The sequence below is a fragment of the Juglans microcarpa x Juglans regia genome, chromosome 2D, assembly GCF_004785595.1.
Source record: "Juglans microcarpa x Juglans regia isolate MS1-56 chromosome 2D, Jm3101_v1.0, whole genome shotgun sequence".
Taxonomy (NCBI): domain Eukaryota; kingdom Viridiplantae; phylum Streptophyta; class Magnoliopsida; order Fagales; family Juglandaceae; genus Juglans; species Juglans microcarpa x Juglans regia.
This window is the reverse complement of record NC_054596.1, coordinates 1,685,790-1,829,650: the sequence shown is the minus strand read 5'-3', so window position 1 is coordinate 1,829,650 and position 143,861 is coordinate 1,685,790. Positions and strand designations below refer to the sequence as shown.

The following is a 143,861-nucleotide window of genomic DNA, read 5'->3' as shown; positions in this document are numbered from 1 at the left end:
CTTTTTACCACCAACTTGTGTCGTGAGAAGTTCGTAAAATAAAATTAGTGTGAAAAGCTATATTTTTCCACAAAAGTTTCAACTCGTAGGGAAAAGCTTGTTTTTCCCACAAGAACATCCGAGGGTAAAGTTTAAATACTCGCGGCAAATAGTCCAACAATTTTGATGAATCCTGTGGAATTTAGTACTATTTGCCACGAGCTCTGTTTGTGGAAAAAGGAAAATCCATGAAGATTATCATTGGTGGAAATTACCGTCGGATTACAATTGCACTTTTTGCCACGACTGGTACTCGCCAGTATTGATGACTTCCCATGAGTCCATCTCATAAAAGCCTTTTTTCACATAATTTTGTTATAAGAAAAAAAAAAATTAATTTGAAGCTTTCCCCGTGAACTATTACCATCACTATATGAGCCATCTCATTTTGATCTCTTCCATGTACCAATGAAGTCATTGGACAGTACTAAATAACTTCAAATCTTGCAAATCATACATCTACATATAACAGAATGGACCATTGAAAATATGTCTAGTAATTACTGTTATGAATCTCATTAATAAATTTTATTCATTCTACATAACTATTATAACCTCCTAATGAGAAGAAGAATCAAGGTTTTGTAATTGATGATCACTAAACTAAACCTATCAAATTAAAGACCTTACTATTTAAGATGAAGATAAGTTCAAGGTGGCTCCTTGCCACTATCTATAGGAATACTAATGAGGAGTGTTCGACCAAAAATTATTTCAATCACTGCCTATTGTGCCACTGAGTGCGCACACTTATTATGTGAGTGATGTATTTTTCTGATCCTCAAATTTATCCGACGATGAAGATTTTTGTTGATATCTTCTAGGATCGGAAGTACTATTTGCCACTGTGGTGAAAGCGCTCCATCTCATGTTATAGCGTCAATTGAGGGGTTAATTAAACAGACAGCTAGGGAGAGTTAATTAAACAGGTACCTGATCATCATGGAATCTCTGGTCTTTTCTTTTCATTTTCCTTTTGAAGAGGCAATAATGATCTCTAGTCAATTGCTAGGTCTTCTAGCTAATTGCTTTCCCTTTTTCTTCATAGGAAACCTCATCTTATCTGCCAAATATTAATGGTAGCTTTTGCTTTTTGATACCACTCAATGGTGGCGTGATCTCCTTGAAATATGATGATACCACATATATAGCATGGTAAAATTAGAAAAATGAACTTTGAAATGAAAAATGAAAACCAACGTGTTGATCGGGATATGTAAGTGGGTTGCTTGCTTGCTGGCATCCGGCCGGACTCCCACCGCATTACTCGGGAAAAAAAAAAAAAAGAAAAGAGGAATAAGAAGAAGAAGAAAAAGCAACTATATTAATTAATCAACACGAGAAAAAAAAATTATCATGACATTAACCTAAATCACTTTATTAATTCATAGACTTATAATTATTCAAATAATATATATTTTATGTTGTCAATCATTTTCTTTCTCACTGTCTATGAAATAACCACATATATTTTATTTAATTAACAATTTTATATATAGAAGGAAAATTATATTTCCACCGATAAAATCTACCGATTTCATACTTAATGATTAAGAATTTTCTTTTAATGAGTTTGTAATTTTTTTTAAATGTTTAAAGAGTTTACAAAAATGTTTACAAAAAAAAAGTAGACGTTCAGTGGCTCCCATCGATGAGTGCAGCAGCACCCTATATAGAAAGTGAATTAATCCTCCATTAACCAGTCACTACAATAGATTAGATCTATTGTGACAGACGACGTCACAAAAAATAAATAAACCGTTACAAAACTTTTTTGTGACCGTTTGAGACCATCATCAAAAAAAAGTCCTAGAAAGTATTTTGTGACGGTTTACTTTACAACCGTCACTAAAAAATTTTTTATGATAGTTGGAAGTCTTATGTGAGATATAAAATTTGAACGTGAAGCGTTTTTGTGACAGTCGAATTCTATCACAGAAAGTAATGTTCACACATACCGAATATCGTTCCTACCTTTGCCCGACTGATTAGCATTTGAACGATAAATATTTAACGTTTGGTATGTTTCATTTGTATGTTTGATTTTTACGTTTGAACGTAAACATGTTCGAACGTTTGTGCTATGATGTTTGAATGTCACATTCACATGTTAATGGAAAATTATTCGAACGTCAAAGACTTAACGCTCGGAAGGTTAATTTGTTCGTTCGAACGTATCTTTTTTAGCCATTATAAAATAGTATATTATATATTATAATTTATTAAAATAATATATATAGTATATATATATTAATTTACTACATTACTGTATTACTATATTTAAGAAAATATACAATATATAATATTTACATATAAATATAATATATATAAAAAATTCATTCCGTATACGTTCAAACGTAGAAACAACCAATGTTCGAATGTTGCGGGAATTAAATAACGTTCAAACATACCTGTTGAAACCTTCAAACGTTACGTGCATATAAGATGAGCATCCGAACGCAAAGCGTCATTTCAACCCACCTCAAAATTCTTGAATCGTTGCATTTTGCCCTCAAAATCGTCGCCTGCATCGTCAATCGCTACCACAATCGTCACAAAAGAGATTAGCGTCCCTCTCTCTCCCTTTTGTAGTTTTTTTTTTATTGATTATAGGGGTTTCGGTTCATATCGAAACCCATTTGGTAGTCAGAACTTCTTCTTGATTTTCCAGCCACCACAAGTGGCCAGTGGCCAAATGGGCACCGTAGTTAGTTTATACTCGGTGTATACTTCATTTCTACAATGACCATTACAAGATTAATATTGTAATTGAGGAAATCGACAATAGCTGAGTCGACTCAGCCACTTTTGCCACTTTTGGGTCGTAACATTTAAACGTCCCACATGTAAGGTTGGAATGTTGTTCTGTACTCAAGCGTATGTTATAATACGTTCAAATGTACTTTTGACGTTCGAACATTATAATATAAAACGTTCAAATGTAACGTTATCATGGCCGTTTGAATTTTTCGTTTGAACATATCCATTATTAGTTTGAACATTTGGTTTACATTCGAATTGTATGAACCAACGCTCGAATATAAGACATTTTGGCTTTTGTTAGTCAAAACATTCAAACGTAGGTTTAAATATGTTCGAACGTCTTATATTATACGTTCAAATGTAAGACCTTTCGGCATATTTTAGTCATAACGTTCGTTCAAATGTAACGTTATCATGGCCGTTTGAATTTTTCATTTGAACATATCCATTATTAGTTTGAACATTTGGTTTACATTCGAATTGTATGAACCAACGCTCGAATACAAGACATTTTGGCTTTTGTTAGTCAAAACATTCAAACGTAGGTTTAAATATGTTCGAACGTCTTATATTATACGTTCAAATGTAAGACCTTTCGGCATATTTTAGTCATAACGTTCGTTCAAATGTAACGTTATCATGGCCGTTTGAATTTTTCATTTGAACATATCCATTATTAGTTTGAACATTTGGTTTACATTCGAATTGTATGAACCAACGCTCGAATACAAGACATTTTGGCTTTTGTTAGTCAAAACATTCAAACGTAGGTTTAAATATGTTCGAACGTCTTATATTATACGTTCAAATGTAAGACCTTTCGGCATATTTTAGTCATAACGTTCGAACGTAGACTTTGTATTATTTGAACGCCTCGTCAATTACATTCAAATGCATCCTCACGTTCGAACATGTGGTAATGATTTGTTTGAATATAAGGTTGAGTGGATCTTTTGAAATGTAATGTTCACACGTTAAAATCTACTCATTTGAATGTTATCCTGTTTACGTTCGAACATTAAATTGTATTAAGTTGCTTCTTTAATAAAGCCAACCATGCATATGGATCCCTGCCCATGACCTCCTCACTACTCTGCAGATCATGATTGGACTCAAGGAGTCAAGCTCCCATAATGTAGTGTATGTTACAAAATAGCCGCAAACTTTCCATTTGATCATTGAGATTGTATTTTAGGAAAATGTGTATATTCATTATAATAAAAAGAACATTTTGACGAATTATTTATAATAAAAATGATTATTTGTAATAATAATATATTTATTTTGATAGAAAATAATTATTTTGATAAAAAATAACTGATTATAAATTAATAAACAGTTTTCTTATATATATTTATATCTGTAAACATTTTTAAAAAAACATTCATAATATCATAAAAATAGTACTTATTTAATCAGAAAAAGGGGCATTCGGGAAAAAATGTCTGGAGACACCTCTCGCTAGCCCGAGCATTTTCCACTAACATTAGATTATTTCTTTCTTTCTCTTTTTAAAGACAAAACCTATAAAAATCGATGAAGAAAAAGAGTCACATGATGGACAGTTGTACTTGTACCACCTCATGATCATAACATCTTTTTTCTTCTTGTTTTCCCTACTTCTGTTTTTTAATCACGAACATGCATGGCATCTGATCTAGTCAATTGCTAGGTCTTCTAGCTTTCATTTTTTATTCATATAAAATTTCCAATTTCCATCTTATCTACCTAAAGGTAGTCTTTTTGCTTTTTATTATCCTAATGATAGGGTTATGAATCTCGTACTATTTATTTGCAATTTTTTTTGTATTTAATTTTTTTAATTTTTTATTTTACTTAATAATTAAGAAAATAACTATTAGTAAAATTATATTTTTTTAATTTTTTTAATGATAAAGAATGTTAAAAAAATATTTTAAAAAAATATTAAAAAAATTTCAAATACACTATAAATAATAAATAGATAATAAGAGGGTAGTGATAGGGTCACTACCCTTTTGATATATACCACTACTCGATGTTGACTGATGAAGAAATTTCGAACCACATTCACATACTAATTACACAAGCACCTTAATGGTATTCTATAAATATGAGTGTAGGAGGAAAATGGCCTCTCAGCACAAACCATTAATCAGCAATCAACAAAATGAAGGCTATCATTTTTATTTGCATTCTCTTCGCTTCCCTTCTTATCTCGTCTCCTTCAATTGCAGCTCGCGAACTGGCTGAGACTTATAAGGGTGAGAGCACAGTACTACATCTTCTATATTCATTAGTCATGTCATCAGCTTATTGCAAAATTCAAAAGATATTATATAGTCCACGTCAGAAGTTGCTCATGATGACCACAATTTTAAATATTATCCTCTTGCAGTTTTTATATAATAACAATTTTTATTTGGATTTTCCAATCCTTAATTTCTAATTAGTTGGTTAAATAATGGGTAATACCCTTACACTTTCTTTATTATTATTTTACTATTCAACTATTTTTTTTCTTTTGCTCTTTAAATCTGGATTAAAAATCACAGAACATGACATTCTATGTGTCAATTTTTATAAAATTGAATTTATTTTTAATTAAGTTACATGATTAGTTGATTGATTGAATTTATTTTCTTCTAAATTATGCAAGAATGTCATGTTCTGAAATTTTTAATCCAGATTCAAATAGCAAAGAGAAAAAAATAGCTGAGAAATAAAACAGTAGTAAAAGAAGTATAAATGTATTATCATCCTTAAATAATTTTACATCATATGTTTACAACCAATTGTTCAAACATCATAATGTGTGTTTTACATATGCATGTTCTACACATGCATGATCATCTTCATGTTAACATTGTTTATCATGAGTTTAACACAAAAAAATACACACGCACACACACATATAACATGCATGCATGAACTAACTAGAAGAGATAGTTCATATATAATTACTAGTACTTGTTCGTGATGCTAGATTTTTGATATTTTAGAACAATCTCTTCACTGCTGAAATTGGTCTTCAAGACTCTAATTAACTTATTATTTGGTTTCATATATATTATTATATATTCATGAGAAACTTTAGTACTAGAAAATAATCATGGCAGTGAGATCAAGACACATATAGCAGGAAAAAATAACGATCTTGGCCTGTTCTGATTACGCGTATTATCAAATGACGAAAACAACCCACTCCCTTAGGCCTTAGCTTACTATGCGCACGTGTCAAGGTAAAGATGCACTCGGAATGGCCTATAAATAGGAGTGTAGGGAAAGTCTAGGGACATGCAGATCATCAATCCAACCAACAATATATCCTGAAATGAAGGCTATCGTTATCATTTGCATTCTGCTGGCTTCCCTTCTTTTCTCGTCCCCTTCAATTATTGTGGCTCGCGAGCTGGCTGATCCGCCGGATAGTGAGATCTACCTCAAATTTCTAATCTGGTTTAATTTGCATTCATTAATTAGTCATTAATTAATTTTACTTAACAAGCTGTATGTATATAGTAGTACTTGTTCATCCTGATTCTAGTTAATTAATTAATTTTTAAAAATATTTATTTTAATTTTGTTTTTAATTTGATGTGTTTAAAATCTAAAAAATATTATTTTATTATAAAGTTATAGAAAAATTGTAAACAAGTAGTAGTAAGGCTATGATTGCTGAATATAAAGAACTAATCTAGTTATCAGCTTCGATCGATCGAGCTTCCTTTGCAGTATGGAAACATATATGTAAAATATGCTGCATCTTGATCATATCCTGTCGTGTGCCAATATATAAAAAGATCGAGCTGACCGACATAGTTTCGGTGATCAGCTTGTTGTGATCCTAATACATGATCAAGTATTTAATAATTTTTTTTTAATGTTATAGATCTATATATATCTTTCTTTCTACGTACTTGGAAATATTGCAATACATAGATATATAAATTAATCATTTATCAATTATGAAGAGCGAGTGTAGTATGGCAATTAAAAGCTATAACTGGACTCGGATATATATATGTATGTATGTATCCCATGATCTCCTCGGTAGAACGATCACGTAGTATTAGTAGTAGTAAAGCCCTCAAACCCAAATAATATTCTAGCTGAGCCCAGTTATGATATTTGGTTCAGAGGATATCATCATGATCGAAGCCCAGTAATTATCGACACTTTTTGCCTCATATACGATGCAGATAAAGACCATTAATTTGTTATAAGCACATGACAAATGTAGTGTTTTATGTACAACCATAAATTTAATACAAAATACTCATTCATCTCCTAATATTTTTGTTTAACTAAAAAAAATAAAAAACTACATGTCTTATATATATCTTTCAATTTCTCTACGATTCTTATTGAATACAATGATGAAAAAATTAATATATCTTTAGTTCTATCATATTTTTATACGAGACAAATTTGAATCGGTCTAAAATTGACTAAAATTGATCTGAATCGGTTGATTGATATGGTTCGGTAAATGATTTAAACGGTTTACTAAAATCAATTTGATTTCTTACTGACTCAATTTGAACCGGCCTGAATCGAACTATTTTTTTCAAAGTTTCGCTCTCCAAACATATATATTACGCTAACAATATGTCATATTAAAAATATTTTAAAATTTAATTCTTTAATCTAGTTCTGATTATATATCATTTCAATTGGGTGGAAAATGATGCTATTTATTATGTAAATGTGTATTTTGATAAATAAATAAATAAATTAGAAAACACGTGAATAGACTCGGACAAGCTTCGATCATGCAGTATTAATTAGTACACAATACTATATACGTATAATATCCTCTCAACAGATAGAAATCAATTCATGTATTTGATGTTGCAATATCCTTTGTAATTTTGTCAAGGAATTTACTATATCTTGTAAACTCGATGCATGAGTCCCCTTGCGAGTTTGCGTGATCATCTCAAATATTATATAGATATACATAATAGATATACATATATACACACACATATACACATTTCATGGTCACGAAGCAAATTATAATTAGGTGTATGTGTGTGTGTGTGTGTGTGGCAATTCAAGTATCTTGCATATAATAATTAGTAGATGTCAAAAGCTTGACCAAATGCTGTCCGTTAAATTAGAAGTGTTTTGCCATTTATAATTTGGTGCATAAAATACACAATATTTATATTGTGAAATTTAATAATGTTATAAAAAAAATTAAAACACAAATTTTTTTTATGCTCGAACAGATAAATTTTTACATCAGTAATTTATTTGATGTATCAATAAATGAGCTTGCAAATAAATTTTTAAGTTAAATAAGTCCCTTAGACTACTGATCTCAAGATTGACTCAAATATATAATTAATAAGAGTAATCGGATGTAGGAGATTCTAGATACGTATGAAATATTTAAAAAAGAATCCTTCTACAGCCACCGCTCTAGGCTCTGGGTTCTCCCGCTTGTGTATTAATTTTTCATCTATTTGTTTTTTGTTTTTTTTTTCATATATTTTTTTAACACCTTTAAACGTTATTTTTTAAAACAAAATTTTATAATATTATTAAAAAATATTTTCTTAATCATTAAAAAAAAGGGGGGGGGGGGGGGGGGGGGGGGGGGGGGGGGGGGGGTTGTCGGGTTGTCGACCGCTTGCGAATTGTGATGAACTTTCATTTTCATTATTAAGAATCTCTTCTACTTCTAGCTACTTCTGTACGTAGCATGTGCTTACTGATCATAACTTAGATTTCGATCATGAAGTAGCTCCAACGCATGCAAAATTTTCCAAATAAATTTGTATCGATTATATGTTCATTACAAAAATAATAATGAGTATTTATAACAAGTTATTTACGATAAGAATAGATTTATTTTGGTAAAAAATAATCATTTTAATAAAAAATAACTGAAAACAAATTAAATAAGCAGTTTTCTTATAGTAGTTTAAAATCGGCTCAATGGATAATCATTGGAACCATTCTCTATGTAGCTCGCTACTATATACGGATCTAATTTATAATTTGCTTTAATTTTCATGCATGTACGTACTACTCCATCATTCAACATTAATTAACTTTAGCTCAAATTTTGCATAATCTGAAAATTAGCGCGCGCACATATATATATATATATATATATATATGTATGGCCTTCATGTCCATGAATGCATGGTCATCATGTCGGCTTTACTTTAAGACTTGGGGTCAACGTTCTAAACTTACTGTTTTAGTGAAAATATCTAGATATCGTATACGTTCTTCTTTCTTTTCATGATGTATATATCCTATATAATTAGGTAAGTCATGTGGATTCCTTCTATATATAAAGCAAGCAAAATGTAGAGAACATTTTTTTTTTTTTTAATTTCGTAATGAATTGTCAATAATCTATTTATTTCTTCGATCTGTTGGTCGAGAGTTATTAATTAAAATGTTTTCTAAGAGATAGATAGCTAGCCAACGATCGACATATATGCATCCCTTGATCTGCATGTCCTTAATAATTAATCTGATTGGCCGTGATTGGACTCGATCGGTCAAGCTCCCATAATTAGGTAAGTGTGGATTCCTTCTATAAAGCAAGAAAGCTGCAGAGAACTTTTTTTTTTTAACAAAAAACAATCGTAATGACTTGTCAATAATCCATTTATTTCTTGGCCGGGTTGGGTCGATAGTTAGTTGAAAGAAAGTAAAATAATATTTATAATTGTGAGTTTGTAAATATTGTGTAATTATTTAAAAAAATGAATAAATATGAATTTATATAAAAAAAAATTTAATAATAAATTTTATTATTTTTTATAACGATTATATAATATTTATATATTTTACTATTATATATTGTATTACTCTAAAAGAATAAAATAACGTCATTAGATTTAAAACAAAACGCATAAAAATCGGTGAAGAAATTAATTATGAGTTGGCAAGGACAGTTGTACCACCTCAAGATCATGGAATCTTTTTAATTTCTTCTTGTTTTTCCCTACGTTTATTTTATTTTTTAAATCCCGAACATGGCTAGCATCTGATCTAGTCAATTGCTAGGTCTTCTTGCCTTCACTTTTTATTCATAGAAAATAAATTTTCCATCTAATCTACCAAACTCCTTTTTGGTTTTTGGTTTTTGATATATATACCACTACCCGATGTTGGGCTGCTCAATCTGACTGTACGTGCGTGTTATCAACTGAAGAAATTTAAAGCCACATTCACATGACGCTAATTACACATGCACTTGAATGGTATTCTATAAAGAGGAGTCTAGGAGGAAAATGACCTCTTAGCAATCAACAAAATGAAGGCTATCATTCTTATTTGTATTCTCTTTGCTTCTATGCTTATCTTGTCCCATGCAATTGCAGCTCGCGAACTGGCTGATGAGAGTGGTGAGAGTACGTGTGAAATTATCTTTGTCTCAAAAATTTAAATTAATGAGAAGAGGTAGATTTTATTATTTTATATCTTAACACTCACATTCACTTGTAGGCCAGACTTCCCTTCAATGAGTATGCCCAACAAGTAGAATATTTAATTAAATGAGATAAAGTGTAAATTTAAGATTCGAACTTAAGATTTCTGCTCTGATACCATGTGAAATCATCATTTATCTCAAAATCTTAAGCTAATGGAAAGAGGTAGATTTTATTATTTTATATCTTAACAACAATTAATTAGTCATCTTCTATATTTGTTAGTCATTTCTGCTAATTGCAAGATTCAAATATATTATTCTACATTAGAAGTTGTTCATGATAACCCCAATTTTAAATATTATCCTCTTGCTTTTATATAATAACAGTTTTCATTTGGATTCTCACAATTCCTAATTTGTGACTAATTGTTTAAATAATTTTACAATTATATGTGTACCAATTGTTTAAACATCATGTCACGTGTTTTATATATGCATGTTCTACACGACATCATCATGTTAAATACATTGTTGAGATTTTATATATATATATATATATATATATATATATATATTATAACACATACATGAACTAGAAGAGAGGGTTTTGATGACTACCCTGGTCCGGCATTCAGAAGCTAGCACCAAAAATCAAAAAAATATATCATAATTTTATGTGTTGATGCAATTATTAGGGATAACTAATAAGTTTACATTGGCTATTAAATATAAAGACCGGCCTAATTATATATGTAGTCATATTCATTTATCAGTTAATGCAGGTTCTGGTGGCCGAGCCGACAAGCCAGCTATAACATGCGGAAAGCCTGACCATCCCGCGTATCGCAAATGCATAGGGAAACTGAAACCGAAGCCCACCAAGTGTACTAAGAATCCATACAACAGGCGCGAGTGCGCGCCACCTAAAGGAACTTGAATATTAGAGTTTGGTTTGATATCATAAGAATAAAGTTTTTTGAGCTCACTCCAACTCTGCAGTGTGGAGATATGTAAAATCATGTTACTGTATTTTGATATGATGTACGTGTGCCAATAATAAAAGAGCTGATCACTTGATTACTTGGGTCAGCTTGTTTTCTTACTATCTAATTAATAGAATTCCAATAATTAATTTAAATTACGTTTGAATTTTGAACTAAATTCAATTGAGATGTTAAAATATTATTAAGATATTATTTTTTAATAATATTATTATTTTAAAATTTAAAAAAATTAAATTGTTTATTATATTTTATATTAAAATTTAAAAAAATTATAATAATAAATTGAGATGAATTGAGATAGGTTTAAAATTTAAACCTATCCTTACTATTTTGGAATTATATACGAACAGAGAATGGTAAAAAAAATATATATATTTATACGAATATATGGTGAAGGGAATCTAATATATAAAACGTCATTGAATTCAGTCGAACAACGTAAGGAGTCTAAGATATAAAACGAAATGATCATACACATTATGAATAGTTATAAATAATAATAATAAAAAGTGAATGTTTGCCACTGAAAATTCAGATGAAAATTATAATTGTGCACGGTCCCATGCCTCATTAGTACTCTTTAAAAAAACATACTCCACCAACTAGAAAGTTTTTTTATTATATTAAATAAACAACTTATCAATTAGGTAATTTTAAGAGTACGCTAGCATCATGTAATTATTTTTAAAAAAAATTATTTATTATTAAAAAATTAATTTTTTTATATGAATTTTTTATTTATTTATTCTTTTTAAAAAAATTATGCGATACTTACACACTGTACAATTACAAATATCAATTATCTTAATAATTTATTGATATTTTGGATTATTTCATTCTCTAAGTCAATGCAATACGTACATGATATATATGATATACTCGCGTTATAATTTTGCAGAAAACGGATGAATTTTCTGGTTGTACTTAAAGAAATGATCATCATGTATGAACCTTGTCGACAGCTAGACTACATTATTTGAGAGTAAGTGTCAGATGAAGCTCATAATAAAAGGAAAAATATTTTAATCACAAAAGATTATATAAAAGTAAATATTTAAATTCACGTGACTTTATGTCATTATACTGTAAAATTACTTTTATTACTGATACGGGTTAGGAAGTTTGTTTAAACACTCTCCAACATCGTTGACACGTTCATGTATTGATGTGTTTAATATATCAATAAAAGAACATGATGTAAATAATTTACTGATTACTCTCATGAAAACTGGTGCAAGGACTCAAAAATTCTCGATGTCTATAAAATATATAATAAAAAGAAAAAATAAAAGCAAAGACGTGATTAGACACGAAGAAGCTCCCATCATGGGGTCCGGTACTATTACACGTACAATGTAACAATAGGGACGAAGGAATCTGAATAATGTGATGAGTGATCCCTTGCGATATATGAACAATAGCCATGAGTTTTCCTTTTGATCATTAAGATATTATTTAAGGACAAAGTGTATGACACAGAATGAGATTGGCTTCACGCTTTCACACTCTATTCTAACTACTTTGTCGAGCATTAACTTTTATTTATTAGTTTATACAACTTGCAATTGATTTGGATTACTTTTTAATATATAGATTTCAGAAAAGTAAAAGATGTAATACCTAAAAGATCATTGATCAGTAGCACTATAAATGTCCCCTTTAATTTAAAATTAAAAGAGTAATAAACTTAAAAATTTTGGTTTCAGCGAGATCGAGCAAAATTTTGGTTTCAATAGCGCTATACGTTGTTATATCTATATATTTCAATGGAGGATCTACTAAAATATTTACTGGTTTTACCCAAGAATGCTTTTGGCATGGTCTTCGTGAGAAATATCTTTTTATCACCAACTTGTGTCGTGAGAAGTTCGTAGAATAAAATTAGTGTGAAAAGCTATATTTTTTCACAATAGTTTCAACTCGTAGGAAAAAGCTTGTTTTTCCCACGAGAACATCCGAGAGTAAAGCTTAAATACTCGCGACAAATAGTCCAACAATTTTGATGAATCTTGTGGAATTTAGTACTATTTCCACGAGCTCTGTTTGTGGAAAAAAGAAAACTTTGTTGGTGGAAATTACCGTCGGGAATACAATTGGGCTGCACTTTTTGCCACAACTAGTACTCACCGGTATTGATGACTTCCCATGAGTCCATCTCATGAGTAAAAGCCTTTTTTCACAGAATTTTGTTAGAAAATAATAATAACAATAATAATAATTTGAAGCTTTCCCATGAACTATTACCATCACCATTTGAGCTTTCTCATTTGCTCCTCCATGTACCAATGAAGTTACTGTACAATACTAAATAACTTCAAATCTTACAAATCATACATCTACATATAACAGAATGCACTATTGAAAATATGTCTAGTAATTACTGTTATGAATCTCATTAATAAGTTTTATTCATTCTACATAACTATTATAACCTCCTAATGAGAAGAAGAATCGAGGTTTTGTAAATCACTAAACTAAACCCATCAAATTAGAGACCTTACTATTTAAGTTGGATTGATATCCCATGTGGAGGCTCTGAAAAAATAAAACTAATATTACTATTTTCGTATAATAAAAATAGTAATTGATCATGGATTAATTATTTTTTCTCAACAGTCATGCGTGTTATATATATATATATATATATATATATATATATATATATATATATATATATTAAGATGAAGATAAGTTCAAGGTGGGTCCTTGCCACTATCTATAGGAATACTAATGAGGAGTGTTCAACCAAATATCATTTCAGTCACTACTCATTGCGCCACTGAGTGCGCACACTTATTCTGTAATTGATGTATTTTTCTGATCCTCAAATTTACCTGATGATGAAGATTTTTGTTTATATCTTCTAGGATCAATAGTACTACTTGCCACTATAGTGAAAGCGCTTCATCTCATGTTATAGCGTCAATTGATGGGTTAATTAAACATCTAGGGAGAGTTAATTAAACAGGTACCTGATCATCATGGAATCTCTAGTCTTTTCTTTTCATTTTCCTTTTGAAGAGGGAATAATGATCTCTAGTCAATTGCTAGGTCTTCTAGCTAATTGCTTTCCCTTTTTCTTCGTAGGAAACCTCATTGTATCTGCCAAATATATTTTAATATATTTATTTTTCTATACTTTATGTAATGAACAATAAATTTAATATATCTAGTATTTTTGTATTTCAATTCTCAAATTTTTTTAATTTAAAATTTTATTTTTAATTTTAAAATAGTTCACGTTTAAACGTCAATGACTATCTTTCAAACATAAACTAAATTGTCTGAAAGAAACTTACATATTCACACATAAGTGGGCTTAATATTTGAATGTACACGTATTGTTTGAACGCAACATTTTGTATGTAATTCACATGTAATCATTCCAAAACAACATCGTCTAAGTTACGTTCAAACGAAATATTATTATCGTTCAAATGTATAATCATTTATCGTCCACCTTTAATAACAGTTTCTTGCAACCGTCATAGAAAATGAGTTTTAGTGACTATTTCAAGATTGTCACAAATTCAAAATCGTCACAAAAACTCAATTGTGTTGTAGTGATCATATATCATTCACATTTCACATGACATAATTTGATTTGTAAGATTTAAACTTTATAATTTTTTTTTAAATAAAATTATACTATGTAGGTGAAATGAGATATAAGATCTTTAAAATAGAATTATTCAATAAGGATGACGTACGAAAGCCAACTAAAGATCTAGACCGCGGGCTCGATGCATGGTTCATTTGGCTCTCTATAAATACATGTGATTTATTTATTTAATTTTCATGATCATGTGCTAGCCCACCAGCATTAACTTTTGTTTATTTAATTTATATGTTACATATATAAGAAGATAAGCTTGACCATTATGGTCTCCAAAAAGAGATCGGTTGGGGCCAATTTCTAGTAATCTTAATTAATATATAGATCTGTACATACAATCTTCGTTCTTTTCACCATAGCCGGTAGGAAAGTGAGAACTCATTAATCTCTAAGGCACGAAATAACTACAAGTTTTTTTTTTTTTTTAGTCACAAATGAATTTACCTATTTTTATAAAAATAAATTCATAAATTAATATGACTTGATATAATATGTTAAATAATAAAATTATTTTTATTATAAAATAAATATAACGTATCATGATATGTCAAATTATGGATTTAATTTTATAAAATTACTCTTTATTGATCATATACACTTCTCTTTAACCATACCCTTCAAACTTGGGTTTTTCTGATTACCTGTCTTATCACATGACGAAAACATCCCAACTCCCTTAGGCCTTAGCTTACTATATATGCGCACGCGTCAAGGTCTAGATGCACTTGGAATGGCCTATAAATAGGAGTGTAGGGAAAGGATCTTTGCACACACAGATCATCAATCCAACCAACAATCCTAAAATGAAGGCTATCGTTGTCATTTGCATTCTGGCTTCCCTTCTTTTGTCGTCCCCTTCTATTATTGTGGCTCGCGAGCTGGCTGATCGGGATGGTGAGATCTACCTCAACTTTCTAATCTGGTTTAATTTGCATTCATTCATTAATTAGTCATTAATTAATTTTACTTAACAAGCTGTATGTATATAGTAGTACTTGTTCATCCTGATTCTAGTTAATTAATTAATTTTTAAAAATATTTATTTTAATTTTGTTTTTAATTTGATGTGTTTAAAATCTAAAAAATATTATTTTATTATAAAGTTATAGAAAAATTGTAAACGGGTAGTAGTAAGGCTATGATTGCTGAATATAAAGAACTAATCTGGTTATCAGCTTCGATCGATGCAGGAAGTTCTGTCGGAACAAAGAATCCCAACAAGCCAGGAATATCATGCGGAAGGCCTAGCGATCCTAAATATAGTTCTTGCGTAGGAAAACCAAAGCCCAGCAAGTGTGATCCAAAAAGTAAAGCATATGGCCGTTGCAAGCCACCTCAAGGACCTTGAATCAGTACTACTTATTGTGGTGGTGAAAGTATGAATAAATAGTACTACTAAAGTTACATGATGTACTAGTAGTACCGTAATGCTTTGAGAATAAATAAATAGGATTTGGTTTGACACCATGATTAATATTGTAATGGAGCTCGATCGATCGAGCTTCCTTTGCAGTATGCATGGAAACATATATGTAAAATATGATGTAAGTGTGCCAATAAATTAAAAAATCTAGCTGACTGACATAGTTTTGGTCAGCTAGTGATCCTTCCAAGTATTTAATAAATTTTCTTAATGTTATAGATCTAATCTATATTAATGGTTTCTACTTGGCATTAATGCAATACATATATAGATTAATCATTTATCAATTATGAAGAGCAAATCTAGTATGGCAAAAGCTAAACTTGGACTCGGATCCCGCCATCTCCTCCGCACAACGATGCACTATTAATTTTAATTTTTTTTTTTTTTAAAAGCAAGATAGCATAAAATATGAAGGATATATTAATTAGTAGTATTAAAGCCCTCTAACGTCCCAAATCTGAGCCTAGTTCTGATATTTGGTAATTATGAAGGATATAAAAAAGATATTATTTATTTATAAATTGGTGTCGGACTGTGGAAGATGCAAGGCTTGAAAAATCGGAACTGTGTTTGGATTCAGGTAAAGACCGATTCAATTAATCAAGCGATTTAATAAATTGAATCGAATGATTCATGACAATTTTAAATTGATTGTTTTAATGTTGATAAAAATATTAAAACTCAAATATAATATAATTCAAGCATTTAATACCATGTATAAAAGAGTATAAAAATATCAATTTATTTACTAGTTTCAATAAAAATATTATATGCATCTAAATTGTTTTAATAAACATGTAATTTATGTATTTAACCTCAATTATCGACACTTTTTGCCTCATATATGAAGAAGATAAAAACCATTAATTAGTTATAAGCACATGACAAATGTAATTAATATTTTATGCATAACTACAAATCTAATACAAAACAATACTCATTCATCTCCTAATATTTTTGTTCAACTAAATAAAATAAGAACTACATGTTTTATCTTTTAATTTCTTTATGATTCTTATTGAATACAATGATGAAAAAATTAATATATGTTTAGTTTTATCATATTTTTGTACAAGACAATTTTGAATCGGTTTAAATCTGTCTAAAATCAGTTAGAATCAATCTGAATTAATCGGCCTAAATCGGTTGATTGAAACAATTCAGTGATCGATTTAAACGGTTTACTAAAATCGACCTGATTTCTTACCAACTCAATTTGAACCGGCCTAAATCGAACCATTTTTTCAAAGTTTTGCTCTCGAAACATATATATTACTAACATGTCATATTAAAATAATTTTAAAATTAAATTCTTTAAAGTACTAGTTCTTATTATATATCATGTCAATGGGGTGGAAAATGATGCTATTTGTTATGTAAATGCGTATGGGTAGTTTCGTAGTTAATGCTTGAAACGTACACGTAATAAAGGGATTGTTTACGTACGTGTACATTTTAACCTATATATATGTGTAATATTTATATTATGCTTTGAAAAGTATATATATATATACATACACACACACAGTCATGTATATTCATTTATCAGTTAATGCAGGTTCTAGTGGCCGAGCCGTGGATCCCGACAAGCCTATAACATGATGCGGAAAGCCTGACAATCCCGCGTATAGCAAATGCACAGGGAAACTGAAACCGAAGCCCACCAAGTGTACTAAGAATCAATACAATAGGCGCAAGTGCGCGCCACCTTAAGGAACTTGAATATTAGAGTTTGGTTTGATATATATCATAAGAATAAAGCTTTTTGAGCTCACTCCAACTTTGCAGTACTCATATGGAGATATGTAAAATCATGTTACTGTATTTTGATATGATGTACGTGTGCCAATAATAAAAGAGCCGACTTGATTACAGCGAGGAATCATATATAGTACTTAAACGACCTGATCATCATGGCATATCTCTGGTCTTTTTCTTTTAATTTTTCTTTTGAACATGGCATCTCTATTCAATTGCTAGGTCTTCTAATTGCTTTCCCTTTTTCCTCATGGAAAGTTTCATATTATCTGCCAATTAAAGGTAACTTTTTTTATTTTTGATACGTACCATGCACTCAATAATGTTGGCCCGTTCTGATTCATGTGCGTATATAATTAAATGAAGAAAATTCCATGCACCCACTTGCATGCTATTCACACACGTCAGGGCCAACCACAAATCCAGATCACTTGAATGCAGGACTATAGCCAATGCATATAAGGAATGGAGCCCAAGCACAGGTGTAAGCGACACACCTGCTTGAGAATAAACAGGTTTGGTTTGATATCATGGATTAATAATAGGAGCTTATTTGGATCGCTTTGCAGTGTGGAAATATATCTATGTAAAATATGTATTTTGATATATATGATCATGTATAAGGTGTGCCAATAAAATTAATATAATATATATAAAAGGAAAAACCGACTGACTTAGCTAGCTAGCTAGGTTTGGTCGGCTTGTTTTCCATCTTTATTAATCTTATGGAAATCCATTAATTTACTCTACTGATCTCTTTGAAATATGATCATATAATACCATGCCGAGAAAAAAAAAAATATACTACCATGCATATGAAAATTATAAATAACCTTTATATACTGAAAACGAATTAAATAACAGATGATTTTATTAATAATATATCTTGTAACAATTTATTAATATAATTCTTGCTTGAGAAATAAATAACAAATGATTTTATTTACGCAAACTCCTCTTTAGTTTAAATATTATAAAATTCTTCTATTTTTTTTAGTATAAATATATATTTCAAAGTTTCTTCTTCCATGAAGATGAGAAACAATCATGTGTGAGCTTTTATCTAGACAATTTCTCTATTTATATATGGGCTTTTGCAAAATACTAGTCATTTAAACACTACTAAATCACAAAATATTCAAACATCACACATATTCAAAATATTTTTTAATTTCAAATTTTCATCTAAACATTATCTAATCATTACAATTTTTCCAAACTTAAACAAAACACAAAAACTAATACTACTTTTTCAAATTTCAAATTAAAAGTAATATTAGATTTTTTTATAACTTTTTTTTCTTCTATTTTTCAAAATCCAATAAATAAAAAATCTATTTGAAAGTTGTCGGTTCACGGCAGCACAGGACACACCCTTGTACATGGCAAACCAAGTCTTGTGGCCACGTCATGGTTCGGTGTAAGAACTCACCCTCTTCTCTCTGTAACACCCCGTATTTCAGTGTATTTTTACTGAAGGATTATTTTTGATTGTTCAAAAATTTATCCTCTTATTTTAAAATTGGTTGGATTTTTAGTAAGTTTATTTCTATGATTTTAATTTGGTGAAAATTATTTTTATGTGCTTTCCAAATATTTATTTATTGTTATGCATTTAAATTGCTTTTAATATTTAAATTAATTACTGTGGGATTTAATTATTTCAATTTGACTTTACCATTACGTTTAAATAATTTTATTTAACTTGTGGTTTTAAAATCATCTCCGTTGGATCATTTTTGTGACCCAAGTTATGAGGATTGGACCTCATTTCTTCTCCCTCCATTTTTCTTTCCTTCCTTTTTCTTTTCTTTCTTTTCTTTTTCTCCTTTATTTTTCTTCTTCCCGCGCGCAACTCCCTCTCCCTCCCTCTCTCTCCGTCCGTTCTTCCTTTCCCCCAGCCGCCGCCGTCGCGCCGCCGTGCGCGACACCGCCCGGCCGACCAGCTTCCCCTCCCTCCGGCGACCTCACCTCCCAAATCTCAGCCCCTACCTCGCCGCCGGTAGCCCACACGCACCCCACGAAGCCGCGGGCCACCTTCACTCCAGCGCCGCCGTGAGCCGGCGGTGGCCCTCACCGCCCAGCCCGCTAGCTTCCCCAGCCGCCGGCGACCTCACCCCACCAACCTCACCTCCATCCGTGCCGCCGTTAACCACCAGTAGCCCTTCGAAGCCGCGGCACTCTTTCCGCCGTTGTGCCGCCGTCGCACCGCCATTGGCCACCATCTTCCTACCACTTCATCCCCGACCTCTTGGCAACCCATTGGACCCAACCCCACCTCCGATCCGTCACCGGTGAAGCTCCACCATCTACATTTTCGATTTGGGCATTTTGGTCTTCTACCGCCCATTCCGCCGCCACCCACGGCAAACCACCGCCACCATTGGCTTCACCGACCTCTCTAGGCCCTACCCTACCATTTTTGGGTCTTCGTTTGTCCTCGTTGAAAAGTGGGTATCTGTGACCCACGGCCACAGTGTATTTTACACTGTGGTGTTGCTCAGAAATCACCACTTGCAACTTCGAGATCCTCCGAAAATTATTATATTGCACTGTAAGTATTTTCCTTAAAGAACTTTCGTGATTTAAATATATTTTTGCACTAACACATATTATCTGTGAATTGGTTTGTTTTGCCGGACTGAGTCCGAGGAGTTTTGGGGGTCGGATGGATTGTGGACGGAGTTGTGTGTTTGTTTGCATTGTGAATTGTGGTTGTTGGTTGTTGGTTACGGCTTGTTCATGTACATCGCATATTGCATGCATGATCATGTTTGTAAAGAAAACTGGGTTTTCGCATGATTGCATACATGTTCATGTGTTTATTGAAATTGGATTTTCATGTGAGTAAAAGGAAAAGAGACTGTAGGGATGGTGGTAAGCAGGGATGGTGGTTGTGTCCCGCCTGTGATTCCCGCCTACAGTGCTCTGTTAAGTATTCATTGTGTGTAAAGGAACTGTAGGGATGGTGGTAAGCAGGGATGGTGGTAGAGTCCCGCCTGTGATTCCCGCCTACGGTGCACGCGATAGGGATGGTGGTAAGCAGGGATGGTGGTTGTGTCCCGCCTGTGATTCCCGCCTACGGTGCACGCGGTAGGGATGGTGGTAAGCATGGACGGTGGTAGAGTCCCGCCTGCGATTCCCACCTACAGTGTCCGATAAATGGATTGTTTGTGTGAATCATTTTATGGGAAAATGTTTTACGGATATTTTGGGCCAAAATGGGATTTTTGGCGTGTGTTGGAAATAATCATTTTTCTGGGAAAAAATGATATTTTATGGCTAAATGTATTTTGCTATATTGTTGGTTGCATTAATGTATTTTTATCCCGAGAGTTGTTTGGTTTATACTTACTTGTGGTACCATTTTATGGTATCGCAGATTTTGATGCAGATGATGATGACGAGCCTTAGCTTGGCTCCCTTGGAGGAGTGATCTGGGATTGCTCCTGTTTAGTGAGTTATGTTTTTATCAATTTATGTATTTACCTTTTGTATTATATTTGGGATGACTGTATATTTTTTTAAAGATAAATTGTGTTAAATATTTGTATTTAAATTCTGGTACTTATTTGACTATCCGATGCGTTATTTTATTTGTACACTGTTGCATGTACACACACCGGCACTTCATTGGGATGTGTGACCGTGTTGTCACCATCCTGACGTCACGATTCCCTTGTTTTTTGTACGTGGGAGTCGGGGCGTCACAGGTGGTATCAGAGCAGTTCGGCTCTGGGTAAAACCACATGTCCCATAGGTGTAGTACCAGAAAATTTTAAAATTTTGATTTGAAATTATTTTGTTGGGAGTACATTATTTTAATTTAATTTATTTATTTTAATTGTACGTTAATTGTTTGTTATTTATCTTATTTTTGTTATTTTAGTTTATTTAGTTATTTTATTATATGGCATGCAATTTTACTTGTTTCAATTATTTTCTTGTGTACTATTTCATTTGTTTTATTCCTTTTGTCTTATGATATTTTATTTTGTTGGTTTTATTTTATTTTATTTTATGTGATATGGTTGTATTTTAATTTATTTTACTATAATTATATTTTTTAGTTTGTTTTAAGCTGATAGTGGGGTTAAGGGTTAAGTTATGGCAGGAAAATGGTACGACCAAGAAGGCAAGCTAATGAGCCCGAGGATGAATTACCGAGGGGTGATGGAAATTATGCCATGGCGAGGGCGTTGAATAGGATGACGGAGTTTCTTCAGCAGAATTTTCGTCCACAGCAAGGAGAGCAGTACAGGGCGATGCAGGCCGGGTGCACCTATGAGCGCTTCTTAGCGCATAGGACCCCTGCTTTTTCTGGTGAAGAGGATCCATTACGGGCTAGAAGGTGGATTCAAGATCTGGAAAGAACGTTTGAAGTCTGTGGATGCACTGAGGCCCAGAGGGTATTATATGGGAGCTATATGCTGCAAGGTGAAGCGGCAAATTGGTGGGAGACCAAGCGGTCACTTTTAGAGATGGAGTTGGGATCCTTGGCTGCTGTGTCTTGGCAGCGTTTTAAGAAAGAATTTGATGATCGATTCTTTCCTGTTTCGGTGAGACAGCAAATGGCTCGGGATTTCAATAATTTGGTTCAAGGAGACATGACTGTCGAGCAGTATGCAAGGAAATTTATGGAGCTTGGACGGTTTGCTCCTCACCTCATTGCTACGGAAGAGATGCGGGCTGAACGTTTCCAAGAAGGGTTGCGCCCTCAAATCCGCAGGCAGGTCGCATGCTTGAAAATCCAGAACTTTCAGAGGTTGGTCAATGTGGCCTCAATTGCTGAGCGAGAGCGAGGTGCTGTGGTAGGTTCCCCTCCGGGTAAGAAGCGACTGAACGTTGATGGTGAAGGGAGCAGCTCCGGGTCGCCACAGAAGTTTGTGCAAAGGATCGGGGCCAGAGCCAGGCAGCTTCCGGTATACGTATTGGGGGCCGAGCTCCAGTTTGTGGTAGATGTAATAGAGCCCACGAGGGCGAGTGTCGTCAGGGTTGGAACCAGTGCTTTGAGTGTGGTCAGACAGGACACTTTGCTCGTGAGTGCCCTAATTGGACCCAAGGAAATCAGGGTGGTCATCGCGATTGTAGGACTAATCAGAGGCAATTAGTTCAGGCTCGGGTGTATGCAGTGACTCCTGGTAGTGCTGGCGACGAGATTCCAGGGACTCAGGACGCTGGAGTTACGGCAGGTATGGGTCTAATCTTACCTTTCGTAATGGATGCCATGTGTGGTTTATTCTTGGGTTTTGGAAAGTTATGCAAGCTGTATCCATGCCCGTTGGGTGTTGGAGGTTGTGTGATTTTCTTAAGAGTGTTCTGGTTGTATTTGGTATCCTGCTTTAGAGTGATGATTGGCCCTACAAATTTCGAGGACGAAATTTTATTTTAAGGGGGGGAGGATGTAACACCCCGTATTTCAGTGTATTTTTACTGAAGGATTATTTTTGATTGTTCAAAAATTTATCCTCTTATTTTAAAATTGGTTGGATTTTTAGTAAGTTTATTTCTATGATTTTAATTTGGTGAAAATTATTTTTATGTGCTTTCCAAATATTTATTTATTGTTATGCATTTAAATTACTTTTAATATTTAAATTAATTACTGTGGGATTTAATTATTTCAATTTGACTTTACCATTACGTTTAAATTATTTTATTTAACTTGTGGTTTTAAAATCATCTCCGTTGGATCATTTTTGTGACCCAAATTATGAGGATTGGACCTCATTTCTTCTCCCTCCATTTTTCTTTCCTTCCTTTTTCTTTTCTTTCTTTTCTTTTTCTCTTTTATTTTTCTTCTTCCCGCGCGCAACTCCCTCTCCCTCCCTCTCTCTCAGTCCGTTCTTCCTTTCCCCCAGCCCGCCGCTGTCGCGCCGCCGTGCGCGACACCTCCCGGCCGACCAGCTCCCCTCCCTCCGGCGACCTCACCTCCCAAATCTCAGCCCCTACCTCACCGCCGGTAGCCCACACGCACCCCACGAAGCCGCGGGCCACCTTCACGCCAGCGCCGCCGTGAGCCGGCGGTGGCCCTCACCGCCCAGCCCGCTAGCTTCCCCAGCCGCCGGCGACCTCACCCCACCAACCTCACCTCCATCTGTGCCGCCGTTAACCACCAGTAGCCCTTCGAAGCCGCGGCACTCTTTCCGCCGTTGTGCCACCGTCGCACCGCCATTGGCCACCATCTTCCTACCACTTCATCCCCGACCTCTTGGCAACCCATTGGACCCAACCCCACCTCCGATCCGTCACCGGTGAAGCTCCACCATCTACATTTTCAATTTGGGCATTTTGGTCTTCTACCGCCCATTCCGCCGCCACCCACGGCAAACCACCGCCACCATTGGCTTCACCGACCTCTCTAGGCCCTACCCTACCATTTTTGGGTCTTCGTTTGTCCTCGTTGAAAAGTGGGTATCTGTGACCCACGGCCACGGTGTATTTTACACTGTGGTGTTGCTCAGAAATCACCACTTGCAACTTCGAGATCCTCCGGAAATTATTATATTGCACTGTAAGTATTTTCCTTAAAGAACTTTCGTGATTTAAATATATTTTTGCACTAACACATATTATCTGTGAATTGGTTTGTTTTGCCGGACTGAGTCCGAGGAGTTTCGGGGGTCGGATGGATTGTGGACGGAGTTGTGTGTTTGTTTGCATTGTGAATTGTGGTTGTTGGTTGTTGGTTACGGCTTGTTCATGTACATCGCATATTGCATGCATGATCATGTTTGTAAAGAAAACTGGGTTTTCGCATGATTGCATACATGTTCATGTGTTTATTGAAATTGGATTTTCATGTGAGTAAAAGGAAAAGAGACTGTAGGGATGGTGGTAAGCAGGGATGGTGGTTGTGTCCCGCCTGTGATTCCCGCCTACAGTGCTCTGTTAAGTATTCATTGTGTGTAAAGGAACTGTAGGGATGGTGGTAAGCAGGGATGGTGGTAGAGTCCCGCCTGTGATTCCCGCCTACGGTGCACGCGATAGGGATGGTGGTAAGCAGAGATGGTGGTTGTGTCCCGCCTGTGATTCCCGCCTACGGTGCACGCGGTAGGGATGGTGGTAAGCAGGGACGGTGGTAGAGTCCCGCCTGCGATTCCCGCCTACAGTGTCCGATAAATGGATTGTTTGTGTGAATCATTTTATGGGAAAATGTTTTACGGATATTTTGGGCCAAAATGGGATTTTTGGCGTGTGTTGGAAATAATCATTTTTCTGGGAAAAAATGATATTTTATGGCTAAATATATTTTGCTATATTGTTGGTTGCATTAATGTATTTTTATCCCGAGAGTTGTTTGGTTTATACTTACCTGTGGTACCATTTTATGGTATCGCAGATTTTGATGCAGATGATGATGACGAGCCTTAGCTTGGCTCCCTTGGAGGAGTGATCTGGGATTGCTCCTGTTTAGTGAGTTATGTTTTTATCAATTTATGTATTTACCTTTTGTATTATATTTGGGATGACTGTATATTTTTTTAAAGATAAATTGTGTTAAATATTTGTATTTAAATTCTGGTACTTATTTGACTATCCACTGCGTTATTGTATTTGTACACTGTTGCATGTACACACACTGACACTTCGTTGGGATGTGTGACCGTGTTGTCACCATCCTGACGTCACGATTCCCTTGTTTTTTGTACGTGGGAGTCGGGGCGTCACACTCTCTCCCCCAGTTGCTTCCCCCTCCGTCGCTTCTCTCTCTCCAGCTTCCCTCTGCTCTCTCCAACTTTCCCGTTTTGAAAACTATTACAAAATGAACATAAAAATATGATTACCCACAAAAAAAGGGTGAAGTACTATGATAGAACAAATGTCCGACGCTACAGGTGTCTGATATAGCTAAAAATGAGTCGATTTACATACATATAATAAACAAAGCCTATAGGCCCCATTTGAATTGTGAAAGTGTTTCATCTCTATCTCATCTCATCATTACAACTTTTTCAAATTCTCACTCAAAATATAATAAACAATTCAACTTTTTTAAATCTCAAAATAATAATAAATTTAAAATATAATATTTTAACAATATTTTATTCAACTTTAATCTAAAATCATCTCATCTCATCTCACTATCTAAATTGCACCATAATGATATCTTATATCATCGAAGTGGTCTCCAAGAAAGAGCGAAATGAAATTCCTGAACCAGACGGCCGCCAAGTTCATGGATTAGTGCGAAATGAAATATAATTTGATAAAATAATTTACTGACTACTCTCATGAAAACTGGTGCAAGGACTCAAAAATTCTCGATGTCTATAAAATATATAATAAAAATAAAAAATAAAAGCAAACACGTGATTAGACACGAAGAAGCTCCCATCACGGGGTCCGGTATTATTACACGTACAATGCAACAATAGGGACGAATGAATCCGAATAAAGGGGCGTGATCCCTTGCGATATATGACCAAGAGCCATGAGTTTTCCTTTTGATCATTAAGATATTATTTTAGGACAAAGTACTGTATGACACAGAATGAGATTGGCTTCACGCTTCACACTCTATTCTAACTACTTTGTCGAGCATTAACTTTTATTTATTAGTTTATACAACTTGCAATAGATTTGGATTACTTTTTAATATATAGATTTCAGAAAAGTAAAAGATGTAACACCTAAAAGATCACCGATCAGTAGCACTAAAGTTAAAAATTTTAGTTTCAGCAAGATCGAGCAAAATTTTGGTTTCAGTAGCGCTATACCTTGTTGTAGGTATATATTTCAATGGAGGATCCACTACAACATTTACTAGTTTTACCCAAGAATGTTTTTGGAGGCAAAAGGCATGGTCTTCGTGAAAAATATTTTTTTCCCACAAATCGTGTCGTGGGAAGTTCATGGAATAAAATTGGTATGAAAAGCTACATTTTTCCATGATAGCTTCAACTCATAGGAAAAAGTTTGTTTTTCCCACAAGAACATATGAGAGTAAAGCTTAAATACTCACGGCAAATAGTTTGACAATTTTAATGAATCTTGTGGAATTTAGTACTATTTGCCACGAGCTCTGTTTTTGGAAAAAAGAAAAATTCATGAAAATTGTTGGTGGAAATTACCGTCGGAAATACAATTGGGCTGCACTTTTTGCCACAACTGCTACTCGCCGGTATTGATGACTTTCCCATGAGTCCATCTCATGGGTAAAAGTCTTTTTTCACAGAACTTTGTTATAAGAAAAAAATTTAATTTGAAGCTTTCCCCATGAACTATTATCATCACTATTTGAACTATTACCTATTTGAGCCATCTCATTTTCTCCTCCATGTACCAATGAAGTCACTGTACAATACTAAATAACTTCAAATCTTGCAAATCATACATCTACATATAACATAATGGACCATTGAAATATGTCTAGTAATTATTGTGATGAATTTCATAAATAATTCGTGGCAATATGTCCCAAGTCAACCACATATAAGGAAATACATCATGTCCAGAAGTGAGAAGTACAATAGGGAAGCTTACATGCATACTCAAGTATTTTTCATAACATATATTAATATATGTTATGAAAAATACATTGCAACCCACTACAACATATATTGCCTGTAACTACTTATATACAAATTGACAGCTAGCCTCTGCCCAGCATAATCAAACGCCAGTGGCAGCATCTCATGCAGGGTGAGAAAAGCCATCACTCCACCAACTGAAAACAAGGAATGAATTATTACAAGAACACATTATCATTTTGTGATCAACTAGGATGATGAAGAAATATTGATCATAATGCTTAGGACCAGAAGCTGCAAGTAGGCCCTCAAGAATTTAAAGTTAAAGATATTGTTGCCAAGAGTCGACACAAACTCATATGGGGTAGTCATGATGCACTATAGTTGATTAAATTAGAGTTTTTCACACTACTCTCATCCTTCGTATGATCTCTATATATAAATGTGGAAAGTGGAAAGCAAAATCAGTAAAGACGCCCCCCATTAATAACTTCTATTCATTGATCTACATAACTATAACCTTCTAATGAGAAGAAGAATCGAGGTTTTGTAATTGATGATCACTAAACTAAACCCATCAAATTAAAGACCTTACTATTTAAGTTGGATTGACATGATCTCATGCATGTGGAGGCTTTGAAAAATTAAAACTAATATTACTATTTTCGTATAATAAAAATAGTAATTGATGGGTTAATTAAACAGCTAGGGAGAGCTAAACGACCTGATCATCATGGAATCTCTGGTCTTTTCTTTTCATTTTCCTTTGGAAAAGGTAGGGAATAATGATCTCTAGTCAAGTGCTAGGTCTTCTAGCTAATTGCTTTCCCTTTTTCTTCATAGGAAACTTCATCTTATCTGCCAAATATTAAAGGTAGCTTTTGCTTTTTGATACCACTCAATGTTGGCCTGTTCTGATTGTGCGTATAATTAAATGAAGAAAATTACACCCAGTACGTACTAATTAATTGCCATTCACACACCTCAGGGCCAACCACAAATCCAGACCTGAATGGACTATAAATAGGAGTGTAAGAGGAAAATGGCCTCATCAGCACAATCCATTAATCTACAATCACCAACGTGAAGGCTATCCTTCTTGCAATTTGCTTTCTCCTGCTTTCCCTTCTTTTCTCACCCCCTTCAATTGTAGCTCGCGAACTGGCCGCTCAGAGTACTGGTGAGAGCACAAATATCTATTTATTTTGCTTCTATATTTTTTTTTTTTTTTTTTGTCAATCATAATTGTCAGTATACTGCAAAACACATATATTACATGCATTAGGGAAAAAATGGCGCACTAGAAAAGTTTTTATCTGCCGGTGCAATTATTATAATCTCATGTTAATGCAGGTTCTGGTACTGCAATATTCAAGGCTCCCAATAAGGGAGCAGCAGCATGCGGAAAGCCTGGCACTCCCGCGTATAGCAATTGCATAGCAAAACCAGATCCTAAGCACAAGTGTAAACGACACACCTCCTATAATCGTTGCGGGCAAACTTGAAGGAACTAATTAATTAATTTGAATAACTACGTACTTTAATTATGGTGTGATCAAAGTACGTATATCATGATTAAAATAGTAAGCTATATATAAGTAGTACTGGCAGGGATGCTAATTCTCGTGATCACGAGGAGGAGTTGTACCTTCGGTTGAGAATAAACAGGTTTTGTTTAATATCGCCTTTGAGAAATTAAATTTCTACAAACTATATTTTTGTTTTACTGTAATCTTACTGTATATGATGGCCGGGATGGTATTATTCATGAATTTTTATTTTATTTTTTATTTAAAAAATAAAATATGATTCAAGGATATTGATGAAAAATGCCACACCTTATATATATGGTAGGATGAAAAGGGAATAGAAATATTATATATAGTTTGTAATATTATTCGTCATGTGAAAATACGTCAAATATATATTTTGATATGATGATTTAATATATAATAAAAAAGAGCCTGTCGACTAGGTTTGGTCAGCTTGTTTTCATTTTATCTCTTGGAATTCCATTTATATATAATTAATTACCGATATCCTTGAAATATGATGGTACTACATATATATATAGCATGCAGGTAAAATAATATTCCAGCTAGCTACGTACAGATTAATGCAGTAGGTATGTTATTCGACATAAATCGTTTAAAATTAGAAAAATGAACTTCGAAATGAAAAATGAAAATCAACGTGTAGATCAGGATCATATATAAGTGGGTTGCTTGCTTGCTGGCATCCGGCCGGACTCCCACCGCATTACTCGGGTAAAAAAGAAAAGAGGAATAAGAAGATCAAGAAGAAGCAACTATATTTAATCAACACGAGAAAAAAAATTATCATGACATTAACCTAAATTACTTTATTAATTCGTAGACTTATAAGTACTCAAAATAATATTATATTTTATGATTGAGATCCCTTTCTTTCTCACTGTCTATGAAATAGCCACATATATTTTATTTAATTAATAACTTTTATATATAGAAGGGAAATGATATTTCTACCAATAAAATCTACCGATTGCATTTTTTTTACTTAATGATTAAGAAATTTTTTCAATTTCTTTTCGAGTTCATGTGCGAGCGTTTGTTAGGCTGTTACTCATATATCTATCTCGTAGCGTTTTATTAATATAATTCTTGTACGTTTGAGGAAAAAAAAAATAACAAGTGAATTTATTTACGCAAACTCATTTTGAGTTTAAATATTATAAGATTCTAATTCTTTCGAGTGTAAATATCTCAAAGTTCCACTTCCATCTGCCATGAATATATAATATGAGAAAGAAACAGATCAGACACTATATATCATGTGTGGGCTTGAATACAATTTCTCCGTTTTTATCGATCTGGGCTAATTTGACAGCAAGTATAGGTTGTAAAGCCCAGGAATTAGTGAAAAACGAAATTATTATATTGTTGTGGAGACTAACCTCAATAGTAGATAGATATCAATGTAGCAAAGTGTTCAAACAGTCATTCTTTTACCAATGACGTTAATCTCACATCAAATCGTGCATTAAAACTTGTCTAGAAAAATTCCATTGTAAAATCATTCTAAAAATAATCCAAAATTATAATATCTAACGACCACGGATCATTCAATCTCACCTGTAGATTAATTCGTTTTACTGTATAAAAAAAAAAAAAAAAAACCCCTCGATATCTTTAATTTCCATTTTATTGGAAATATTTTAATATGAAAATTGACATCCTCATCTGTATATATATGTGTAACTCAAACTAATTATCATTCGATTCTTCGTTTCAATATATATATATATATATATATAAATTAATAAATAAAACCCATCAATTATTTCAAATTATATTATCTATATATATAAGACATGATATACAAGCTGCTGGTAATTAACATGCATGGAATTCGTGGACAACCCAGCAAACTTATGTTACATATTTGACCCATGGAAAGGGAATTATAATTATATATATTACACACACACACACACACACACACACATACACGCACGAGGAGGTCATTATATTCATGAGTCTCTCCACTTCATTATATTAATTAAATCTTAATTAGAGTTTGATCAAACGAATTATAAAAGTTATATGGATTTGTTCCTGGACATCCACATGGAGTAACGGGAAACAACGTCTATTTGACATCTTCCTGCAGCTAGCAGGGGATACGACATGTTCGGGTGAACTTAGCAGGGTCTTGATCATTTGTCCCGATCAAGCTTATAAATTAGTGAGAGACTAACTAATTTTTTTAAATGAACGAGGACAAAGCCTCTATTATATTAACTGGTACCTCACTTTAGGTGGAGGGAAAACCATGATTACAAGACCCACACTTTTGCCAAAATAAAGGATTCTAAATTTAAAAGACAACAAAACTTCTTTGAAAATTACTAATGGATATGAAGATAGGGGAGGTTTAGCTTATATGTACGAATGAGTCCTCGTAGTGTCCTAGGCACCTGCATAATAGTATGCCATACTCGATCTTGTCCCTATGCACCAAGTTTCGCTAAGTAATCTGCAAGGACGTTTCCTTCTTGGAAGACATGCTGTATAGTGTAATCCCCTTCTTTGAGAATTTTCAAGATTTCCTCCCAAAAGTCTTCAAGGTACCACACTCCACACTTTGCACCAGTAATCCATTTGACCACCATCAGTGAGTCGGTTTCGACATCCACTCCAGTAATCCTCTGTTCTCGACACATTTTTATCCCATGCAAGATGGCCCTTAATTCCGCTGCATTGTTACTGCCAGGTCCAAGATCTTCAGAAAAGGCAAACACTAAGTTACCTTGGTCATCATGAAGAATTCCTCCTGCACCAGAGGCACCTGGGTTGTGCCTACTGCTTCCGTCCGTGTTGAGTTTGTATCTCCCTTGTTTTGGCTTCGTCCAACTAACCACTTGTATCCTCTTCACTTTCACAGGCAAATCGACAATATTCAAGCTGCGTAACAATTCTTGGTCTCCATGAGCATGGTTCCGAAACTTTGTAGATTCATTCATTAATCTTGCCATCCAATATTTGACCGACTGCCAAGCTTCTTCCAGTGATTCTGCCTGTCCTTCTATTCGCACTTTGCATCTCCTCAACCACAACCTCCAAGATAAAATTGAAGGAAGAACACCCCAACTGAAACCCATTTGAGATGACTGTGAGGCATGCCGAAACCATAGCAGCATATTTTCCTTCCTAGTTATTCTCCCCCGAAACTGCATTCCCAGATTTTTTGCACCTTTCCTCCATAATTGTTGGGCAAAGTCACCAACATATAAAACATGATTGATATCCTCGTAACCACCTTCATGGCAACAGTTACACTTTGGCACCACTGGGATCCCAATCCTCCTCAATCTATCATCCACACTAAGGCTATTATTCCATGCTTTCCATACAATGACCGATATTTTTTTTGGTAATGATTTATGCCAAACCCACACAGACCATGGGGTTTTCGGGTACTTCACGCGCAGACACTCCCAAGCATTACGGACCATGAATTTGCCATCTATGGAAGGCATCCATATAAGCAAGTCTCGCCCCTCTAGTGGATTTCCCAAGGCTTCGATTATTTCCTCCATTTTTCCTCCTCCCACCAGACGCTCTAGCATTTGCACATCCCACTCATTTTCTAGCTTGCATTCACATACCTTTAACCCAGGACTCTCGATGATGTCTAAAGGGTCTGCCAACGGACCATCCCTAGTCCATGCATCCAGCCAAAAAAAGACATTGCCCCCCCCCCCCCCCCGCACTTTCCAACGGGACTGGTCTAGCACATAAGGCATTTGTTTTATTATCATTCTCCAAAATCGTGTTCCTTTTGTAATATCAACAAGGGATATATGATTTTCCTTCACATATTTTTCCCTAAAAAAACATGTCCATAGCGATTCATCCTTTAGAACATTCCAAGCAAACTTTATGAAGGGATTTTTGTGTTTCCTCAAAATCCCGTAGCCCTAGACCCCCCTCAGATACAGGCCTACAGATTTTGTGCCACGCACACCACTTCTTTTTTGGAGATCCATCCATTTCACCCCAAAAAAAGGTGCTAAGTATGCGATTTATGATAGTGAAGACCGACTTAGGTACCTATAAGACCAATAAAAGATAAATTGGCATACTTGTTAAAACATGCTTTAACAAAATAAGTTTACCTCTTGTCGAGAGTAGCCTCATTTTCCAGCCACTCACTTCTTCTCGGATCTTGTTAATTAGTTCCTCCAGATGCCTTACGGTTAGTTTACCGCTTACTATATTCACCCCCAAATATTTAAATGGAAAACAGCCTTCTCCAAAACCCGTGATTTGCAGGACTTCTCTTCTTCTAACTGGCACAATGAGCTTTGAAAATATGATGGCAAACTTCTCCTTATTAACTTTTTGCCCTGACCACTTTTCATACAATTCCAAGACTTTTACCAAAGCTTTTATAGACCTCTTTGCTCAATTAGTAAATATCACAATGTCATCTGCATATAATAAATAAGAAATTATAGGCGTACCTCTAGCTTGAGAAAAGCCTCATATTGTCCCACTCTCATAATTTTTTTTTAGTAATCTGGTGAAGACTTCCTCCATCAATACAAATAAGTATGGCAATAAGGGATCCCCTTGTCGAAGTCCTCTTTCCCCCTTAAAAAAACCTTTAACAGTTCCATTCAAGAGAATGGAATACCACAGCGTCGTGATACATGTCTTGATCAACTCACAAACATCTTCAGAAAAACTGAAGTAAGCAAGTACGTGTAACAAAAAATTCCAGTTGACTCGATCATACGCTTTGGACATATCCACTTTCAACATCACATTTCCACCATTCGACTTTTTATGTATTGATTAGGCCATTTCTTGAGTCAAAGTAATGTTTTCAAAAATACTTCTGTTGGGAATGAAGGCCCCTTGTTCTTGTGATATCACCCTTGGCAATAAATGTGTAATCCGTGCTACAATTATTTTAGAGCATATTTTATAAATCACAGAACATAGGCTTATAGGCTGAAATTTATCGAACCCATTCGGTTGATGTACCTTCGGAATGAGGGCCACATAGGATGCCGTGTAGAACCTGGGTAACTGTTTTCTTGCAAAAATTTATGTAACGGCATCCACCACGTCACCTTGTACAATTTCCTAACATTCTCTGAAAAAACTTGAACCAAATCCGTCTGGTCCCGGACTACTCTCCACGGGAATGCTGAAAAGAGCTTGCCGAACTTCTTCTACTGCTGGGCGCTTTGTAACATTCTTATTTTCTTCATCTATAATCACTTTGTTAATTATTGGCCCCAAATCCGATAGCTCTGCCTCACATTTGTAACTCAAAAATTTTTTAAAATAACTGAATGCGCCTTCATGGACCACCTCTGGAGAGTCAAGTGAAGTTCCATCCGTAGTAGTCATTTTTTTTACTTGATTCTGCTGCCTTCTCTTCAGTACCGAATGGAGAAATCGTGTGTTGTTATCTCCTTTATGTAGCCATTTGACTTTGGCCTTTTGCGCAAGCATGGTTTCTTCACGTTTCTTCCATAATTCCAACTCCATTTTTTAGACTAGTAAGTCCTGCTCCACCGCTTCTACATACTCTTCCTGGAGGAGAGAATCAATTAGTTCAATCCTCTGCTCTAGATCATGGACCATAATTTCTACACAGCTAAAAATTTCCTTATTCCATGTTTTAAGCACCTGTCTCATGCGCTTCAATTTGAAGGCCAGATTCTCCAAACCACTCCCATGCCTTTCCTCCTCCCAACACTTTTTGACACATGGAACAAATCATTTATGCTCCACCCACATTTGTTGAAATCGAAATAAATATGGCCTATACCTTTGGAAATTCTGCTCACAAGAAACTATCATGGGCTAGTGGTCCGACGTGTTACGCCCCAAGTATATCAGCAATGTTTGAGGCAGTAAATCTAAGAACTTTTTGTTAAAAAGCCCCTGATCCAGTCGAGCCCAGCTCCTTGCTGTACCTTCTTGCCCATTGCACCAAGTTAACCTTTTCCCTTGGAAATTTATTTCAAGTAACCTGCACCCATCGATCCATGTGTTAAACTCCTCCATCACTATTAGTGGCCGAGGAGCACCCCTTCTTCTCTCATCGTCCGTTCTAATTATATTGAAATCCCTAATACCATCCAAGGTAAATTCGACTGCACTTCATCTTCTAGATCCCTCCATAACTGTTTTCGAAGTCCATAAATACATTTAGCATATACAAATGTGATTAAGAACTCTGTACTCTCTTCCAACATCTTTACCGTTATAAACTGATCACTCATGTGTGTGACATTCACGTTTACACTTCTGTCCCACAAGAGCCATAGCTTCCCAGCTTGCATTTGATTAGATCAACCATTCTCCAGCCAAAGGTATTTCTTCATGTCTTCCATGTTACTTTCATCCACAAAAGTCTCTGCTAGAGCTACAATATTGGGTTTAAATTCTTTTACAAGCTTTTTCAACCTTCCCCTTGACTTACCCAAGCCTCTAATGTTCCAATACATAATTGGACCTATCATAAATTAAGTTTTGAGGGCGGCTGATCACCCGCTTTGTGCTTCTCGAATGACTCCATCCTGCCTTGCCTTCTCTGTTCTTGTTTCCACTATTTTCCACTTCAGACAGATAATCTTTGTTTTTCCCTACTACATTTAATCCACCCTCTTCCTGGTCAAACATTGATTGGTATTCCACCATAGTTTCACCATTTTGTATCTCCTATCCTGTTTCATCCAAGAGCACATCTTCAATCAATACAACATCCTCATCTCCTTCGGCCTCTTCTTGTTCATCGTGGTCCCTCTTATGCACATCAACAAACCTCTGGTTTAAGCTATCCAATACGATCTCCTGAGTTTCATTTTTCTCCTCTGCCATGTGTGCCTTGTGTACAAGGGAATTCATACTATCCACACAAAGACCCTGTGTAAACGCCCCCTACTCATTCCCAAACCTGAGTACATTTTCCCCCTTTGCTATTCCATCATCATCCTTTTTTATCAACTACCCCCCTTCTTGCTCTGGCTCCATTCCATTCTCCCCTTCCTCTTATTCTTTCGCCATTCCAAGTTCGGTGCCTTTTGGTTCCCCTTCCTCTGTGTTATTTTCCTCAGTTGTTTCAACATTTGAGTTTTTCCTAACTTCACGATATTCCTTCCATTTTTTTTTGTTTTTTTATTTTCCCATCTTCTCGATTTTTCTCTTCTTTTCTACAAGTCTGTTTATTGTGGCCCTGCATTTTACAAGCCAAGCAAAACGCCGGTAATCTCTCAAACTCCACCTCTTGCTTAAAGCTAGACCCCAATGCTCCTATCCTAAAGAAATCGGGCTACTATCTAGAAGCATCCATCTCAAGACAAATGCGAGAGCCATCCGTTCTTGTTGCACAACGTGTGGAGTTATCGGACCGAATGAAATTTCCGAACGTTGTCGTCAAGATTCTGAGTATAGAATCATGATAAAAGTTTGGTGGTAAACCTGGAAGCATAACCCAGACTGAAACTATCGAAGTTTCCTCATTCTCTGTGAACCCCAGCGTCCAATGAAAAACTCTGTAAGGGACCCCATTTATATCATATGCTTCACGGGAAAAAGCCTTGTTGAAATCTTCCTCCAATGTAAGACAGACAAATACGTTTCTGTTTTTGCTCATGGAGGAGACGACCATAGTACCCATTAATCTCCATCTATTTCTTATGAACAATCTAATAGCATCAAGAGTTTGTCTCTGTCTTAAGAACTTCAAAACCAGCGAAAACCTAAAAGGGGCAGCTGAGGCTATCATTTCTTCCTTTGAAAACATGAAACAGACCTGACCATCAATAACTTTAGGAGGCCTCATCGGAAGATTGACTTCTGGGAGTGGTTGTGGGACAGCCATTACTAGGTCAGCAAAGGACTTGGCCTTCATTGCCGGCAAGGGCCCGCCAGGCTGAGCCATAGCAGAGGCCTTGACGGCACAAGGTCCCTCGAACGAGGAGACCTAAAAATCTCTCTTTTGTCTTTTCTTTTGTCTGTTTCTCTCTCTAATGAGGAGACCTAAAATTCTTTATATATATATATATATATATATATATATATATTTATATTTTTTCTTATTTATAATTAGCTTCTGTCCTTAATTAAAAATCTTGGAGAAACGAAAGCGTTACACGTGACGGGGCAATCTAGAGTCAACTTGTCTAATTAAAAGTACGTGGCATCACGATTTTCTTAAATGAAAAATTAAATTCCCGCTTGAGTACGGCCTCTAATTACGACAAATGGGTACCGATCAAGGAGAACATCTGATATAGATTATTATATATGCTTCCATATTATAGTTATTGCCCATATGTCCATTTTATATAAAGCTAGAGGAGGAGGTCGAGTGGACCTATTTATTATTAATTGATCAGTTTGAGAATATTAATTTATAAAAGAGTAATATTATATATAAGTTTAGGGTATTTGAGTTTTATGCATATTATTTGAAAAAATGTAAAAATCATCATAAAAAGTATACATTTTCCATATGAATTCTACTTTTTTTTCAATAGTTGCACGAGACAGCTCGTAGATAATTTAAAAATCATCCTGTTTGTGAAAAAAAAAAATGATAAACTTAGTGTGTTGGTTATAACTTCAACAGCTAGCACATAACATAAATTAGGAAACGATCGAAAGAGAAAGGTTGTGGGCATAATTTGGAGTTGGACCTCGTCGTCTCATCTTTTGTTATGGCTGTACGGTCCCCATAACTATATATATATATATAAAAAAAAAATAAAGAATTGCTAGGTCTTTCCTCTTCGTTGTCCCTTGATCTGTCACCTAGCTAGCATGCACATGATGTCGTTTATATGTCTAGCTTGCTGATCAGGTGGTGGTATTGCAATACCGCATGCAGCCTACCTCACCTTCTATTAATTTTTCCCTCTTAGCTACATGAAAAGATCAATTGCATGCATCCATACATACAGGAACCAGAAATTAATTAGGTTTAGCCTTTGATCTAGAGTGAGTTTCTAAGCTCATGTTATCGTAAGAATTACCATTTTAAGATTTATGAAACTTTGATCATGTGATCTTAAAACTAACGAAAAACATACGTACAGTTTTCATTTTCATGTAAATAATCTTTTGCATGTTAACATTAAACTATAGGAGTTTTATTTAAACTCTATGCCTCGCACACCCATATCCCGATAGGGTTTAGAATAGCTCAACACTTATCATCTAATTGATGAGTCACAATGAGATAAGATTAACTCCAATGAGATTAGATAAATTCTATATCTAATCACAGTGAGACACAAAATCTCTAAACTTCTTGATGATCAAAAGTTTATAAATAGTACTGAGGGATTAAAGGTTCTCACCTACAATATTAGAGTGCCTCTAGCCATCGGGAGATACTTAGAAGACTAAGTTGTTAGGACGATTCTTCTCTCATAATCAGATTAATTTCTTTATCAAATATAGGAAGAAAGTTATGTGTTTAATTATCATTGTTTTGTTATTGTAGATCATGAAAAATCAAAGATCTGATTATTAATGTTCATGTTAAAATATTTAACATAAACTCCAAAAATAAAAAAAAATTGATCTCTTCGCTAGCATGCAGCTCCAATGATTGAAGAGATCAAAGAATCTCAAATTCGGCGAGTTAACCAAAGAAGCTGGTTTTTTTTTTTTTTTTTATAATTTTTTTTACTTTTGGAGATCAGCTTGTTGCATAGCGTGTAACCTAAACCAATTGCAATAATATTTCACAATTAAGCAGATAGAAAAATGGAGTTAGTCCAGGAATGTCATCATCTCATGAGCGATGAAAAGCCCGTCAAGATTAAATTATAATAAGCTGATACAAGAGAGAAAAAACAGTACCATAGTTAATTTTATCATTGGACTGATCATGATATATAAGAACATTAAGAAAAGGATATGCCATATTATATATAATACCCAATATATAATAAAAATATTTCTGATTGTCGGGTTTGGTAGCCTGGACATGATGAGCTAGGCTTATATTATATTGTGGTGGGGCTTTGAAAAAATCGGTTTCTTTGACTTTGATTATCAATGACAAAAGCTAAAAGATAATCATGATCAGAGACTCCTTTTATATGGTTAATTATCCCAGAAGATATTCATCAATCTTAGTCGGGCATGAAAATGACTTGGAATAATTTTGCTTTAATTTTCACATTAAAGAGAAGAAAATATTGCTGAAAAAACCTATTCTTTGCAGCCATTATTGTGACTATTTTTGCCCTCAAAGTCAGGATGAGGGGTCTTTGATTAATTGTTTGTTAAGGTAATAATAATTAGATCTTGTATATTACGCACTGCAAACGAGATATTCCAGGTAGCTTAAGCGATACATGATCTTAATATATTAATGAGATCAACGTACAAGACATTATTCACATAAGTTAATTTTTCGTCTCTTCTTTAACTTCTTAATTAAACATATGATTACTCTTTTCTTTATGGATCGTACAAGTCTTCTTTCAAGTCTTCTTTAACGTGATTACTCCGCGCGTCATAAATAAAGGTAATCAATCAAACAGGTAATAATATATAGATTTTTAACGAATATAATGTTTAATTTCATAGTGATCATACTATGAAAAGGTAGACTAATTACTTCGCTGATCTTATATATATATATATATATATATATATATATATATATATATATATTGTTTTTTCTTTCCCTTGGGTGATGACTTTTATGCTTTTGTGTCTCCAGCTTGATGCTCTTGCTGAAGGATAGGTCAATAACTTGTACGACCAGATCATTTAGGTAGGTTGTACAAATCATAAAAATATTATATATAATCGAATAAATTAACAAGAAAAGTGCAATGACCCATTCAGGCTTCAACAAAGAAAAAAAAAATGCGAACTCTTAAACTAATACCAAGAAAGAGAACTCTAAGGTACCTTTGGGCTTGGTCAAATAAAAATTCACTAAAATATTGCAGCATTTACATATGGATGACAAAAATCATGAAGAAACAAAGAAACAAGAACAAGTAGTAAGACCATTTCAGCTGATCTCCCCTCGCATGCATTTGACAGCATCTTCCAATCCGTTCATATAAATGCATCAGACCAACACGAACAGAAACACATAGCAACCAAACCTTCACTGGCCACAAGAATCCCCTAAAGCTTACCTAGCTTGGAGAAAAGGAGAGGTACAGAAGAGAATTCCACATAGAAAAACAAGTGTACATGGCTAGAAAGAGAAAAGCTGGTCATGATGCAGTGGAAGACAAAAGTTCTAGTGAGGGAACCATGGCTTGGGAAGAGATGGTGAAGGAAGCTGCTGCAGCCGCTGCTCTAGGTGGTTCTGCGAGAGCCCGGAAGCGATTTGTTGGTGTCAGGCAAAGACCATCCGGTCGTTGGGTCGCGGAGATTAAAGACACCATACAAAAGATAAGAGTGTGGTTAGGCACTTTCGATACAGCCGAGGAAGCAGCCCGGGCGTACGATGAGGCTGCTTGCTTACTGCGTGGTTCCAACACTAGGACAAACTTCTGGCCTTGTTCCTCCTCATCATCTTCATCCCCTGCTCTTCCCTCAAAGATCACGAATCTTCTCCTCCAAAGGCTCAAAGCAAGAAATGACACTTGCGCTGCTTCACACATTTCTTCCCCGCCAATCAGCCAGCAAGAAAATAAACAAGCAGAAGTATACAGAGAAGAAGAGACGGATATCTTAGATACCTCGTTCACGCATTACCTTAACGATCCTGAAGATTTCACCAACTGCACCAACATCGTAACGAGTACTAGTACAGCTGCTAGTCCTGATTATATGACCACGAGTTTTGAATCCTCTATAACTGAAAAAGAAGACTGCGGAGGGAGGGAAATGGGCTTCGATTACAATTGGAGTATTAATGCAGCACAGACCTCTAGTGGTACTGAGGGTAATTTTGGAGGGGAAGGAGATCAGGAAGATGGAGAAGACGCAACCGCTGATGTAGGAACCATGGATTTCCAATTTCTGGATGCTGCTGGGACCTGTTTCTATTCTCCATTTGAGATTGCTGAAGAGATTAATGCGGAACCAGTTGAACCAGAGAACTGCACTGACGAGCCATCAATGCTTAGAGCAGCCATGAAGAGGATGAAATATGAAAGGAAGTTCTCAGCTTCTCTCTACGCCTTCAATGGGATACCTGAGTGCTTGAAGTTGAAGCTCAGATCAGGAAATTTAAATGTGAAAGGAAGAGGAATCTCTGACCAACTAAGCCACCTACAAGAGGCATGTCACAACAAAATGGAGAAGAATGCTGAAGTATTTGAGGAAATGATGGGGAAGAGGGAGGATATCCCACAAAGTTCAGTTGAAATGGGGTCGTCTTCTTCGAACAACGATGGTGAATTGTCACTTTGGAGCTCTCTGGATCTTCCACCCATCTGCTTTGTTAACTAATTGATAGAGCTTTTTAGTCCATAAGGGTTTCATGCTCTATTTAAGAAGTGAAAAAATTCACGCTTGTTTTATTTAATGTTGATCTTCTGATGTATGGCATATGCCCGAGGAAAAATTGAAATGTAACGCTATTTGTTAGCCAATACGGTGAAGTAATGTCCCATTTTTTATTCTTCTCCTGCTTATAAGCAAGCAGAAGAGACCTAAACTGAGGTTTAAACCATCCAAGTTGCAATGATCGGATGCCTCAAATGTTAGTTTATGATGTTCGGATGTTCAAGACGGTCACATTTGTAATATAATATTCAGTTTTCTACTGACAAGCTCACCTCTCTCGATACGTTCATGATTCAACTTTAGAAGGACCAAAATCAACAAAGGTTTTTTCCAAATACTTCCAAGGGATTTGGAAGAATGTTGTAACATTGGCTGAGACACACTTGGATTGGAAAAGGCTCCACAATTTAGAGAACAAGATATGGGGATCGTAGGGCGCGAATACGATAAAACCGAATATAATGGAGGAAATCTATGTAACATTGTCAGTCTTTTGATTGATTCTTTTTACATCTGACCAAGATTTCACTACACAAACCAACAGTTCTTTCAGGTTATTTAATGAATAGCATGTTACAGAGTTTTATGCTGGTATGAACATTATATATACAAGGGATCTGTCTTAACGTGTAGTATGATTGATGCGTAGGGCCACAAGTTCAAAACAGAACATTATTTGCATGAAATCTGAAGTTCGTTTGTCAATATTTAGTACTTCCATCTTTTTCTTTTGGTTGTATACGACGGGGGTTTAAAAAAAAAGGTGCAAAGGTAGAACTCCAGTAGCAATCAGGGTAAGAATGCAAGATTAGGAGGCGAAGCATGGCAGAGCAGTCACCAAGCCATCTCTACACGAGGAAGCATTACCAAGACCGCAGGCAGCATGAAATGAAAAGAAGACATGATCTTCCGCAATCATCAGCTGGCAGGACCATTAAAAAAAAATCAAGAAACAAGAGCATGAACATACATTTTACAATTCAACTACAAAAGTGAGCTCCATATATGATTTAGACAAGGTAAACATCAAAGTCAAGGATCACAAGTTATAAATCCTTGAGTGGAAGAAGCAGTTATTTCATGTTAATTCATAAATACCCCAAACAGGGTTCATAACATTAAGGATAATCCAGGGGAACGGGCACACTGCACCAATTCCTGGATTGAAAGCAAGCCACCAATTCCATGATCACAGATTGGTGGCTGGAACCAAACATGGCCCGAGAAAAAAGAACGGGACGAAAGGTACCAAACTAAAAGGCTATTATATACATCGTAGATTTTATTCACAAGCAACAGGAGATTCGCTGGCGAAGTTGTGAACTTGGGAGCCTATGCTTCTAGCTTTAAAGGACTCGGAGCTGTGCTAGGAAAGCAGCACAAAGATCCAAGAAGAGAATCTGTGGGCCATGGACCCTTTGGAGATCAAGCAGATACTTCTCCTCGCGAGTTTTGTAGAGCTGATAAGAACATCGCATAAAAAATATATGAGGAGAAATAACTTCATACTAATAGGTGTCCATCTAATTATGCTCGAGATGTTGGTCGAAAGGATTAAAAAAAATGGTCCTCTCAACGATCTCTCTCTCTCCCCCAGTCAGAAGAATGCTTCCTTGCAGCCCATTCTCACGTATCCAAACACAGACAAACCACAAACGCAGGGAGGAACAATATAGCAGAGAAAATTACCTGCACTTCAAACTTGACTACATTTGCTGAGTTGATAACACCATCATTCTCAATAATAGCAGGTTCGTCCCCAAAATGGTGATTATTGTGCACAGGATTGTTCAGCATGTCATCGTGATGACCAGGAATGCCAGGAATCCACCTGCATTTCATATTGTAGTGCCCAATCTTCTTCCAACACACATTCAGTTCTTGGAGAGCTTTAAGAACTTCAGTCATTATTTCCCGAGGATGAGCTCGCGACTGCCAAAATGTTATGTAGTCAAGTGGGTCAAATAATTCACTAATCTGTCAAGGGCAGGTAATGAATTCAACCAGACAACCCAAATCGTCGAGACGCATCATTGTCTAAGCATTGACCTTTTCAATATGCCAAGCAATCAACTTCTATTGACCTGATTAAAGGCTCGTTTGGACACTTAGAATATCTGTGAATAGAAGTGAAATGGTTACGTTTTATCAGGTTTTGGGAAATGTGACAGAAAAAGTTGAATAAAAATATTATAAAGTTAAAAAATTATTTGAATATTATTGTTTAATATTATTTTTGTTTTGAAATTTAAAAAAGTAGTATTGAGTTTTGCGTTTAAATAATGAATAGATAATAATTAGATGAAAAATTTGAAGATTTGAAATTGAAAGTGTTCTATGTTTTAGTGATGTTTGGGAAAGAAATATCTAAGAATACCTTGTTACCCAAACAAGGCCTAACTATATCAAGGATAATGCCCAAGAAGAAAACCAAAAAGAAACTATGTTGCAAAGCTTAATAACAACATATACATGCATATGTATGTGTGCGTGCATAGAAAGAGAGAAAGAAAGATAAAGAATAGCAACTTGACAACTTGAGTCCTACGGCCACGTCAGAATGACTTAAAACTTAAGTAAAAATAGCTTGAAATTAACCTGAAGTCCAAGAGCCCATTTCCTCTCAACTGGGAACTGTTTGCTCATGCCCATTCCTTGATACTCCATGTATCCCGGAAGGCGGTGCCCAACAGCCGAAGCAGCAACCTCATTTTGAAGCATACGATTGAAACCACCATCCTAGCAAAAATAAAACCAAGTAAGATCTACAGATCTCCTAATCTAATGGAAGTATGTGTTGTGGAAACGAGCACGCACAATAACACAAGACAAGATTTGCGTGGTTCAGCAACATGCCTACGTCTACAGAGCCGTAGGGATTTCATTCATAGGAGATTACAAACATACAGTGAGTTACAAGACCTTTCCTCTACTCACAAATCTCAACTCTCTCTCTAGGGCTTTTTCGCACTCTCTAGAATGCTCAAAATGCCATTCCTAACTCTCAATATTCAATCTGATGTATTATGTAATCAAAACATTACATATTTATATTAAACAGCACCATAAACCCTAAGACGGCAAAACAAGGTTATTCACTTGAGTGGAGTGTCAAGTGCACCTTGAGCAAACTCTTTGCCCAACATTCACTCGAGCCAACCATTAAACGAGCCTCAAGCAAACTCTCTGTCCAAAGTTCCCTCGAGCCAACTGTCAAGCGTACCTTGAGTGAACTCTCTGTCTGAGCTTCATTCAAGCACCTTGTCGAGCGAGGGTCGAGCGAACTCTCAGCTTAACATCTTCTCAGCCCAAAACCAGGCTCCATAACCCAACAATATGTATAACAAAGAAAAATACCCAACTACCATTAACTATAGATGATACAACTTCTAGAAATGGTACACTACATTCTATAAAGACATATCCAGGCCAACGACAAAAAAGTATAATCATCTGTCATACCCAACAGGGAGTTCAAACCAGGAAACATACAAGGTCAGGTCCATTTCATTTCAAATGAGGATGTACTCACGACAAACCCAGAGAAATGCCATCCAATAAACCACAGAATCCAATAGACCACAGAAGGCTCCAAACAAATCACTTTCTAGAAGACAAAATAACACTGATAAATCTCTCCCAGCACAGAATAACTTCACAATAAATAGACATACCATAGTCTCTTGGAACTCAGCTCCAAGATAGCCACTGGAAGGACGGAACCGGTTATCCAACAATAAATAGTATGCAACAGTAGCCTGAATATATCACAAGCAATAAGATACCATTGGAAAAAAAGTTGAAAAATATAGTCCACAAAATTCAGAACCTTATTTTGTATTCTGTTACGAAGAGATTCAATCAGCTGGTTCCTGTCAAATCCCCTATTAACCACTTCTTTTAGAATCTCCTCATCAATCTGAAAAAGTGTGTCAATAGCAGAATTAAATACGACCAATGTAACAATAAAATCAAATACCACATTATAAACATGACACGTATGTTGCCCAATTCTCATGTAATTTATGGCTACATATGGGTCAATAAAGCAAGAACCCCAATTCCATACTAAGAGAAGGCCACTCTAAACAAAAAGTGTAGTTACTATACCTCAAGTTGACACATGCAATCAACAAGAGAGAGAGAGAGAGGTGTGTGTGTGTGTGTGTGTGTGGGTTTTTTTTTTTTTTTTTTTTTTTTTGGGGGGGGGGGGGGGATCATCAAACCTTTTTTGCTTGTTGCATTGTATCTGGTGGAGCCACAGCTAAATAACGTGGAAGACGAGACTGGAACCATAGGTGCTGGCGAATCTCAGGAATGGTCATTCGCTTCATTGGGTCAACTACAAGCATCCTTGGGATCAAGTCTCTTGCACCAGCTGATAAATGACTCGGAAGAGTGTATATCCCACCCTAAAGGAAAAACTAAGGTCACTTCAAAGTACTGTTGATCTCTTAGCAATAGCATGAATCCAATTTGGATATGAATACAGAGCAGGGGAAAAGATTCAACAAAAACATTAGAAAGCAAAACACGGCACAGAATCTGGACTTATCACTCAACCAGTGACACATGAAATAGGTCTTCAAGTAAAATTGAATGGCGTGATTACACATCAGATTCCCAGTCCTGTTTATGGCATATAAGAATAAAATCTTCCACATAAGATTGAAAACAACCAACTGGACTAGTAGATTCCAATCAGAGAAATATAACGTCCAAAAACTTTCTAAATTAAGACCTGCTTTTAATTCCACAAAAACACTGCAAAATCGGCCAATATGACGTGTATTAATCATCGCAAGTATAGCAACACCTTTATCTTCTTAAAAAGGTTGGGAATGTTTTCATCATCAAAAGGAAGAGTGCCGCAGAGAAGGGCATACAGTATAACACCACAACTCCACACATCCACTTCAGGCCCAGCATACAATTTCCCAGAGATAACCTATACGAAATTGACATAGTAACCCTTCAGATTGAAACCATGAAAAATGGGCACACATTAGTTACTTAATTTTACTATGCAAAAAACACCACATATCCATACCTCTGGGGCAGCATAGTTTGGACTTCCACAACTTGTCTTCAGAAAATGACCATCACGCATTATGTTGCTTAAACCAAAATCGGCAATCTTCACATTGCATTTGGAATCCAAAAGCAAATTCTCAGGCTTCAGGTCTCTATGAACCACCATATTCCTATGGCAGTACTCCACCCCAGAGATTATCTGCCTTGACACATAAGGATCAACCTACTTCAAATTATCTGAGTAATGAACGGTATGAGAAATCTGAGAATTATTAGCCAATCCTACCTGCTGAAAAAAATTACGAGCTTCATCCTCTTGCAACCTACCCTTTTCCACAATGTAATCAAAGAGCTCTCCAGACTTCACATACTCCATCACAACATATATGTCCGCTGGTGTGTCTACAACCTCATAAAGTCTTATTATATGAGGATGCATAAACAATCTCAATATTTTGATTTCTCTTCTCACTGCACCAATTTAAAGGGAAAAATGAATGAAGGAAAATTTTAAATAAAAGAGAAAAAAGAAAAAATAATACAAACTAGATCATCTCCAAGAAAATAATGCCGACCTTTTTCTTCCATTTCCATGTTCCTTATCTTCCGACGGTTAAGGATCTTTACAGCAACTTTATGACCAGTCAAGATATGCTCTGCAATTTTCACCTTGCCGAAGGAACCAATGCCAAGGGTTTTTCCAAGCTTATAATTTCGTAAAAACACATCCAGGTCATTGCCACCTGGCCCAGTTGAGCCATCCATCACCTATTTAATAGGCATGGGTGCAAAATGAGACAATGGGAAAGAGATTACACGCAGAAATGCAAACAGATAGAATGGCAACATAAGTAGCAATCAGGCCAAGACATCCCCAGGAAAGGGGGACATCCCACTATGCACAACATTCAGCAATAATGTATGTTTACAGGCAACACAGTGAAGCTAAGTCCATAATTCAGAAGAATTTATCCAATCACAAGAAACGGAAACTTAAGGAGCATTCTAAGCATCTCTTAGTCCAAAGCAATTTACCAAGACATTTTCCTTTAAACTATTTTGTTGTTACAATCAAAATTTAGATTAGGACATTTTTTTATAAGAAAGTTTATAGAGGAAACACCACCTCATAGGATAAAGATAGTAACATGTGAAAACACTGGAGAATTTGGTCACACACCGGTTTTATGTTTTCTATGATGGTAATCCAACAAACTCAACAGGAAAACTAAAAGTGAAAATTATTTATAGGGGAAATTTTCTATAATTGGCGGCTGTTTCAATGCTTTTTCAATAATTCACATAAAAATGGCTCAAAAACAGATCAGAATCACAATAACAGCTACAAAAGAAAGAAAAACAAATTTTCTTAGCGTGGAAGGATCCTTTTCTGTCACAGTTGCAAAACAAAACTCAGCAAGAACACCTAGAGACCAAGCAAAACAAAGAATCTTATTTTATCAAAACAAATTTATCGCAGTTTTCAACCTTATGGTCCTTAAATGCTAGAATCACTCAAGAAGAACATAGAAAACAAGCTCTGGAGATTTTGTAGAATTCTAGACCTAAGAAGGCCATGGATCACTGAATAAAAATGTTACACCCAAAAACCATAAATTGCCTGATTCAAAGGTCCTCATGAGAAAGACTAATGCTCGACCACCCAACTTTAGGATAAGCTTTTTTGCTACTTTGAAACCCAACTCAAATTCTTAGAGACATCATTAAATCTCAAATTTTTCTTTTTTTTTTTTTTTTTTTTTATATTTACTGTTCAAAATCGCATTTTTCAACATTCACAATCTTTGAGAAACAGCCCCAAACCAACTACAGTCGGAAAAGAAAATTTGAGAAGAATAACTTTTCAATCAACTCACTTAGCCATCTAAACAATAGTGAATCGTATGAAAGAATTTCAAAGACAAATTGCCACTTTAAACATGTACTCTTACGGAAAGTTTCTAGGTAAAAAATTCACAGCAAAGCAAATAAATTAGAGGGGAATTACAATTAAACAGACCCATCAAACGACAACCCAATCGAAATTAGAGAAAATCCCCATATGGGAAAGCTTGAATCACCCACAATTCCTCAAAGCCCAAATAGTAAAACAAAAAAAAAATAAAGAAAATAAAATCTACCAATCCAAGCGACTATCTTCAACAGTAGCTGAGACAGATCTGAGAACCCAAAAGCAAAAAAGGCCAATTGAAAAAGAAGAAATCAGACTACTGACTTCGATAATCGTCTTGGGCAAGGCACTAACGCGGGGCCTAACTCGAGCGAGAGGACCTGATTGGCAAAGTTTCCGTTAATCCTTAGCTCTTCGTCTGTTTCCCTCTTCTCGCTCGCGCCAGAGTCACGTTGTCTGTTTCAACTTTCCCTCATCTCGTTCACGTCGGAGTTACGGGCTCGAACAAATACTCGTCTGAAATTACGTAGTTTGAACGGGTAACTTTTTATAAATTGGTGAGGATAATAAATACGGAGTCCCGTAAAACTTTGGGTCGTACAGTAAAAAGGGAGTGTGATGAAAATCATTAATGGAAAGTAAAAAGAGTAATTAATAAGTAATAGAAATTATTATAATAGAAATTATTAATTCATTACATTGAAAATTATTTAGTAATTGTAATTCATCACATTTCGAAATTATTCAATAATTAATTCCATATTAAGGGCAAGTTTTTAGGATACACATCGAGTCAAATTGTATAATCAACGAGTCACGAATTTGTAATATGTTTTGATTGGGATAAAAGAGAGAGAGAGAGTTGATCTATAGTTTGGTTATGAATGTTAATATTATTCCATATTTAAAAACAAATAAAAGTTCATTTTCATATCATTTACTATTATTTTAAGAAAAATTCTTCTCATCAGTTACTATTTATCATCTCATACCACACCTTATGAAAAAACTATAAGTGTGGGGTGTGTGAATCCAACCAATAACAAGCAGCCTATTGCGAGAGCAAGAAGGATCGGTAAGGCACTGTACTTCATCGTCCACCAAGATACTCATTATTGCAGAAAGAAACCAAAACAACCCCTAAAAATACAGGGAATTCCAATGAACAGGCACGTTTTTTTCCACCATGTTTGAAATAACAAACAAATTGCATATGCATGTGGTTCTATACAATACGCCAGGACTAGAAGTGGCATCGATTTGAGGAACATCACAAAGACAGGTACTAATAATCAGGAATGGAAGCAAACCGATATCCTTTGGCATTCCTCCATGCATAATATGCAATTCGAGTCTCATAAAAGCCTGCAGTCACAAGCGATCGATATAAAGGTGGTCAATTACTGAGAAACGGGTGGAAACTTTTTAGCAGATCCATACTCACTACAATTATCATTTCTCATACTCAAAATACAACTCGGAAAAGGCATTAAAACTCAACTCACTTGCACCATACACTCTTCTCTGTTGCAGGAAATAGTTACACTAGATGCAAACCTAATTTGCGTAAAAGGTTGCAATGTATTACAAAAGAATTAACCAAAAACGAAACTAAAGACTGACAAAATGGTTGCACTTCCACAAGGCATTAATGACTTGGTAACCTGGAGAGGGGAAGCACATACTTTTGAAGAGAAGATTGATTCAGTAGTAGACAAATTAAGACTCTGCCAACGCATATAATAGGCACTCACCCACGTTCAACCTGGAAAGACTTCAACTAAGTCTAGAAAAGAAATCAGAACGCCAGCCATAGGACCGACAGCTACTAAATTGAGCATTGCTTCTTTTTTTTTTCTTTTTTTTTTTTTTTTTTTTTTTGTGACTAAACTAAATTGAGTATTACTTGAAACATGAACATGCATTACATGTCATAGCACAAATGAGACAAGTCTACAGCAGACCACACGATATCTCGTGCCATAATGGGGATACTCGCTTACATTCCGTATGTGACAATTGGCATTTTACACCAATGCAAAATACAAACCAAAAAGTATTCGCAAGTACCAGAGTATCCATTTCCCAAATACAATTTTATCTTACAAAGAAAATAAAGCATTGGATAGGTATTAAACAAGCTGATTACTTAGTCATGTCTTTGTATTGTGCAAGCTGATAATTGTGTTAATAATAATAATATGAATACCTGGGAGGAAGGAGAGACTTCCTAAGGCCAAAAGGCCGAAGGCCTGGGAGTGCTCCCCTCCCATGTGACCTGTGAAGATGAAATATGAGAGGAAGAGAAGCACTGATCCAAGAAACAGCAGGAAAAGGGCAAGGGCAATGGATTTCCATGGGATTTTATCTAAGGCTTTGGGTGTATAGTCAAACCGAGCATCATACTGTCTTCTCGCAATACCATCATAATTATCATCTTCATCGGTAGGAAGAGCATTGTACTGAACATGGCGTCTTGATGCCATAGTAATCAAACTCAACTCTCAATTAAGCCTAGGGATGCACAAACAACACAATCAAATGAGTATAATGAAAATTGTGAAAGCAGAAAATGGGTAAAAAAAGGTTAGCACAAACTAACATGTTACTGACATGTTAGCAACTGCATAAAATTAGATTCACTACCCCACCCATTGACATCCAAAAGCAAATAATCCTAAAACAGAACTTAGAAATGCCATGTTTCAAATTAAATAAAAATCTTCTCAATTAAACATGCATGGCAACTTTGTTGGCTGAATACATGAAATGCATGGCAACTTGGTTGGCTGAATACAAGACGTAACACATCAGAGTAGTGCTTGTTCACATAATGACTGTATCTCATCTCACACCAAATAATGAATAAAAAAATGATGATATGTATATGACTCAAACCGAGGCTTCAGATGAGGGGGTGCTCCTCATCAGAGCGTCCAGAGAAATTTAGTCTATTGCACCGGACCAGAGAAAAGATTGACAAAAGAAATCCACCATTGAAACTCTTCCCAATATCACACTATATTCATCTCCTGTACTCCAAATGATATAGAAGGATCAATGATTTCATGTCAGTGGAGAACAAATGGGTCACTCCACTATATACAAAAGAGCTGGTACTTTAACTTCCTAAGAAACAACTGCGCTTACTTTCTTGGATAAAAATTCACATATATACAGTACAAACACACATAAAGAAATGAAACTTAGCTTGGGATAGAAGAAAATACCATAAAACCAACTTTCATACAAGGAGAATATATTAAAAACCTAAAGAGACTATTCTGGTCTCACCCATAGACATCAACATGTTCGTACCAAGCATTCTAAATAAACATGTACCCGGATTTTAAAAATAATTAATTAATTCAAAAAAAAACTGTAAGCCATGCAAATTACACAGGATGCCAAGCCTTCTTAGACACCAATAGCTCCACCGGATTTTTGTAAAAATTTTATTTTGGGTGATTCCATTGTCTTAGCCAAACAAAATAATGTTACAAATCAAATGAAATGCCAAGCAATGGAATATGAAAACCCATTATGATGAAAAGACTCAGGAAGACTAATTCCAGATCACAAGAAAAATTCGGGATAAGACAAATTTCTCTGTTCACTCCGCCACCATTTTCAAAGTTAGTACAGGATGGATAAATGGGAACAGAGAAATATCATAGAGAAACCCTAGAAACCGAGATCAGGAGCTACAGATCAAACTCACAAAACCATAGCATCTGCCAGAGCACAAATAAAAAGGGTTAATCTTTCACATAGTTCGATTAGAAGACCAAATTCCACATGTTGAAATAGAGAGAGGGAGAGACAGAGAGGTCTAACCTGAAACAAAGAAACCACTGAGCTTGGGAAGGTGAAAAGAGCGGCAAATAATAGGGTTTTTGTGTATTTTTTCAGTCATTCCGAGAGGGAGAGAGGGAGAGATGGATCGATCTATCACATTTGCAGCTGAGGGTATCTGGTTCTAAACCCAGTACCTGCATCCTATACCCGTATCCACCTCCGGGTATGGGCGGGTGGGTAATGCAATTATCAGCCGGGATAAAACCGTAACCGAAAACCGCATTCAGATCCCGATTAACCAGATTCCAAATCGGGCCCCAAAAGGGGGTAGGAAGTAGGAACAAAAAAACTGGCCTCGATGAACAGTATGGACTCCATCCCATTTTCCCCATTTTTGGTTAAAGTGCTAGCAGGTCTAAAATTGAACACGAGTCCGTAACACAGGCCAAAAAAAAATTACTTCAAATTCTCAGATCCTGCTCAAAAGTTTATTACGGGAATCTAAAGAAGCTTATAGGTCTGAGTTTCACCTGAAAACAAGAAAAAATGACTTCACTAAACCAATGACATGATGACCAGAGATAAAAGGTTGTTCAATTTAACGATCTCAAAGTCGTCGCCGCCGCCCTGCTCTCAATCCTCAAATTATTAAATTGGGAACTAACCCTCCAATTCGGATACACTGTAAAATCTTAAGAGCTTCCAACAAGGTTTTGACCTATTCGAGATGGAGGGACCAAAAGATAGATCACATTAATGCGAACGACGTTGGAAAGTATTCACCTAATATCCTCAAGCATATCATGTCAAGGACCCGAATAGCCGATTCAGCCATACACAGTATGCATATGTTCATCAAAATTGAGTTTTAATACAGATTTCCAAGGCCACTAAACTGAGAAACATTACTATATGATAGCTTATGAATTATTCAAAACCCATTTAATGAAATCACAAAAAAATTATAATAATCATCAAAAGAGACGGTCGTTCAGATCATATGTTTATACAAAAAAATTAGAGCGGGAAAATTGGAAAGGCCATTAGAGATGATAGATTAAAGGGAATGACAGGGTAACAGAACTAGAAGACTTACCAAGAAGAGTAGGTCGCAGGGGATGAGCTTTCCCGGGGTAGAGGAGGATCAGGGAATCAGAAAGCGCGAGCGTATGGGATCGGAACAAAGCATCTGGGCAAATTGTCTGTAAGACTGTGACTTTTAGTTGCTCACAGTGCTAATCCAAGCCGTTGATGTGAGAGCACAGGTCTCACCTGAGACACACATCTGGCAATTGGAAGCTTCAAATATGGCGACTGATGTCTATCCGACTTTCAGAGCATTAGCATTCGCTTATCAAAGTATCTCTGAAATTTAACTAAAATATATCATTTTCAATAGTCTCGCGTTAAATTAGATAATATAATATTAATTTTTTAATAATATAATTTTAATTTTTTAATTATTTAATAATATAATTTTAATTTTTTTTCATCATTACCATATATTAATTAAAGATTTCATTTTTACTTAAATTATGATTTTTTAACTATTTTTTTTTCAACCTAATTATTCAATAAATACATTTTAAAATAAAACTTGAAAAATAATAAAATAGTTGAGTCTGATATTTTAAAATAAAATATTACTTTTAAAGATAAATAGAATATCTTCAAATATGAAGAAATGCTTAAAAATATTGTATGGGAAGCCACTAATATTTTACTATTCCAATACAAATGATTCTATTTCTATATCTTTAAATTTTAAAGATGAATTGGTATTTGGTTATAATTATAAGATAAATAGGATACGACAAAAAAAATCTAACAGCAACGAGGACGATTTGTGATATTGAGTAATTAACCCTTAAGAATTTGCTTAGATAAAGAAAAAAGTGTTTATTTCTTTTCACTTCCTAAATGTAGAATGGGACACAAATATACGTGATTCGGCATATAATTTACGTTTACAAGTTGTTTGGAAGGCAAATTTATTATATATAAGAGTATTTTACAATTTCTTATAACTCAATATACAAATGGATCGATGACCTCTGCTGCCTGGAGAAAATAAAATTAAAGCTTTGAAGTTGAAGAAGGTCTCTCCTCAAGTCGCCCAGAAGTTCCTGTATATTAGATCTCATATTCCTTTTATTGGCCTCTGTCAGTGGTTGATGAAAAGTTCAGTTTTATGTCATTTCGTTAGCCTCTCTCGAGTGCCCTAACCCATTTCTCTCTCTTTTCCCTCATTTTCCCATCACTTCCTTTCTTTTCCCCTTACACATTTTCCTTCCTCAGTTGTTGTCCCCTCATTTCCTTCAATCTCTTTCTTTTTGATGAGACTCTTTCTTTCTGATGAGACTCCTCCTTTATACATTAAGTTTGTACAATCTATCTATTCTTAAAACTTATAAAAATTAGACTAATAATGGTATTTAGAGCTTGGCTAAAGTCGACCTCTGACTTCGACCAAAGTCGGAGACCAAGTTAAGATCTGATTCTGACTCCGACTCTAAAACAGAGCAGATTCTTACTCCAATCGGAGTTGCTGGAGTCAGAGTCACAAAGGGAGTTCCCGAAGTTGCAGAGGTGTTTGCGTCAGAGACTAAGCCGGGGATGAGTCACCTAGCTGCTCTCTCCCCATTGCAGCAGGAGACAAGGACGTATTAGGGTTCTACACCACTAGATCCTGATCACCCTCCGATAGTATCAAAGAAGAATCCACATCCATTTACTTAACTTCCCGATTCACTCTCTATATTCAAGATCCGAGCCAAAATTTTCTAAAATTCTCATTTCTAATCAACATTTCCATGCACCAGTGGAATCAAGCCCACCACCACCATGACCACCAACAATACCCTTAACTCATAAAATGACACAAAAAAAAAAAAAAAAAACCCTAGCTCAGATCCTCAACTCTTCAATTCAAGAATACAACGCACAAAACTTTCGGATAAAGATCCAAAAAAATAGAAAATTGATTATTCTCTCTCTCTCTCAAAATCTATGGTGTATGGGAAGAAGAAGAAGAAGAAAAATAAACAAGTTGGAGGAAACAAACACATCAAACTGGTAGAAAATACCAAGTGAAGAGACTCAGACGATTTGTAGAAGAAGAAGAAGAAAGAAGAGGAAGAGACTAGGAGTGGTTTGGATTTAGAGATAAGTTGAGATGATTTGTGAATAGTAGAATAAAAGTTGAATTGTTTATTATATTTTGTGTAGAAATTTGGAAAAGTTGTTGTGAGATTAAAAAAATTGAGTTGTTTATTATATTTTGTGTGAAATTTTGATAAAGTTGTGAAAATTTATATTTTGTTTAAATTGAATTCAAATGAGGCCTTAAGGAATAGGGTTTGCGAAAAGAAAAATATGAATATATAGGAATAAAAACGGTACCTTTTTTTTTTTCAATAAAAAAAAGTTGAAAAAATCCGGTCTTGTTGTCGTGGGTACTCGAATGCGTCATGTGGGGTTTACAAATAATACTTCAACCATTAGCTACTCAATCTTCTATAATTTAAACTAGAATTTAAAATATATTAAGTATATTAATCGGAGTTGGTCCTCTAAAGTCTTGTTCAACTCCAACTCTAAATTTTGAATTTTTTTTATTCTGTTAGAATGGGAGCGGTGTCAACCGAAGTCGGTGTCGGAGTCGGAATCGTAGAAGTTTTTGCACATCCTTGACAGTATTTATAGTAGACCTTCTTCGTTTTTAATTTCTTGATTTCTATTCTCAATCACACATATAAATGTAGTGAATTTCTTAATTAAAATACTAATGCAAAAAACCACTTAACTGATGTTTAAAGTCGCATCGACAAACGTTATTGAAGACTATACATTCGGGATGCACAGTAAAATAATATACTCTAGACATTCGCTGTCGTTAAGGTAAGGCCACGAATGAAGGAACTGGTACATAAAAATCTTCGTTGTTTGCATCGATTATATTCAGAACCATCCTGTACCATTTCTAGTGCTTAATTACTTGATGGTTACACTTTTTAGTGAATGAATGTCCTTCAACGGAAATATGATCCACGAGATTTTAATAAATGTAATTATTCCAATTGATCTTCGTGCAAGCTACGTATTCACCCACTAATGACTAGACAAAATGGTAGGATACATAGTAATTAACGAGAGAAATTGTCTCTCTCTGCATCAGCATTTTAGCACCAGTTTGTGATCAGAGAGCCTCTAATCCCCATCTAAATAGGCATGAAATTAATTGAAGCAGCAGTACCTTCGTTTGAAACTAAGAGCTCTGGTAACACTAGGCCATCTAAGCCATAATTAACCTAGAGAAAAGACGCCTCCTGCCTTTGGCTCGTGTTAGCTTGTGGTGGTTGGAAGTTTCAGGAAAATAAGAACCTAACCATTATAGAATTCTTGATAGCAAAGGTGAAAACATGTCCCTGTAAATTTTGTCTCTCCCTTATCTAAATTCACTCGTGGTACAAAATCATTCCCCTGTCCACGAAAATGGAAGAAGCCCCATCTTTTATCATGGAAAGGGCAGGAAAAATCATCAGGTTGTCGATCCATACCTTTCTCAAAGAGTTTCAGTACTTCACCACCACCCCAGTTCTTCTTATGCTACCTTTCTCGGCCTCCGTTCTCCTATCACTGGCCGTTTTCCCGTCTTCTTCTTCCCCGCCTTTTTCGATAATTCATGCTCACCTCAAATCACTTCTCCATGCTGCTGGAATTTCTCTCTCTCGGTTATTGGTTTCGCTTTTCAATCTGAATCTTTCACAAACCATTTGTAACTATCTTCTATGTCTCCCTTTGATACTCTCCTCCTTTGTGATCGCGAAAGCCTCTATAATTCAAGCTCTGAATGGCCATAGACGATCTCTTCCACTACCCTTTTCCTCTTTCAGATCGCTTTACAAGCCTCTCCTAATAACCCACCTGTGCAATTTGATCCTCAACATCACCATCAATATGGCTGCCATGAATACAATCAGAACTTTCGTGTTCTTATCCAACAATCCTATTTTTTTAATGGTTACCAGAACTGTTTTCTACATCATACTTGCCAACATGATGGTTGTAGGCAACTTGGCTTTGGTTGTGGCTGGGATGGAGAATTGCATCGGCATCTTGGCCATTCGTAAGGCTTTTTTGCTTAGAAGGGGAACAAATTCAATGGCTCTTTTGTTGGCTCTCCCTCTGAATTGTGGTCTAGCTGCTATTGAGGCCTTGTTCCGCTTCCGGGTTGTAAGAGCTTATTACCTTTACGAAAGGCTCACTGCTTCTATGGCCTTGGAGGGGCTTTTCGTTGCTTACTTGTATTCACTCCTGCTTGTCCTTGAAACTATTGCTTGTTGCTTGTTTTTCAAGAGCTGTACATCAATTTTTTGGACAGATGAAATAGATGGATACTACGATATCGAGCTTCCCAAAGAAGAAGACGAGCACCCCCTTGCAAAGTTAAGAACTTTAGAAGAACTTCCATGAATTGCTTCCGCAGTACTGCCAACTAGACTAGCCTAAACTCTTGTACTCACAAATGAAATGCAGAGTCCTGTGTATTAAAACGGACGGATCTTGTTACAGAAAGAACACGTCCGTTAGTTCAGCTAGGAGATTAAAAACAAGTATGTCACTCATTTAATCTCCATTTGTTGTTATTTATTTGTTGTAGAGGCAGCTCTTTTATGGACTCCAATTTTTTTCTTTTGCTGTTCCAATGGAGTAAAAGTAATTGCAAGAGCAAAAATGGCAAGAATACCATCATTTGTATGATATTTCATGTAAGATGAACATGTAAATTGTAATGAATGATAAAGAGTTGCATGCACCATTTTCTGGGGGTTTTTGTTGGGATTTTTGTGCGTGTGTGCGGGGTTTGTTTTCAATTCAATTAGAGCAGATTCAGTTTATGGCTACAGATGCTTATGCCAATTCTTTAGAGTACAGTCATCGAAACGCTAACTTTTTCCCCGAATTAGCACTTGGCAGAAACTGATCGATGGAGTTAAAAGCTTGGCTTGAGCCTTGAGCCATATCTGGCAGTGCCAAGAAAGAAAACCATCTCCAGAGGTCACACTTTTTGCTTGATGTCAACGTTGATACAACTATGTAAAACCAATATTCAAGAAGTTTTCGACGGCACCCTCCAATTTGTCACAGGCATTCACCGCCCAACTTATCATGACATGAAGTGATTGAAGTGACTATGGACAAAGCCTCAGTGCAGAACCATAAACTATATGCACTCGCATACCAATGCATTGTTTGTAGGGAATGGGATGAATCGGATGATTAATACTTACATTTGTGTATGCTGAAACACTGCTCGATCAAGAACAAGTGGCCCCCAGCTCTGATGTGTTGTCAGCTGAACATCAAAACCCCCTCACAAGCTCTCACCTTTTTGGGTACACAAAGTCGCAAGCACTTCTGCGGTTATACTTACCAAAGGAAGAAGTCTGAGTTATGGGCTTGGACAAGGGCTGACTTGACCAAGCCTGATTTAGGGCTGGGCCCTAATATGGCTTTTGGCGTTTTATCTTGATTAAGTTCACCCAAAAAAAAAAAAAAAATCATCAAATGGATTAGCCTCAGAAGTTTTCTTCGTTACTCTGTAATGAATAAACAAAGTACACAAATATTAGAAATTGACAAATTCATGAATTCTCTTTCTTTATGTTTGGATGAATCATGTGTCCATTATTGTTATAGGTCCAAATAAAATTCACACCCCCCTATACCAACTCTCAATATTTACACAGAATTTGGATGGTGGCAACAATCATGGGAGCCAAGTTTGTGGGGGAGATCTCACTTTATTTGGTGGAAGGTATGATGTTAAATGATTGCTAAGTAGTAGTACTAGCTACATGCATTAATTTTCCTATCAAGTAAATAGACTCTTTGTTAAGTGTTTATGGTTGAAGGTTGCCATCTTTTTAAGAGAATTATTTAAAAGACAAAAAGATATATTCAAACTCCAAACGAATAACTCTCGCGTAAGCTCTTTATAAAAAAATAGATCTGATTATGAAAAAATGTGAAAAATTCACCTTTTTTTTTTAAAAGCTTCCCAGTTTTCACTTAAAAAACAAACTTGTATTTGTTTGTTTTATGGTTTGCTGGAAAGCTACTCTCAAACATGTACAGTACATATGTGCTGCTGCCATGCATTTTCCAAACATCGAACAAGCCATTGCAATGAGCTTGAAATCACTGTTTTTTATGAATCAATTTGTCATGTCAACCGTATGAATGGTATGTCTTGCATACCGATTAACAAGTAGAAACACTTAAATGTGGTGATTGTAATAAAGGGTAATACAAAGATGTAAACACCAAAGGTGTGTGGTGACTGTAATAAGCTATTTGAAACTGTATTATGGTATCTCTTAGCGCATTGTCCCTATTATTATCTAAGCAAGGTATAATCTCACAGCATCATGCTAATCCTAGATCCACTTTCTTCTCGAGGATGCAATAATTCCGCTTAATTAAATGATGAGAGTATGTGTGCGCCCACGTGCTTGAATGTGCTTTTCCATGTTTACGGATCGGATTTCACTCTTTAATTTTCAGAGTTGAGAACTATTAAGCAGTCTCAAATTCAACGAAACAATATATTAGTTTAATGTCATATGTACAGATCCTGGTTTTAGTCAAGCATAAGAATAATTAAGTTATGTCCTAATATGGCTTTAATGTATTTTAACATCATCACGAGTTGTTTTAAGGAGACCAAAAGGAGGTAAATGGGCCCAGTCCCAACATCAAAATTCTCACACCAAAATAGATATTCTTCCCTTCTCCATTCCCAACGCAATATTCCAACTGAGATGAATTGCCCTTTGGGTGTTTTGGCCCTTGGGGTGATGAAAAAGTGGCGCAAATATCATGGGTTTGATTCCGAAAATTTAGGCTCTGTCCCCTTGTAAATGAGACTTTAACTATTTATCATATTAATCTACTTCAACCATAACAGCATTTATGTTGGAAAAGGGGAAAAAATCCTTAATTTACATATTATCAAATTGTCATAATTTATATTCATGATCAGATATATTTTAGAATAACTTTATATCAAAAATGACATCATATACTAAAATAATACATTTGAAACTCTAAGTATATTATTTCTTTTTGTGATTGGTCTGATTTTTACTATTACTGATACTCTCTATAGATAAATATCTAAGAGACAACACTCTCTATCTAAACAGAGACTCAACCTCACATTTCATAGAAAGAAATGACTCAATCTCTACAGATAAACATCCGAGAGACGATTTTTTTTTAATTAATAATTAGGAAATTAAATCCGAAATAGGAGTTGGATTATTGACTCCACACATGATATTTAAATTTGACAATTTTTATCACAACTTGCAAATCGGACGCACGAATACAATATAAAACTAGTAATTTATTATCGAGAAATTTAATATTTTATCATATGCAATTTAAATCCTATTTCACATAACAAGGCATCCTTATCTCAATAGATGGACCCAGCGAGGACGTCGGCTACTTTCACTGATCATACGAAGTCGATTGATATTGACATAAAAACAGGCATGTGAAAGTGAAACAACAATAAAAATTAAGCATTTATAAATATCTGTATCCTCGTGTTCACGCGTGAGTCTTCGTACGTGTTAAATAATGCAAACACATCATGTTGTCGTTGAAGCCTTTGCTACACGTACAGTGACTTGATGTCTAGACCTTCCTTTTGTCCCTAATCATATGTACAAGTTTGTGTTCAATTTTTCAAGTATTTTTTTTTTTTTTTTAAAAAAAAAGGAAGATGGAGAAACAAACGCAGGTGTAATCAGCTGTACTCTGCTATTTAGACAAGTTGTCACTGTATTTGGGCCATCTCACGACAACGTGGTAAGTAATGTGGCCCATGTTATCTCTCAAGGGTTGACCCATTTGAAATTTCAATCGGCGTATTTCCTGTAAAAAAAAAAAAAAAAAAGAGAGAGAAAATCGACTGATATTGGTAATTATTTTGTGAAATATTTAAGTTTAATCTATTTGGAATTTATAGTATATAAAGAGAAAGGATAAATAATTCCTCATAATATTAACGCCCCAATAATCCCACAGGCTTTTGGAATTTTCTCCCTCACTATGTAATTAATATATATATATATATATGTGTGTGTGTGTGTTTGTATATTAGATTGTGGACATACCATCCATCCTTTTTGTGTCCTGACTCCTAATCCCACCAAACTGTCTCCCACTATCCACTGGTTTTGAAAGATGTATTATTGTAGAATAATATTATACATTACACTCTCGTTTTATTTTAATCATAAAAAAAACTTGCAACCGGATGGGTATAAATTCATTTTTCACACCAGCCAATCACAACATGATACGTAAGGCATCCAACAAAAGAGAACGTGCATCTCAAAACACTCGATCCCCTCTTCTACTTCATTTCTACACACGTAAACGTCTCTCCCTCCCTCTCGTTCTTTCCCTCTTGCTGGACCAAACTTGGTCCTGCACCAAAGAAGCGACTACATCTCCATCTCCCTTCCTCTCCCACGGAACGCTACCAACCCAGAAAAGAATCTGTGAAAAACCTCTTGCTTCCTCAAGCCGACCAACCCAGACGCATCATTGGCTTTGAAGTCGAGTGTAGGTGGGGCTCATTTTTTCCCCTATATTTGCCTTAGAAGCTACTGTAGTACTTGTTTAGTGGTTAAAAAAAAAAAAGTTGTTTGGTTCATGTGGAAACGAAGGAAGAAAATGAAAAATAAAGCTAGGTCCAAGCTCGATCAGTTTTTAAAAAATGAGGCCATCTAAAAAAAAATGTTTATCTTTAAAAGTTTAAAGGTATGATCACCTTTTTTGCAAAGTAATTCGGGAAGAATTTGTCTAGAAATAATCTCTCAAATAAATTAGGATTGAGTAACGAAATGAAATTGTCACTCATGGAGAGTGTGTGGCTATTTGTTAGCCACGAATTCATGTGCTTATTTCACTCGGTATATAACACTTTTTATATGGACTGATTTTTATGCTTTGGTGGTTCTTAGTATGTATTGGGTTAAAACGATTCATAACTTTTTGACTTTTGCCTGCTATATGTCTTAACTAATCTCGTCTGCCGGAAACTTGTACGTGCCCTCTAACTAGTTATATATATAAGCAGGCAGGCTCAGGCCAGCTTTAAGTTTTCGTGAAGAACATTAGTAGCAAAGCATAGTGATGGATGTTGAAGGAAAAGCTTTGAAAGCAGATGGATCGAGTTCGAGCCCAAGTCCGGCTTCATCTAGGAAGCGTAGAAAGACTTGTTGTTTAGCAATGATCGGCACTACAATCGGCATCGTGATATTGATTGTCATATTGGCTTTCACGGTGTTCAAAGCCAAGCGTTCGGTGACCACTTTCACTTGAGCATCAAAAACCTCGACTTTTCCATCGACATTGCTAGGCTAGCCGTGCGCTTGAATGTCGTTTCTTTGGTGCAAGACCAAGTTTGGTGCAACGGGAGGGAGGGAGAGACATTTACGTGTAGAGAAAGGAAGCAGAAGAAGGGATCATGTGTTTTGAGTTGCAGGTTCTCTTTTGTTGAATGCCTTACGTGTCGTGTTGTGATTGGCCGGTGTGAAAAAAGAATTTATATCAATCTAGTTGTAAGCTTTTTTCTTTAATTATACTAAATAATATGTGGCATATTTACTACTATTAGATGATAAAGAAGTATGTAATAAATGATCATTTAATGGTGATAAATGTATCACATCTTATTTAAAAAGATGAAAATAAGATAATAGTATAATATATAAAATTTTCTATTATTATATTAATTTACACGTAAAGTTTGAAAAATTGTGACATCTTAAGTACATTACTCTCTCGCCTATTAATTGAGAGGGAAGAAAAATTTAGTACATTGGTTGGTGATTCATCATTAAAGTCAGTTTCCTGTTCTACGATTACATGGAATTTTTTGGGAGAGAATAATTTTTTTTTTTTCAATTACATAATGAAGAGTGCATGGGGAAATGATAGATAATGAATTTGGAATTCCTAAAGTTTTGTCAGACCTAGGATTAAAAAGAACACATAAAATAATTTCATGATATTTATTAATTATTTAAAACAATTCGAGAAATTTAGAATTTATTATTACTTTTTATATAAGGAACAAACCTTTATTCATCTAAAATGAAATATGAATACATAATTCAGTTATACTGTTATATCTAATAAAACTTGAGACATAAGAAAATCGGGACATTGACGACACTATTGTATTGTATCTTCCACTAGCCTAGCGTGACAGGCCAGCAAGTGAGCAGGTTCATTACCCTGTCTTCCAATATGAAGCATCTCGTATGCCTGAAATCTTCGTTACAAACACTAAATTTCCATAACCAAGGGCTGCAGAATAGTGAGATTTTGTTCTCTTGAAATCACAGCTTCAATAATAGATAAAGAGTCACCTTCCGTAATTAAATCATGTACACCAAGATGAAGAACCATGTGTAACCCCATAAGTGCCACAAGAGCTTCAATCTCATCCACTTCAAACTCACCCACTTCTCTCCTACTCAATGCAATCAACACTTCATCATTGTCATCCCGCAAGATAACCCCAATGCTAGCCGTTGCAAAGTTTTTAAAAATAGTCCCATCAAAATTCAATTTAATCTTATCCAACGGTGGAGGCTTCCAACAAAGTATTCGCTCCTTATGCATCAATACCTGATTAGCCTTGATGGTAATAAAGATTTCAACATGCCTAATATAATTATCAACAATCTTTTGAATACCACAGTCAGAATTTTCAAATAACAAGAGATTTTTATACTACCAGATATCCCATGAAATTGTGAGGAAATGAGAAACTATAGAATTAGCTTCCTCCATTAATATCCTTAACAAAGCTTGAAACTCCAAATTTTCATGCAGGAACTAAAAAAATGGAAGGGCATCGAAATTTCCATACTTGCCACGAATGTAAGCATCCCCAAATAACATGACTACAACTTTCATCTTGCATCTTAGATTCTTACATCGATCACAAGTTGCTATTGGTAGAGTAACTCTTTGCAACAAATTCAATTTGGAGGGTAAACTATTAGTAGATGCTCTCCATGCGAAATTCTTCACTTTATTTGGTAACTTTAAATTCCACAGCATTTGCCAAAAATCAAAATGGACTAGTGCATTGGAACATTCAGCTCTATTCTTTGTACACATCAAATTAGAAACAAAGTGGTAAAACTTCGCCGTGGACACCCCACTTTTATTCTCATTCCATACCAATTGATCATCATTTCTCAAAGATAAAAGAATCTTCAAAATCTGGGCAGCAACATATGGAAGAAAAACATTATGGATTAGGACCTCATTCCATGCACAAGAATCCCTCTTAAACAATGCACTAACAGTGGAACTTTCTTATAAGCTCGAATCAGCATCTGGAAAATAAGAGGACAACTTTGTTGTGAGCCATTTGTCATGCCAAATATTTATAGAATCACCTCATCCTATTTTTCAAATACACCTTGAGTGAGAAAGTCATTGGCAGCAAAGATACTTTGCCAAACATAGGATGGATAGTTACCCAAAGTTGCCTTTAAAAAAAATAGAGTGAGGAAAATACTTCGCCTTAAAAATTCAGAAAAAAAAAAAATGATTGAGAATCATACATAAGCCTCCAGTTTTGTTTTTCTAACAATGATAGGTTAAAAATTCCCAAGTTCTTAAAACTGATACCACCTTGAAATTTATAAACCCTCCCAATCCATCTTCTGTGCCATACCACATTGGTCCCACCAAAATCGAGTAAATATATTCTCCAATTCTTTACAAAATAATTTAAGTAACTAAAAATAACACATTGTATAAGTTGTTAATGCCTACATAACTGCCTTAATTAGAATTTCTTTACCAGTTTGGGAAAGTAACTTCTCTTTCCAACCTTACGGTTTATTTTAGACTTAGAATTCGAATAACAAATTGAATTTAGAGAGTTTTTTTATTTATTACTTAATAGTTAAGTAATTTTTTTTTTAATAAATTTGTGATTTTTATTCTTTTAAATGTTTAATAAACTTTAAAAAAATGTTTTAAAAGAAACAAAAAAAATTTGCCTATTCGGCAAGTCTCTCGGTGGCCTCCCTATCCCGAGCTGCACCACCCTTCTTTTATAGTGACGTTACATGGCAATTCTATTTCTGAATTTTTTTTTTTTTTTGAAAAAAAATACTATTTCGGAAGACATGTATGCAAAAGCAGTTCTGGACAAAACGTTGATCCAACGACCGGAAAATATGTTGTACGGATCTTTGTGAAACGTAAGCGTTCAACTTAAGATCAACGACATCAACGACAACCACGCACGCACACTCTCCTGTCTCTCCCTCCCTCTGTTTTCGGCAGCGAAATCTCGGACGGAAAGCTAAAGTCAAGGAGAAAAGGACGACGAAGAAGAAGCCCATTAAAGTTCGTTTATTACATTTCGTATTGGAAGGCATTCCCTTTCTCATCCGCATCAACATCTTCTTCTCCTTTCCAGATTCTCGTAAGAGGACAAAGTAGAGGAGGAGAAGGTTTGCATTTACCTTCTCATTGCCCTTGGACCAGACATTCTCGGACCCACCCATTTAATCTCTCCGTCCGTCTGTGTCGGGTTCTTGCGCTGGCGGGGGTGGTGTCTATTGCAGAGAAACGGAGAGAAGAAGAGGATCGCCTTCTTCTAGATTTGTCCTACGTACATTTGGTATGACTTTTCTCCATTATTCAGGTCGTCCTCATTCACTTTTCTGAGTTTTGCTCCAGCATTTCTAATTTCTAAGTTTCATATGTAATGGCGTCGATACTTTTATTCTGTGTGAATTTCTTTCTTTTCTTTTTTAGTTTTGTCTTTGAGTTTTCAAATATATGTTTTATAATCTCAGTGCTTGTAGATGTATCTGTCAATGATCGTTATTTTGTTCTTTTGTTTTCCGTTTTTTTCCCTAACTTGTTGCGTTCCCAGAACACCCTGTTTCTTATTGCATTGCAGCCTGTAAATTTTATGTTTTGCTAACTATCTGTTTTCTTTCGAGTTTAAATATACTTATCCTTCTTCTAATTGTTTTCTATTATGTCTTTCAACCTCGTCCGTGTTCTAAAAAACTCTCTCATTTTTCACTACTTTCGTTCTCATGCTGTCAATTTTCGTTCTTCTAATTGCACGCTCTTGATGTGGACAAACTTCCGGTCTTTCTCTATTTGTGTATATATATATTTTTATATAGATTTCCCATCGTTTTTATTATACCACAATGGATGTGGTCCCTTGGCCGCATTTTCTCCCTTTCTTAATTTATAGGAGTTTCTTCTTTTAAACTGAATAGGAGGGGACCTCTCAAGAACGAAGTATGAACTGAAAAAAAGAAGAAGAAGAAGAAGAAGACGAGTAAAGGACCTCTCTCTCAAAAACAAACACAGATTGGTATATTTGAAGGAAAAGTGGTGAATGCTTTCTGGGTAACATATTATGCATTTCGTTTTTTCCCTCAACGTTTGATTCTCTTTCTCAACTTTTTTCCCCTTTTCGTTTTTGGGCTGTTTTCCGCTTTTGAACTTTAGTAATGTTATTTTTTAGTTTTAGATCTGTAATCATTTTATAAATGCCCCCTGTAGTCGCCTTCATTTGTCTGAATTCTTCTCTGAATCGCCAATATTTTTCACATCATCATCTCTATCTATCACAAGACCCTAATGGATTTTTACTGAAGCTTGTTGGTTGATCCGACTTGGGAAGATTTTTCTCTACCGACTAAGTGTTCACAAGGTCATGAATTTTAGCGTACAGTGTACTAACTGTGTTTTCTAGGAATACAAATTCAGGTGGTTCCCTTACGTACATTTGTTACTTCGAGCGATTTATATTCTAAACTCCTCATAAAAATTTATATCCTAAGCTATATTGTTCAATATGCGGTACTAGTTGACTGCTGAGATATTATCTTTACTGGATTACGATGATAGATGTTTTTAACAATGCATTTTGTCAATGGAAGCTTTCTTTTTAACATTTTGGTTAATTCTTTCTGATGTACCGAGTTTTCGATAATTTATTTTTGTAGGAACATCAGGCTTCTTGCAAGTCTTTTCGGGAAATATTTGATTCTTATTCTGAGTAGGGAACACCAGGCTTCTTCCAGGAATACTATCATTATAATATTATAATGGGTGCTTGTGTGTCAACATCCTCTAGAAACATACCATCACAGAAAAAACACCAAAAATGCCATGGAAAGATTTCTAATTCAATCCCTAAATTTGCAAAGAAAAGGAATAGTTATGAAGGAAATCGGGTAAGAGATTATGCTGTTAGTAAGTTTGTTCACATGGACTTTGAGAATGGTGCAACAACTACTTGCAGAAGATCTGAGGTTTCCAATTCGACATTCCATCTCACCCAGCTGCAATGGCACCACAGTCAGTATGATGCGAATGGTGTGTCCTTTTATTCTATTTCCTCCATATTGGATGTCATTAAACCTTTTCGAAACCCTTTATCTTTTGGTGGCTACACATAATTGTTTCCCCGTTCCTGGTTTGAGATTTCTTGTTCTATTTCCATATTGGATGCTCGTTAAACCTCTTCCAAACCCTTTATCTTTTGGTGGCTACACAGGAATTGTTTCCTGTTCCCATTTTGAGGATTTTCCTCCTCTTTCTTACTTCTTTTTAGATGTTTCCCCTCTATACTTCCTGTATACTCGGCTACTACCATTTTTAATTTTTAATAAAACTTCCACTTATCAGGAAAAAATAATATTTAAAAAAAAGGTTATGGAATATAGAGAGATGATGTATTATTGAAAGAAAGGAGTCCATACTTCAATTTTATCATCATGCATTTCACACTTCAATCTTACTGATTTGTTTTTTTCTTTCTTTCTTTTTTATTGCTTAATTTTAGATTATGTATTTATGATGTCTCAAAATTCAAGTGTGATTACTTATAGTGGATTGTTGCCTATATAACATGCTTACTTCAATCACGGCACAGACAATAACATGAAACCGTTTTTCTAATTGTCATATTTTTTTTTCCATTCTGGATTATGAGTATGTGGCATTATGTTTTGCGTGGGTTATTGATTAAATGTCTTATGCTATTCTTAAGAAGGTCATATTTTTGGTACTTTTCAGCAAGAATTCATTTTTAAATTTTCATGCCTTGTACCTTCTATGAACCTAAAAAAATTGTACTTTTGTTTCTATTCTTTTCAAGTGTTACAATTTTTATGTGCTGTAGCTCTATGATGTAAGGAAAAGGTCCAACAACTTATGCTTGTCACGGTTTATAAACGTATGCATCCTGTTATTTAATCTTAGTAATTGTTTTGCTTTCCCATTGATGTCAATGTTTTAATGCCATTTATTTCAGTTTCTGCCGCTGTTTTATATCAATATATAAAAACAATGTGCTTGGTTTATAAGTAATATGACTTTATAAGTAATGTTGTTTGCAGTAATTTGCCAAGAGGATGCTTGGTTTGACTCAGTTAGTATTCTGGAATCTGATTCAGATGATGACTTCAGTAGCGTAAATGGAGGTAAGGAACATAACCAGTGTGCTACTGAGTTGGTGGACAGCATGATATGGGACACAACTTTTGTTATATTTTGTTAGTAAATGTTCAACAGACATACTGGCTAGGACAGTGGTGTGTTCTCCTGCCCCATGTGTTCTGCACCAATGGGATCGTCAGAACCTTGGGGCCAATAAATCAACTGCTTTTGATCTCCTAGATTTTCGTTTTTGTGCAATTCTTGGTGGTTTATTAAATTTTTTACTCGGCTATCTTGACAATGGTACAGAACTGACAATTTTGCTCCCCAACTATGTAACTTGTATATCTTATGAAGTATATGGACTGCACAATTGTCTGTGATTTGGCTAATTTATTTATGTTTTATCTTTAGAAGCCGCAGATGGATTTCCCTCTGTAAGCAATGCAATTGGGAACATATCTAGTGGCCAAGTGCTTCAGTTTGAAAGATCAGCATGCTTTATGGATAGTAGGTGTAACTATGAAGAGTACCACGAAAGCTATCTCAAAATCGATGGAAGTAAATCAGAGAAATTTCGTAGCCAGGGTTATGAGCTTTCTTGCTCAGGGAAGGCTGATGAAGTTTGCAGCAAGAGGAAGAAAATGTTGGATCATTCTTATGGAAGCTTCAAAGGTCTTCAAGAGGATAGACGAGATTCTGAAGAGAAAATTCAAGGGTTACCTCGGTTGGTTTCTTCTATGAGTTTCAATGACAAGATTCTAAACCCATCAAGTACAGGTCGACTGTCTCAGCGGAAGCACTCTGCAGTTTTCAGGCTTTCTTTCAAGAGAAGATCCTGTGATGGAGAAGAAACCATAGAACATTGTATGTGTCAAAATAGTTCAATTAAGCATTAATGAAGCAATATGCAATCTACTATTTCTAAGGCATGACCTCACTTTATGCCTTTCAATTCAATTAACAGTCCTTTGGCATGTTTTATGACAGGTTACAATTCTCCTTGAAGGTTTAAATTGGTTGAGATATATAAGATTGTATTTCGTAGTTTGCATTTTTTGTTTTCTTCTAATTACAAACTGAATTATAAAATTCCATCGTACAATTTCATCCACGTTATGAATGGGAATCTTGTTGTTGTTCTCTGACTCATGCTTCATGCTAAAGTATTGCATAACATAAGAATTTTGTAGCATTATAAGCAGAATTTTCTTATATATATATGCAGGTCAATCAAAAAAGTACATGTATCGTCCCAGAGCAGGACATACAATTCCACGTTGTGCAGGGGAGAAGCCAACCCCAGGATGTTGGTCTGAGATTCCACCCTCAACCTTCAAACTCCGTAGTGAAAGCTATTTCAAGTATGCTCTTGGGTTTATCTAACCAACGTCAACTGCATTTGTAAATTTGCGACAAGTAGTTATATTTGAATGTCTTTGTGTTTCCTCAATGGGTATATAATTTTTTTTGTTATCATATCATCTGTGCAGAGATAAGCGGAAGTCACCCTCTCCAAATTACAGTCCATATACTCCAATAGGTGTTGATTTATTTGTCTGCCCAAAAAAGATACACCACATTGCCCAATACCTTGAGCTTCCTAATGTGAAAACAGATGGCGAAGTGCCTCCACTTCTTATTGTAAATATCCAGGTACCTTTTTTTCCTTTCTAACTCGGTGAATTCGATTTTCTTTCGTCAATTTTGTATTGATGGTGGGTTGTGAACTTGTGAGGGTGTCAATTCCAACAGTGTATGCAGAGAGAAAAGAACAGTTTGGACAGTATATGGTGGTACTGAACAGTTATCATGCTATATTTAATTATCTCATCGTGCACCTTGCGACAGATGCCTACTTATCCTGCTGCAATGTTCCTTGGTGATAGCGATGGGGAAGGGATGAGTCTTGTGCTATACTTCAAAGTATCTGAGAGTTTTAATAAAGACATCTCTTCTCAGTTTCAGGATAGCATCAAGGTATTCATTTTGAATTGTAATTTGCTTCATGGACAGGCACTTTGTTTTTTTTTTTTTTTTTTTTTTTTTTTTAATGGGCTCATACTGCTTTTAAGCAAGAGACTGAAGAAGTGAATTCTTTAGTTTGTATCTTTTCAGCTCATCTTATTTATGGCTATGATTTTAAATTATTTTTTTAGTTTGTTGTCTCCATTTCTTCTGAATTGGTAGGTTCCACTACCTTCCCTCTTTGCGCTTTGCCTCTGAACCTATGCACCTAATTAGCCTTCATTAGGTTGGCAATTTTTCTTCCATGCATACACTCCTGGTAACGAGTGGGACATCTTACCTAAATTTCTTCCTATGTGTTATCTATAAATGCCTTTGCTTCTGTATCATTCCTGCTCTTCCATCTGTTTATGGATACCATACTGGTCCTCTCTGTCCTGGCCGGCAAAGTATGCTTTCCTTTCTTGGTTTTATAATATAATAAGCTGATGCTAGAGATTTCACACTCACTGACTGGGTTATACAAATTAAACTAGACAGCTGCTCTTAATAGATGTTATCTCTAATTTTGCATTAGTTTGAGTTCTTGGTGTTTCTCTACATATTGAGATCATCAGAATGCTCGCATGTTGCTATTCTATTTAATATTAAAGGAGCTGAAATATTGCAAAGTGCTGTGGACAATCTCTACCACAGAAAGGTTTTTAATTGAAAAGTTTAGGGCATTATGTGTTGATAACTTGTCCAAAAAATGTCACAAGGGTTTTTGTAACAAAACATAGTCTTTCAACCTTTGTGGTTTTGTTTGTACAACAGATCAGTTTGAGCTTTTCTGTTTATGTTAACAGAAAATGGTGGAAGATGAGATGGAGAAGATTAAAGGGTTTACAAAAGACTCCACTGTTCCTTTCAGAGAAAGGCTGAAGATCATGGCTGGTGTAGTTAATCCCGAGGATCTTCACTTGAGTTCGGCTGAAAGGAAGCTTATACATGCATATAATGAAAAACCAGTCCTTTCCCGCCCTCAGCACAATTTTTTTAGGGTAATGAATGAACTTTATTCACTCCGACATTCCCATTGCAATGCTTGATTTATGTTAAAATGGTCATGCTATGCAAAATTTCATTTAGGATAAATCTTATTACATGGTAAGGTGGGTATGGAAAATTGAAGTAGACGAGGCCTAATAGGATATATGATTTTGTTGAATTATGGACTCTCCATCATGGATAAATTACCGCCACATGAAATCATGGACTTTCTGTCAGCTAATGCTATGCGTTTTTGTTAGTATTTCTTTCAAACAATGAATTTCACTAGATCTTTTACTCCACCTTAATTCTGCGTTAAACTTTGTTAACCATATTCAAGCATTGCTGGGCTTCAATAAAAGTTAATGCTAGAAGTCTTGTTACTCAACATTACATATTACCTGTACAATAAATTTTGGTCCTAACACTGCCTATTTTGGCTCGGCTACAGGGTTCTAACTACTTTGAAATTGATCTGGATATTCATCGCTTCAGCTACATTTCAAGGAAGGGGCTTGAAGCATTCCGAGAGCGCTTGAAAAATGGAACTCTTGATTTAGGTTTAACAATCCAGGTAATTCAATAATCTCGTTACATAGCCCAATGTTGGGAATACTAGGTTAATGTTGTTTGGTGTCATTTCACAAGGAAAAACTGTATTCATGATCTGATGACAACGAATTTTTTGCTGAAACTCGACATTTGATGTCGTTGCTTAATCTCAATTTTACTTTAAACATGTGGTGGAATACCATGTACAGTCATGTGGAGTTAATATGTGTTACTATTCTCTGATACCTTGCTCGCTTTACGACCCTGTTTTAAGTTGTAACGCAGCTCAACATGATCGTGCATGCAGTATCCCCTGCAGATATTCTTCAAGCTTTGCCTTTATGGTTCTACACTTCTACATTTTGATGGATTTTCCTGATCTTCTATTTATTTTGAATTATTGAAATTTGACATTAGAAATGGGGTGAAGAAGAAAATCGGAAAAAAAAAAAAAAAGGGGTGGACATAAATAAAAGAAAACTAATCGCTCGGTTGAGTTAAACCAGCATTTTCCGTACTCATAGTTATTTACTCAAGCTTTGAACTCATTCTAACCTTGACATGCTCTTGACATCACTTTTAACAGGCACAAAAACCGGAAGAACTGCCAGAGCAAGTGCTGTGCTGTTTGAGACTAAACAAGATAGATTTCATTGATCAGGGTCAAATACCGACACTAGTGACCCAATGACTTGTATGAATGCTGAAATGCAGGGTTCGGCGTATAAATTTGATGTTGATGGACACGACACCTATGTAATTGGGGATCATCGGGATATCCATTCTGTGCGCACCCCCCCTGCATATGCCAGCCTTCAAACTAAAATCCAAAATGACAAAAGTGTTCTTGTGTTTAGAATCAATAATCATGCTAACATCAGCATGTTTGGGCAACCGTGTATATGTTATATATCGTGTTACTATGACTCTGAGCCTTGGCTTGTCTTGGAAACAAAACCCATTTTGGACAAGGATTTGAAATTGGATCACATATACTTGTAGACTACGGCTGCATTTGATTGTAAGACTCAATTGAGTTCAGTCTAATTTTAAGTTGAATCTAACATCTAATTCTCAAATTATTAAATTCATCTCAATTCAAAACTTCCTTACACGTGGGATCTACAATCTTTTTTAATTTAACACATTTTTATACATGAGACCTACAACCTTTTATAACTTTTCATTAAAAGTACTAAATTCATCTTAAAATCTAAACACATTTTAAATTCAGTTTAGATGGAGTCCACATAACTCTTTCTACTACTCAACTCACTATTATTCACAAAAAATTGAGTTCAGCTCAACATCTAAACGGAGTCTACCTCTCACAAAATGTAGCATTTTTAAACCTTGTCTGTCAAAAATTATTATGGACCCGTAAATACTGTCATTAATATTGGAAATGGTGACTAAAGATTATTTTCACCAAATTCTATATATTCCTATGATGAATCTTCATCCAAAAAACATATAAAATGTGCTGCAATAATGACTGAGTTCAATACATTTAATTTTCTATATATTCAGATGTTTAGAAATAACTATTACTGCTAAGCCATTTTTTTTTCTCGGTTTAGTAAAATAAATGGGAAATAACAGCAGGGTTTCATTTTCCCCCATTTTGGGTACAAATAGATATGAAGAGGCATTAGTGCTTTCCCGGTTACAAATCTTAAATAGACAAGTCTTGTACCGGTTTTTTTCTTTTTTGTAAAAAAGTTAATTCTACTAAAAAATAATAGTTTTTTTTTTACACTTTTATAGTGGGATCTTTATATATATATATATATATTTAGAGATTGTGCGGAACTTGTTTATTTGAAACTTGTATAAATTATTATTTTTTTAAAAAAAATATTCCTCAAATTCCGGCAAAAACTTAAAAGGAGACTTTGATCGCAAATTTGAAGGCCGCCAAGACCGCTCTACCTTTTTGCAGAACAAATCGGATTGTTTATTTCACTATTACTTATGCCCTATTTAATTTATTAGGCAATGCTACAAATTACGTTGTTATCCCATAAATATTGATCAAAGTGTTATGAGACACCGTCGTATTACAACATGAAATAATAATGAGATAGTGATGCAGTTTCTACATTTCTCTGTTTTTTAATTTATTTTTTCTGATCTGTATTTTATTTAAATTTATCTTGTGAAAAACGCTGTTAGGATTCATAGACAATCTGGACTAATGTGACTGTAATTCGACTAATGTGACTAACCTTATCCTGAAAAATCATTAGGTAGTCTCAAAATATGCAGGACGTAGTATTATAATCCTATCATAATATACTAATTAATTAAAATTACTTATGTAAGTATCAATTTTAATTAATATGACATCATGTGATAGTAGGAGTACTACATATGCATATATCGACAATTCTGAATAATTACTATCGATTACTAGGGTTGTATAGGAATTGACAGGACCAGCCACAGAAGTCCAAAACCGGATGAAACCGGCAAAGAAACGGTCGGTCGGCGATATAAAATCAAGAAAATCGATGCCCGTGGGTTCAGTTTCAATCTGAACCAAACCTAAACCATTGAACCGATCGTTCATATATATATATATATACATTTTATATTAAATGTATACAAAACTACGCCATTTCACTTTGATTTTAATAAACCCGCATTCTTCTTCTTTTTCTTCTTCTTCCTACATCTTCTTCTTCCTTTTGCAACTGCAACTTCACAACCCGCTGCTCATCTCCTCCTTTACAACAACATCGATAGTAGACCGACAAACTGCACTAACTCAAGCCAACATCAAAGACGCCAATTTTCTCCCCCCAATCAGCCAGTTGCTTTCCAAATACTGTCGGTGCAACATTGGTTTTGGACCGAAACCGCATCGAATACATCGGTTTTCAACCCTATCGACCACTACCCAGATTATACACGTTCCTTGTATCGTCCTGCAACGGAGTCACTATTTATTTCAGCATTTTCAGTTGTTAGGATTGACATTTTGGTTTTGGATCGCGGATGCCATTGCCAATTTGGGTTCATATGGGCCCAAAGTGTTCAGGTGGGTTCAAGTTTTCAACAATTTATCAACTAGTTGAGCTTAGTACGGGCTAAATAGAGGCTAGCCCAGCTTTCTTTTAAACTTTGGTATTTCTCCCACCCAAAAAATGTAAAAAACAAAACGAAATAAGGGTTCAAATTGGGCGTTTGAACTTTGAGGTGCAGTTTGAATAGTAAATTGAGATGAGATGAAAGTTAAAAATTGAATAAAATATTATTATTATTTTGATATTTGAAAAAGTTAAATTGTTTATTATATTTTGTATAAAAATTTAAAAAAGTTGTAATGATTAGATGAGATGAGTTGGAGTGATTCTTAAATCCAAACCGCAAAACATGCATTCCTACACCGTCAAGGCACGTGTCCTGTTTTTCTTTTGGCATAGAATGGAAACACTGTTAAATGATACAAGGGGTATGAGCACATCATTTGGGTTTGAAACTGAAGCGAGGTAGCACCGTGTCAGCAAGATTTAGCAATTTGAGCTTGTAAGAGGTGTTGGAAGCACTGATGGAGGGCTCACTCATGGAGATGACTCCAGCATTCGCTTGGAAGTCCACAACACAAGCATTGTCATCTCTGAACCCTAGAAACCTTCCATCATCAATCTGTAAAAGCAAGTTAAAATCAAGTATTTATTGATGCAATTGAACATATCTCTTAGTGACTCTTGGTCTCTTGGTCTTTGCTACCTTAGAGCATGCTTGATGTGAACAAATTTAGGTTATCTCTAGCAAAGTCTCTAATCGATATGGTAGAGTCTAACAGAAGATAAAGACAGCGGCTATCTTGATTAACTGATGTTATATAGCAAAAGTGGAAGTTAATTTGCCAGTACCTCTTTCGAACCTTGATCTGCGATCTGCTTGCCGTATGTGACTTTCATTCTTTTGCAGAAGTTCGTCAAATTTACTTGGTTGGGATAACAACGGTCCTGAGAATTCAATATGCTCACCTCTGCTTTTATAACCCTAGTACATCGTTAGAAGAGTAACTAGTTTCAGCCCAACACGTGAAGAAAATTAAAATAGGATGAATGAGTTCTACACAAATTTGAAACGTATCTTGCTTTTTTTAAAGCAATAGCAAATTAAAGATCGGGTTCCAACTTTAAAACCAACCCAAAGAACTGATGTTAGTTAAGTACACAGATTTTGCTTTTGTAGAATTGGAGCCTTACCGCATTGTTTGTCAAAGCACCTGTTTCTTCCTTTTGTCTAAATGTCATCGATACATCAGGAGAATGAAATGCGTCAGATGCTTCGGAAGAATCTGGCCTATCAAGTTGGTGTTGCTGCTTCTTCATTTCATGCTTGGCAGTCTCAATCGAATTGAAAAGAACCCTGCTCAAGAGATCACTCTCTTTTTTGGTTATGTAAGACGATTTTGCAAAGGATGGATCTAACGCACTAATTTTGCTTTTTGATCCATCTGATATTGTGGATGCAGCATCCGCCTTTTGCCTTTTTGCCCATGCAAAGCCGCTTGACGCCGAGACTTCTGTTGGGCCTGAAAATGTACTGTCTCCTTGAGATGCATCCATCACTTGGGATGTCTCTGACTGTGTATCAAATGATAGCTTTAGTGGTGCTCTACGCACAAAACCATCTTTTCCATTAGGAGTATGTGCATAAATGTCATTATTGCTATCCGCAAGTTGAGTAGAATCTTGCATTTTCTGTATAAAGGACAAACAAAATGTTAAAAGTACTTTTCTTCAGTTAACCACCCACTCATCACACACACATAACACACACATAAAGAGACCTCTTTTGGCGCTAATTTACTGATACAGTTTGTTTCTTGCAAAGTTTTACGGGGTCTTCTAGGCTTTCTCGATGCTGCAGGCTCTCGCACTTTAGCACCAGACTTTTTCCTGTAAGTACAATGGCTACTCAGAAACTTATGCTGTAAACATAAAACATTTACTTGGAAGGTAGCCACACCGCGCATATCCAACTATCCAGATTGACATAATAGCATGGCTCATAGACTCAAACCCTGATTTCATCTAGCAATTTAGGCCTCTTTGATTTTGTAAGTACTCAATCATGATAAGTTCACTAGATTATAAAGACGGGATTTTCATTTTTGTTCCATAATCAAGGACCAAGTCTTTTTCAGAAAAAAAAAAAATTAGTTCTAAGCATTATGGCTGCATTGCATATAGAAATAAGGATTAACTACTGAACAGGACCCCATAAACTAGTTCTAATGATATATAAGATAGACTTAAATTAGTTTCAAGCAGCTCCAAGAATTTGCCTAAAAAGTGCGAAAGCAATTCAAATCAAAGCTGCATAAGCAGTATACATAATTAAGTTTTTTTTTTTTTTTAAAAAAAAAAATACCTTCTTCCATCCTCACGATTTTTAGCATCAATTTCCTTGCTTGGGGGATACTTTGGTAAGCTTGATGGATCACATGCAAAAGGCTGTGTGTTGAAATACTGAAAAATAGGAGAATGGCATAGACATCAAATCAGACAGTCCAAGCTAAAAAAACAGTTAAGGTTTTATTGGAAATAACCACTTTCCACCATATGATAAATGAGAATTCTCGGAACTAGTTAATTTATAGGTGTATTAAGGAAATACTGTGTACAAACAACTACCAAAAGCTAACTCAAGAGACCACATAACAGCAATGCCCTAAAATGGGTTAAAATTGCAATCATCGAAATTTACTTAGAAGAACCTTACAGAGACTACTTTTGGTAAAAGTCACCTCAGACATAAGGGCAGAGGATGCAGTCCCACGCTTTTGAGGTTCTATGGAAAGCAGAGTTTCAATAAGCTTCACAGCAGTTGTTGGAAAATCTTTACACTTCTCCCCAATTGAACTTTCATAATTATGCAGAGGTTTAAACATAGCTGCATGAGGAAGTTCAGACTTCTTCCAAAACTCATCAGGTGGAGAACCACAAAGCTTGAAAATTTTGTGTAATTGCTCAACCTGCAGATTGGAGAGGAACACTCGTCAAAGTAACTACTATATAAAAAAATGTTTTAACATAAGCCAATCAACAAGTCAACTGATTGCAATTCTCAAGTTCTCTTTATTCCTTTATGATGCTAAAAAGCCAGTCTCAAGGTTTATCTCCAAGTCAAGAAATATTTATAGTTCACTGCAAGATCAATGAAATTAGATCATAAAATATTACCATATGTGTATACAAGCAATGAGGTATCTCGAAATTTTGAATACCATAGTGATAATGGGGGTATAGAGTGGAAAAGTTTCACGTGTTACAGGGAGTTCTTTGTTTACTTCAAAACTCTTCTACATGTGTACAGGGAATTTAAAATTAGTCATTAGGTATATTCAAGAGACCAAGTCTGATACAAAGTGAAAATGGAGAAGACACTACACATCTACTACTCTTCATCAAAGTCCGATTAGACTCTTGCCATGAGCTATTAGATTATTGAAAACAGTTATGAATCGTGTGGATATGGAAACAAATTCATTTCACTAGTGTGATATCACCTCAGTTCTCCCTTTAAGGATAGGCTTTCCAATAAGAAGTTCTGCAAATACACAGCCCACACTCCAGAGATCCACTGATACTCCATAATCCGTCGACCCCATCAAAAGTTCAGGAGGACGATACCATAAAGTAACCACACGACTGGTAAGTGGTTGCCTATTCTTTGGGCTAATGATATTTGCAAGTCCAAAATCCCCCAGTTTCAGAATTCCTTCGTTGTTTACCAAGATATTGGATGCTTTAATGTCTCGATGCATTATACCTCGTAGGTGGCAGTGCTCAATTCCACATAATAGCTGTGTCATATAACACTTGACCTACAGAGAAGTCAGCCTAAACTCATTTAACTTCCGGAGGAAAAAGGTGAAGGAGACAAGCAAAAAACACAACTTTTTATAGCTTTTGCATTTTACAACAATATAATATCTCGATAACAAACCTGTGCTTCACTAAATTTAACGTCAGGGCTGGATATCAATCCCGATAGATCATGTTCCATGTACTCAAATACAAGGTATATGCTACTTGATAACCGAGAGGTAATAAGCCCCTCCAACTTTACGATATTTGGATGGTCCAGCCGGCGGAGGATCATTATTTCTCGAGCCATAAACCTTATGCTCTCTGGCTGAAAATTGTCAACTCGAACCTTCTTCAGGGCAACCATTCTCCCAGTTTCAACTTCACGTGCTCGAAATACACTGCTGTATGTACCTTGTCCAATCTATACAAATGGAAAGAAGAGGGAAAAAAACTTTTATAAAAAACTGGAAGCCAGGAATTTAGTAATATATGGCCAAGAAAACACCTAGTACAACAATAGAAGAAAAATATTAAAGAGTGAAGCAATCAAAAGGAAATGCATTGAGCCCCAGATAGGCAATAAATTATAAAACAGAAAACTCCTTGAAAGATTTTAAGCCTAGATGTAGTTGTCGGATATCTGCACATTGAACCAGATAGGCAGAGGTTCCTACCATCCAGAAACTGATATCCAGTATTTCAACTGGCCAAGGTTCACATTCAGGAAAGACTCCAAGTCCAATTAAGGTTCTTATTGTTTAAAAAGGAGGATCCTATTTGAGCCTGTTATTTGAGGCTCATCCCAAGGTAATGCTCATGGAAAATTCCTTAAATTCTTTGTTTCTTTTCTAGTTCCTGGCTTGTAACTAGGTTTCAACATTTGTATACTTCCTATGTACTTGGGCTTGGCCTTTTTACTTGTCTTAATAAAATTTTCTTATTCATAAAAAAAAAAAAAAAAAAAAAAAAAAAAAAAAAAAATCCTTAAATTCTTTCTACATAATAGTCAAAGGATGTGCCATGAAACTTTTCCTAAGCTAAGTAATCAAATATCAATTATACCCTTATAGAAAGGGTCTAATTTGGTCTTCTATAAAGCTCACCTTACTGCAGTCCAACTCTAGAGTCTAGACTGCCTCAAAAATCGCCATGGGGTGATCCTTTCTTGGCATCCGTCCAAGAAATATGCCATATGGGACCAACTCGACGAACTATTTCTTAAACTATCTACTTTCAACTTTTTGCTCTATATTAGCTGCATCAAAACGTTTTTAGGGGACAGGTCCCCCGCCGTTTGTAACTGTTATTCATTTTTATATATTCTTGGTTGCCAAAGAAAACCCTCCAAAAGATGGGTTTCACCCCCCTTTCAGTCCACTATGTTAGAAATTAGGACAGTGCGTGGTTCCTGTAGTTGACATTAATAATGAATTTTATTTTATTATCTTTAGAACTATCTCGATATTCTATTTTACATATCCAAATGGATCACATGATCAATCAATCAATTCAAATGCTTTGGTTCAAGCATGAGGTATCATCTCTCCGAATCATCCATCCCCAAATGGCCTTCCAGTTCTTGTCCGTTTTCCATAACCTTCAGCTTGTACCAGTCCACCATCCACATCTTCTCAAAGCGAGAAGGCCCTGTCAGGAATCGCTGTCTCTTGGTTTCGCTAAAAATGCTTGTTGAAATGGAATTCAAGATATAAGACCGAAATTTCTAGCATACAGCTTGTTTCTTCTATGTGATCTGATAGGTATTCATATAAGCATTACCATCTTCCTCCCTGTGGGGGATAAAATATACAGCCCATGGCTAGACCCAGCCCCATCAGGCCAAACTAGAGGACAAAATAGATAGGAGGGGAGTGGGAGACAAGAGAGGACCATGGGTCAGGAGGTTAAGAGAAGGGTGTCAGAAAAAAGTGAGAAACATGCTCAGACACGCAACGGGACCAGTCACCTCCTGGCAGGCAAGCACGCGCAGTCGAGGGTCAGATAAAAGTAAAGGGCCAGATGACCAACAGACGATCTCTTTTTCTTCTTCTTCTTCTTCTTCTTCTTTTTCAACCTCTCGAGGAAGACTTCTTCTCCAACAAGAAGATCTTCAGCTTTCTTTGTACAGTGAGAAATGAGAGGCCATGAGAGACTGTAAACAAGTATATTACAGTGGATTTTCCCTCCTCAAATGCCCGAGGACGTAAGCAATATGCCGAATCACGTAAATCTGTGTGTTCATTTCTCTTATTTTCTCTGTACTTGTTTTTTATTCACCGTCATGGATGTACACATCGACACCGTATAGTCGTACCGGAACACTGCCAAGGCCTCTAAACAACATCGATCAAGGCCCAAGTCGACCAGTGGGCCGGGAATAACTCTTCCTCTCCTGACCTGTTGTGCCATTTTTCCAGCATCAACAATCACTTTCTCTTCAAACACATACAAATCCGCACACTTGCCCTAGGAGAACCACTCTTGAAAACCTTTTTTTTTTTAATTGGCAACTCTTGAAAACCTTATGTTATTATGGTACACGGCATTGTATTTCTTTCTCGTCATATAATAATTAATATAAGGTAGCAAATGGATAAAATAAACACAAGAGGTCCCTAACAGGCTACCCTTACGTTCTTCCCCGTATGTTTAGTAGATACTACTTTCAATTCTCAGATCAAGGTCTGACACGAACAAACAAGAAGAATGAATTGGACACCAGCGTATAAAAAAAAACCTAGAAAGGAGATGTTGAAGTTTGTAAACGAATGAAGAAACAAAATGACCATGCTTACCTTCTCCAATTTCTCAAAAGAATCTGCTCTGAGAGGGACCCAACCAATGATTGCATCGCCGGCGACAGAGCTGAGCCAGGTGGGCCAGCCGGCGGCGGTTTGTTCTGCCTGAACGTACCTTTGGGAGAACCCGATCTTGAAGCTGAACGAGCCTTTGGTGTTGGAATGCAAATGAGAATGGGAGAGGGAATGGGAATGAGAGCTCTCCTTCCTGGACTTCTTGAGGTCACGGCCACGATCCGGGGACCTCTTCTCCTTAGTACTTTTACTATCGTGATTACTATCCAAATCGAACTTTCCGGATCGGTTCTTCTTCAACAAGTGTGGCTCCAGAATAATAGCGGAGCCATTGTTGTTGTCAGCCGGGTGGACGAAAACAGAGGACGAAGCAGCCCCCGCCGCATGCTTGGAGCTAAAGCAACCCATTCAGCATGGATCGAGCGGGAGAATTCCAGATGTCCCTCACATACGTTTATGAATGAGATTGCATCCTCTCTCTCTCTCTCTCTCTCTCTCTCTCTCTCTCTCTCCTGTGTGTGTGTCTCTATCTGTATTCTTCCCTCCCCTCCTGGCAGTCAAGAGAGAAATGGGGTTGCTGGCTTAAACCCCCGAAAGACAGCCCAATCCTAAACTTCGCTTTGCTGTTAGTCTTTTAGGCTGATATTATCGTTTATTTTCTGGGTCTCCGCGAGATCTGCGGGAGGATTGGAGAATTGGGTGGTCTTCCTGGGACAAACGGTCCGAAAGCCAAGGAAGAGAGAGAGAGAGTCGTAGGTCCGAATTGGCACATATTTTCCTTGGGGAGTATGGATGGGATGTATGTATGGGTGTGTGTTTCTTTCCTGGCTTTGCAAAAGAAGGAAAAAGGTGAAATGTAACCGTTTGGAAGCTCTGTCATTGTTTTCCGTTGGTTGCTTGCTTTTGTTTGCAGAGAGAGAGAGAGAGGCCTACAGGGTGAGTGTGGCGGTCTCAACCCTAACTGCCCTACAGGCTACAGCTCCACTACAACCTCTCGTGTTGTGGATCAGGCTTTCAACAATCATGTTTATTTATATTTTTTGTGATTTCTATATTAAAATAATTTGAACAAATTTATTTATATGTTTTAATTTTAGAATTGATTTGTTTATAAGTATGAATAAAATATTATTTTTATTTTAAAATTTTAAAAAAATAAATTATTTATTATATTTTATATAAAAATTTAAAAAAATTATAATACTTAATTGAAATAAAGATAACATGATTTGCGAAAACAACGAGGCTCTTAATATTTTACTTCTCGTGATTTCAACCTCACAAAATTACTACTCTGCACGAGTTATTTTGCGCGTACTGATGTCATTTCTGACTCAAAATATTTAGTGAACATGTTATTACTCTTTTGATAACCTTCCAATAATTTTATTAAATATGTTTACGTGGAGTGTTGCATGGAAGGAAAAAAAAAAAATCAAAAGCTTTCAAGTAGTATAAAAATTAAAAATATTCTAAAAACCAACCAAAAATTTAGAAAATATAAAAAAATAACCTGAATATATAAATATATATATATATATTAAAAATATGAAAACTAAAAAATATTATATAAATATAGACGAGAAATGAAAATATTGACTAGCATTTTTAATATATATAACATGTTTTCTGGATCATGACAATTTCTTTTGTATGTACTAGGACGGTTTGGAGTGGAATCCAAAACCAGCAACGTTCCCGTCCCCTCCTACTGTTTTTTCAACTGAAAAGTAAGGCTACGACCACGCATCAACTAATGAAAATCTCATCTTTTGTAAGAACAAAAATAACAAAGCAAAAGCAAAAGCAAAAGTGAAAATCTCTAAAGGAATCCATAAACAGTGAAAATTCATGTTCATTGACTCTGTTCAAACATCCATAAGTAACCATTGGGTCCTCCCCAACATAACATATTTTCAACATCTACCTTTTTTTTGCCAATCGATGATTTCAAATAATAATTAATTAAAAAGAAAAAAACAATCTGAAGTGTGTAGGACAACAGAACTCCATCCCTGAACTTCACGTGGGGTTTTATCTGTGCCTAAACTCATCCCTGAACTTATTATACACAGTGAACAATAGAACTTCACGAAGGAAGATTGACTGCCATACATAAATATATCACTATGGTTCTTTGCTTGGACCTCAAATTGCCTGTGAGAAAATTAAACAAGACCAATAACAGCCAAGGAACTGAAAGCTACAACCATATGTAACTACTTCAAGTTATCTCCTATTTTAGGTGTTAACAAAATCACATGGGAGATCAAATCTGAATTTCAATTTACAAAAGCAAGCGGAGGAGAGTATAAACAGGAAGTGTCGTCAGCCAATTACACAGGAAGTACCTATGTTAGTCCACTGGAATCAACCGCTGACCTGATGGCTGCAAAAGAGATTTTGGCAGAGCCCTTTACACAGTGATTTGCTCTTCTTTTAGCCGTAGAGGCACTGGTCTTTGGTCATTATTTCCAAAACCTATATCTTTGAGCAGTGAAAGTTTCTCAGACACCACCTTCTGCTGTGCAATTCTATTGGCTGTGTTATGGCTGTTGTTTCTAGCTGCTGGGATATCGTGATTGTGCTTCCCCTCATATGTAGTTACGACAGCTTTGGGATCTGTTGAAGCTCTCTCAACATGTTTACGGACATTGCATCCAGAATTAGTGCATTTGTAATAGCTCCTGTTACAGATTGTGGGGCATCAACATGATTCTCACAAAAGATAAACATCAATACCATGATCAAAATTATTAGCACCAAGGCTGACAGAACTAAGCATTTAATTTATGAAAAATATAACTTTTTTGTCTATTTTTTAATAATTTTTTTTTTCTTATCAAAAAAATTTTATTAAAAAATAGAGACAAAAAAAGTTCATTGAAGTCACCACTAATAATGTAATCACCATATAGAAGGTAAAACAATATCTCAAAATGAGAAATTAACATTGGCTTATCATAATCGTCTCAGCAAGAAAATGGGGTTAAACCAATAATGTGGCATACAAACCCAGACAGAAATTGACATGTATCTCAGACATGATAGCATTGAAAATTTGAGCCACAAATTGATGCAACAATGAAAAAGAATCTAGATTCTATATTGACTCATTCATATAGCGATTATTATGGGGTACATTTTATCAAGTATTTAGGACACAAAACATAATGATTAAGAGAATTTCTCTACAAGATAAATTGAAGGTTATATCTCATACCCACGTGAATGCTCTTATCTCGTGATCCAAACACCAACATGTGGGGGGATGAAATTTTGTATTGGGTAACTAAGAAATAATAAACAGTGAGTCAGATTTGTGTCGCCATAGTTATGATGTCCAGTAGATACAGCAAGCAAATGTGTAAAATGGCAAAAGCATACCTTTTTTTATTTATCTTGGATTTCCAACTTTCTAGTAAAAATCTATGTTCACAAGTGAAGTATTAGAGTAACACCTGTATCAAAGTCATATAGGGTGGCCTAAACCAATATTTTTTTGTAGCCGAAGTTTTAGCATAGTGATCTGGGCCAAAGTCAATGCAACTATGTTGCTTGATTTATGCAGTTTTCACGATGCCAACTCAGAAAGATAATTATTGCAATATTCTAAGAATCCACTTGCACCATGCAATCATCGGAACAAAACACAAATAAATAGAAATGTAGACGATGTAATCACCTTGGATGAGGATTGCCTTTTACCACCTTCTGGCCATACTTGCGCCACCTGTAGCCATCATCTAAAAGATCAACTTCACTTCTTGTTTGCACAATGATTTTTGGTTCTGTGACAGTCTTGTGTGGGAAAGGTATCTCAGATGTGACAGCATCTGTGACCCTGCACGCCAAGGCAATGATTATTCAACATTAAAGAAAAAAAAGAACGAAACCAAAACATATTTAAAAGGATGATAAGATACAGTACTAGATTGGGAACATGCCTTCTCTTTGGATTTGGCTCCGTAAGATCCCCCTCTTCTCTTGCTTCCGCATCACCTTCCTCCTCACTGTCACTTGATGCAGGTAACTGAAGGGGTCCTGCTTGAGTAGATTCCTGATCACTCTGAGGAACTGAATGATCTGGCACCACATCGCTTGCTGGGTTCCAATTTCCAGCTTGACTTTGCAAATCCAGATTTGGTTTAGCCTGAGAATTCATATTTCCATTTACATCACCACCTTCTTTTGCACGCCTATTGGGTAGAGGCAGTTCATGATTATGCTGGCCTTTGTAGATAATTTCAGTTATTTGGCCATTAGGAGAACGCTCAACCTTTTTTTTGACAGGGCAATTCAGATGTGTACATTTGTAATAGCTTCGTGGACATTCACTGCCCTTTACCTGCTTCTGCCCATATTTACGCCAATTGTAGCCATCATCAGCAGGCTTATCAATGGCACTGGAAGAGGGTTGGTATTTCCTATCAGGATAAGAGGCCTCTGATGATTCCATCATTGAACTTCTGGGATCCACTGTGGATGGTGCCATGTGTTGTTGTGAAGCTTCATTTAGAGTAAAGGATGGATTATGTGTCAGTGACTCTGTAGGAGCTGCCACTGAAGAAGGCTGGTATTCAGCTAGAATTTGGGATTGGGCAAATGCAGCTTGAGCTGTAACCTGTGCCAAGGCCTGCTGATGGGACATTCCAAAGGGGCTCTGCATGGTTTTGAGGAACAATAATATGAAAATTGGTACAAAAAGGCCACCTGCCTTCAAGAAAATTAGTAGGTACTGTTACACTAAACAATAGGGGGGGCAAGCAGAACGCATGCTGCGATGGCAGGCATATTGCCAATGTTTTATCCACTGGGATGGTTCAGGTAATTATTTCGTTCTCAACTGCAAGATCTCCGAGATGCAACTAAATCCATCCACAGAGTTCTCACTTCTCAACAAAAAATCCAACTTGTCTAGAAGAAAATAGGGACCAAAGGAAACTTCCATTTTTCAACAATCCAATAACGCATAGGTAGCCACTAAACTACTTCATTTACATCAGTAATAGTTCCTTAAGTTTAATTTGTCATTTCAGATGGCCATAACACGAAAATTTGTTCTCAATGTGTTTACTGTAAGCACCACAAGCTGAACCAAACCTTGATTAAAGAAACAGTGGAAATCAAGTCCAAGATTCTGGAAACCTATATGCTTGTTTGGTTCCAGGCTTGATATCTTGGATTTTACAGGTAGGAATAAATGACATAATCTAAGGGCCTTTTGTTTGCCACACAGAACTTGAATTTATCGATGTTCTTAACATCGTCAGTAAGCAAGATTTGCATCTATCCAAACCCCATCACATCCCTTCACCACCAGCGTGTCAAACTTTAATTCCCTCGAGGAGTACATATCTCAATAAACTGCATTACATATAATACAGTTCTTGAACTCAAATACATATTCCTAAGAGACAACATCCACAGCCACCCGCATCTTATCCTTAGCACTCAGCCTCGACACAATACTCCAAACAAAACAAGCATCATGCAACTCCTTAAAATTCACTTTCCTAGTTTCAGAAACCATCAAATTAATACCAAATTAAAGAAAATACGGGACAAACCCAAGAATAATTCAGGAGAATAGGTTGAAATTACCAGCGGCGAAAAGAACCCTGGCGAGTTAAGCAAGCCAGAGGGGCTCAACCCAGGTGGAATTGTGAACATTGGCGACCGCGCAACCACCAAATTCATTGGCCTACTCTGCTTAAACCCAGAAGGCGTATCAGTACCAGGTTCCTTGGCCGAATTACCAGCGGAATTGTCGGTATAGAAGTTGGGCCTGGCGAGCGGAGAGGCCATGGCTCCGGCGAGGAGCTGAGAGAAGGAACGGCACTCAGCGTCCGGATAGTTATCAGAGAAGAAGCTGGAGACCAGAGTCATGGGACCGGGGCTGGCTCCTGGACCACCGGTGAAGAAGGTCTCCAAGGATGGACGTGATGGGAGCGTTATTGTAGGACGTAGTGGTGCTGGCGCCGAAGAGACTGTTGCAGAAACTTCCTTCTTCGCCATAGTCCCTCCCCCCTCCCTCTCTATGTTGTGCGTGAATCAAAATCTACTCCTAACTCTCCGTCTCTCTCTCTCTCTCTCTGCAAATCTCAAACCGACTCTAACTCGCTCTGTGCAATGATCTCGCAGCGTTAAATTCCCTCTAACTCTCCCTTTCTGTCTAAGCAACCTCTCTCTCTCTCTCTCTCTCTCGATAGATGACTGCAACTACTTTGGTTTTTCTTTGTTGCGCGCTGGTGACAAATGGGCTATAATCAATTTACCAAATAATAGAAAGAAAGAAAGAAAAAATGGAGTAATTATGTCGTTTTTGTTATCTTCAAATTTCGTTTTCATTCCCGTCGAAAGTCTCGAGACTACTACAAGAATCCGACATCGACCATTTTTTTTATTTCTTTATTTCTTTTTCAGTTGCCCATTGAAAAACAAATAAACATCAAATTTTTTTCAGATCATTTTTTTATTATTATTATTATTTCCCTGAATGATGAATCTCTTTTGTTACTCAGTTTTAATGTTGTCTTTGAAACTATAGTTTTATTATTATTATTTTCGCTTCTTATTATTTTAGCTTTAAAATATGTATAAATTACCTCTAAATTGCGTCCGGATGACATGTGAGCATACGTGGCCTTTTTTAATTTGACTTTGTTGCCCATCGTGACCGGCACTTTGACGAAATGGACAACCTTTTCCCATCTCAAACACGTGCTTCCCTCCTGTCTCAAGTCTCAAAAGTTTATATTCTCTCTCTCTCTTTTCTTTTCTTTTAAAAAAATTTTGCAAATCGTTAATTTCAACCAATTTGAAACCTCTAAGGGATCTATAGTTATTATTTTTTCTCCTCTTTGGATGTCAACAAAAGTATATTAGTTGAATCGTGAATGTGTTCATCCTGATTTTTAGGCATAATTTAGATAGCGATATGAGATAAGATGATTTGTAAATAGTAATAAAATAATTTATAAATAGTAGTAGAATTATTTGAATTAAGATATTTTATGAAATTTTGATAAATGAGAGAGAAAAAGTTGAATAAAAATTTATAAAGTTAAAATATCGTTAGAATATAATTTTTTTTATATTTAAAAAAGTTGAATTATTTTTTGTATTTTGTTTGAAAATTTAGAAAAATTACAATGATTAAGTAATGATTAGATAAAAAGTTAAAAATTTGAAATTGAAAAATGTTTGTGTTTATGGTGTTTAGATATTAAGATGAGATGGGATCGAAGGCTCTTGTTATCCAAACCAGACCTAAACTAGTGTGTAAAACATAATTAATAAGTGCTTACATGACATTATTTATTGGTAATGTAAATTTTAAAATTTAAATTTTACAAATTAAATCTTATCATTTAAATTATGTGAATTGTGTGCACACCAACTTGATAATAGAATAATTCTACTCTTCATATTTTGTAGGCATGTTGATATTCTTTTCAATTTTATCGTGTTGAGAGATATATAAATATAATAATTGGATACTTACGTATAGTATATGTTGTGCAAAGTCTTAAACAATATTAAATATTGTAAGACACATTGAATATTTTAACACCTTTACTATTTGTGTACGTGTCTCCTTTCTGGTTTAGCAAACTATGTTTTTCAAGCGGTTTTGTAATGGGATTTGGTTCCTTTTCTTGTGATGGATTTTAATGGGCCATGTTCTTTCTCGTGATTGCTCTCTTTCTTTGCTAGTGATGGTGAATCAAATCATTATCATGCTAATACTTAATAGTAGTAAAAGAACAAATACACTCCAACTGTTTGCAAAAGTATTAATCACATATTCTTATTTAAAAGCAAAATTTTTATTTGCAAGCAAGAATGTATATCACAATATTCATAACATGGTAGAATTTGAGTTACAATAAAAAAATATATAAGATTTTGATCTTAGAAATTTAATATTATTATATTAACGACGTAAGAAATGTACACACTAACGTGTAAGTATAAGAGTTTTGGTACTCATTATCCCACACATCATATACAACGTTTATTTTTAATTTTTTTAGTTTTATTCTTTTTAAACTAATTGAGTTATTCTACTCATCATCTATACATCACACATTTGATAAGAGGAAAAAAAATTAAAAAATTATGTATAGTGTATTGTATAAAGATGATGAGTAAAATTTTTCATAACTATAAAATATTAAAAGATTATCTATAAATTGTTAGAATGCATCTCTAATCTTTTACAATGAGATTATTTTCTTTTAAATCTAAATATTGTTTTTCTATTAATACTTTTCAAATCCACATTTTATAAATTAAATTTAGGGTGGTTATATTTGAAAAAAAATAAAGAAGAAAAAAATTGTCATTAAGATTACGTTTGGGTACTAAGAGTATCTCAAATACTATTATTACTATTTTTTATTTTATTATTATTTTTTATCTATTTTTTTACTATTTATTATTTTTTACTTACTATTTATTATTCTATTATTATTTTTTTACTATTATTTATAAATATTTTTAATATTTTTTAAATATTATCGTAAGCTAAGTGCAAGCTGGAAGAGAGAGACATGGCGGCAAGTTGAGAAGAGGGGGGAAAAGTACGTGGATGCACTGAACGGAGACTGGATAACAACGAGTACACGTGCGTGGACAAACTACAAACCACAACTTTAACAAATCCACTTGAACCAATAGCGAAAGGACACGACTGCATTACGCGCTGGTGCCGTGTACGTCGCTCACCCCAAACTTACATCAATTTAAATTTTAAATTGTAATGGGTCCGGTCACCCCTTTTCAGGCCTACATTAATGTTTCCCTTCGTACCCACTTATTTATTGACCCCAAGGGCAATTTATAATTTATGAATATATACAGCCCACCCTCAACAAAAATATAAGATAAATATATTTATAATTTCAAAATATATATGACTGATTTAGATTCAAAAATAAGAAGAGATGATTTTAGATAAAAAAATAAGAGTTAAAAAAAATTTATTTTTAATATTATTATTGTTTTAAAACTCATTTCAACTCATCTCACTATTATTCATTATTATTTATCAATTTTAATTCACAAATCTCATTAATATTCACAACTCATCTCATTATTATTCATAATCGATCTCAATTCATCTCAACTCATCCTTGAATCCAAACGATACCTTAAAAAAATTGAATTTTTATTATATTTTGTGTATAAATTTGAAAAATTTATAATGATGAGATGAAATGAAATGAAATGAAATATTTTTTAAATCTAAATGGAACCTAAATCTCGCATATTTTTTTTAGAGAAGAAGTAGATAAATTTAGAATTTATATAAAAAAATAATTTTTTAAAATAAGTATACAAAATAATGTACTCACCCTAAAACTGTGCGTAGAATTTTTGGAAATATAAATAATAATAATAATAATAAGAAGGTAAACACTAAACTTGAAACCACGTCACCAATGATAGGTGCTTGACTAGAAAAGATATTTAGAGAGAAGAGTGCGTCCATCTCCATCTGTTTGATCAGGATATATAAAAAAAAGTAATGCTACGTATTATACCACCATTTTATTTTTATTATATTATATAAAATATGATATATTTATTATTATTAAATAAATAAAAATTTATTTAATAATAATAAATATATCATATTTTATATAGTAAAATAAAAATATAATAATAATGTGGTGTATAAAATTTTTCATAAAAAAATACTCATTTCCGATCTCATTCTTTTGCTCTATTTATATGAGTCTCTTGATTTTATTTTATTTTTAAATAATGTCCTATCATTATTTTAATTAGTAATTAGTTTTTTTAAGTGATTGTTTGTGTGAACGCTTCTGTTGTGTATGGATTTTCTTTTCAGCGATTTTATAGGGACATATGTGTTACATTTAAACCTAAGTCATGACTTAATTCCTAAATGTACTAAATAATTAAATATTGCATCATTTCTCAATTTTTTTATGAACTACTGTTCTTTTAAAAAATACAAAAAGAAAGAACAAGAAGACATTAAAAAAACAAACTCGGAAGTTGTTGGTTAAGTTTGCAGTTTTCAAATCTCCACTTGTTGGTTGGTGGTCGAGGACTTGTCTACACTAAAAACTTATTCAATGTCTCATGGATAAACCACGAACCCATTGCTATTTGCAGACCGGTCCTAGCAAGTTGATGAATATGCATTTACTGTCTTGTTTCGTATACTTTTAGACTAAATTTCAACAACTTAAGTCTTTGAAAGCAAGCCCTGCACAAGGTAGAAAATATTATAATTTTGAGAGGGCAGCCTCGGAGTCGAGTAACCTCTTATGCCTAAATTAGTAAATATTTATAGAGTGTAGTAAATAAGTATGAGTCTAAGAATCATTAAGAGTTTTTAGATACCTGGATTTTGCTATTATGTCGCGTATGGGGAGGGTGCAGATAGTTTTTTTTCACAAAGTTTAAGCTTCTCTTTTGGTGTCTGCTGTCAGACTTTTTTTAATGTGATGTGGCTCTATGTTGACTTCATAATTGTGACGTGTGACTTAATTAGCAGTGCCAATAATGTAGAGTGGTTCCCTAGGCCCCAATCCGATTTATATGAGCCGTAGATGACCTGATGTCAATAAATCGAGAGTTTCCAATAGCCAATTCTAGTTGATCCATAAAATATTGGCTGTCTCTCAGCGAGGTAATATATCGTTTAATGACTATAACTATTCAAACACAGTCACATGAAACTCTGTAGATAATTATACATTAGATGTAGCATTAGTTCCATTCATAAATGGTCAATGCCACTCTTTTATTTATATATGCACAATGCTTTACAACACATGATTAGTATTACCGCATAGTCCCTTATTAATCATCAGCAATGCATGAAGAAAATCCTAAGAAAAAATAACTTGCTTTGGTGATTCTTGAACAATGTCATTATCCAGTAAAACCCATTGTCTTAAAACGTTTTTAACATTCCAGTTGTCTGATATCTCAGAGCGAATGCCCTCTTCTTTGGGAAATAACCGATATGCAGTCTAGTTGCAATGGATATTCAACAAAACAAAAATGGAATAATAAAAACCTATTTTTTCCATAGACAAAAGAAGATAAATAAACTCAAAATGTATGGAGGGCAATAATACTCACCCGTTGATATTTGTCTATAGCGACCATGTTGGTTTCTTTAATCTTGTACTCTGCCCATTCTGGCCCATAATCGTATCTTGAATTGAAGTGTTTGGGGGTTGTTTTATGTATAGGCTATATTGTAAAAGATGATTAAGCCAATAGGATCATACGTTGATTAAATGAGTAAGATCAACAACTACGTTTATCTGCAGTGATATTAAAGGCGTTGGTCTTTGCACCAAATGGCATGCATGTCAGAAGACATGACCCACATAGTTTCCAAAACAAATTAAACTCAATTTTACTTACCAACTCATCCAAAACTTGGCCATCTACTCTTATCTTCACTATAGAGAAATGATAGTTAGAATTGTGAGTGCATTAAACGTCGCGTAATCATTTTGAAAAAAGTGAAAAAATACGAAACTACATAAAAAAATTAATTTTTTAATAACAAATCACACTCTTTTTTAAAGCGACTGCACGACACTTGCGTACTCCACGACTGCATGTAACACTACTGTTTTAGGAAAAACATAATCTTATTCAATTACCTATGGTGCTAGATTCCTTTTTTGAAGCCCAATTTGAATGAAATATTTTCACTTTAGTTTCCAACTCTCTATGTTGGACACCAAAAAAATAGCCAGATCCCTTTTCATTTACGAATGCGTTAACCACCATCATCATATCAAGCTCAGAATTTTAGACTTTGGTATCATTCAGCTAGGAAATTTGCAACAAATCAAGCAATATAAAATGGTGATTATTTGTTATTTGGGAAAGTTGTTGGCGGTTAAATTTGCAGTTTTCAAATCTTTCCATGTTAGTAATTGGTAGTTGAGGACTTGTCTACACTAAAAACTTATTCAATGTTTTATGGATTAACCATTAATCCATTACTATTTGTAGAAGCAGACCCGATTCCATTAGAGTTGTGTTACTATCAACATGGAGGGTGGAGACTTGTCCTAACAAGTTGATGAATATGTATGTATGTGTACTTGTTTATGTTCGCACATGCTTATTTTAAGTTGATGTATACACACATAAGAGTTGATCTATAAACTTCACTCATGTCTCATTTTATTGAATTATCAGTCAACTATTAGATTAATTCTAAATTTTTAAACAAAATTACTGGATTGAATAGTACCATTTCAATACACCAGATGAATAGAATGAGAATGTAACACATAACATTTTCCTTATAAACAATGGACCAATTACAATCACAGAAATACACAGCACTACAATAGAACATAATAACTGGTAGATAGATCCAAAATTGAACCTGCTATCAGAATAAAAGAAGCAAGTATAAATTAACACCGCAATTTGGGTATTTTTCTTAATCATATGTAAGTTAACATGGCAACTCCGTGTTCGACTTAAAAGTACATGTAGAATAAAATTGAGGTATTCATAATTTAATCTCGAAAATATAAGTTGAGGAAACAGCCAAGCCTTCTACATCGTAGGTGCGAATCAATCTTTGTCTCTTGGTAGGTGATTCAAGCCAACAAAACTCCAAATGGAATGACTTGGAATCTGCAACACTTTTAGCCACATCACATGGGCATCCCATGTACATGCCACCAGGTAAGAGCATCATCTGGTAGCCTCCATTAAACGTAACCAAGTTGTTTGTCTGGGTGCCTGTCCAGTGCACATTTGTGGTAATTTCACCCACAGAAGATGTTGAAGTAATATCCTGATTTTTTCATGTGAGATAGTGAGAGAAGGATGAATAAAATGGAATTTAGAACATGAGTTTCATAAATTCTGCTTTTTTCGTGTTATAACATAACAGTCATTAACTAGTCATATCAAGTATCATAACATATCACTGCAATATCACTAGTTAATCGTATTCTCCCTTTGCATAACTTGAGTTGTAGTAAATGTCCTTTATCCTCCCAAAACAGTAGGTAATGAGCATGCCGATCATATTAAGATTGATTGACCTATCGTTTAACTTATCATTGGGTATAACCTTATTATTTAAGACTTCTCCAAATATTTGAAGTTTCAATTTGTCCAACGACTCATATCTATTGTTTTATAATAGAAAGGGGAGGTAACTTGTTTAAGTGTAGGATACCTGAATAAGGTGACCCTTGTCATCCATTTCAAGTGACGCAACTGTATTGGCTTCAGCAATTGTTGCTCCATACACACCACTACGTTTTGTGATGGAGCGACCTTTCCAGTTACCAAGGTATGGTACAATCCTGTTTGTATTTCCTTGCATCTGATAAAAGATATCTTATGTGACTATAATCACAATGGATATTCTCATTGCAGTGCCAACAGAAAAGAGAAAAGAGAGAGTCCGAAGAAAAGAAAAAAAATTATAGAAACTTCAATCAATGGTCAATGAGAACTGCATAAAAGTTGCTCATCATCTAATGATAAAAAAGGATTGCATATCAAACTCACCATTGTGGCGTCAAGCGAAGGTGGAAAACTCAATGTGTCACCTCTTTGCTCAAGGAAGACGATGAGCATTTCTATGATTCCCTTTGGGTTTATAATATGGAATGCTCTTGCTCTTATATCTTTCTCCAGTGAATAGAGGCAGCTCTCACAGACGATAGAGGGAAGACGTGAGGGAAGCTTAAGATCCCTACATGGTGAGAATAATTGGAAGGAACAAGTAAGCATACGGAATGATAAATAAATCCAATTAGAAAATAGATAGGAGCTCCACATAGAGATATAAAGGTGATCCACAATAACGCAAATGATAAATTCCAAAACTCCAAACAGGATATTAATTGAATTGACTATTATAATGATTTAAACAATAAGGTCTTTCTATTAGGATCTCCTTTTATTATAAACTACTAAACTAATTTATGTCTTAGGACATAAATTGCCAGCTAGGCCATTGTTGCTATTATTCATCGTTCCAAAAGTCTAGACAGTTGTAGAGATAATAATACACCAAAAGCCTTTGCTAGCATCTACCCTCTCGTCTTCAAAGAAGCTAACTTTTGGCATATGTGCATGTGTACGAAATCGTCCAATCCTGTTTTTTCATACTTCTAAGCTAAATTTAAATGGATTCCGCACTACAGAAAATTTTGAAAATGAACTGTATGAAATAATTATATATCCATGGAACGTCTGTGCATGCCCCATTAAATGCAATAGGGAATTCTAAGCAGTAGAGGTTGATCCATAAAATACTGGCTGCCTATCAGCCAGGTAATATATCTTTTAATGACTATAGCTACACAAACACGGTCACATGAAACTCCGTAGATAATTATCCAATAGATGCAGCCTTAGTTCTACTCATATATGGTTAAAGTCACTCTATTATTATATATGCACAAATCTTTACAACACATGATTAGTGTTACTGCATAGTCTCCTATTAATTATCAGCAATCCATGAAGAAGGCCATAATAAGAAATAACTTACTTTGGTGATTCTTCACCAATGTCATCTTCCCCTAAAACCCCCTGTCTTAAGACGGTTTCTAACATTCCAGCTGTCTGGTATCTCAGAGCAAATGCTCTCTCCTTTGGGAAATAACCGATCTGCAGACTAGTTGCAATGGATATTCAGCATAACAAAAATGGGATCCTAAAAACCTATTTTTTTCCATGGATAAAAGAAGATAAATAAACTCAAAATTTTTTAAGGGTTATAATACTCACCTGTTGATATTTGTCTACAGTGAACATGTTGGTTTCTTTAATTTTGTACTCTGCCCATTCCGGCCCATCATCGTATCCTGAAATTGAAGTGCTTGGGGGTTGCTTTATGTATAACCTATATTATAAAAGAGGATTAAGCCAATAGGATCATAAGGTGATTAAATGAGTAAGATCAACAACTAAGTTTATTTGCAATGATATTAAAGACATTGGTCTTTGGACCAGATGGCATGCATGCTAGAAGACATGACCCACATAGTTTCCAAAACAAATCAAACTCAATTTCAATTTTCACCCAAACTGTCAACCAAAACTTAGCCATTTAATCCAATTTCACAATAATACTCTGCAAAATCCTATTACCAACAGCCATCATTACAAGTTGTAGCAATAAAAATGCAACATCGTCCCTAAGCTAGACTTAAACTTGCTTATGTATATGTCCCATATGCTTGGGCAATCTCTGTCTCTCTTTTGATCAATAAAAATTTGTTTACCGATGAAAAAAAAAATGCAACATCGTGATTTCAAGAAAAATATAAACTTATTCAATTGCCTATGGTGTTAGATTCATTTTTTGAAGCCCCAATTTGGATGAAATATTTTCACTTTAGTTTCCAACTCTCTGTGTTGGACACAAAAAAAAAATCACTATATCCATTTTCATTTGCAAATACGGTAACATCATCATATCGATCTCAAAATTGTGGGTTTCAGTACCATTCACGTAAGACTTTTGCAACAAATCAAACAATATAAATAACATTTTTAATATGATCAATTGCCCATAACAAATAATCAAAATAAAAATTTTTCTTAGCAATAACTGAACCTTACGTCTGAATGAGACTCAGGAGTTCATCTTCCCCATAGGAACTCACTGCAAGCTTTGTGCTCACTTTATGCAACAGATTTCCAAAAGCATCGAATTGCTGGAAGATTAATTTATTTATTAAAAAAAATCTCTATCAATCAATATCCCAAGAACTACAAAAATACATTTTTGTAATGAAAATAAAGATACTTAAACTAAACATAATTCGACATAATACTTCTCATTTAGAATCAATATGATAAATTCTTAATACTTACAAAGAAAGAACCGTTCCAGTTTCCCAAGTTGAGGTCGAAGAACCCGCGAAGATTTTCGATGCTCATGGGTTCTTCGTTTGGTTTCTGAGCTCCTGTTTCGACAGTGTTGAACGAGGGTGAGTTCGTGGCTTTGGTTCTTGACCTCCGGAATGTGGGAACGGCAATCCGACATGGGTTGAAGTTGGAGAGGTATAAAGGGAAAGGTCGAGTTCCCTTCGAGTTTTGTGATTTGGGGATGGGAGGGAGCGTAAGTGAGTAGCAAATGGAAGCCATTGAAGCAGGATTATGTGCTGAGGGTGCAGCTACAGATGAGAGGTTCTATGGGTGACATCTATCGGCGCAGAGTACAAAGCCCACACTTTCCAATGGCATTTTCGTTTGTTTTAGATGAGATTAATTTAGATTAAAATTAAAAAAATAATTAAAATATATTTTTTTTAATATTATTTTTATTTTAAGATTTAAAAAAATTAAATTTTTTATTTTATTTTATAAAAAATAAAATAATTATAATAATTTAATTATATGAAATGAGATGAATTAAAAAATCTCAAACAAACATAAATCACGTTTTAGACGGAAGAAGCCCATATCATTTATCAATCATGTGAAACCCGTTTTAATATACCTTCAAAATGTACTCTGCTATCGTATTGACATTTGTTTAGAGTCAAGATATTATTTGTGTAAAATTTTTTAAAAGATAAATTTTAAAATTTAAATATAGTAAATTAAATCTTATCATTTAAATGATGAAAATAATATACTTTATATATTAATTTGAAAATAAAATAATTCTTAAATTGTGATTAGATATTAAATTGAGTTTAATTGAATTGAAATAATAAAATATTATTATAATATTATTTTTAATATTATTATTATTATTTTAAAATTTAAAAAAATTATAATAATAAATTGAGATAAGTTTACGAACGAAAGAAGCCTTATTTATTTATGAGTTACAAAAACTTTTATTAAAGTAAAATTTCAACTTTCAAAAGCTGACTTTCAGAACAATTGTTGCAATAATCATTACTGCCCAAAGTCTTTATTTTATAAAAAGTCCCAAATGGTACTGCGTCCAAAAATAATATACATAGAACGACCGTCAATGCTAATTCCTTCACTTTCACAAATCTCGCGAATTTAATAAGATATACTAAAATGGAATCGGTGACATTTTTTACCGTTGCAGCATTCATGGGGGATTGGGGTTGAGGTGGATAAAATAGGAGCGAAGCTCATCAAAATGCTAATATTTTGTTTTTTTGTTTTTTTGAATTAAAAGGCTAACACTTCTAGAATTAGAAATAGAAAAATAATAATTACAGTCATGAGTATATAAATATCGTACAATCACTTTTAAAAAAATAAATAAATACGAGATTCACATGAAAAAAAAAATTTAATAATAAATTCTACTCTTTTTTCAAAATAACTGTATAAATTTTACACATTTTCCGACTATATGTAGCATTACTCAACGTGATAAAACTAATGAGTAAATTGTAAATATGCCCATCTTATTTAGAGTTGTAAAATAAAATCGTAAGTTGTATAAGAGGTATGCCACTATGACTACTCTTGATAGGTAATTGTTTGTCACACGTTCTATTTCAACAAGCCATTCTCAAGCTCTTAACTGTTTGTGATTAACCCAAGAGAAATAGATGAATATGCATATAAATGAGATATATCTACTACATTTACAGAAATATGAGAGGCCATGATTTCCCCACAAAAAAATTGATACGGTAAACAACCACATGGTATAAGGCCCCACATATCCACAACCCATTTGCCTCGTAAACTCACAAGCAGATCCACAAATTCCGCGAAAAAGAAAATCTACAAATTTCACAGTTGAATCCTCCAATAAATTCAAAATAATAAAACCCATTTCGTAATGTTACAGTCATCCACATTTGCAATTCAAAACACCTAATCAGTACACCACCTAATTGCAGGTCAACTACCATGAAGAAAGCACCACAAAAGAAAATAACTCAATTCCTTTTACCTACTGATTAAAGAATGTCTAAAGTAATCTTGACACCCTTGCGAAAAACACCGAATCTTGAATATCAATATTGCTACCAGAACCGGAGGAATGTATCCCATACTGCACCAATGGCAAAAACCATCGGCAAAACAATCTTACCTCTGGAAATCAAACTAGGAGAGCTGTTGGTATTGTTCAAAGGGGAAGAAGGTGGAGGTGGGGGTGGGGGTTTTCCACAAGTATATCTAGTTTCATACCACCAAAGCAGAACCCCTTGCCACTAATAATGTAATAATGCCGAGTCACATTTAGTGGAATCACATCCCTTCCAGCTCCGGTAGTCCAATTGTGAAGAGGATGATCAGAATTGCACGTCTCGTAGTCCGTTTTGTTCACCTCTAGCACGTTCATCTGGTTCCTATCATACACAAAAACTGGAGAAAACAACAAAGAGTCACCTGGCAGCTTTAAATGGCCAGGTATAGCCAAATCTTGGTACAGAGTAATGGAATTCAAATTAAAAAGAGTCCTGGATTTAATGAGAAACAACATTGTATGTGGATCCCTAGCTTGCCAGGAACTACAAGCCATATGTTGACCTTCAAAATAACAGCAGGATTACATGGTTGTGCTACAAATCGAGGTGAGCTGACCAAAAGATTCTAGCAGAACAGGAAAAAGAGCAAACAACATATTTAATTTAAGAGATACAAAAAAAGAGATAAAATATCCTCTAACCCTAAAGTAGCATCATTAAGTTAGCTAGGGGTACATCAGCAGCAAATGGCAAGAAGTGTTTCTTGTGTAGCTTAGTAAAGAACTTGGCATTACCCTATCAGAGGCATGAGTGAGTGAACCCAACAAAAGATACAATTTTTTTTTATAGGTAATCAATAAGTTTTATTCATACAAAAAGAAGGCTTAGCCCAAGTACACAGGATGTATACATGAGAAGTACCTAAAAACCCAACAAAAGATACAATTCCAATGGCCTGGCAAGGGAATGCTATAGTAAAATTTGTGAGATAAGAGTTCAGGTTTTGTTTCATTTATTTTTCAATTGTTTTGGTCCCCAAAACATTTCATTGTCTGTCTTGGCTTAAACCTTAAAGTTAAGAGTGCTGGCAGCACGGTCGACTATTTCTCCCACTTGCTTATCATGCCCACCAAGCAGTTAATAACCGAATCTTATAACTAATAAAATCAATAGTGAAAGTAACATCAAAATCCAAAAATAAAGATTTACAATCAATGATCAATAAAGTAAAGTACCTAAAAAGAACAGTAAAGTCGAGTCCTTTATACTTTAAAACAAACAGAAACCAAGAGAAAGTTCGAGAAAATAAAGAAAATAACGAGCTGCACCTCACAGTAATCCTCAACTAAGAATCCGAATCCGTAGATCCGAGGAAGCACAGCTAAATAGTAAAGCAATGAAGAAATCAAAATCCAGACAACAACTTCTATGAAGTGTTCCTTTTTTCGTATTTTACCAGCAGGGATACTGAGCCTTGAATGCAAGTTTCATAGATTAAGAGACAAAAACTAAGCAGAAAGTGGTCGTTAAAGAGCCAAAAAAAAAAAAAAATTTCAAAATTCGCAGCGCAAGATAAAAAAAAAATGCAAAAGTTCCCCCAACCAAATTAGATCTATCTCATTCACCTACAACATCAAGCCAAACCGCACTAAAATGTGCAGGACGTAATATGAACTAGGAACTACTGAGAGTGGAAGCAGAGGAAGCTGTACTTGGGACAGAGTAGATCTAAACACGTGCATGTGCAAAGAGAGAGAGTGAGAGAGGGGGGGGGGGGGGGGGGAGAGGGCTTACAGAGCCAATCGCCATTGTAGAAGTGTTTGTCCTTAGCCCAAGTAGTGTAGTTGACATTGGTGGTCCAACCCATGTTGGCTCCCACGGTCCACCGCGTAGCTGAGACTCCCGGCACCATTACCACCGCGGCGCACATCAGCACCACCACCACCATGGTAAGCGACAGATACCCAGTACCTCTTTTCACTCCCTCCATTGGTCTCTCTCTCTCTCCCTGGAACTCTTGTCTATTACAAGGTGAAGGTCTCTGCTTTTGGGCCATATTGGGATTGGCTAATTTGCTTGTTACGAAGAATGCGTTGTCTGTAGATCCGCTTTGGATTAGTTTTGTTAATCTGTTCATCAGCAAGTTTTAAAAGCTTTCGTAAAGGGAATGACTACGCGTGTCGTGGGTAATTCCCGAATCGATAAACTTCAACATTTCCAGCTATCAGCCATGTGCGCGTCACTGCCCAATGGGCTAATTTTTCTTTTAAATATACATTATGATTATGCCTTTAAATTATTATAAAAAGATCTTATATTTTAATTCCTCGAATAATTAAATTGTCATATTGGATCCCACGTCAAGTATTAAACAATTTTAATAGTTTAAATTGTCATATTTTAAGTGTTGTAAAGCAATTTTAACACTCAAAATTGCATCCTCAATAGATTAGTTGAAAGTTAAATCTATCATATATTTAACTATTAAATCCCAAACTATCATAACAATGAATTAGCTAAAATTCAAATATTTAGACTTTATCTACAATAAATATATATTTTATCATTTATTTCTCTCTCTGCTTTCATGTCTACTTTCAAGTTGAATGAAAGTAATATTACCATGTGATATTTGGGGGTACGACTTCAAGTAAATTAACTACTTTTAAATAAATGTCTATATTTTCTAAGTAACTATTAATGCACGACTTCAATTTACTCTAAAAAAAAATCATTAATGCACAGCTCATGTGCCGGGGGCCTCGCATGGTACCAGACCTTCTCTTTTGTTGTTTAGAATATGATTTCTAATTAATATAATTTAATTAGAATATGATTACTAAATGATATATAATAGGTAGAATGGTAAAATATGATAAAAATAATTAAATTAATAAATATTTTTTTAATTATTAATTACTCATTACTATATAATGAATAAATTAATAATTTAATGTAGGGATTTGATGTGAATAGCTAAATCTAAATTCATCTTATATTATTTTATTGTTATATAAAGAAAAAATAGATATTTAAATGTGAAGATTTATATTAATGGAATAGCCAAAAGTCAAATTCATTTCACATTTACCAAAAAATGTCTTTTGACTTTGATTAATCTATTGAAGATGCTCTTATAAAGTGTATCTAACTATCTATTTATTTTTTGAAATCTTCATGAAATACATGAAATAAGATAAGATAAGAAACATCTTTTCATCGTGCAGTTAATGGCATCTTCTCAATGTTTCTAGCAATATCTTCATGATAACGGTCGCTATCGCCGAACAAATCAAGCAAAAAACGCTATTAACTATCTGATTGGCTTTTACTGTGATCTTTAATTTATTATTAAGTTTGTCTCTTAATTTGATACAAACTTGTGCTCATAGAACCTAAACCACAGTAGTTGTTATCATTGTGCTGGGCACGCCCACAGAAGCTCGTTGTGGTTTGTCTCCAAACGACAAAAGATGGCCGGAAGAATCACAATAGGAGCGAAAAGAGAATAGCATGGGACACATTTACTTCTCACTAGAAAATATGAGTTTAATGTTCCAAAAACCAACATGGGGAGGGAGGAGTTGATCTCGATGCAATGGATTTTCACTGATCAGATGTCAAATTCGCGATAATATGTAAATCCAATAGATAAAAGATCTATTGCATTTGTACTATCTTCGAGATTCGTCGTCACAAAAAATATGGAAAGAAAAAGAATATTTGAATCCAATTTTGTTCATTTTGTAAAATTATAGAATGAGTTACACTTGAATACCCTTTTGACTCCAATCCTTGCTATTTTAAAGGTATATCTCCCAACACAATATCTTAGTCTTTGAACCAGAACACTTGAGAGCTTCTCATGTCTTAAAAGAGACAAGGGAAGATTTACAGTAATAATAAAAGAGCAAACAAGGGGTGTCAATTAGGAACACCCATTTCAAATAATTTATACCAGTTCATTTAAAAAACGTGCCTCAAGATGCAAGAAACCTGTTACCTACAATACTTACAAAGATATTCATCCAAAGCCTCTATCCACTAAGTGTTTTTATTCTCTATGTCATCCAGGCAGTGGCAGACCGTAGAGCTATATTCATTTAGCCAAGGTGGGACTGGCTGTAAACTCTATATATTCTTTCTTGTTGGAGCGACTGTAAAGTCTATTCAATCCAACCTTCTAAGCAAATACTCAACTTGAACTTCCTTTGTCAACGGCATGATCCAATCACCATATAGATCAGCAACCAAGCTTGGTACTATTTTGTATACCGGTTCAGCTTCATCCATATCTTCCTCTACACTTGCTGTCACCTCTCGACCATAAGCTTTGGCTTTCATTTCTACTCTCCTTTTAATGGAGTCTTCCACTTTTGGATATGTCAGCATATCCATCAGTCTTTGCCTATCCTGCAAAATCAAACACAGCACCGCAGAGGGAAAAAATGAGCGCAAGATCGAGAAAAAATTTGTGATATCCAATAATAGCATCACATAGAAGAAGTAAAGCAAAGCGTCTAAGAAAAATATGCACCTGTGCTCTGATGGCGAGTTCATAGGTATCCGGAGAGGCTTGAAATTTGGCCTCTGCTACAAATTTACCATAATGGATTCGTTTTGAAAGAGCCTGCAATCACAATAAGCCCACATCAATGCACAGAGACACAGAGAGAGAGAGAGAGAGAGAGAGAGAGAGTATTGATCATAGAGATGCAATGATGATTCATTAATGTCCATTGATTTAGACTCCTTGGTTTACCCACAATAATATGCTATGAACATAGAATTTGCATAAAACATTGTGCAGAAAAGAAATACATATGTGAAGATTAAACATTCTACATGATTAGGCATCACAAGCAAACAATGTCTTTAATGGGATGAAGAATAAGTTCCTTGGGCCTACCCAACATCATTCTAAATTTTCCATAAAGAATGTTTCTGGAGGATGGGACTATATCCAAATTGCACATTTTTTTTTAAAAACTTTACATATAATATACATCTCTATCATGAGGCATGTAGGTAGATAATATGTCAATATATCAATCTTCAAAAATATAATGAATGAAAACAAGGAGCATGCGTTGTGAAGAAAGGTTTCACCAGAAGGTGGACAAGCAAAGGGACCTATCCTGATGGTTCCGTGCCGTGGTCTGAACTAAAAATGGTCCGAACTCAGGTAAAAGTATATGTAACTGCATTAACTTGCAGTTTGACTTGCAATGCTTGATTTACCAGTGTAATGAAGTGGTCACAATTTCTTACACGAAAGAAATTAATACCAAATGCAGAATACAAGTGTACACAAGGGAGGGGGGGGGGGGGGGGGGGGGGGGGGGGGGGGGGGGGGTGTGGAGTTAATATACAAGGGGGCAAATATTGGATAAGATCATTACTTCAGAGGACAATAAAGGCAGAACAAGTCATACCTGATTTGTTCTTACCACAGAATTCATAACAACTAGTCATCCAGATTAATTTTGAAATTTGTTAAAACTTGAGCGATTTTAATCAAAATGCATACCTGCAAGCACATTGTGTCGCAAACAGCAGCCGATCCACAGTTTCCATCATCTCCTTCCTCAACCAATCTTGGGACAAGATCTCTAAAATACATTTCCCACACTTTGTCATTTATATTAATTGAGTCAGCAAAAGGATGAAGCACCTGTTTGAAAGTCAGAAAAAGGTTCAAAATGGAGGAGAATAGGGAGAAAAGACAAAAAACACTATCCATTTTATTGACAAAAATCTAACTGCCAAGAGAGAGAGGTAAAGGAGAAGTATGTTAGCAGGGTGAAATCTCGGGAAAACTTTCATCAGTTATCCCTAATAGAATAGAATAATTTACTTATCTTACACCTATGCTACTAACTAAACAGAAGAAGGTTGGTTGACTCTTCATTCAGCAATCGAATCTACATGTTTAACTCTCTATTGTTTTCCCTTCTTCCTAAGTAATACATTTTATTGGCTCCTTCATACTAAGCCGATCTAAAAGATATTAAGGACATGTACCACTAAATTCTCCATGTTACAAACTTAAATAAGATACCCGTTGAGAAAGGATTAAATTTTCTGGGTTCAAAATTAAAAAACTAACTGACTGTCCCCGTTCCCCCCTCCCAACAACAGGCTCATAAAAAAGCATAAGAAAAATAAACAGCTTCTATTACCTGTGGGTATTGCAAAGGTGGCAACAATGGGTCTGGCAGCTCATCTGGGAAAAAGGGATGTTCATCAGGACTCTTGTATCTGCCCACCTAATGTGCAATGAGAAATTAACCAGAATGCCTTCACTAATCATTCCTTTATCACAACCATTCTTTTTTCCAGGGGTTTAACATACCTGAGCGTGAAGCTTTTCAGTTTCTCTGACCATGTATTCTACTAAGGAGCCTTGAAACCCATCCATGGAGAAAGCACTGGGGTCATACGTCTCGACATTAAAACAATACTGAGCTCTCTCCAAAAGGCTAAATATAATACTATCCTCTTGTCGAATCAAGGAACTCCTTATACTCTCTAGTGTCAATTTCTCGCTCTCATCCACCCTCTTCTTTATTGCCAATGACCTACATTAAAAGACAGCCTAAATTAGAATTCAAACCACCAAAACAAAAAGGCAAAGTGCTCTAAATCCTCTCCCTGGACAGCACTAATGTATTCTACAATACGTTAGATAGACTTGACTTCCAAGAAAGATTTGGTATGTACGATTGCAGGAAGATGAGCAATAATATCAACAAAGTGAAGCAAGAAAAAGTGCTATCTGGCTATCAAGAAGTCCCGCAAACAAATCAGTGACCCATTAATAAAACTCAAGCAAGTAATTCAAGAAGAGTTTAAACAATCAAGGCCAAATGATGAAGCCACTTTTTTTCATGCATTTTGAGTAACGTTTTTCTTACTGATAAATTATAAGTGAGCTGCGGTATTCTACATGATAAGATCCTATCTTGTACTCTCTTTTTTTGCAAACTAATGAATTTGTTATAAAAAAAAAAAAAAATAAGTATATGAAGTAACCCGAAAATAAGGAGCACCCATGCTGCCTACAAGAGACTGAATTACATCCATATCTACTTACGAAGAAAAAATAGTTAGAAACAACCAAAGAAACAAATTAAATCAACCATAAAGCACGCCTAAAGTATCTAATGTAAGTTCGAACACAAAGTCTTATTGAATTGGTACTTTCTCAGCCGTTCAGGATTTCCTTTTTCTTGTTTTAAATTAATGCAACTAATTCGGATGCAGATCTGATCATTCACCATAATGGCTGGTTGCTTCTTATGTATGCAAGCAAAAACTTTATACTGTAAAGGTGCTAAAGCAAAACATGCAAGTCAGATTATAAGGCAAATATTCAACCATTGTCATGAACCGTACTACAATAAATCCTCGATAACCAACGCAGACAACAGAATGAAATAATATATGCCTGTGTAAATAAAGGTAACAAACCCGGAATTAGGAGCAAAAACCGAAAGATACAAAATGAATTCGAAAGACCCACAAGCAGGATTTTAATAATTAGCAGATTTAAACAAACAAGGTTGCTTTTGGTACCCAAAGGAAGTAGCAGTAGCTTGTGCTGATTGAATGCCTCTCTTAGTCAAGCTTGAACCTCTGGACCTGAAAGAAAAGTCCTGCCTAGTATGGAGGACCAAAGGGGGAATGGGTCTTGAAAGTCTGGAAGCATGAGGAGATGTAATGGCATGCGAGGCAGGTCCTAACAGCTTCGCCTCCATTGAAAGGAAAGAGAGAGCTTGGACGACAAGGAACAAAAAAAAAAGATGATAGAGAACCCAAGAAGGAACTGGAAGCAAGCAAACGTAACTGAGAGATTGGGCGCTTTGGCACTTTGAGTTGGTAATGGGCGGAGGGTGGGCGGGTGGGCGGGCATATATCATGTGTTGGAAGTGCGTAGGTCGAGAGTTTGGAAGCCATACGCTACGTGAGTCGTGACATTGACGCACTCGTGTTGTACGTCACTCCTGATGTGAAGATCGATCAAATTATCTCATTTTATTTCATATAATTATTATATATTTTTAAAATTTTTATATAAAATATAATAAATAATTTAATTTTTTAAAATTTTAAAATTAAAATTATATTATAATAATATTTTATTCCTCTTATTAACAAAATATCTTACTGCGTAACCGCCTAAAATGTGGCCCCACCCAACCCACCCCAACAACCTTATGACCCGTTTTTTCAATTCAACCACTTTAAGCCTTTCGTGACCAGTTCTGGCGTGATGTTATTGACAATATTTTTATCATTTAATATTAAATACTTAAAAAATAATCATTTAATATTTAATATTTTTATCATATCTATCAATATGAAGAGAAATATGGTTGAAAAATAATAAACAACAATTTTCAAATGGGTTACAATTATATAAACTTCTATTTTTGTTCAATTTGTTTCCTATACTTGTATATATTAATTTTTTTTTTTAATTCATATGCATATATTAATTTAATAGATAAAATTGTAGACTCGTTTATTATATGAGCCGAGGTAACAGAAAACCACTCGATTCTCAAAACAACCGGATAAACCAGCTCATACACAAGCTAAATCTCTACTTATTTAAAGTTTAATTACGTGGATGATGTGTTCATGCGGATAAGATGCATGTTATACATTATATTAAGTTGTTTGATATGTGTTAGCATATTATTTATGTATGTGCTGTGTTTTTTCCGTTTCTATACTACTATTACTACATACAATGTAACCAAGAACCTAAGATTCCTGTCCGGCAAAGACTTTGACTTTTCAGTTGTGGGCGTTCATCTTTGACTTTGATTGTTGCATTCACTTTGTTTTGTGTGACTACTTCTATAGCTAACACGCTGGATATCAATGTTCTATTTTATTATGGAGTCCGGACTGCTAATGTTACGACATCGTGGATGATAACACGGGTCAAAGATTTATAAATCATAGTATTTTTTACGTAAATTTAAAAACTCAAATGAAGACAAAAAGCCTTAATTTCTAAGGAGAGATGTGGACTGGATGGATGATGCTATTCAGAGGGAATGTGCGGCACTGGATTCTCCAGCCACGCCATTGCCAACTGCGCCAAGACGCGTTACTTAAAGAGGAATCAAAAACCCGAAAAAAAGAAAAAAAAAAAAAAAAAAGAACCGTTCACCGCGCTCGGCAATTATGCCGATGATGCGACATCTGAAAGACTGAAACCCAACCACCAAGAAGTGCAACAACTGGATCGTATGAAACAAGGCTAGGCCAGAGTAATGAGACTAGGCCAGGCCAGAGCGTGACTCGCTCCTCTTCCGCGACCAAAAAGCACTTGATCCCCTCCCCAAACCAATCAAAAGACAGAAAGAAAGATGGGCTTTGCGCATGCTTTGATAGCAATGCCCTACCGGTTGATATGAAACTGACAACAACTTTAGGAGGGGTGAAATTGACTTGTATTTCATAGAAGAATAGATCGACCACCGGCAGGCTTTGATCGAGGCTGCTGGCCCAGCGATCATCCATGGCCCAACATCAAGATATTCATTTCATGGTATATAATCCCGGCACCTAACCGATTAAAGATGAGAGATCTGGATCAAATTTTTTCTAAAATATTCTGAATAATTTCTTTTTTCTTAAAATTGTTATTTCCACTTTAGTCTCGAGCCAAGTTGACCATGACTATTTAAGCTTTGAATATATATATATATATATATATATATATATATATATATAATATATATGGAGAGTCAATTCTAAAAATTTAAAAAGATCAATTCAACTCAACTTAATTTATTAAATACAAACCAGCTCGACTCAATTCAGCTCTTTTTGTGGAACCCTGCAATTATAAGCACCCGTTAGTGCTTGTATCAACGTTATATAATTGGCAAAGAAAAAAGCTGCAAAACAGCTTATAATTTAAAATGCCCTGTTATTTTTTTCACCCTTAATTGCATTCCATTCTATGTGTGAACATATGATATTCATTTTTTTTTTTAATCTACATATGATATTCAGTAAACTCAAGATTTTTATGTGTTAAAACTCCCGAACTTATCCTCTATTTTTTTGTTTGTATAAAATAAATATCAATTGAGACAATCGAGTTCATTAACAAAATGCCATATTATTTTACGAGTAATGATACATACACAATTCTATTTATAACTTTTTATACAACATTGTTTTAAAATGAGGTATTTATGTAAAATGATGTTATTTTTATAAGTTATTTTACAAAAAAATACTCCCAATTTAAAATGTAGTTGTATAAAAAGTTGTAAAAAATGTTGTATATCTATCATTTTCCATACTTAACATAACGAAAAGTATTTAACTCACAAATATATAGAAGAGTTGAATATGTAGAATCATGTTACATTGTAGATATGAATATATTCAATCATGTTCTTATCTCTATCTATTTTGAGGTTGGAGAAAGATAGACACATAAAGGAAACATATAAATACTTATTGTTCTATAAATATTTAAGGTTTTGAGTATAAATGTGACAGCATCCGCATCATTTATTCAGTTATTATATTTGTCATCCATATTTATGTTCCGCAAGGTGTAAAACCCATAAACAGACTGCATCTTCTAACGGTACATTTATTTTAAAACCCATAAACATTTCTCCCTCTAGCTGATTGGAATTTACAGAGCACACAACTGTAGCAGCAATGGGTAATAAACTTCAACGAATATGAAATCAGAAGAGAATTTAGGGGGTAGGGACGGTGCTCAGAGCATCATTGAAATAATTCACTACAACATCTTGAAAAGGGCATCAAATCTACCAGCCGGTCCTTCTCAAGCTCCCGGAAATGTGCCTCTGCCTCTGCCTTTTTAAGCCTTCATGGTGCACCTTTTTCTGAAAAAAATATTAGAGTGCTAAGTACAAAGGAACACTCTTCAATGGACAGTGCTAATAAATGTTGAGTTTGCTCCTTTGGAGTCCCACATCGGTAGGAGAGAATTGAGGAGCAGGCCTCAAGGCCTATAAATAGGGTGCTTGGCCTCTTAGTTAATTACACCAAGTCATAAGCTTAATTAGTAACTTGTGACTCTAAGAAAAGTCCTCTATTAGCTTTTTCTTGTAAAAAGGAAAGAGGTGAGAGTTAAAGTTTTACTAGTGGGAAAGCTTTGTGGGAGTCATTTGGGGTGAAGAGAAAAATTGTGTGATTGTAATAATTTTTCACATAGTGTATTTTCTTCTCTGAGTCTGGTGGTTTTTCTCCTGTTTGTGGGAGTTTCCACATAAATTCTTGTGTTGTTATTATTTCTCTAGTTTTCTTCATATTTCACCAAAAAGTAGATCCTGGGGGTGAATTTGGTAGGTTCAAATTCCTAACAAGTGGTATCAGAGACACTAGGTTCTTTTTGGTGGGTGGAGCTTTGGTGTGGTAGTGTGAATACGTATAGTCTAAGGAGGTTCTGTCTAGGAGATTGGTATTTAAGTGGTCCAGTGTGACCCTCCAATCTTTCCTGGGAACCTTGAAGTTCTGTAGGAGATTGGATGGGACGGGGGGCTCGAGCTCTTGATAATCCTCGCACCGCCACGGGGGAGGATTCTAGGAAAGAATAATCTTTCCTGGGAACTTACTTAGTGAGTACTATTCATTTCTACGGTAAAAATTCATCGAAGCAATGTCAGGAAGTAAGGCTTCAAATTCTATCAGATATGAGGTGGAGAAATTTGATGGAAGAATCAATTTTGGCTTGTGGCAAGTTCAAGTCAAGGATATTTTGATTCAATCAGGATTACACAAGGCGTTGAAGGGCAGACCAATCCCTGAAGTCAGTAGTGATACTAGCGTGACTGATGAAACAAAGAGCAGATCTGTAATGAGCGATGAAGATTGGGAGGATCTGGATTTGAGAGCAGCAAGTGCGATACGTCTGTGCTTGGCCAAGAATGTTCTTACAAATATTCATGGAATATCTACGGCAAAAGAACTCTGGGAAAAGCTCGAAGAGTTGTATCAAACAAAGGGCGTCTCAAATCGGGTGTACCTGAAGGAGCAGTTTCATACACTGCAGATGAGTGAAGGTACGACTATTTCAGATCATTTAAGTGTTCTTAATGGCATTATCTCTGAGCTAGAATCTATTGGAGTTAAAATTGATGATGATGATCAAGCCTTGAGACTCATCTGGTCTCTTCCATCTTCGTATGAGCATATGAAGCCTATTTTGATACATGGGAAGGAGAAAATAATTTTTTCAGAAGTTACCAGTAAACTCTTTTCTGAAGAGAGAAGACTAGGTGGTGGAAGAAATGGTTCACCTAGAAACTTAGCATTGGTAGTAGCTGGTAATGGGAAGAGGAAGAACTCCACAAAGATGAAAGCAGTCTGCTGGGGGTGTGGACAATCTGGGCACGTCAAGAAAAATTGTCCAAGAGCAGGAGCAGGTTCGGCAAGTGGCTCCAAGTCAGTAAATGGAGATACTGGTAATGAAACTAACGTTGTGTCTCTCTCCATGGAAGACGATGTCTGTTAAAAGGACATCTACATCCTCGTGGCATGCCGCTAATTCCCAAAGTTGCCATGATAGAGGATGTGTTAATGTTAGTGGGTCCACAACTTTGCACACATGCATTGGTTTGGCATTAATGCAGGGTGTGTGGTGGAAATTTATGTCGATGGCTGATGAACTTCCAGGAAAGCCAAACGTGGAAGTTGCACCATAATTTTTCAACAAGGTTATTTTCGACATGGGCCGAAATTGAAATGCTTGGAATTGGTTTATTCTGAGTGGGTATGTTTTTATGGTGGAGCATGATAGCAAAAGTTATGAAGATCTTCATTGCAGTGGAGCGTGGCTGTGGGACCAGCCAAAGTCGCAAGGTGGAGATTGTTGAGTTTGCTCCTTTGGAGTCCCACATCGGTGGGAGAGAATTGAGGAGCAGGCCTCAAGGCCTATAAATAGGGTGCTTGGCCTCTTAGTTAATTACACCAAGTCATAAGCTTAATTAGTAACTTCTGACTCTAAGAAAAGTCCTCTATTAGCTTTTTCTTGTAAAAAGGAAAGAGGTGAGAGTTAAAGTTTTACCATTGGAAAAGCTTTGTGGGTGTCATTTGGGGTGAAGAGAAAAATTGTGTGATTGTAATAATTTTTCACATAGTGTATTTTCTTCTCTGGGTCTGGTGGTTTTTCTCCTGTTTGTGGGAGTTTCCACGTAAATTCTTGTGTTGTTATTATTTCTCTGATTTTCTTTATATTTCACCAAAAAGTAAATCCTGTGGGTGAATTTGGTAGGTTCAAATTCCTAACAATAAATAAATGAAAAAATGCCAACGAGGCACGTTTCAGTTACAGGACAACCATCATCATCCACAAAAGGTCGAACTAGGAGATCATGGATCAACAAAGTGAAGAGACAAAGATCTGGTATAAAAAAATTGTCCGTAGAAAAGTTAATGTGAAGTTGAAGAATAACAATGTGAAACTGAATTTTAAAACGCTGTAAACATGGATTGCATATGCCTACGTAGGAAAGGCTCTATCGTTTTCAAATGAATCTAAGATAGCACAATAAGAGTGTATGCACCCTTGTTGGTATGATGTTGATGAAGCTCGCGGATGGAATGAGCAATGGGAACAAAATTGTTGTTGCAGTTGCTTTTCGACTGGAGCACCAACTTGTGAATGTTGCGGTATTCGACGTAATGGGCGGAAATTTCTCGATGTTACGCATAGCAGTATACCAGTTGACAGTATAGACTTCCTATTAAAGCCAATATATATATATATATATACACTAAAAAAAATATAAAAATGAAAAGAAAAGGGCCGAGTTTGGAATTTTGAAAAAAGGCAAATCAGAAGGAGGCGACAAGTGTTAAGGCCAATGCAAGAGATATGAAACGAATAGAAAATCAATGCAAGTTTGGATACAATTTTGTAAAAGAAACTCGCTGCTTTATAGGAAGATACGTCGATGGAATCATTTTTAAATGCATTAACATTGGCTACATGATTAGGGGTGGCAATATGTTACATGATATGTGAACTCAACAGGAACACAACATAAAATTAGTAGGTTTGAATTTGATGTTAATGGATTCAAGTCAGGTTGAGACACAATTCATTAATGGGTCAATCTGCTTGACCCGTTAGTAACCCGTTTAGACTCATTACAATTTTAACTCAAAATTATAATTATATCATTTTTAACCTAAAAACAAAAATACCCTAACCTTATTTCGTTTCCTAACTCTCTCCCAAACCCTCACTCTCTCAATTCTCAATTGAATCAATTCTTATGAGTCACAACTGCCTCCAACATTTCCTTTGGATTGTAATTTTGATGTTTTTATTGTTTGGATTGTAAGTTTGGACTTATGTAATTAGCTTTATATTTTTGGGAGATATTTTAATTTTAACTTTTATGTGAAATTATGTTAATTAGATCAAATTGATTATTTGGATCAATTCAACCTATTTACATAAACGAGTCGTGTTGTGTCTATATAATTTTAATTAATTCATAACGGGTCAAAATGTGTTATGTCATGTCAACCTATTATTTTAATGGGTCATGTTAAGGTTCAAAAATTTGACCCATTAAGTTTAACGGGTCGCGTTCGAATTGACCCATATCATATAATATACACGACTTGACATGACTCGTTAACACGATTCGCCACTCCCAAGCTATATCCTATATCATGATAAATAATTTAAACACCCAGATAAAATTAAAAAGAGTAATGCTAGGTACAAGTCCCAAATAGACAAATTTCACACAAGTTCTTTATAAAAAAGTGGATCCCACTAATAAAGAATAGTTATTTTTACACTTTTTTAAGATAGGATACACTTTTAAGGGCTTGCATTTCTCAATTAAAAATTGATGGTGTCTAACAATTCTAACAAGTGTACATATATGAACAACAGATCAAACCATCCTTATCGTTTCTTGGCAAGGAAGGATCTGTGCCAAAATACAAACAGTAAATACAGGTCTTTTTGGGAACTATTACTGGAAATGTTCCCCAAAACGAGGTCTCACAGAAGTGGCACTGCGGCTTTTAAGTGAGAGTACGGTAGCAATAAAAGCACCAGTTCAGCAGTGTATCAAAACCACCATATGCATCCCCTGTTATTGGTATGCTTTTGGGACGTATCCAACCTGCTTAAGGTCCTGAACCAATCTGTCAATCATCTGATATATTTTCTCAGATTTAGGGTGTGATCTATCAAATACTGTAAATTCATGCAGCTCATCATCGACCTCTATAGAACTAGCCCCTGATGGTTTTTGGATTCCTGTATTCCTCATTCGCAGCCTTACATTGGAAACGCTATCCCAATCTCCAGCTGCAGCATATATGTTTGACAACATAGAAAAATTTCCAGGATCTGATGGTTCTAATTGAATCAGGCGATCCACAACCTGCCTGGCAAGATCTACATCATTATGCATACGACACGCTCCCAAAAGGGTTCCCCAAATAATGGCATTTGGTTCCATTGGCATGCTACGCACAAGCCTAAAAGCTTCCTTAAGACGCCCGCCACGACCCAAAAGATCGATCATGCAACCATAATGCTCAACTTCAGGAACTATCTTATACTTACTCTCCATCGTGTAGAAGTATTGAACACCCTCCTCCACAAAGCCTGCATGTGTGCAAGCACATAAAACACCAACGAGGGTTACTTTATCCGGTTCAAACCCTTCGTGTTTCATTCTAGAGAAAAGCTGAAGTGCTTTCTCGCCATGTCCATGCATAGCAAATCCTTGAAGCATGGCATTCCAGGATACCACCTCTCTCTTTGTCATTCCATTAAAGACGATGTATGCCTCGTCTAAGCTACCACACTTTGCATACATATCGACCAATGCATTTGATACTGGAGCACTACACTTATACTTAGTCCTCTTAATAGAGGCGTGAACTTTCTGACCCAATCCAAGCAAACCAGACTCTGCACAAGCAGCCAAAATGCTAATAAGAGCCCCATCATCAGGCTTCAACCCAGTCTCCTCCATTTTATTGTACAAGCTAATGACCTCATTTGCGAGCCCCTTTTCAGCATACCCAGATATAACAATTGTCCAAGGAACCAAGGTCTTAATTGGCATCTTATCAAATAACATTCTTGCCATATCCAAATCCCCATCTTTACAGTAACCTGATACCATGGTACACCAAGATACAACATTCCTCTCAGGCATCTTCTCAAACAATTCAAACGCCCTGTTCATTTCTCCAGCCTTTGCATAGCCGTCTAATATTGTATTCCAACTAACCGTATCCCTCTTCGGCATTTCATCAAACAACCCGCGAGCCTCCCCCAACTCGCCGGCTCTAACCAAACCACTAATCATGGAATTCCAAGACACGATATCTTTCTCCCCCATCACCTTAAACAACTTCCTCGCCGCATTAACACCAACCGGTCCACATTTGGAATAACAATCAATAAGCGAATTGGGCACAAAAATGTCGGAACAAAATCCAAATTTTTCAATATGGGTATGAATCATTTGGATCACGCGCAAATAAGATTGGCCAGAACACGCTTTAAGAATAAATGGGTACGTGAAATTATCAGGATAAACCCCACTACACTGCATTTCGAAGAAAGTGGCAAAGGCTTGTGACGACTGAGAGTTCTGAACATGGGCTCTGATCAGCGTATTATACAAATGCACATTGGGTTCTTGGACTTGATTGAAAGCATTGATTGCCAGCACCATTTGGCGGCACAAAGAGAAAGCCGCTATGAGCTTTGGAGCTACAAAGAGGTCCCTATGAAGATCAGCTTTGAGAATTTGGGCATGGACTTGCTTTATCTGGTCGAGGTTGGCGCACTTGTGGAGGTCCGAGAGCTTTTCTTCCAAGAGTCTTCGTCCTGACACCCATGTTGGGGTTCGGGTTGGCGTGAAAGTTTGCATTTGGGTTCGACGAGGAAACAAAAAGGGTACCTGGAGTTTCTTAGCAGAGGCAGGTTAAAATTTGAAACAGGAATGAGATTGCAGCAAGCAAAAGGATCATGAAAACGCGAGAGAATGTGGTGGTCAAGGTTTACAAACAAAAAAATAGAGGATAAGCCCGGGAGTTTTAACATGTAAAAGTGATATTTACCAAGAGTCCGTGGGAGCGGTAAAATTAGGAGAGCGTGAACGCCTCTGGATTATACCAAGTCTTCTACTTGTGTTGAACTTCATCGCCAACGTTGACTTTGATCAATGAAGATTTGTGAAATTACTTCCCAACAATGTTGTTTATTAATGAGTGCCCAAAATCTATCAATTATCTGTTGTCTTGGTATTCCCAAGAATACGAGGTGGGCATGGATAATGGTAGCATGTGTAAAGTTATATGGTTTATTGGAATGCTTCTTCAGTGTAGTTTTCCTTTTATTGTTGTTTATTTTTTATTTTTTTGAGACGTGGAAGGTTTGGATAGTGAGTTGAGATTAAATTAGTTGAGATGAAAGTTGAATAAAATATTATTAGAATATTATTTTTTAATATTATTATTGTTTTGAAATTTGAAAAAATTAAATTGTTTATTATATTTTAGATAGTGAGTTGAGATGAAAATTAAAAGTTGAATAAAATATTGTTAGAATATTATTTTTTAATATTATTATTATTTTAGAATATGAAAAAATTAAATTGTTTATTATATATTGTACGGAGAATTAAAAAAATTATAATAATTAGATAAGATGAGATGAGTTGAAATACTCTCTATATCTAAACCTAGCCTTTTGTAACTAGTTGGGGGAGTTCCTGGATTTGCCGCCAATCCAAAACTTCAAATGGTGACCATGGTCCCACCACCCATGACACATAGAACCAATTTTTCGGTACCGCTTCAGGCACCTTGTGATTCAACACAGTGTGGACTATGGGTGATAGTCCAAGTCGACAGGGAACTAGAGGGAGGGCAGAACGGGTTGTATAATAAAGCCCAAGATTTTAACTTGGAATGTCCGGGGACTAAGATATATTTCATGTAAAATCGATTTAAGTTTACAGGTATTAAAGAGTGAGTGTGTTGGAAAATTTAAAGCGGCTTACTTTTTTATAAAAGGTGGTAGATGATTTCGAGTTGACCTTTGCATATAAAAATTTCAAAGTAGAAAGCGAGGCTTAATTTTCTTCAAAACCACGCAATTTTACCTAGGGATGTTGAGAGTAAGTGGCTTCTAACACTAGTGTGAAATAGCCGAAGTGGGAAATTATACTCTCAACATCCTAGATTGATTCGACCTCCCTCCCTTGAACATAGATCGTGAAATACATTCATACAGAGTTCATTCGAATGGTACAAAAAGTAATAGTATGTTCAAACGTGCATCATCATTTTAAATGGAGGGTTGGTGTTGGTTTCGTTTATGTAATATTTTCTTTCCTTGTTCTTCAAAGTCAACTGGTAAAAGTTCGTTATTTTAAGCTTTTGAGTATGGATATGTGACAGCATCCGTATCATTGATTCAGTTATTATATTTGTCATCCATATTTCTTTTCCACAACGCGTGTAAATGTTAAAAACCACATATTTCTCATGGGTCAATATCCTATAATGAGATGAGTAGTGCTAATATATACTTGACAATTTTATTTACAAAAACCGTACAAGACTCATTTTATCAAATCTCTTTTGAAATTCAAATTTTGAATTACAAATTTCAATTAATAGCCCGACACGTGTAGAAATAAGTTTTTTACAAATTTCTTTAAATAAAGTTAGCATTTCTCATAAAGCTAACTTTACAGAGTGTGTTCGTGCGTGGGAGAGAGCGAGAGATAGATGATACATGCGTGTTTCAAGGAAAAAGCATAGGAATCCAAAATCTGAGCATTCTAAGATATATCATCCTACAATTTTATTTTATGCAACAAGGCTCAAAAAAACAATCGGGAACAAGGTCAACGACAGTCGACCATTTAGAACATGCATCTACATAATACATAACTTATCTACAAGCAGCTTTTGACATCTAATTAAAAGCTTCTACCTGAACATACATAGCACTTCAAAGCAAAATAAAATAAAATAAATGCAGGACGGCGATCAAGAACGTGGAGCCGCCATGTGCTGCTTCTTAACCCGCTCCCCTTGTTTTACCATGCTGTATCAAAAGTACCATAAAGTATTACTAGATTTATCATCCGGATTTTAGTTTTGTTAGGCTTCTGAACATAATAACCAAATTCATGACTTCCATTTAGACTGAAACCATACGGAACAAGGCAAATATAATAACCACCAAATATTTTCAATCGAATTTAGACATTACTAGCATCGAAACTATTTCTGCCATGCATGGCATAACTCAAGGTCAGACGTGATTAAAGACATTACTCAAATATCACGAGTCACCAATAACATTAGTAAATTCTATGGCATTGACAGGAGAATTGTGGCACCGGATACGCAACCAGAAGTACTTTGAGCAGCTGAGATGGGACTCGTAATATTTTCTCACATTCAATCAGCTAATGATGTGGAGTTGAAAAATGAAACAAAACCCTAGATATACTTAAGAATTTTCCATGGCAGACATCAAAGAAGCCCCAAGATCAAACCATAAACAAAGACAGCAACAGTTATGTTGTTTGGCAGTGCACCCATGCCCAAAGCAGAGATTTTTTTTATATGTAGGTATAAAATTTTATTAATATAATAGAGAAATTTTATGTTTACATACATAGATACATATGATTTTTAATATAACGAACAGATGAATCATATTTGGACATATGTCATTCAAGCCTATCATTTTCTGTGTGGAACTAGCAGCATTCTTGAACCAAGGCTTTACAATGGACAACTGAAATAGACTAACTTGACCACAATAAACAATCCAAGCCCAAAGCAATCGGCCGAGTAACAAGATAGTGATTGGAAGTATGCAGAAACACCAAATGTTAGTATGCGAAGTGCAAAGGGACATCAAAAGATTCCCATCATCAAGAAATGACATCAAATCAGGTACCCATCAGAAACCAATACCTGACATCATGAGGGGTGATAAATACCCACTGGGATCCTTGTGCCAATGCAAAATCTACAAGGGTGTCCAAGCTGATTTTCCTACTTACGGCATCCTGAGGACCGAATGTGAAGCACTAACATTGTCAGAATTTCCCAATCATTCACATTCTTTTTCAGGATAAATAAAAACCTTATTACAAAAATTGGAAATATAAACTGTGTTGGGTGTGTATTAGAAGTACTCTGAAATAACTACAATCCTAAATTAAAAAAATAGTAAAATCATCAGTTCTGAAAAATGTTACGGGTTTCTTAGTTAAATGGGCATTGCCTAAAACAGTCATCCAATCATACGGTGGTCTCAAAAATTAATACTAGATCTCATGCCAAGGAATCACACTTTCTGGATACCCAACAAAGCAAAGTGATTGAAATTCTTATGCCCGGTGAGAAGAAAAGAAAATATGCCAACAATCTTATAAACAAAGGAAAATAAAATTTACCATAAACACATCAAACTCGTCCATTGCTCGAAAAGGGGCTTCTGTCATTTCATGGAGAGCTAATGCAAAGCATAGTGTTGAAAACGAGCGTTCACCCCCTAATTAATAATCAATTATCAACGTCAGAAAATTACTTGCTTTCAAAGGATGCTGAGTTAAACCTGACTTCGATTAAAAAAACTATTTATAAAATATCCTAAATATTGCGAAAGGAGTCCTAAATGAATATCCAAGTTATTCTGACATCCATAAGAAAATATTTCCACTTTCCACAAAACTTATAGTAATTAAAGGAACCTGTAGAGTTATGTTCTTGAAACTTTCAAATGAAAAAGAAGTTTGACAGTCTAATTTGAAATTTTATGTAGGAAAATAAAACCTGAAAGTCCTCTAGTGTCACGAACAGTGCTGCTCGAAGCATCTTGAGGCATTTTAACCTACCAAAGAGAATAGGACAGCGAGATCTAAGAATTTCCCACATATCTAGATGCAAGGTATGCTAAAGTGGTTTAAAAAAAGATGTGCCACTAAAAAAATTAGTTGTCCAAAGGAGTCAATACAAAGCAAGCTGCTAACCTCAACTGAGAGGGTCTTTTCTTCATAGCTAATTTTAATTTGTCCGCTGATCCCTTTTTTTCTCAAATGGCCATTGAACCTAAGTGGGGAGATATTAAAAGGTAACTTCAGAAAAACAGAACAAAAAACGTTTAAAGAATGCAACCACATTTGAATCAATGCAATTCGTACTGCCAAGTCAACTGGCGCTTCAAAAGAGTTGCATTCCTCTGAAACTTGCTCCATCGCAAGTTTAATGCTTGCTCACAAGCCTGCAATTCAGTACATTTTTTAACAACACCCCCCCCCCCCCCCCCCCCCCCCCCCCCCAAAAAAAAAAAAAAGTTAAGGCAAGGAGTTTCAGTAAAATAAAGAGGAACAATCATGAAAAGTTTAAATTGATGGAATATGCTTCCAATTGCAGAAGCAAATAAAGGGAAGACAGTTTTAGAACTTACGTTCAATTTTTCTCGAAATGCTTGATAAGTTTGCTGCTTTCTTCGAATCTTACGTTCTTTTTTCTCACACAACATCCTAAGGTCATCAATTGATTCAGAATATCTGCAAATGCAAAAAATAAGGAAAGATATTTCACCAAAGGCTGGCACTTGGCTGTTCTTCAAGCAATACAAAGATGCCAGTTTCCTTACCGCTGGCTCTCATGTCTAAGTCTCTGACTTAGTCTAGTTAGCTGCGCACTTAGTTGCTCTGGGGTGCTCCCATTACAACCTCCTAATGCTTCAATTTCAGCCTCAGGACAAATAATGGAAGCCTTTTTACAATTCTCCTGTAGTTTCACCCAGTGTATAATACATCAGCTAAATTGATGCTAATATTTTTTATGTTATACAATCTAAATTGTTATTCAAGAATACAGAGTACCACAAATGCTAATAATGAAAATACTACTGGCATTCCACTTTTAGCTTCATGCACTTTAACTCTGAGCAAATATAAATTTGCAAAAACAAAAACTCTCGTGTTGATCACAAACAAAAACACACGAGAGAGGGAGAGAGAGATCTAAATAGACTGCATCTTCTAACGGTACATTTATTTAAAACCCATAAACATTTCTGCCTCTAGCTTATTGGAATTTACAGAGCACACAACTGTAGCAGCAATGGGTAATAAACTTCAACGAATAAGAAATCAGAAGAGAATTTTGGGGGTAGGGACGGTGCTCATAGCATCATTGAAATAATTCACTACAACATCTTGAAAAGGGCATCAAATCTACCAGCCGGTCCTTCTCAAGCTCTTGGAAATGTGCTTCTGCCTCTTTGATAAGAGAAAGGACCTTGTTATTCATTAAGCCTTCATAGTGCACCTTTTTCTGAAATAGAAGTTCATTTTAAATATTAAAAAAGGTACAGAAAAACATTGTACAACTGCAGTTTTAAGCTTTGAAAATAAAAGGTTCATGGAAAATGAGACGGGACCGATTCTTCATCAAGAAGCGCTTGTTCAAGCGTTATAAGATCATTCTCTGATTTGTCAAATGCGTCAATGTCCCCTTTTGCTGACTCTACAATTTATTAGGAGATACAAATGTATAATTGCAATAGTTTACAATAAAAACCATATATGAAACATAAAAGCCTTGTTACTATACCACAGAGATTCTCAAATGATACTTTAAGCTCGTTGGCCTTCATTTCAGCTTCATTCATTCTGATTCGGAGCTTTTCCAGCAAGACTTCCTTCTCTTGCATCTCCTCACAGACTTTCTAGAAATTACTCCCAACAGAACCACATGTAAGAAAACATAAATACATAGATGTATATCCATAAATGCAAACATGATAATCACTGAACAAACTGCAATTTCTTGATGAAGCTCATCAGCATTTGATGCAGCTGATGAACTAGCTTCAGCAACATATGAATTCTGTACATCTTGCAGTGTGAGTTTCTTCGCCATCAGATCACGCTCTGCATCCTGACGTCTCCTCTACACAAACAGCAGGAGCAAATGATTTTGAAATTCCAGTAAAAAGGGAATATATAGCCCTACTTTGATCATAGTTTTATATTTTTACTCTGTTACACGGATATCTCAAATAGACAATTAACAGAATTGAACATGCAACGGGATGCAGTTTACCTGCCAAGCCAACTCAATTAAACTCCTATACAAAACTTTAAACAGCTTTTAAAACAAAATTTTATTAAAAAGAGTGCTAAGTACAAAGGAACACTTTTCAATGGACAATGTTAATAAATAAATGAAACTATGCCAACAAGGCACGTTTCAGTTACAAGACAACCATCATCATTCACAAAAGGTCGAACTAGGAGATCATGGATTGACAAAGTGAAGAGACAAAGATATAGTATTAAAAAAATTGCCCATAGAAAAGTTAATGTGAAGTTGAAGTATAGCAATGGGAAACTGAACTTAAAAATAAATAAATAAAATCCGTGGGTTCCCAATTTTGAAGAAATCCCTACTCACAAATAGTAACTGTTATTAACATGTGTAACTATTAGCACCTTTACATTTCGTAGATGCCCCTGAAGACCCTGCATACTCTCCTCTGCATCCCTTTTTCTCCTCTTACGCAGTTGAGCTTCTTCATTTATATTTGATTCATCTCTTTGAAGGTCCATAATTTGATCATCAAAAGAACTACAAAGACGGCCACTTCTTTGCTTCTTGTTTGGGGGAAGAGTTGTCTGGACTGAACCACGAGAAAACCTAGACAGAAATCATAGGTCAAAAATTGTGCCATAATTCATATTTACATTGTACTGGTTAGGGAAAGATTAAATTCTGGAGCATCTGGAATCTGAAGGACCAAGAGCTATGAATTGAACAGCCACAGAACCAGTTGAAAATTTTCTTTTGATAAGTAAATTTTTTTGAAGAGTTTGAGTGTTACAACCCAAGACCCAAACCCAGGTAATGACCCCGAGAGTGAAAAACCCAAAAAAAAAAAAAAAAAAAGGATCCCTCTTGTGATTGTACAAAAAATATTACACAACAGTTCCATAGGAAGTGGTGCTTAGTAAAAAGGTCCACATTTTGGGACAACAGATAATTGATAGATTTTGGGTACTCATAAATAAACAACATTGTTTGGAAGTAATTTCACAAATCTCCATTAATCAAAGTAAACCAATTGGCAATGAAGTTGAGCACAAGTAGAAGACTTGGTATAATCCAGAGGCGCCCATGCTCTTCTAGTTTTACTGCTCCCACGGACTCCTTAGAATGATCTATTCTATTAACTTATGCTGATAAGATGCATTCCTCACTCTTGCAAGCTCCATGTAATACTGACACCAAGAGCAAATGCGAAAAGTAAACTGAAAATGATTAAATAACCTAAGTTTTGGCTTACATTTTATATCCATCTAAAGTGTAAACCTCCTTCAGATTCAAGATCCTTTGCTCAAAAGCCACTGCTTTTCCGGCATTATAGTCCCTAACAAGCACTTGCCTCTCAGCATCACCCTAGAAATGCATCATACATGTTATTTAACTTTTTGGAAATTAAGAGTAAGCCAAAAAGGGAGGAAATTAAAAACAGCAAACCTAAATATGCTGATGAACAAAGAAATTAAGATCACAACAAACAAGAATTCAATAGGAATCACGTGAAAGAGTTAAGAAGATGCACAAAATTACCACGTCCACCAACACATTAAAGACAATGTGGTTTTCAGTATGTAGAACAGAAAGAGTAGTTGGGTGACTTGTTTGAGGAAGCATGTGAGGTGGTATATTCAACCTACACCACATGGTAAGAAAACATCAAAGAGAAAATGTAGTCAAACACAAAACATCATCCATATGAAGAGACTGTTCATCAAAATAAAAAAGTTGTGCATCCACCTTGGTCTTGAAAAGTCATATATGAGAATCTGGAGATGGTTATAGTTTGCTTCTCTAGCACATCCTCTCAGAACAAGAGCATCTTTATGGTTGGTTACGATGAATGCATTAAACAACCTCCCAACGGCATTTTCAACAGCACGGGCCCACGTATCACCATTAATTAAAGACTGGAGAATATAGTCGTTATAACAAGAGATTTTAGTCAGCAAAGATAATGTCATAACTGTTAATGGGAACAAAATTGATCTTCAAACATGACTAAGCTAATGTACAAAAATTAACAGGATCACAGTCTTACTCCCCAACCATAAAACCATATTAATAACAAAATAATTTCTAAAACAGGTGCTTCGATATCAACTATTTCAGAAAATAAAACTCTCGAATGAGATGAAAGATAACACAGCAGAATGTACCTTGAATTGAGAAAATGTATCAGGGTTATTCAAACAGCTTCTTTCTTATAATATCTTCTTCTTTTTTATCAGTAAAAGATAGATATTATATATATGAATGAAATAGGCATAACCCTTGTACACAGGAAGTATACATAAGAACTCCTAAATACATTCTAAAAGCGATAAATTAAAGACAAGAATTCCTGAACATTATCCCCATGTAATACAATAGTGGAAAACCAACACATTAGAGTGTGAAGAAAAAAATTCTTCAACTCGGTCATTGTGTTCCTTATCTTCAAAGCAGCGTGCATTCCTTTCCATCCAAATACACCACATAATACACAAAGGAATCATCTTCCACACTGCTGCAACTTGATGGCAGCCTTGCATCTTTGACCAACAACCCAACAAATCCACCACCCTTATAGGCATAACCCAAACAACATCAACCCTTAAAAAGATCTCATCCCACAACACCCTTGTTACCTTACAGTGTAGTAAGAGATGGTCTACAGATTCTCCATTCTTCTTGCACATGTAGCACCAATCCAACACTACATATCCTCTCTTCCTCAAGTTGTTCGTGGTCAATATCTTCCCAAGAGCAGCACTCCAAACAAAAAACACTACTTTAGAAGGCACACAAGACCTTCAAATTTTCTTCCAAGGGAAAGGAATAATATCAAGTTGTGTTGTCAAGATGCTATAATACACCTTAACTGTACATAACTTGTGGTTATTAGACCTCCACTTTAAACTATCTCGCTATGCCATAAGAGTCTCCGTGGAATATAGTAAGCTGGAAAATTCTGAAACAATAGGTAATTCCCGATCATGGAAATCCCTATTAAAAAGAATATTCCACTGGTGTGCACCATGAGAGAATAAACGCACGTCCACCACTGAAGTCTCCCTATTAACTGCAATATGGTGTAAGGCCGGAAATGCCCTTTCCAACGCATGGTCTCCACACCACACGTCCCACCAAAATCTTATTCGAATGCCCTCACCAACTACAAAGCGATTTGATTTGCAAAACATGGCCACCCCTTCCTAATATACTTCCATAAACCCACACCATACCCCCCTCTCACTTCCTTAGAGTACCAACCACCCCAAGCGACACCATATCTAGCGTCAATAATATCCTTCCACAATGATGCCCCTCCAAATGATATCTCCAAAACCATTTTCTCAATAAAGTTTTGTAATTTTGATATCCATTTTCCCAACAAAGTTTTCTTATAATATCCAGTGCCTAAGTTTTGTAATTTTGATAAGCATTGAATTCGAAACCAAGGAACCCAACGATCAGACATACAAAAAAGGCATAGTTTCGTCTACAAACAATAGCTAACTCCGTTTTTGAAGTAATAGCTTACAAATGCCAATTTAAGAGATATTTGACGAGCATAATCGAGACCTTATCTCAGATCCAAATCAGGAATAATACCTTATGCCCATTTTCACAAAATTATGTATTAAAAAGAGAGATGCATTATAAACCAGAGCTGTATATCCTTAAAAATATAGAACAAACATTCCTAGTATTAGCACGCATGCACACTTAATCATGTTTGTATACAAGATATTGTAATATTTTCAAAATGCAGACAATTTTTTTTTTTTTTTTTGATCGATCAAAATGCAGACAACTATCATCAGTCACTCACCAAATGGGCTCCAACTGGACCAACAGGCGGCGTTTTGAACCTCTGTTGATGTCTCTCAATTGCACGTAATAGATTAATAACTCTATCTCCACCGAAAGCTGTAATCTGTCAATAAAGAAAAAAAAATCATTATTAAACAATATGGTGATCTGTTCTCAAAATGTTGTCACTAATACTGTTTCAGAAAAAAGAAAAAAGAAAAACACCGTAAACATGGATCAACAACTGCATATGCCTGCATTGGAAAGGCTATATCATTTTCAAATGCATCTAAGATAGCACAATAAGAGTGCATGCACCTTGTTGGTTTGATGTTGATGAAGCTCGCGGATGGAATGAGCAATTTCACGACGCTTTTTTTCAAATTCTTCAATCTAAAAATACAATAGTATGATAACTTATTAAGGAATGACAGGATATTAAGCCAACTAAACAAAGCCAGAATACTCTTTTACATCCAAGCAAAAATTGCATCTGTCCAAAACCTTTACAAGAGACATGGCGCATGCAATGGTCAAAGACTCACCAGTTAGACCAATTATCATATTGCCCTGCCAATGTCCAACTAGAAGGTTATAGAAAAATGAGATTAAGAATATCACAAAAACTAAAGAGTTTGGTCTAGCATAAGGCTGGCTTAATCTAACCAATCCAGACTCGAAGTAAGCTTTCAAAAAGTTGAACTAATCATTACTGGATGGCCTTTACAATTTTTAAAGGACCCCATCCCCCAAAAGGTTTAGGGTAAGAAAAGTTATGTTCTTAGGGTTTAGTATGATGAGGAAAAGGTTTTAGGGCATGATGTTTAGGTTTGATAAGGAGGATATATTGCAAAGAAGGCTAGTGAAATTAACAAACTGAAACAAGTTGCAGGATTTCCTGGACAGCAGCAAATAATCAAAAGTTGCGACATGAGAATTCAAACCATTTTTTTCAATAAACTTTATATTAAGTATTCAATAACCTGTATATTAAAAAAATATTCTATAGAGGCATGATAAAAATGCCCTCTCCAATTAACTTCCTGAATTGGATGGTCAAATTAGGGGAGAGAGAGAGCATATGAGGCTCATTCAAGACCACCCAAGAGTCCCAAATCATGTTAAATGTAGTAAATTCACATACTGTGTTTATAATAGGATATATCCTCCCCAACAAGACAGTATATGACAAGTGTCTCTTACCATGTTTGTAAAATGAAAAAGGAGCCACTTGTTCTTTTTAACAATAACAAATTTGATACTTCTCAATTATTTGAAAAAGAAATTAAAACTGTTTCAATATAAGGACACTACTTGACCTTGTATGAAATTCTAAGCTCACGCAAGATTAGAAAAATACTTCAACCTTCTCTCAACATGTTATCGGTATATATAAAATTCCAAATGGGACAAATGAGCCCAATCAAATGTCAATTTGATTACTAACCATAGGAGGCACTATGAATATCACTAAGTTAATATGGAAATCCTAAAACAAGGTGTCGCATATATTGTTTTTCTTGAACTAAGCTTACAAGATGAGAATTTTTTCTCCTTCTAACCAACACAAGACACCAAAACAGCTCTCTAAGCAGCATAGACAAATTCAACCAAAGCCCAAAGCATCATGATCAACATGTAGAATATCTCAATTAAGCAAATACTTGTGTCATTAACAATTCCCCAATTGATAAGATCAACAAGGGGAAGAACATTAAGGCCCCGTTTGGTTTCACAGATGGTCTCAACCCATCTTATTTCATCTTATCTCATCTCATTTCAATATCCAAACATCATTCAAACACAAACACATTTCAATTTCAAATTTTCAACTTCTCAACTTTTTCATCTAATCATTACCTAATCATTACAACTTCCCCAAACTTCCAAACAAAAAACAAAAACAATTCAATTTTCTCAATTCCCAAAAAAAAATTATATTCTAACAATTTTTTTTATCAGTAAATAGGAATTTTATTAAATATAGGTGAAGCCAAGTACAATTTACATTCTAATAATATTTTAACTTTATAGTATTTTTATTCAATTTTTTCTCTCTCCTTTTCCAAAAGAATACAACTATTTTGCCTCTCCACTTTGACCGCTCCATTTGACCGTTGGTCAAAAATTTTTTTTTTTTTTTTTACACTCAATGATTAAAGAAGTGATTTTAAGTGTATTGGTGTATTTTTTTATTTTTTAAAAATATTTAAATGTATTAAAAAAATGTGGAAAGAAAAAAAAGGAAAAAAAAAAAAAAACCACTGGGCGGTACGCCCAGCTGTAAGAGTGGGGCGGCATAGTAGCCCCACTCTTTCCAAAACCCCATAAAACATCTTAACTCAAAATATTTCAATACTATTCACAAACTATTTCACTACTATCACAGATTTATCATCTCATCTCAACATTCAAACGAGGCCTAAGTAAGAAGAATGGATGACATCAAAAAGGCTTTCATGTGCAAAACCAACAAAGCATTGGAGCAAACAAAAGAAAAACATATTAATGAGGCCTGCTTTTTCATGAAAAATCTGATAAAAAACAGGGTTTTAAAAAAGTGCAAGTACTAGAACTTTTTCAAATGATTCTATGTGCAACTTCAACAAAAGGATTGAGGACTCGGGCAAAACATAAAACAACTAGGTAGTCCTAAACACAACTATAAGCCTAATCATGCAAATCCATTCATGCATATATACCAATGGGGCGTCACCACATCTAGCACCGTGTCCATGAAAACTTTTCTAGATTATCAATTGATTGCAAACATGTAAGCAAGACAATCAAGAATTAAAGTTTAATAAAGAGAAAAAAAAAAAAAAAAAGGAAAGATTTGTCAGGACAATTTATGCGACATCTCCACACCTCATTACCAATCCTTCCAATCTCACTTGATCCCATGTTTATGCTTTCTAATAGGGCGCTTTCTTCTTCCTTCAACCTGAAAAGATTGTTGGATTTACAGGCTTAAGTGGACATTAAAAAAACTGATTTGAAAGCAAGGTACAAAAAACGAACTGACAAAATCATTTAAAAAAAAACCGTAACCTTGTAAGAGTTGAATTAGCAGCATCAATTTCATGTTGGAGTTCCTTCACCTTTTCCTCAATTTCAGATTCTTCAGCCTGCAGCATATCAGAATGAGAGGTATAAGCCTTTTTTTTTTTGGGGGGGGGGAGGGGGAGGGATACGACATTAGTTTTTGGCAGGCATATGGAACTGTAATTTTCAAGGCCTGCTCATAATTCAAAGACTTGTGTGGTAAAGAACTAGAGCCCATAAAGCCTCTCGTTATCTTTAATTGTTCACACCAAAAGAGAAAGGAAAAAGCTCATATTTATATATGGATGGCTTTAAATGGCAGATCCCGCAGGTTTGAAGCCTGGGACAATCAATTAGATATACAAAAAGCAGCAACATGTTAATATTATCTTTTATGTAGGACCCTATTGAAGTTAGCTTAAACTTATATTAAGGTAGTATGAATAATAAGATTGTGAGAAATAAAAGTGCAAGGGAATTTCTGACCAAAAGAGTAATGACACAGGGGAGTCCAGTCCGGTAGCAAAATGTTTCAGAGAAATTGTAAGCCTTATAAAAAAAATATGTTTCTACTAATGTATCAATAGATTTCAGATTACTTAAGAACGCAAAACTCATTAAATCTCACATGAAAAAATGTCATGCAAATGAGTCTTTAAGAGATTATTATTCACCTGTTCAGGAGTGGCCACGTATCAAACTATATGTTTATGTCAAACAATTATCACATCAATAGCTATGCCCTAGTAAAACAAATCTTAGGAACAACAATGTAGATGCATGGCAAAAGAGGTATTACTCATTTATAAAATAAAGAGTGGGCTTTAATTTCTTTAAATATTAACATTCATTGCTTTAGGTTGGGTACAATCCAAATTATCTATTCCTTCCACAGACAATCATTCGTTAAGATCCTCAGGGAGCTGTTAATTTTGTGCTAATATCACAAAAACAAAAAGTAGTGGAGATAGAGGGTCATGTTGTCTCAAGCCTTGTGAGCTTTTAAAGAAGCCTTTTGGCATTCCATTCACCAATATAGAGAAGCAAGCCGTAGAAATAAAAGGATGATCTAGTGTGCTCATCTGGAATGGAATCTTGATGGTCTATTGGACAAGATATGGGAGTAGGTTAGTGTTTTATAGTTTTCTCTCCGTACACTTCTGATTTCGTAAACCAGTACCACGTCGCCGATGGTGGCTATGGGCTTTTGACAGTGGGATACCTGGTACCGTAGTAAGGAAATGAGTTCCTTTAATTCTTTAGCCATTGAGTCAAAGGTGTTTTGAGGTGAAAAGAGATGGGTGTAAGGAGTGCATTACAGAGAAAGGGTGGAAAGGTGTGAGTTGTCTGAGACTGGGGTTAGAAACCATCCGATGGGTGGCAAATACGTTGGAGGAATGTCTGAAAACTGGGAGCAAAGGGTACTACTCTGCTCGTCAAGAAGGTGACAGAGGCTTCATTGCCCAGCGATGCTCAAATCCTCATGGTTCCTACATGGCTTTGGTGGAGTATGGTGGGGAAGGTCGCCGGAGTTTCATCCTCATACCTAAGGATAGGGCTGGAATGGGGTGGAGGAAGATGGCAGCGGTGTTGAAGGATATGGGCAGAGAAGGTGGTCAGAGGAGAAACTCACCACCAATGATGGCAGCAACCTTGCCGTCGAGGTTGTACAAGGAGGTCTTGGAGATACCTCGAGCCGCACAACAACCTGTTATGGTAGACCTACAAAAGGGTTAACCTCCCTTTTTGGTAGCTACTTAAAGTCGAGGAGTTGGCAGGGGATGGTTGGGCAAAAAGCGGAAAAACTCTTGCAGGAGCTGCGTGATATGCAGAACTCGTTGGGGGAGTTAAAGGATAAAGTCCTATGGCTAATACGGTGTGTAGAGGGAAATGGCGTGGTGGGCTTGGGCTTGAGCTTGGGTGGTGAACTAGGCTCAAATGAATTGAATGGATGCTGGGGAAAGGGCCTAAAGGGAAGGGCTAGGCCAACAATAATGGGCCTCAGCCCAAGGAGTGGCCCGCGCAGGTTGGTGGTCCTTTCTGGAGGAAGAAGCCTCAGGATGTTGGTGGCCCGTCAACGAGTGGACCCGAGCCACCGTCACCGGCAAAGCCCCAGACAACCTCGCCGAAGGTCGTAAAAGCTCCGATGGAGGTCTCGTCGCCGGAGGTTGTACTATCCAAGCTTGGAGGAGGGATTTCTTACGTCTCTCTTGTTCACAACAATTCGGTAACTACACAGACCACCTCAATGGAGGTCGCCGGCGCACAAACAACTGTGACGAGGTCAGAGGAGACGTCTGCAAGTAGTGGTAAGGCTGTCGTTCCCGAGGTTGTCTCGGCCACTGTTCTCGAGCCGTTGGTTCCACCCCAGGCACAGAAATTCCCGACAGCCTCTAAGGAAGCTTCGGGAGGGTTAGAGGTGATGTCCTATATGTCGGCAGTGGAGGAAGGGAAAATTCTGGAAAATGCAATGGGAAAAAGTCTCGTTGGCTCCTGTGGGAAAGGTGACAAGTCCAGTGGATGAGGGTACTAGTTTGTCAAAGTATTTCTTGAATTTTGAGGGCAGCGATGAGAAGAAGATGGGTAGTTCGTCACCCTTACAGATGCTTCCCCCTCAGCTTGCACCTAGAGCATCATAATAGGTGTTAAAAAAAGTGGAGGAGCTTCAACGTTGGGTAGAACTATCATGTGATGGCTATGAAGAACAATTTATGGCTCTTCTAGTAGCCATTGAAGCTGGTTGTTCCATGTCCATGAAGTCAACTGTTAGTAAGAAGAGAGAGTTAAAACGACTACAATGCTCCATTAACTATGACAATAAGGAAGGAACTTTGGGGAGAGACAGAGCAAAAGTTAGGGACCCTACTTTTGCTAATGAAGTCTAAAATACTATCTTAGAATGTAAGAGGGATCAATGACGTGAATAAACATCTTCGCATTAAATCCCTTCTTCGTAGCTAGAAAGCTGACATTGTTTGCTTACAAGAGACTAAGTTGAGTGGTGTTGATAGAAACATAATCCGTAGCTTGTGGGGTTGCTCCTTTATGGGGTGGTGCTATTTAGTTTCGTCGGGGGCTTTGAGAGGTGTGTTGGTGACGTGGGATAAGAGAGTGGTGGAGACGGTAAAGAATTGTATCGGGTTTTTTTCTATGGCTATATCTTTTAGGAATATTGAGGATGGGTGGAGGTGGGTTTTTGCGAGTGTGTATGGACCCAATGTGGATAGTGATAGAAGCTCTCTGTAGGAGGAATTGGCAGGTTTGTATTCTTTATGAGATTTACCTTGGACTTTTTGTGGTGATTTCAACATCGTTCGGTTCCCTAGTGAGAGGGCGGGGGCATCTACGTCAACAAGAGCAATGGAAGACTTCTCAGAGCTGATTTTTTAGTTGAATCTTGTGGATCTTTCCTTTGGTTGTTTTTTTTTTTTTTTTTTTTTTTGGGGGGGGGGGGGGGGAGGGGCTATACTTGGTCCAACAGTCAAGGTTGGATAGATTTTTAGTCTCTTCTTCGTGGGAGATGCATTTTCCGGAGCTATGCCAGAAAAGGTTGTCGCGGGTATGTTCCGATCATTTTCCAATTTTGCTTAATTCTGGTGGCATTCATAAGGGTAGGCGTCCTTTCAAATTTGAGAATATGAGATTGGAAGTTGAAGGATTTGTAGAGAAGGTAAGGGCTCGGTGGGAAGCTTACTCTTTTGATGATACACCTAGTTTCATAGTGGCGGGCAAATTTAAAGCTCTAAAGGCTGATTTAAAGAAGTGGAATGAAGAAGTCTTTAGACACACGGAAGTGCAGAAAAATATTCTTTGGGATGAGTTGCAAGCATTGGTGGAAAGGGATGTGAATGAGGATTCTTTGTTAAGGAAGAATATGGTTGTGACCGAAATTGAGAAAGTTTTGTTGATGGAAGAAATATCTTGGAGGTAAAAATCAAGGGCGCTTTAGTTGAAGGAGGGCGATAAATGCACTAAGTTCTTTCACAAGGTAGTTAATTCTCATAGGCACAACAACAATATTGAAGTCCTCCATTCAAGCTCAAATGTGTTACAATCTCCTGAAGAGATCCAAGATCATATGGTGCAGTATTACGAGGAGCTCCTAACTGAAAAAGTAGAGCGGCACCCCAAACTTGACGGTTTAATTTTTTACCAGCTAGATTCAAAGGTAGCAAGTTGGTTGGAGAGGCCGTTTGTGGAAGAAGAGGTGCACCTAGTGGTAAGAGGTATGTGCAAAGATAAAGCTCCGGGCCCGGATGGTTTTTCTATGGCTTTCTTTCAAGAGTGTTAGGAGATAGTGAAGAAGGAAATGATGCAGATTTTCCACGCTTTTTATTCTAACCTTAAGTTTGAGAAGTCATTAAACACTACTTTCATTACTCTTATCCCAAAGATAGTGGGTGCCCATGATTTAAAAGACTTCCGGCCTATTAGCTTGGTAGGTGGTATCTTCAAAATCATATCAAAGGTATTAGCTACTCGTATGAGTTTGGTGATGGACAAACTCATTTCCAACCCTCAAAATGCTTTAGTTCGGGGTCGGCAAGTTTTGGATTAAATTTTGATAGCAAATGAGTGTTTGAACAGCCGGTTAAGAGAAGGCATTCCATGGGTCATTTGTAAGCTAAACATTGAAAAGACTTATGACCATGTGTGTTGGGACTTCCTATTTTACATGCTTAGAAGATGTGGCTTTGGGGACAGGTGGTGTGAATGGATCAAACATTGTGTTCCGACCGCTCGGTTCTCGATTTTAGTTAACAGAAAATCTTGTGATTTTTTTCAGCCTTCGAGGGGTTTGCGACGAGGGGATCCACTATCAACTTTCCTCTTTGTTTTAGTAATGGAGGCATTGAGCCGCATGGTGGAGGCTGTCGTTAGGGGGGGATTTATTGCTGGTTTTTCAATGGGCAACAACAGTAATGGAGTCAGTTCCATTTCTCACTTATTGTTTGCGGATGATACACTTATCTTTTGTGATGCTGTTAGCGACCAGATTCAAGCTCTAAAGGTGATTTTGTTGTGTTTTGAAGTTGTTTCAGGACTTAAGGTAAACTTGGAGAAGTCAGAATTAGTATTGGTGGGGGATGTGAATAATATTGCTTCTCTAACAGAGTTGTTGGGCTGTAAAATTACTTCCCTTCCTATGAAATATCTTGGACTTCCCTTGGGGGCATCATTTAAAGCAAAGAGTATTTGGAATGGGGTGGTAGAGAAGATTGAGAAAAAATTATCGGGGTGGAAGCGGCTATATCTATCAAAAGGGGGAAGGTTAACACTTATCAAAAGCACAATTTCCAACCTTCCCACTTACTATCTTTTTCTCTTCCCATTATTGGTGGGTGTGGCAAACCGAATCGAAAAGTTGTTTAGAGCTTTCTTGTGGGGTGGCCTGGGGGAGGAAATTAAATTTCACCTTGTAAGTTGGCAAAGGGTGAGTTGTCCGATTGCAAATGGTGGATTAAGGATGCAAAATTTGAGCATCTTCAACAAGTCACTCTTAGGAAAGTGGTTGTGGAAGTATCAAATGGAAGGGAACTCATTGTGGAGAGGTTATTGATCACAAGTATGGTAATGCGTGGAGAGGATGGTGTTCTAAGGAGGGTAGGGGGTCTTATGGAGTAAGCCTATGGAAATTCATTAGAAAGGGGTGGGACACCTTCGTAAAACATATTAGGATGGAGTAAGAACCCGCTTTTGGTTCGATGCTTGGTGTGGGGAGAGCCCTCTTTCCATTGTTTTTCCAGTTGCATTTAACTAGGCTGGAAATCAGCAAGCTTGCAGTTTCAGACTTGATGAGATGGCAGATTTTTATAGCTATTTGTATTCAATAAAGTTAGGAGGAAATGGGGGTGTCCGTACATTGTGGATTCACACGGGGAGAAAAAAGTTTACTGTTAAATCCTTTTACAAGGCTTTGACAGTCCAACAGCCCACACTCTTTCCGCGGAAGAGTATTTGGAATGTCTTAGTGCCGTCTAAAGCTGCTTTTTTTACTTGGACAACTGCACTTGGGAAGATTTTGACGGTTGATAATTTGAGGAAGCAGGGTATGGTGGTCACGGAGTGGTGCTACATGTGCAAAAGGAATGGAGAATCAATAGATCATTTGCTTTTACATTGTGAGGTGGCTGGAGAGTTATGAGATGGTATCCTTAATAGAGCCAGGCTGAGTTGGGTCATGCCTAAGAGTGGTGGAACTACTAGCGTGCTGGAACAAGAGGCATAATAGAGCTCAACTGGCAGCAGTGTGGCGAATGATACATTTGTGTTTAATGTGGTGTCTATGGTCGGAAAGGAACGATAGGTGTTTTAACAACAAGGAGCGTGCAGTGGGGGAAATCTAGATTTTTTTATACTCTTTTACAGTGGTTTTCTGCTATTGTATTGAAGGGTGGGAATGTCCATGAGTTTCTATCTTCTTTTCCGTTCACTAGAATGTAATTAGGTGTCTCACTTTGTATACTTCCTGTGTACTTGGGCATTGCCTAGTTTCATTCTTCAATAAAGATACTTATCAAAAAAAACATATTAACATTAATGATAGCTAGGAAAAACTGGAGAAAGAAAAATCACAAACAAAGATAAACTGAAGAAAAACTATTCTCTGTTTTTTGGTAAGTATATCCGTGAGAATGGAAAAACCTGTGTAGATTGAACATGCTGCTCATGGATATCCTGAACTTGTTGTTCAAGAAATCTAACCCGCTTCACCATCTTTTGCACATGATTGGTCTTGCGGCCATACTCTTCTTCTAGCTCAAGCTTCTCTTTAGTTGCCTATGAAAAGAACTTTACATCAAGAAGTTATATATTGAGAAAGTCAAACAACTAAAATACAGCTTACTATAATCTAATAAGGAATATATAAAAAGTGGCTATAAAGGCAAAAGAGGGCAAGCATAGTAAGTTCCAGAAACCTTGAATTTGTTTCAAGATTTCTTCCCATTCTCTGTATTTTTTTTTTTGTTGTAACATATTAAAAGTTTAGGACAGAAGATACGGAGCAAAGGAAATAAAAAGGTAAAATACACAAATTTAAAGCATGGCAATAATTTAGATAAATTTCATCAAGCCACCAACCATATGCCATTTACAAAAATAACAGATATAAAAATTTCAATTTTACCATGGAAAGCATCTGCTGCAATTCATCCTTCATTCTCCTCACTTCTGATGTCTTTTCCATCATACACGCTATTTGAGCTTTCTTCTTAGATATACGCTCCTTCAGCTCCTCCAGCACACTCTGTAAAAAACAACAAACCAATTATCTCTCCTTGCCCATCACGATAAAATCATTCTTGGTCCTTTTTCATAGCGTTTTAGTAGAATAAATATTCAATTTATTCACTTTGTTTATTTGATAATTTACAAAATTCACTATATTTCAACCAAACATATTTTACATAAAGACTAGTCATACTTTCGAAAAGTATTCCAACAACATACTTTTATTGATGAATATACTTAAAAGGTGATGTGACAGAATTCAAATATGAATTCAGCAGTCTTGTGGAGCTAAGAGAAGTAGAAATTTTAAGTAGAAATTTTAAGTACAACAATCACTAGGTCTAGAAGTAGAAATTTTCTGTACAACAATCACTAGGTCTTCAACCAATCCTAGTAGGAAATAATTAAAAGGAATTAGACAGAATTTTCAACTTTGCAGGAGTTCATTACTTACTAGTTGCATATCAATCTTAGCTTGGCAAGCTGGTATGCGATCTTTTAATATCCCAATCTTTGCATTTTGTTCCACCAGTTGCTTATCAACATCATATACCCATGACCAAGCAAGCTTCTTCTTCAACTGTTGTACCTGTAGAGAGATTTCCTCCACATGCTCCATGTTTCTAATCTTTCCTTGCAACTCTTCAATTTCCTTTTGAATGGGCTTTATTGTTTCCTCCAACTCACAAACGAGTGCAGTTGCAGACTTCAAGTGTTCGTAAATGTTTTGTAAAAGATCGTTCACTTGTTGAAGAAGTGTGGCCTTGAAAAAGAACTGGGTGATCAAGTGTCAATATTTTTTTCTTTTTATATAAGTAAACAAATTTTATTGATCAAAGAATTAGGCAAAGCCCGATACAATACAAGAACACCTATATGCCCTAATTAAGAGGGCGCAAAAGAGACAAGAAAGTCATGTAGGTCCATGCCGTTGATCAAGTGTCAGTATTGCATCCATAAAGTACTTCTTTATAGATTCAAACAGCTGCAGAAATTACCTTAAATTTGTCTTTGTCGTTCCCAGAATGCAAAAACTCTCTGCTTTTATCTTGACTCATTATTACACATGGATTCTCAACATCAATCTGCACTGCAAAGCAGATCATTAATAAATGTCCATGGAAAGTGTTTAGTTCCATTTCTTTGGATAAATAAATGCAATGTACTTGAAAGCAAAGAAGGGCACAACCCAACTAGACAAGAAGTATTACCAAAGCATACACCCAATTAGTGAGAAAAATAAAAAGAACAAAAAGCCTTGAAATCTAGAAAGCTAGAAAAATGAGAGTTGTTTATTTTCCAAAAGAAAAAAACAGAGAATTTCTAAATGTAGGAAAGGACAGAAGAACTTTACAAATACAACTTCAGTTACACTGCTCTCTTGTTATGACTGCATAAGTTGATATTGGAAACCAGTAGAAGTAACACTTGGTGGCCTCACGCCAACCTACAATGCCGCTTTGCGAGGCCTAAGGCTTCAAATTCAAAAGCTAGTTTACATTTTTCTAAATTTGTACTTAGGGAAAATTTAAGAATCTTCTTTATTTTCTATAAGTGGAGCTTAGTGGGCTCTATTTTAAGGGTTTATTTCCTTATAAAAGGCTGGCTTAATTTAGTTTTGGACAAATAAATGGTTCTAGTAAATTTGAATGAATTACATTTCATACATTATAACTTGAAGCTAAAGTTATTTTAAGGTTTAGAGGTCAAGTTGTATATATTCATGTTATTTAAAGATCCGTTTCTGCAATCTCAATACATTCTATTATTTAAAACTAGGAGTTAAGAGTTCGTTTAAGGTCTAGTGGTCAAGTTCTATATATTTGCTGTCGGAGATCCTAAGCAATTTCAGAAAGAGAAACTAAAAAATGGGTATCATCTTCTTGAAATTCTTTTGATTTTAGCCTATCAAGGCTTCTATATAGGCCCCAAAGTTCATGGTTTTCAAGCCTTATATACAATCAAGAAAATAATAGAAAATTCAGATCTGCAACTTTAAGCCTTTAATTCAAATATGTTTCATTTCTCTAGCAATCTATAACAGTGGAAACCTTAGCCCACTTGCATCAGTAATCAAACCTAAAAACATAGGGAATACAGGAATCGTCTATTATGCGCAAACAAAATCATCAAAAGCCCACAATAGTAAAAAAAAAAAAAAAAACCCTGGGCCTTCAATCACTTTCGGCAAATATCAATCTAAATTAACTACAGTAAAAAGATGTTTAAATGAATGCTAATATGAGAAATAAATGCTAGGACCCGTAGACTAGCTGGAAAAGAAGGAAAAAAAACAATAAGAGATGAAAATGTCAGGGTAAAATAATAAAAAGGATAGATATCAAAGCAGCCACCTCAAAAGAAAAAATTTGGAGTCAAAGACATACAAAATTCCAGATCAATAGAATTTCAAACTTAAAAACAACCACAAATTGAAAAAATGTGCAACAACATAGGGAAAACCAAAATCACATCTAGACTTGTTTAAAAAAATACATGTTACAATGAGAACTCCTTGGAATTATATTAAACCGCAATAACTCCTCCCTCCTACGCAATGTGAGATCTCATTCACTGCCCTCTCTTACTAAATATGGGGTATTATACTCTCTTCGCTTAAATTCATGACATTCTCGTTAGGCCATTCCATTGTAGGTGGCAAGACTAAAAGTCCACACTTTTAGCTGTGAGCTGGTTCCAATACCATTTGTAACAATCCAAGGAAATTTTTTTCCAGTAACAACCTAAGGATATTCAAACCACATCTGGACTAATACTCCAGAAAGACTAGTCAATATACTATAATTGGGAACTCCTAGAAAATCATTATAAACCCATAAGAGCTTCTCCTTCTCAGTCAATGTTGGATTTCATCTACCACCCTCTCTTACCAAATAGGGTACCAGATAAATCTTGATTTGAATTGCTGCCCTTCCTTTGACTCTTTCTTTTTAGTTATCCGGGAGGCAATCCAAAATAAACAGGTATGGAAGCTATAATTGTAAACCACAATCAAATCTATGTAAGCATTGGTTTATACATTCCTCTTAGTCTCGATTTTAGGAATAATATTTTTCACTATCTTTTTTAGGGAACCGCCTAAAGTTCCAACTAAAAAGATGAAATGATTTTTTATTAAAAATAGGTGTAGAAGAAGAGCTGAAGTCAATAAAGAAAGATGAATCAGGCTATCTAGGAAGGAGGAGAACAAAGGCCTTTCATCACAAGCCTTTTTCACATCTCCAAGAAATCATCCCTTAACATGGAACTATATCACAGCATAAGGACATTAGATATCAATTTCTTCCAGCTTCTGGTGATCCTATATTATCACGTATCAAAATGTCATGAAAACTTAAGTTGGACATAGCTGCTCCCTAAATCATAAGAACATTAGCACAGAAACAAGAGTTACCAAATCATTACAACAGAAATAAATAAAGAGAACTACTGCATGCACAAAGAGATTACACAAAATAAACCCACAAACTGATGTAGTTTTATGGGATCCGTTAGATCTACTTTACAATAAAAGTAACTTTACAATATGACGTACCACATCAAATCACATCAGTTTGTGGGTTTACTTTTGTGTAATCCCTTTGTGTCTAAAATATTTCCCATAAATAAACTATACATCAAAAGATGGAAACTAAGAATAATGCCAAATAGAAGCAGGTTCAAAAAGATTATTCCTGATTATATGAGTTAGAAATTTCTATAAAGGTAGCGTTTTGTATTTTACCTAAAAAGTTTGTGCCAGGTGCACTATGTATTTACCTATAAGAACTTATAAGCTCCATGTATTAACACCTAGATTGCTAGAACACAACATCAATACTAAGCATTAAGTCTTGTAATTATCAAAAGAATTTACTTATCAAAAATTATCAAAGGGATTTATAATATATACCTAGGAGGCCCAATATATGTGAACCAAACCCAAAAAATGTAAATCTTTGTCCTAGCAATAGGAAAAATACTTACATTAAAATGTTCTACAAGCTCACGAAGGTCATCTCTCCGACTAGCAACCTTCCTTCCTGTCAAATTCCTCAAATGAAGAACAAGATCAAGTTAATAACACAACCTCATCTACCTTTTTTCTTTTTTTTTTTATAGGTAAAGAAGAAAAGGGCAACAACAAAAAATAAAAAAGAGATTATTAGAAATATTATTTACATAAATATGTCATCAAGGAGAAGCAAATGATTTAAACCTTGGTGATCCTTTAAATTAGTGGAACTGGTAGAATCAGAAATTCTGCGTTCTAAAATTATGATATCACCAAATATTTCTGGCTTGAAGGCATCTTCCCCTTCATTTTTTATTTCAACATACACAAAGGCGTAACTGCAAGAAAACAAATTGACAAACTAAGAAACTTGATAAACTAATATAGTCTCAACAAATATACTAGGGGTGAACACCAAATCAAAATGCATGGTAATTCTAGGCAATATCTTCTTTTTATAAGTAATTCTATGCAATATCTTCAATACATGATATGAGAGAAAATTGTAATTGCTCGTATGGAAATAAACATCATAGATACATTTTCCATTTTGACTTTAAAGGCTCTTTTGCCTTCTTATTGAGACTTTAAGCATCCTCAAAAGCAAATGCTTACATCTTTACAGTGGCTACAGACAATTTAATCCCATTTTCCATGAAAGCGAAAACAAATTGACCAGTTAACACTATGATCCAAAAATTCCCACACACGTGTATTATATACAACTGCATGAGTGTGAGAATATATGCATCCAAAATCCCTATATTTGGCCAGCCTGTATACCATATTTCTTTGTAAATAAGATGTTATGATCTCTATCAAAATTTCCTCAAACTCGCTAGACCTGGATGAAGTTTCAATGAAACAAAAAAAGCAGAATATTGATCACCGTTCTCCATTATCATAACCACGTCCTATTTCTAGCATTGAGTCCATGGACATAAGCTTCCAGATAGATATGTCAATCGATTCTGCAGATCAACTCACCTATTTAGGAACACCAAAAAGGAAAAGAAAAAACCACGCTCACAAACCTGCAACCAGTTTTTATAAAATCCTTCAAGGAAGACGCTCTTTGGGTCCCTTTAGCTCTGCAACCGAATGCAACACATAGTGCCGTCAGAACTGCACTCTTACCACCTGTAAACGCCAGAATCAGGCAACATTACACGTGGATTAATCCAAAAACCGTCTTAACACTTATAAAACACTATTAATCCCAATCCTAAAACCCACACAGAACCCGAGTTCAGAATCAAATAATAATTTACTAATTTGTTGCATTATGCATTCAGTTCACATTTGAAATAAGCATATGGAGTGGGGGGAGGCGCGTACTTCCATTTTGACCGCTGATGAAATTGACCCACTCGCCGAGCTCGATCTCAAGATTACTGTGGCACATGAAGTTCTCCAATCGGATCCTCTTAATAATACCCGCGTTTGACCGACGAGGTAGAGTGAATATGGGATCCGGGAAAACCCTAGAATCGCCCATGGCTGGATTAGACCTACGTTTTCCTCCGCGAACCCTAACACACAAAGCACGGAGAGAGACCGAGAGAGGAGACGGAGCTTTGGTGGCCTGATACAGGGGTTAAAAGTAGGAGCGTATATATGGCGGGAAGAGGGGTTTGCTGCGTGCGAGTGAGGAGTACGACTAATCCAGGGTTCCACCAATAATGGAAGCGTTTCGAGTTTTTTATTTTAAGGACAAAAATTACGGATCGAAAACTAAAAGGTTCTTGGCACCTTTTTTTTTTTTTTTTTTTTTTTTGAAGCAACGTTAAATAAAATTTTACGCATAATATTGAGTATTTGTCCTATTTATTAGTTTTTTTATTCGAATTTAAAAAATTCATCATCATAATAATTTATACATCAACACATATGATTATGTAAGTAAACTTATAAGTATAAATATCATTTTTCTAATTTACTATCATGATGAAAAGCATTTACAGAATGATTTACTAATTACAAACGATTATTAAATTCCTTGATAAAATTTTAAGATATATCATTCAATTCATTACCAAATAATAATTGTTAGAAATTTTGATTGATATCTATTATTTCAAAAATCATATTTTATTTATATTATATTTTTTAATTATAATCATCGTTATTAATAAAAATATATATATAACAAAAAATTAATCCGAAGAGATTGAGAAAAAAATGAGTGTTAGAATTTTTTTTTTTTTAATATGTCTTAACAATATCACACGGTACTGCCAAGTTAAGCGATACATCTGCAGTAAACTCATATGTTTTAGTAGTATTTTTTTTCTTAAAAATATACATATACTTATTTTGTATCCATCGAAAAAATTGAGAAAATACATCTCGGATTTATTTATAAGATAAATAAACCTTGACTTTTTCCATTCCTTAATTAATTAATGGAGGTTTTTTTCTCAAGCTATCGATAATTAGGGAGAAGCTCGGAACAGGATGCTGTGAATAAGACAGTTTTACACCTTCCAATCATAATTCGACACATATACATTTCAAGAGAAAAATAATAGAACTACACACAGAGAAGCAAATCTCATCCAAACACACTGCGCTACTCTCTCTTGCTCTCCCCTCCATCTGCTTGGTCGTGAATCGTGATCTCCCCGTCAACCCATTCCAAGCATTCTCAAGCTTGAATTAGCGATATACCAACACGGTTTTTTTCAATAAATCATTAATCAAACAAGACGACTAAGCATCGAACATGAAACAATACAACCTCGTAAGCCAAAATCACAA

At 35.5% G+C, this 143,861-nt stretch overlaps 12 protein-coding genes and 1 long non-coding RNA gene across 23 annotated transcripts; 4 read left to right on the top strand and 9 right to left on the bottom strand.

Moving 5' to 3' along the window:
• Positions 1-4,852: 4,852 nt before the first annotated feature.
• On the top strand, positions 4,853-16,414 carry LOC121249736. Its single transcript, XR_005937636.1, has 2 exons — positions 4,853-5,045; positions 15,997-16,414. It is a non-coding gene; the product is annotated as an uncharacterized LOC121249736 (long non-coding RNA).
• A 23,425-nt stretch (positions 16,415-39,839) lies between these two features.
• LOC121249730 (ethylene-responsive transcription factor ERN1-like) lies at positions 39,840-41,643 on the top strand. Its single transcript, XM_041148509.1, has one exon. It carries the CDS (start codon positions 40,198-40,200, stop codon positions 41,404-41,406), a length of 1,209 nt encoding a protein of 402 aa, XP_041004443.1. The 5' UTR covers positions 39,840-40,197; the 3' UTR covers positions 41,407-41,643.
• Positions 41,644-42,510: 867 nt separating this feature from the next.
• On the bottom strand, positions 42,511-48,955 carry LOC121249729 (SNF1-related protein kinase catalytic subunit alpha KIN10). Of its 3 annotated transcripts, XM_041148506.1 has the most exons (12): positions 48,734-48,947; positions 47,073-47,265; positions 46,784-46,968; positions 46,514-46,696; positions 46,280-46,411; positions 45,690-45,875; positions 45,293-45,382; positions 45,138-45,221; positions 44,062-44,202; positions 43,275-43,395; positions 43,153-43,244; positions 42,511-42,923 (listed from the first exon to the last, which is right to left on the bottom strand). In XM_041148506.1, exons 2-12 carry the CDS (start codon positions 47,260-47,262, stop codon positions 42,810-42,812), a joined length of 1,518 nt encoding a protein of 505 aa, XP_041004440.1. In that variant the 5' UTR covers positions 47,263-47,265; positions 48,734-48,947; the 3' UTR covers positions 42,511-42,809. The 3 variants fall into 3 exon arrangements, with proteins under 3 accessions (XP_041004440.1, XP_041004439.1, XP_041004441.1); XM_041148505.1 differs by having other exon boundaries at positions 43,153-43,395; positions 48,734-48,955; XM_041148507.1 differs by lacking the exons at positions 42,511-42,923; positions 43,153-43,244; positions 43,275-43,395; positions 44,062-44,202 and adding an exon at positions 44,619-44,782 and having other exon boundaries at positions 48,734-48,946.
• A 543-nt stretch (positions 48,956-49,498) lies between these two features.
• Positions 49,499-53,546, bottom strand: LOC121249732 (transmembrane protein 230). The gene is made up of 3 exons (XM_041148514.1): positions 53,304-53,546; positions 50,619-50,923; positions 49,499-49,774 (listed from the first exon to the last, which is right to left on the bottom strand). The coding sequence occupies exons 2-3, from the start codon at positions 50,893-50,895 to the stop codon at positions 49,695-49,697; spliced, it is 357 nt and encodes a 118-aa protein (XP_041004448.1). The 5' UTR covers positions 50,896-50,923; positions 53,304-53,546; the 3' UTR covers positions 49,499-49,694.
• A 2,847-nt stretch (positions 53,547-56,393) lies between these two features.
• Positions 56,394-58,874, top strand: LOC121249731. Of its 4 annotated transcripts, none has more exons than XM_041148513.1 (3): positions 56,460-57,822; positions 58,187-58,267; positions 58,358-58,874. In XM_041148513.1, the coding sequence occupies exon 1, from the start codon at positions 56,702-56,704 to the stop codon at positions 57,680-57,682; it is 981 nt and encodes a 326-aa protein (XP_041004447.1). In that variant the 5' UTR covers positions 56,460-56,701; the 3' UTR covers positions 57,683-57,822; positions 58,187-58,267; positions 58,358-58,874. The 4 variants fall into 4 exon arrangements, with proteins under 4 accessions (XP_041004444.1, XP_041004447.1, XP_041004446.1 ...); XM_041148512.1 differs by having other exon boundaries at positions 58,177-58,267; XM_041148510.1 differs by having other exon boundaries at positions 56,394-57,822; positions 58,177-58,874.
• A 6,649-nt stretch (positions 58,875-65,523) lies between these two features.
• On the top strand, positions 65,524-73,362 carry LOC121249727. 5 transcript variants are annotated; one of them, XM_041148500.1, is made up of 11 exons: positions 65,534-65,951; positions 66,571-66,703; positions 67,306-67,678; positions 68,704-68,787; positions 69,158-69,610; positions 69,972-70,107; positions 70,237-70,399; positions 70,595-70,723; positions 71,560-71,754; positions 72,195-72,317; positions 72,882-73,362. In XM_041148500.1, the coding sequence occupies exons 3-11, from the start codon at positions 67,408-67,410 to the stop codon at positions 72,984-72,986; spliced, it is 1,659 nt and encodes a 552-aa protein (XP_041004434.1). In that variant the 5' UTR covers positions 65,534-65,951; positions 66,571-66,703; positions 67,306-67,407; the 3' UTR covers positions 72,987-73,362. The 5 variants fall into 5 exon arrangements, with proteins under 5 accessions (XP_041004437.1, XP_041004436.1, XP_041004434.1 ...); XM_041148502.1 differs by lacking the exon at positions 66,571-66,703 and having other exon boundaries at positions 65,532-65,951; positions 69,161-69,610; XM_041148498.1 differs by lacking the exon at positions 66,571-66,703.
• A 2,291-nt stretch (positions 73,363-75,653) lies between these two features.
• LOC121249726 (protein IMPAIRED IN BABA-INDUCED STERILITY 1-like) lies at positions 75,654-82,950 on the bottom strand. The gene is made up of 10 exons (XM_041148497.1): positions 82,457-82,950; positions 81,927-82,424; positions 79,268-79,552; positions 78,828-79,145; positions 78,066-78,293; positions 77,690-77,787; positions 77,106-77,214; positions 76,519-77,016; positions 76,177-76,309; positions 75,654-75,946 (listed from the first exon to the last, which is right to left on the bottom strand). Exons 2-10 carry the CDS (start codon positions 82,350-82,352, stop codon positions 75,942-75,944), a joined length of 2,100 nt encoding a protein of 699 aa, XP_041004431.1. The 5' UTR covers positions 82,353-82,424; positions 82,457-82,950; the 3' UTR covers positions 75,654-75,941.
• Positions 82,951-84,032: 1,082 nt separating this feature from the next.
• On the bottom strand, positions 84,033-88,286 carry LOC121249728 (probable WRKY transcription factor 3). Its single transcript, XM_041148504.1, has 4 exons — positions 87,549-88,286; positions 85,892-86,607; positions 85,630-85,788; positions 84,033-84,631 (listed from the first exon to the last, which is right to left on the bottom strand). Exons 1-4 carry the CDS (start codon positions 87,960-87,962, stop codon positions 84,361-84,363), a joined length of 1,560 nt encoding a protein of 519 aa, XP_041004438.1. The 5' UTR covers positions 87,963-88,286; the 3' UTR covers positions 84,033-84,360.
• A 6,091-nt stretch (positions 88,287-94,377) lies between these two features.
• On the bottom strand, positions 94,378-98,202 carry LOC121249725. Its single transcript, XM_041148496.1, has 7 exons — positions 97,821-98,202; positions 97,566-97,660; positions 96,729-96,843; positions 96,490-96,608; positions 95,499-95,685; positions 95,161-95,310; positions 94,378-94,770 (listed from the first exon to the last, which is right to left on the bottom strand). The coding sequence occupies exons 1-7, from the start codon at positions 98,091-98,093 to the stop codon at positions 94,480-94,482; spliced, it is 1,230 nt and encodes a 409-aa protein (XP_041004430.1). The 5' UTR covers positions 98,094-98,202; the 3' UTR covers positions 94,378-94,479.
• Positions 98,203-99,678: 1,476 nt separating this feature from the next.
• Positions 99,679-101,998, bottom strand: LOC121249724 (lamin-like protein). The gene is given in 3 exon segments (XM_041148495.1): positions 99,679-100,051; positions 100,054-100,259; positions 101,657-101,998. Coding segments are annotated over 3 exon segments (603 nt in total). The 5' UTR covers positions 101,919-101,998; the 3' UTR covers positions 99,679-99,916.
• A 1,586-nt stretch (positions 101,999-103,584) lies between these two features.
• Positions 103,585-107,754, bottom strand: LOC121249723 (chorismate mutase 1, chloroplastic-like). The gene is made up of 6 exons (XM_041148494.1): positions 107,441-107,754; positions 106,218-106,443; positions 106,045-106,131; positions 105,393-105,536; positions 104,400-104,492; positions 103,585-104,275 (listed from the first exon to the last, which is right to left on the bottom strand). The coding sequence occupies exons 1-6, from the start codon at positions 107,620-107,622 to the stop codon at positions 104,033-104,035; spliced, it is 975 nt and encodes a 324-aa protein (XP_041004428.1). The 5' UTR covers positions 107,623-107,754; the 3' UTR covers positions 103,585-104,032.
• Positions 107,755-114,644: 6,890 nt separating this feature from the next.
• Positions 114,645-117,215, bottom strand: LOC121249722 (pentatricopeptide repeat-containing protein At3g29230). The gene is made up of 2 exons (XM_041148493.1): positions 114,984-117,215; positions 114,645-114,891 (listed from the first exon to the last, which is right to left on the bottom strand). The coding sequence occupies exon 1, from the start codon at positions 116,794-116,796 to the stop codon at positions 114,994-114,996; it is 1,803 nt and encodes a 600-aa protein (XP_041004427.1). The 5' UTR covers positions 116,797-117,215; the 3' UTR covers positions 114,645-114,891; positions 114,984-114,993.
• Positions 117,216-118,677: 1,462 nt separating this feature from the next.
• LOC121249721 (structural maintenance of chromosomes protein 6B-like) lies at positions 118,678-142,782 on the bottom strand. Of its 2 annotated transcripts, XM_041148490.1 has the most exons (28): positions 142,440-142,782; positions 142,136-142,241; positions 141,306-141,439; positions 141,074-141,129; positions 138,085-138,171; positions 137,541-137,861; positions 136,983-137,102; positions 136,499-136,633; positions 129,860-129,936; positions 129,677-129,752; positions 127,127-127,201; positions 126,828-126,932; positions 124,751-124,920; positions 124,544-124,646; positions 124,257-124,369; positions 123,406-123,610; positions 122,732-122,863; positions 122,525-122,639; positions 122,352-122,437; positions 122,150-122,245; positions 121,560-121,696; positions 121,368-121,470; positions 121,102-121,181; positions 120,931-121,009; positions 120,734-120,791; positions 120,355-120,452; positions 119,870-119,964; positions 118,678-118,985 (listed from the first exon to the last, which is right to left on the bottom strand). In XM_041148490.1, exons 1-28 carry the CDS (start codon positions 142,597-142,599, stop codon positions 118,928-118,930), a joined length of 3,180 nt encoding a protein of 1,059 aa, XP_041004424.1. In that variant the 5' UTR covers positions 142,600-142,782; the 3' UTR covers positions 118,678-118,927. The 2 variants fall into 2 exon arrangements, with proteins under 2 accessions (XP_041004424.1, XP_041004426.1); XM_041148492.1 differs by lacking the exons at positions 142,136-142,241; positions 142,440-142,782 and having other exon boundaries at positions 138,085-138,176; positions 141,306-141,358.
• Positions 142,783-143,861: the final 1,079 nt, after the last annotated feature.

Bases quoted from the DNA above. Each gene is read 5' to 3' on its own strand.
- LOC121249730 (XM_041148509.1), top strand. From the start codon at position 40,198: ATGGCTAGAAAGAGAAAAGCTGGTCATGATGCAGTGGAAGACAAAAGT.
- LOC121249729 (XM_041148505.1), bottom strand. From the start codon at position 47,262: ATGGATGGCTCAACTGGGCCAGGTGGCAATGACCTGGATGTGTTTTTA. The intron at 46,697-46,783 runs GTAGGATTGGCT...GTGTCAAGGCAG, and splicing joins CTCGTAATTTTTTTCAGCAG to ATAATCTCTGGGGTGGAGTA. The intron at 45,383-45,689 runs GTTTGATGATCC...ACACTTTTTCAG, and splicing joins CAATGCAACAAGCAAAAAAG to ATTGATGAGGAGATTCTAAA.
- LOC121249732 (XM_041148514.1), bottom strand. From the start codon at position 50,895: ATGGCATCAAGACGCCATGTTCAGTACAATGCTCTTCCTACCGATGAA. The intron at 49,775-50,618 runs GTATTCATATTA...TTGTGACTGCAG, and splicing joins AAGTCTCTCCTTCCTCCCAG to GCTTTTATGAGACTCGAATT.
- LOC121249731 (XM_041148510.1), top strand. From the start codon at position 56,702: ATGGAAGAAGCCCCATCTTTTATCATGGAAAGGGCAGGAAAAATCATC.
- LOC121249727 (XM_041148498.1), top strand. From the start codon at position 67,408: ATGGGTGCTTGTGTGTCAACATCCTCTAGAAACATACCATCACAGAAA. The intron at 70,108-70,236 runs GTATGCTCTTGG...TCATCTGTGCAG, and splicing joins CGTAGTGAAAGCTATTTCAA to AGATAAGCGGAAGTCACCCT. The intron at 72,318-72,881 runs GTAATTCAATAA...CACTTTTAACAG, and splicing joins ATTTAGGTTTAACAATCCAG to GCACAAAAACCGGAAGAACT.
- LOC121249726 (XM_041148497.1), bottom strand. From the start codon at position 82,352: ATGGGTTGCTTTAGCTCCAAGCATGCGGCGGGGGCTGCTTCGTCCTCT. The intron at 77,788-78,065 runs GTGACTTTTACC...CCTATTTTTCAG, and splicing joins CCTCTGCCCTTATGTCTGAG to TATTTCAACACACAGCCTTT. The intron at 76,310-76,518 runs GTAAGGCTCCAA...ACGATGTACTAG, and splicing joins GTGCTTTGACAAACAATGCG to GGTTATAAAAGCAGAGGTGA.
- LOC121249728 (XM_041148504.1), bottom strand. From the start codon at position 87,962: ATGGCGAAGAAGGAAGTTTCTGCAACAGTCTCTTCGGCGCCAGCACCA. The intron at 85,789-85,891 runs GCATGTTCCCAA...CTTGGCGTGCAG, and splicing joins GAGCCAAATCCAAAGAGAAG to GGTCACAGATGCTGTCACAT. The intron at 84,632-85,629 runs GTGATTACATCG...AATCTGTAACAG, and splicing joins AAAGGCAATCCTCATCCAAG to GAGCTATTACAAATGCACTA.
- LOC121249725 (XM_041148496.1), bottom strand. From the start codon at position 98,093: ATGGCTTCCATTTGCTACTCACTTACGCTCCCTCCCATCCCCAAATCA. The intron at 96,609-96,728 runs GTGAGTATTATA...ACTAGTCTGCAG, and splicing joins CTGTAGACAAATATCAACAG to ATCGGTTATTTCCCAAAGGA. The intron at 94,771-95,160 runs GTATCCTACACT...TGAAAAAATCAG, and splicing joins ACAAGGGTCACCTTATTCAG to GATATTACTTCAACATCTTC.
- LOC121249723 (XM_041148494.1), bottom strand. From the start codon at position 107,622: ATGGAGGCGAAGCTGTTAGGACCTGCCTCGCATGCCATTACATCTCCT. The intron at 106,444-107,440 runs GTACCAAAAGCA...CTTTTAATGTAG, and splicing joins GCTACTGCTACTTCCTTTGG to GTCATTGGCAATAAAGAAGA. The intron at 104,276-104,399 runs GTGCATATTTTT...TTGATTTTGCAG, and splicing joins AACTCGCCATCAGAGCACAG to GATAGGCAAAGACTGATGGA.
- LOC121249722 (XM_041148493.1), bottom strand. From the start codon at position 116,796: ATGCAAACTTTCACGCCAACCCGAACCCCAACATGGGTGTCAGGACGA.
- LOC121249721 (XM_041148490.1), bottom strand. From the start codon at position 142,599: ATGGGCGATTCTAGGGTTTTCCCGGATCCCATATTCACTCTACCTCGT. The intron at 129,937-136,498 runs GTTTTTCCATTC...GATATGCTGCAG, and splicing joins AGCATGTTCAATCTACACAG to GCTGAAGAATCTGAAATTGA. The intron at 122,438-122,524 runs GTATAGTAACAA...AATAAATTGTAG, and splicing joins ATCATTTGAGAATCTCTGTG to AGTCAGCAAAAGGGGACATT.